The sequence below is a fragment of the Sciurus carolinensis genome, chromosome 13, assembly GCF_902686445.1.
Source record: "Sciurus carolinensis chromosome 13, mSciCar1.2, whole genome shotgun sequence".
Taxonomy (NCBI): domain Eukaryota; kingdom Metazoa; phylum Chordata; class Mammalia; order Rodentia; family Sciuridae; genus Sciurus; species Sciurus carolinensis.
The window spans coordinates 13,497,759-13,641,937 of record NC_062225.1 but is presented as its reverse complement, the minus strand read 5'-3'; the positions used below and the strand labels follow the sequence as shown (position 1 = coordinate 13,641,937).

The window sequence follows — 144,179 nt, the reverse complement described above, 5'->3', positions numbered from 1 at the left end:
ATCTCTCCCATAAACATGTGTATTTCTGGTTAAACAAAAGAAATGTTGTCCCTTTCCTGCTAGATTTTGGCACTAGCTCAGTTACCTGTTTTCTGGGGGACCAACTAAGAGAGAACACAATGCCTTAAGTGAAGGCTTGAGTCTTGTTTGTATTAAACCCTTCCCTCTGAGATAATTGTAGTTTCTGAGATAGTCGTAGGTATTTAGAGATTCACACGCAGTTTTAAGAAATAATATCAAAAACTCCTCTGAAACTTTTAACCCAGTTCCCTTGAAGGTAATATCTTGTTAAACTATAGTACAATTTCACAACCAGGATTTGGTCAAAATACTGAACATTCCATCACCACAGGTTCTTTAGTGTTACCCTTTCACAGTTATAACCACCTCTCTTGTTCTCTACCTTCCTCCCTGGCAACCCCTAATCTAGTCTCCATTCCCATAATTTTGCACTTCAAAATGTTACATAAATGGAATCACATAGTGTGCAAGCGGTTAATATTGATTTTTTTCATCATGATTCGCTGGAGAATCATCCCAGATGCTGCCTATATTGCTAATTAGCTCTTTTTTACTGTTGAATAGTTTTCCATGCAATGGATGTATCACAATTTGTTTTACCAATCACCAGTTAAATGACATCTGGTTGTTTCCAGTTCTTTAATATTATGAATAATTCATGTGCAAGTTTTTTCTATGAAAATACGTTTTCATTTCTCTGGGATAAATGCCCAGGTGTACAATTGCTGGTTGGCATGGCTGTTACACATCTGGTCAGGAAACAGCTGCATGGTTTCCCAGAGTGCGTATTCCATTTTACACTCCCAGTGGCAGTGGATGACTGATCCAGTTTCTTGCTAGGTATCCTTGCCAACATTTGGTGTTCTCATTCATTTTTATTTTAGCAATCTTGGTAGGTGTGCAGTGATATCTCATTGTGGTTTTATTTTGTTGTTCCCTAATGGCTAATGATGTTGAAGATCATTGCATGTGCTTACTTGCCATTTGTAGACCCTCTGCAGTGAAATGGTCCTTCATAACCATTTTCTAATTGGATTTTTGAAGCTGTTGAGTTTTGAGAGTTCTTCATATATTCTAAATACCAGTCTTTTGTCAGATGTGTGGTTTGCAAATATTTGTTCTCAGTATATAGCCCTGCTTCTCCTCCTCTTGACATGGTCTTTTGTAGAACAAATCTTTTAAATTTTATAAGGTCTAATTTATCAAAATTTCCTTTTAGGGATTGTGCTTTTGGTGTCAGGTCAAGGAACCCTTTGCTTAGCCATTGATTCAAAACATGATATATTTCTTTCTATAGTTTTATAGTTTTACACTTTATGTTTACAGATATGATCTCTTTTGAGTTAATTTTTATAGGAGGTATGAAATTGAGTCCAAGGTTCACTTTATCCTCTTGCTCCAGTACATTTATTAAAAACATTATCCTCTTTGTGTTGAATTAATTCTGTATCTTTATTAAGAATTAGTTAAGCATATTTGTGTGGGACTATTTCTCACTGTTCTGTTCTATTGACATATGCATCTAAACCTCTACCAATAACATATCATCTTAAGTACTACTGCTATATAATAAATTTTTCCATTGGGTAGAGTGATTTCTCCTACTTGGTTCTTCTTTTAAAAGATTGTTTCAGCTATCCCAAAGCCTGAAAACTTTTCAAAAAAACTTGTTTGCATATTTCTGGAGTTTCTATAATAATTATATTAAACCAAGAGATCAGTTTGGGAGAGTTGACATCTTTACTACTTTGTGTCTTTAAATCCATGAATATGGTATATCTCTTCATTTATTTAAATGATTGATTTCTTTCATTAGCATATAAAATGTATTCAGCATTCAAATTCTGTACATGTTTTGTTAAATTTATACCCCAAGTATTTAATTTTCTTTGGAGTGGTGGTAAGTGGTATTGTGTTTATAGTTTTTTTTCCATATATTCATGCACTGATCTTGTATCCTGAGGTCTTACTTCACTCACTAGTTTCAGGTGCTTTAATAAATTGTTTAAAAAGTAGATTATTTAGAATTTTCTATGTAGATAATTCATTTGTAAATAGGAATACTTTTATTTCTTTTTTCCAATTCATATTCATTTTATTTCTTTTTCTTGCCTTATTTCTGTGTCTAAAACTTCCAGTATAGTCATTTTTTTCTTTTCAGTGCTCGAGACTGAACCAAGGGCTTCACACATGCCAGGCAAGCACTCTATCACTGTGTCCCAGGTCCCCAATACAATTTTAATTAAAAATTAATATTTTTAATCAATGTACATTTTTTAAGAGATTTTCTGGAACATAATGACCTGAATGGGGCCCAATGGACTCAAACTTATGAATTTTCAAGATTATTCTTATTGTTCAGATTTCGTTTCATGAAATTTGGATAACTACCTGACAACCTTTGCCAGTGGTTACAAATGGAACCCACTCTGTAAAACCCTCTGAAGCACCAGGGACCTTTAATGAGCCAAATGGAACTGAATATCAAAGCAAACCTGATGTAGGTACGTTATCTGAAGACAGGATAGGGAGGATGTTCCAAGGATTTAGGTTAGAGATTAACTTATGGAGTACTTTCAAGGAGGTGACTTGTTCTTCCAGTTTCCCCCCTTTCTTTCTTTAAAATTGGGGTAGCAATAACTTTAAACTCTGAAAATATGAAATACCCTGAAAAATGTATCTTATTTTTATATACTAGAAATTACCATTGTTAGGAACTCTTCTGAGAACAGGCTTATGAAAAAAAATGAATTCTGTGCATCTTACTATGTTTTTAGTAATAGGCACTTAAAATATATTTTTGACAACTCACACCTTCTTCATGTCTTATTTTGTTTAGCAGAAACATAACCATTCATAATATTTTATTTAAGAATTTCCTATACATAATGATGTGTTTTTGTGTTATATGGCATACCTAATCCACCAAAGAGAGTTACAACCATTATAGAAAAATAGAAAACTTGGATTTTACTAGATCCTTTAGATTTCAATTGTAAGAGATCTTAGGTGTGCACACATTGGTCCATGCAGGATGTATACTCAGATGCAGTTTCTTAAAAACACCAGGAGCTCCTGCATATAACTTGTATAAAAATTTAAATTTGTAGTACTCAAATTTCTGACACACTTTTCTTTTCCTGATAATAGTGACAAATCATCTCCAGACAAATCAGTCATTGTCTTTCAAATCACTTTAAGGATTTTCCTGGTTCAGTGACTACCTAAGCATTTCAGTAACTCTTTGTTCTTAAAATTGAAACTCTTGGAGGTACCACTCCATCCATTATGTGCAGTGAATTCAGGAATCTGACCCTGGAATGTTAACTGAGCCATGTGGAACCTCAGTTTCCTTGTCTGTAAGTGACAATGACGACAGGCACCCGTTGGTTGGGCCTAAATGGGACAACCTCTGGAAAGGGCCCTCAGTTACTGACCTCTTTCATCCTTCTCTTAGACTTTGTCTTTTCCCTTCACAGCCTAACCTTTCCCCTTTTCCTCTCTACAAACCATGGCATGAGGTGCTTCTTATTTTGGATGCCACTCCTCAAGCATGCAAGAGGGGAACTCTCTATGAAAAAATGTGAGCAGCTGGGATCTAAAAAGCTTGAGATCAAATCTATCCCATTCTTTTTAATGCTATACCAACATCTGCTTATATAGAATAGGCCTGTGCTGCAAACTCTGCATGTTCTTACATTGATGGTCATAATATAGGGGAAGGAGCTTCATCAGGGACCGGTACAATCTAGCAAACGTGACTCAATAATGCATTTGCAATCCAGGAGCATGATGAATAATCCACAGACAGAGAGTCTTCCATACTCACCCGTACACGGTTTTGAGGCTGTGTGATGCACATTCAACTCCTTTGTGGTTACAATGAGCTTTGATCCCAGACACTGCTTTTGGCACAGAAAACAACAAAAACACTCCCACAATACAAAGCAATCATATTGTACACACAGGTATAATTTTTTCCTAAAGAATGGACCAGCAAAGGTCTCAGTGTGCCATTTTGACAACCAAGAAGTGAGTCTGGATTGAATGCAGTGTAAATGAAGACTATCTCTGTGAAGTACCTGTGTGAACGGAGGATCTTCGAATGACCACTTGAGTCTCAAGTCTAGCACGAGGCTCTCTCTTCGTCCTCTCTCATTCTGCTGTAGCAATGACAGGGCAGCCAGGAAGCCTTCAACGAAGAGACAGCATTCAAGAGCTGTCTGGTTACATCACGTAAAAGGTTTTCACTTTAACGCAAACACCAAGGACTTTCTTCCATTCCATCAGGCCTTTCTGGGAACCGCTTTGAAATATTCCTCCCTAGAAATGTCAGATACACCTCCATACCATTTCTGAAGCCAAATGTATTCTATCCTCATCTTCATGAAGAACCATTCATACTGACGGGGCCACTTCCTCATCCCTGGGTGCCTGAAGGAACAAAGAGAGATCACAATAAAGATGTTCTTATCCAAGGGGTGCACCCTGGGGCCAGTTTTGAACCTTCAGATTCCTAGTCTTATTTGGGCTGAGAGCTGCTCAACCCAGCCAGAAGCAGAAGCAGAAGCTGAGGAGTTGGGTGTCAGGGCCTGGGACAGCTTTAGGAAGGCAGGAAGCTTGCAGTTCCACATTGAGTGGCAAAAATGCCATGTCCCAAGCCAGGCTCCTTGATTTGACCCAAGTTCAACTGCTAATGAACTACAATGCCTTGTGGGCCATTGGTGCTCACAAGTCACAGTCTCTCTTTACCTGTCATGTGGTGAGTCTGATGGTACTCCGGTCAGGAAGGTTTGTGAGGAGCAAATAAGAAAGCATACGTAAAACACCTGCAGAGCGAGTGCTCAGTGGATGCTGGTGATTGTTAGTAGGAAACATCAAGAAAAGCTTCATGCATCTCTGCGTGAAATGTTAATAAAATGGGGAGCCCGTGAAACACATCTGCTCATGGAAAGGTTTCCATTCCTGCTGCAAGCTCAGGACTGTTGGTCCAGTCTGAGAAACCAATAAGAGTGAACAGGAAACATCCCACTCCACCTTCTGCTATTGATTGGTTTGCCTTTTCCCCCACGGGTACCCCTGCACACATTATAATATCCTTACAGGTAGGGGTCATGGCTCACTAATATTTTTAACTTCATAAAAATGTTCTTGATAAATGAAAATGCTACAAACATAATTCAAAGACGAACAGGGAAAAACATCTGTAACAAAGCAAAAGCTTAGAGTAGACACAGGGCAGTGTTTGTTGCATTGACTTGATTAGGCAGGTTCAGCTATTTTCATTGCAGGGCGGGATGTTGCCAAAGGATGCAAATTTGTAGGAATTGTGCCTGGAACACTTCAGTGTGGGGTGTTTTCTAAAGGTGGTGTCAGCCCACCGTGGTCCGCCTGTCTGGCCTCCATGGCCTCTGCTGCCCCTGATAGTGATCACAGTGACCAGCACAAAGTTGGTCACATTGCCACTGAAGGGCAGCACAGATCAACCACTGTCCTTGCATCTGAGGCATCAAATGGCACAACCAATGGAAGTTATGCTTTATTAATGTATAATTTCTGGGTCAACCAATTTTAGAGCATCTACGCACCTTGAAAACATGGCCTGCTTGGCAAATTCTACTTCTTCTGAGGATACTGAAATCATCCGGCCAGTGAGCGTTAAGCGGACACATCGGGGATCTTCTGGGTCCACAATGTTTTTTCTGCAGGTAAAGAATATTTTTCACATATTAAAACAATGACAGAACATCAGTCTGAAACACTAAGGATTTGTGAAAAGTTTAAAGTGCTAGTCAAATTTCTGATCATCTCATTCAGATTTTTACTGTAATGGGCTTAAAATACTTTGCATAGGCAGTATGATCGGTGTGCTTTGGTAAGTTGAGGGTTATGGTTGAGAGGCAATTAGAAGTCATCAGAAGTCAAGGATGCATCTGCCAGGAGAAATGGGGATTTGTTATTAAAAGGTGACATTTTGATTACTGCTGGAATTTGTATCTGGAATGTCCCCCCAAGGCTCATGTAATTAAGACTTAGTCCCCAAGTAGGCACTGTTGGGAGGTAGTGGAAATGTTAAGAGATGAGGCTTAATGAGAGGTCTTCTAGTTGCTGGGAATGTGCCCTTGAAGGGGTGGTGGGACCACAGTCCCTTCTCTTTCTTTTTTCCTTTTTTCTCCCTAGCCAAGAGGTGATCAGTTTTGCTCTGCTGTGTGCTTCCCACCATGACATGATGCTCTGCCACAGGACCAAGAGCAATCTGACAAACTGACCATGCACTGAAACCTCTGAAAACTGTGAGCCAGAATAAACCATCTATCTTTATAAGTTGATCATCTCAGGTATTTTGTTGCAGTAATAGAAAGCTAATTAACATAGTTACCTTAGTGGAATAAGTTCTAGAGATCTTCTATACAACTTTGTACCTAGATATAACAATACAATATTGACCCTTTTTCAAAAAGGGTTAAGTATTTGTACTATGAAACCAAACCAAAACAAACAAACACAAGAAAATTTTAGGAGGTGTTGAATGTGTCTTTTCCTGGTATTTGCATAGGTCTAAATTTGTCAAATTGTACACTACAAATATGTGCAATTCTTTAATTATACTTCAATAAAACATTTTAAAAATGCACACACCATGCCTACTATCTGCAAGACCCACTAAGGAGTCAATTTCTGAAATAATGTTGCCATCCTGCACAATTCTTGGGGGGAGGGGTGTGCCGTTCCTTTAGAAGGTAATATGAATAGTACCCCCAAATGGTACAGCACATCTGCCTGGATCTAGTAGTGACTATAGGGCAAATAGTTTCAAATTTTGCCATCAGAACCTACACTGGGGGTTCCTTAATCAGCATAAGGTATATTAATATTAATATCAGTAGTGTGACTGTACTTGTGACTGCTTGCTAAGAAATGTTTCCTTGCATTGTAAGCAGCTGCCAGGGAGGGTGTGGGATGGGAATTTTATCCTCTCACTCACCTCTCATGGGAAGTTACCTATTTCTGGAAGATGTACAGATAGGAGAATCTGATTCTCCAATTGTTATTCAAAGAGTGGCATTATTTAAATTCCTGAGAAAAGCTCCTCCTGGCCACAGCTGAAGTCTCATGCACTTTGCAAATTCTCCCCATAAGTATTTGAGAAGGTGGTCCAGGATGAGGTAATACAGTGACAATGCCGGTCACTTATGCTCTTAAAGTCACCCTTGGCTTCTGTGGGGGACATTGCTTCCAGGAGCTCCCCATTCCCAGACACCAACATCCACAGATGCTCAAAGCTCTCACATAAATGGTATAGTATCTGCACAGGACCTGTGCACAACCTCCTGAACACTTTAAATCATCTCTGGATTACTTATAATATTCAATGCAATATAAACGCCATGGACATAGTTGTTATGCGTAATTGTCTGGGGAATAATGATAAGGAAAAAAGTTTTCATGTTCATAAGAGACACAATTATTTTAGTATATTTAATCCCAGGTTGATTGAATCCATGGATGCAGAACCTATGCCTATGGAGGGTTGATTGTTATGGTTTTTTTGTATTTCTAAGATTGTTGCTATAATGGGATTTGTTGACTTTTATACCAAGGAAGTTTGTAGTCATGTGATATTTTGTGATCTTCATGATAACCCTGTGAGGTAGGTTTTATTATTAACCTCCCTTTAGAGTCAAGGGAAATGCAATATAGACAGTTCCATAACTTGTCAAGGGCACAGCCAGACCCGAGGGACCCAAGACATTGGTCTCAAGAAGGAACTAAACCTGGTATGGGGGTGCCCACCTGTAATCCTGGTGATTTGGGAGGCTGAGGCAGGAAAATCAAGAGTTCAAAGTCAGACTCAGCAAAAATGAGATGCTAAGCAATTCAGTGAGACCCTGTCTCTAAATGAAATACAAAATAGGGCTGGGGATGTGGCTCAGTGGTTGAGTGCCCCTGAGTTCAATCCCCAGTACCAAAAAAAAAAAAAAAAAAAAAAAAAAAGGAACTATGCCATCTGTCACCTGGCCATTTGTATCTGAATATATCTGACTGGACACTCCCAATCTGTCTCCCAGATTCAATCAGTCCCCAGAGTTTATGAATTATCTTTCCTATTACCTGACTGTGGCCTTTTAAATATCATATTACAACATTTTTTCACAAGCTTGCCTTGGGGATCAAAAAAAGAGTAGCACACAGGAAAAAAAAAATTTACAGGTTTGTTATAACCTCATTTATGATGGCAAAAATGGAAGTAACTAAAATGCTTAGCACTGGGGGAACACAAAGAAACTAAGTTTTCTCAATGTTATTAAATTTGGCCTTTCAAAGAATGACATAGAGTCTAAGTGTCCAAGATCAAATAATGAGTAAAAATAGTTAGCTGAAGAATGATAGATGCAGATGATTTCATTTTAAATCCCTAACTACATATATGTTGATGGGTGCTTGGAAAAAGTTCTGGAAGTGTACAACAGAAGTGGTAATTTCAGAGGGCTTGAGGGGTTTGTGGTTTAGGACGAGGGGTTCGTTTTTATTTTCTGTACTTCTCTGTTCTTTGAGTGTTACAATGATGATGTACTACTTTCATCAAGAGCATTCACCTGCCTGGGAGCCCTGGCCTGCACCCTGTGCCAGACTGGGGCTCCACAGAACGTGCATCTCTACCACTCTCTCCTCAACCCATGAGAGCTCCTGGCCTCCTTCAGAAGAACTCAGCCCCTTTTCACTATCTCTAAAACCGAGTGTGAGTTAAAGTTAGGTGTCAACTGGACTGGATTATGGAATACCTAGTGTGTTCATCAGCCTTTCATCACTGTGACCAAAATACCCAACAAGAACAACTTAGAGGAGGGAAAGTTTAATCTGGGGCTCATGGTGTCAGAGGATCAGTCCATGGTTGGTGGCGACTCCATTGCTCTGGACCTGAGGTGAGGCAAAACATCATGACGGAAGGGTGTAGAGGAGGAAAGCTCAACTCATGGTGACCAGGGAGAAGAGAGAGTGAGGTGCCATGGACAAAATATGAGCCCCCAAGCCCTACCCCCGGGACCTACGTCCACCAGCCACACCCTACCTGCCACACCCTGCCCACAACAGTAGGTCTTTCAAATAATTAATCAGTCAAATGAATTAGACCACTAATTAGATTTTAACTCTCATAATCTAATCCTTTTACCTCTGAGCATTTCTGTATTGTCTCACATTGTCTTTCAGGGGTCATCTCACATTTAAACCCATAACACCTAGAGAAATGGTAAAGGGTCTTATTATCTTGCATTTAGATGTCAGGCTCCAGGATCTCAGGACTTTATAGATTCTAAGACTTATCACCAGTGGCCCACTGGGTTCTCAGACCTCTGGACTTGGATTGAGCCATGTTAGCAGCATCTAGGGTCTCCAACCTGCAGACGGCCTATCATGGACGGTCTCCAAAACTACAGGAGCCAAGTCCCCTGATGAGTAAGTACCCTGTCACCTGTCTACATATCCTCTTGGTTTTGTCACTCTGGAGAACTTGACCCCTGGTTTTAGTATCTCTCACGCTACAAAGATGTTCACCTTCAAGGTCACAGAATAAACAAGTCACCATTTTCATAATTTTTGTCAATTATCCTCATTGGTAAGTAGCATAAAGGATTATTTTAAAGTGACAGGGCTTTGTTACAGAGTAGATTGGAAAATGTGTATTCCTTTGTGAGTAAAATATTAGACTTTAAAGAAATGTCATGCTTTATCCCATTCTTCCTCCTTCCATGGAAATGTTTGTAAAACATTATTCTATAGGTACTTCCTGATTGTTTGAAAATGAAATCTGAAATTTTAAAAGCTTTTAATAAACTGTAATGGAAATTTAAATTAATAGAAAATATGGGAGACAAAATTTCTTACACAGTGAGTCAAATCTCTATCTTTTAACAAGGGATCTCCTCTTCTCTCTCTGATATCCCTTCTTGCACAATCACATGCTCTACTCAGAACTAAGGATTTCCCCAATTTCTATAAAGGATGTATTTCCATGTACTTAATTTGATTCTCAAGTGCTTTAATAAGACAAGATATGCTGGAGAGTGAGCACCATCCCCTCTGTGGCTTCCTCCTGGCACCCTGGCCACACAGGGTGAGCAATACCTTTGTTTTCAGCAAATGAGTATCAATTCATTTCTTTCTCCCCAAAAGCTCAGTAACCAACACACATTTAAAAACTATGATTCCATGAACCTCAGAGGTTTATGGACTGGGGAAAGATTTCTAACAATGTTAAATATTACCTTAATGAAACCCAAGTGTCTTTGGATAGCTAAGGAATATGTTTTATGGAGCGGATTTTTCCATTTTTTGTAAAATTGTGTGTGTTTCAAAGGGAAGAAAAACTAGGAAGGGTATTAATGAAAATAATAGTGATTTTCTCATGGTGGTGGAATAATAGGTTTTTTCTTTCTCTTTTATTTATATTTTTACATATTGTTTAATTTGGAAATGAGTTTATGTTATTTGTATAATTGGACAAAGCAATTATACCAGTTGGCTAAGTCTGTCATATCAAAGTACCACAGACTGGGTGGCTTCATAGACATGTAATCTCTTGTGATTCTGGAGGCTCAACATCCAAGACCAAGGTAAGTGTTGACCACATGCTCTATCCCTTCAGAGACTCTCTTCTCAGCTTGCAGATGGCCATCTCTGCTTATGTCTTTACTTGGTCCTCCCTCTGTGCATGTCTGTGTTTCCTCTTCTTATAAGGACAGCTGACATATGGGACCATTCTAATGATGGCATTTTAACTTAGTTACCCTTTTTAGGACTCTGTTCTTCCAGGACCTCAACATATGATTTTGGGGTGGGGCAATTCATCTCATTACAGCAACATAGCTATTTTTATTCAAAATGTTTTTGTATTTGACTATAATTTGGGAAGTTATGTGTGCAGTGATTGATGAAAATGTATTAAGTGATTGATGAAAATGTTTTATGTTCAAACCATAGACATTTGCAAAACTCAATGAAAAAAAGCCTTAACTAAACACAAAACAAATAATAGATTTAATACCTTTCTTCCTCAATTTTTCCTTATGTTTTTTCTTTAGATTTTTTTTCTATTAAATTATAAAATATTTTAAGCATATAGGAAGGTATGAAGAATAAAATAATAAAAACTGATGTACCTGTTGGGACTAGAAAAAGATACCTAAAAGAAAGGTTGTAGAAGGCAAACTCCTCCCTGACCCTCTCCTGCCCTCCTGTTTCTCTCTCCTCATTCTCCCCCAAGTCATGGAAACCAGAATTCCTTGTCCTCAAGGCAGGTCATAGAAACCAGGACCCCTTTTCCCCAAAGCTGTGGGACCTAAAAAGAGTACTCCAACTTTCCCCTGCCTTTCTGTATAAGAGTTGCCCACAATGCAATTCTGTGACCCACCTTGTCTGAAAGTAAGTCTTGAGACCCACCCCCAAGTTCGGAAGGGGTTCTGCACTGTACTTGAGAGGAAGGGATGCTGTACAGAGGGACCAGAAAAAGTCAGAACAGACAGGCCTTGCTGGGTTCCCCACTCTGTTTCCATTAGCTTTTTATTCAGTCATGTTTCTACCTGACTGTTCAGGTTCATCAGCCTAAGCATAAAAATGAGCAGTTCACCTCAATCTGAAGTCTCCATGTTACTATTATCAAACAAATTGGTTATACTTTCCTCTTTTTAACCTGTTATCACAGGGTGTGCATCACTATAATTCCTCATTATTTTTTCATTCGGTGGTACTAGGGATTGAACCTAGGAGCTCTTTACCACTGAGCTATATATCTAGGCTTTAACATTTTTAAATTTTGAGACAGGGTCTTGCTAAGTTGCCCAGAATGGCCTCCAATGTGCGATCTTCCTGCCTCAGTCCCCAAATAGCTGAGCTTACAGGAGTCCACCACTGTACCCAGTACCATTACCCTTTATGATGGACAGAAAGAAGATTGCTCCTTTCCTTCCCTACATATTGTAAATAAAGAAATAATAAATGAGGTTAAAATGAAACATAGGCACCCAAACCAGTGTTTTGCAGAGGCAACGTGGGCTTGGGCTTTTACCAAGTCTGACAGTTTGGCACCCAACACAAAGAAAGGGGGTGGTAAATTTTGGAAGTCCATTGGAATGTCTGAGACAGGCGGCAAAGCTGGTCACTCCAGTAATCCTCAAACCTTGAAAGATGTGGTTAGAGTCCAGGAAATTGTTCACTTTGGTGGATTTAGTTCCCGACATGATCTCTTCATGACAACCTTCCTCCTGTCAGTAAATCTCAGATTCGGAGAGGATTTTGCTCTCTTCTTTTTGACACTTGCGCAGCTATTTTGACTTATTTTGTCAATATCCATCACACAACTTTGTCAAGTCTCAACATGTTGTAACTTTTGCTCCCGATCCTTTTTTAAAAAATAATGACATATACAATTGAAATTCCCCACAACTCACCTGGATGCCCTTCTCTTCCTTCTTTATTACCTTAAATTTAGTGGTCTTTACACTCTTGCCTGTTTTTATAACTTGGGAATGTACCCTTAAGTAACATCTTGTTCCTCTGCAGATTTAGCCCTAACACACATATATCACATCACCCATGTTCTGCTGTAACTTCCGCGTTGGTTGACCAGCATCAAGTTGCCATTCTCTCTGTTACTCTTCATTTTATTTCTCAGTTGGCGAACTATAGCCTCCGGGCCAAATGGGTCTGTCACTTGTTTTGTTCAGATTGAGAGGTAAGAATGGATTTTACATTTTTAAAGAGGTTGGGGAAAAAATCAAAAGAAGAATAATACTTTATGACAGTTGAAAGCTACAAGAAGTTCAACCTCTGGTGTGCTTAAATAAAGTTTTAATGGATCACAATCACACACACTCGTTTCCATATCGTCAATGGCCAAGGTACCGCAGCACAGTTGAGTCATTTTGACAGGAACTATTTGGCTTACAACTCTTAAAAAGCCTTCCATTTGCTCCTTGCAGGAAAAAAAAAAAAAAAAAAACCAAAACACAAATAATGCTGCCAACTTCTATTTCAGATTGTGGTAATGAAAGAGGGGGCATTCATTGGGCCACTGCATGAGAATTAAATGCATGAATTCATGTAAAATAGTTCGAATAGTGCCTGCTGTGTAGCCAGCCCTGAAAGGATGCAGCTGCTGCTTTGTTACTGAATTGTTATGTGGGGGCCTGAAAGGGTGGAGTGGTTGGAGGGTTTGGGATTGTGTTGCCCAAATTAGTGGTATGATCAGTTTTGAAATACTGAAGACTATGTTCCTTCAAAATTCTCATGTGGAAGACTTAATTTCCCATGTGTCTGTATTTGGAGACAGGACCCTTTAGTTAGGTCTGATTTCTTTATTTTTTTCTTTTTGTGGTACTGATGAAACTGAAGTCTTGAGATGAAACGGGATTCACTGCTTCTGCTGGTAGGCGGGGTCTGCACCAGCTCCCCTCTGCAGCCAGGAAGGGTTGCAGCTCTTAAGGGCAGGCTGCGCCCTCCAGTGTGCCGCAGACCCCAGCAGCTCATCTTCAATTTCTTCTTCTTTCTGGGGTCTTGTCTCATGAATTCAAAGAATGAAATCCACAGACCAGGATGAGTGAGTGCAACATTAGGATTTATTGAAGAACAGGAAGAGAACTCTTGCAGGGTGAGAGGGGAACTAATAGCAGGTTTTCTTCCACCTGGAGTGTGCTAGTTTAGGGGTCTATATAGCATTGGGTTTTCACTGTTATTGGTCCAAACCTATGCTAATTAGGGTCTGGAAAACTACTAACTCTATTGGTCCAAATTTATGCTATTTGGGGTTTGGAAACACACTAACACTTGGTCAATTCTAGAGTTTCAACTTTCATTCAAGTATGCCCTACTTCCGTTTTCTCGAGGCAGGTCAGGCAGTGGAGGTTGAGGTCACTGGATGTGCTGCAGCGCTGCCTAGAGGAGACTCTGCAGCAGGCCTTGTGCCATGTCCAGGCCTGGTTGCTGAAGGATGACAGGTCAACCGCCTTGGCTCACCTGGACACTGGCTCACATACCTGCACGCAGGCTCCAGATGGCAGAGGCCTGTGCCACTGCCCATGCTCAGACCCACCCTGGCTGCCACTCAGCTGCTCCACTGCTCCACTGCTATGCTGCCGTCTGGGCCCGGAGTTCTAGGCCGGGCTTCCTGGCTTGGAAGCAGGGAAGCCGTGTCACTGAGATGGAACACAGGGCCTCATTTATAAGGGGCAAATGCTCTCCCACTGAGCTACAACCCTAGTCCTGAGATAAGAACTTCAAAGAAGTAATTAAGGTTAAATGAAGTCATAATGGGGAGGCCATGATTCCTTAGGACTAGTGTTCTTACAGGAAGAAGAGACACCGAAGATGCATGAGTCCAGAGGAGAATCACATGAAGACATGGTGAGAAGATAGTCACCTTCAGGCCAAGGCAGGAGAACTCAGGAGAAACCCAGCCAGCTGGCAACTTATCCTGGACATCTAGCCTCTACAAGTGTGAGAAAATAAATTGCTATATTTTTAAACTACCTAGTCTGTAGTATTTTATTATGGCAGCCTGAACAAACTAATACAAAGATTATAAGGACTGAATGGTGCTTTTAAAATGATGAATATCAAAATCTTCCTCCTCTGCCTTTCTTGCTAAGAGTGTTACAGAAGTAGGTTGATATGGTGGTGGAAAGGATTAAATTTGGAGGATCCTGGAGAATGTATAATGTGGGCAGAGGTTGATCTGTAAAATTTGAAAGTATATATTTTTATGGCTTCTAGAAATGTATTTTTACCATCCTAATGATATGATGAGACCAAGTAGCATTATGGAAAAGGCTGGGCCCCTTTAAAGTCAACCATGACATGTTCTGGGTAGAATGTGCAGATCAGTTCAAATTTCCATATCAACTCACTATTCATCTGTCTCATTTTGAAATTTGATTATTGGCTGATCGTATGATATAAATGCCAACTTTTTCCATTTTTAAACCAGGTATGATTATTTAGCATGTACTTCTCTTCTATATTAGAGCACCTTACATGTTTAATACAACATACATGGATGTAGTGATATGCCAATACTAGCAATAAAGGCTAAATTCAGTAGGCCTGGGTTGTTCAAACACTACACATTCCAAAGAAAGGTCCATCTTCGGCAGGACTGGCTCTTGACCAGTTGCTGAGAAATAACCTTTGAGCCCTTGAAATATCCTTCCTGATACCAGCACTTTTTGTATGCCTGAGGCCCTGGGCTATACTGTGTCAGTTTGGTCCTTGGGAGTTGGAAGACTAAGTGGCAGGATCAGTCATGCAGATGCAATAGTGCACACAGTACGGAATTACAGCAATATCCCTGGACACTAGGCCCATGTGAGCTTCCAAACTTTGTACTACTTTGCACATATTGCCATGCATCATCTCTGGGAGAATTAAGTATGTCCCCATGCAGCTCCACAGGGAGGAGACACCTGGAGGCATATGTCTGAGTTTCTGGGACTCGGCCCTATTATGCAGTGCAAGCTTCTGAGTCCTGTGAGTCTTCCAAGCAAATCACTGAGCCTGAGGGTAGTGTTGGAGACCCCAACACACCTGGCCAAGCAGACTCTGACAGCTCCTCTTTTCACAGCTGGAATATGTCATAACATAGCTGTCTCGAGGCATGAATCACTAAAACTCACTCTCATCCATTACACTGCATTGAAATCTCGAGAAAGCTGCATCTGTCAAACAAAGCACACGGTTTGCTTATACTTAAGAAACGTGTCTTCACCTGCCTGAAAATTTCTCCTTTATTATACATGCCATTGCGTCGTCTGGAGAGAGGAAAATAGTGGACATGCCCACATATTCAGGTAAACTGCTTCATGGGAGAACACTGTGTTCCATTTGGAAGTGTTAAAATCTGCAGTGTTTTTGACATCGCAAAAATGTAATTACTGAGTTGGAAATTTTCTTGTGGGTTAAGAATGACAGAATGTAATTACAGAATGATAACTCTAAAAACAGAATCTACATTGTGCTTTGTAAAATAAAACTGAGATGCATGGAAGAATATAAGTAAAAATAGTAAACAGGAACTAAATATACACGTAGTGGAACTATTAGAATTTGTCCCGATAAGACTGTCCTCAGTTTTGCTCAATTTATTTGTTCACTATTAATTTCTTCAACAAAATTGCTCAGCAGTGAAAGTGATGAAATTAGCACCCTTAAGTAAGTCATTATGGAATAATAATACATTACATTTAAATAGGGAGTATTTTTGCTTCTCCACTGCCAGTAGTTACAAGGAATAAAAAGGAAATTATATATTTAAATAGGTAAATAGAGAACTTTCCATTTACACAGTAGGGAATCCAGCTAATCTTTATATCACTTTCTTCTCACTGGTGGTAAGCAAAGATGTCCACATCCGCATCTCTGGAACATGTGAATATATACCTTATATGATGAAAGGGAATTAACGTTGGTAATCAGTTGACTTTGGATAAGGAGATTTTTCCAAATCAACTGTCCGGACCAATACAATCGCCAGGTTCCTTAAAAGTAGAAGGGGGAGGTAAATAAGAACAACGCAGAAGTGACATGATGTGAGAAAGATCCAACAGGCCATTCCTGGCTTTGAATATGGAAGGAGACATGAGCATGAGATGCAGGCAGCCTCTCTGAGCTGGAAAAGTCTAGAAAATGGACTCTACTCAGGGCCTTCAGAAAGGAAGACAGTCTGCCACATGTAGGCTTTAGTCTTTGGTTTCTAACCTCTAGAACTATAATGTGATAAATTTGTGTTATTTTAAGGCACTAAACTGTGGTAATTTGTTATAGTAGCAACAGGAAACTAATCTTAAGGAAGCTGGATTGCAACCTGCTCTCAGTCACATGTGTTCAACACACCTGAGGTTACTGACAGCTGCCTTTCCTGAAATGGCCAGCAAATGCAATGCCAACCAAGAAAGAGGACACTGTGTGCCCTGGGACCCTGATTGATGTCTTTCAGTTTATGGGCCATTTTTATAAACATAAACTGTGGAAAGCATTGTCTCTCCTCTTGGTAAAGCATCTCAAATATTGTTTAGTCATCCACTTCACTATCTCCTACAGATTTGGGAATTCTATTCCATAACTAGGTCCTGAGCTATGGAATTGTCTAAGTCAACCAGAATATCCCATCCCCAGCCATAGTGATAGATTTGTGGATTGGCACAAGAACACATTTTCTTTTTAAAGCTCAAGCAGCAGGCTGGGGATATAGCTCAGTTGGTTGAGTGCTTGCCTCACAAGCACCAGGTCCTGAGTTCAAACCCCAGCACCACAAGAAAAAGATAAGATAGGCCAAGAAGCTACTTTCTGAGGACTTCAGGGATAAAGCCCCCTTATTCACTCTTCCTGGTGAACTGCTCACTTTTTTGGACCTAAACAGGAGAGTATGTGTACACTGGAGTTGCTGGCAACCATATTGGATTACAAGTGGGGCCACCCTTAAGATGAAACAGACACTGTAGAAGGCAGAGAGAAGAGGGGAAAAAAATCTCCTGGGCTGATATTGAAGAGTCCATAGGAGAAGACTTCCTTTTGACCTTTCAATTAGGTGAACTAATAAGTTTCTTAATTTTTAAAGCCCATTTGAGTTTATTGCTGATTCTTTCAACTGAAAAATTTCTTACTAATTGAAGAGGTTTAAGTTTTGGAACATGTTTGTGTCCATTCTTAGAATGGATGGTATAATCAAAATATGTCCACCTACTGTTGAGCAGTATTAGTGTGACCATGACCTATATTTAATAAAGGCAGTGAAGTTATTATGGAAGTATGTCAAGCACACTCATGTGTACATATTTCCATCTACAACCTACCCCATGAAGCAATACTTTAGCTACTGTGATTGCTGTGAGTGATAAAGTTCTTTGTCTCCAACCCAGAAGTCTTTTGTCTCCTTCTGCAATCCATGAACTGGGGCCAGTTAGCTTGTTTGCAAATAGGGTAAAATCTTAGACCCCCTCATGTTCTTGACGCCAGGTAAAAACATCACATTCTTTGCTTTCAGTTGGAATTGAATTGCTTTGGAACCAATAAACTAAAAACTTTAATATTTTTAGCTGATCAGAAGCCCAGCTTTGCAAATATAGATGCCCCTCAGTATCAACATACAATTAGTTCCATGAACCCCCAACTCCAGGGATACTAAATCTAAGGACACTCAAGTTCCTTATATAAAATGGTATAATATTTGTGTATAACCAATGTACCTTAAATTATCTCTAGATTATTTGCAATATCCAATAAAATGTAAATGCTATGTAAATAGTTATACTATATCGTTTGAGGAATAATAGAAGAAAAAAGAGTGTACAGTTTCAATACAGATGCAAAACTTTTAAAATATTTTCCATCTGATTGGTTAAATCCAGTGCTGTGAATATGGAGAGTTGACTGAATCTGTCAATCTTTGACTAACAAAGATCAATTATCTAGGGCTGGGGAATGTGGCTCAGTGGTAGACACTCACCTAGTGTGTTCAATGCTATCCTTTCTTTTTCCTCTCCTCCCTTCATTCCTTTCTTCCTTTCTTCTCTACCTGTTTGTATGAACCCAGGCCCTTGCACACACTAGGCATATGCTCCACCACTGAACTACACCTGCAGCCCCTAGAAATACTGTTTTTAGACAGAGATGTTTCTTATTCTTGGATTTATGTGGCAAGGTAATGAAAGAACCCTTGCTGGCATGAGGTTTGGAATCCACGGGTGTCCTTGTTCCTGCTGGCTTAGTCCAGGGCCTTTGAGAGTCCATCCTCAGCCAGCAGATGTAAGTAGCATTGACACAAAACGTCCACATGAACTTCTCCCAGGTCTTTCCGTATTCTTTTGTCCACTGTCTAGCATTCTGCACAAGTCCCCTGGTCTGATATACCATCTGCTATTTCCTGACCTCTGACTCAAACTCCATTCCTTGGTGCCCGATGGAGCAAAAAAGAAAAATCACTGTTAAAGAAACAATAAATGGTTTTGAATCTGTGCATCTGCTTGTTTTTAGGGGACAGATGGTGGTGGTGATGGTGGCAGAAAGTAGCAAATTTGCCTGATAAGTGTGTTCTTTAGGAAGACACCTTGATGAATCTGATTATCAAGGTGAGACCCTCTCCACGTTGTACACCAGGAGAGTATTTGGAAGCTGCTATGAACAGAATGTTTGGGTTCCCCCACCCTAAACTCCCTATGTTGAAATCCTAACCGGAAGTGATGGTCTCAAGAGATAGAACCTGTGGGAGGAATGAGGTCATGGAGGTAAAGCCTTCAGAGAGCTCTCTCAGCATCTTCCCACCACGTGAGGACACAATGAGAAGCAGCCACCAGACTGTGAGAAGTAAATATTCCTTGTTTAAGCCCTTCAGCACGACAATTTGTTATAGCATCCCAAAACAACTAAGTCAGAGAGAGAGACAAAGAATTGAGTGTGTATAACACTGTAATGGTAGGCACATTCCCCAATGTTGGTGAATTTTCAGATACTTTACTGGTAGGGGATACAGAAGGAGTTCAGTGAGACTCAGAGAAGAAAAGATTGAGCACAGAGAGGAGACCTGAGTCTGGCAGGGATGGACCCACCACGTGGCAGAAGGCAGGAGGTAAGGGCATGGCCAGCAAGTGGAGCATGGATGGCCTGTGATGCGGTTTCTGTCCTTTGCTACACCTGGAGCTGCCAGATTTAGTAAATAAAAGCACAGGATACTCAGTTGGCAGTTGAACCTGAATTTCAGATAAGCAACTTTTTTTTTTTTTAACACAGTGGATGAGACATACTTATACTAAAACATGTTGAATCTGAAATTCACATTTAATGGGCACCTTGTATTCTTCAGACAACTCTAGCTGTGCCTTTCTCTCCACTATTCTCCAGCCAAAGCCAGTTGCTGCATGGAATATCCCTGTGTGGTGGGAGTCAGCAGCCTTCAGGGGTGCTGATAAGACCTCTGGTGGTGGCTGTAGAGGGAAAAGGAGCAGGAGGGCCTATTGCTGCTTGTATCCTTAGCACCTGTTGGAACCCTGGGACATCTGGGTGGCTCCCTGCCTCCCACCGTTGGAGCGAGCTTAGAGATTTCAGTTTTGTATTGCTGGAACAGGTGGTTTGTGGGGCTGAAGAACTTGAGCTGTGTGGTTTCCATCACTCCTTCAGGTCAGTGGACTCTGTAGGCATTTCTCTCTTGTCACCTGACCTAGTGGCCGCCACCTATGCTCTTCTTGGATGAGCAGCTTGTAACCCAAGGGCATTTAGGTCTCAGTATAGGACCAGAAAAGCCCCATCTGCTCCTTCATAGGTGGCCACCAAGAGAGGCCAGAGGATGTGAGACCTGCTCGAAGACCCCTGGTCAAGAGTGGCAGAAGCTGTCCCGGAACGTGCTCCCCCACCTGTGTTTATTGCACAGCTCTGACTCGCACCCAGGACTCTGCAGGTTGCCTCTGCCAGTACCCGCTTGCACACAGCCAGGAACTTCTTTTAATTTTTCACACAACAGATTCTAATATGATATGTGATAATTTAGTCTAGGGGACCAAAAATAGTAAAAGGTTCTGTTCTGGGTGCAGGGTAGGTTTCATGGCCCGGATGTAACCTCATTAGATTGCCATTCCAGAATGCTGTTAAGCAGGGAGAATTATCAGCCGTGCCCCCCTTATGTGCAAAATGAGGGATTCAATGACCTGCAAAATTCAAAAGGACACAATGAGACAGTGAGTTTGTATGCAAATGGTTTCCAATTAAAAGAGAAGATTGCCTTCCAAATACGTAACCTCCTTTGAGATAAGTAATCCTCCTTTTGCTATAATAATTTCTTTAATACATTTTTATGAGCTACTATTTTGTAAGAGCTTCAGAAGGGATACATTGTTCTAATAAAGATACATGCAACCTTCCCAAGCACTGTTTATGTTTATAGTATATTTAAAGATCTGTTTTATTTTTATGTGTTTGTTTAGAGAGATGTTGGAAATTTTTAATAAAAATGCTAAGGGAAAGGATATCATGTTCTCTGAGAATTTAGGAAGCTATACCAACATGCACAGGTATACTGAGCACATGGTATTAAAATATTTGCTCAACTTTACTTAGATTTTTTGAAATATAGAAAAAAAACTGTTTTATTCAATCCCTGAGGGAAAGGGATTTCAATAGATTCAACTGCCCAATCCTGCAAATGATAAAATATTATCATCATATATTGATTCTCAACTAGAAGAGATTTCTTCTATCTAAAAGGCAACTGGAGATCTGTGGAGCATCTTTGGTTTTCACAGTGACTGTGTTGGAGGCTCTACTTGCAGTTAGTGGGCAGGGGCTAGGAATTCTACATGTAATGCCTCATCCTGTCTTGTTGGTTTTGCCCTAATCTTGTCCTCCGTTGGTGGCATCATTTTCCTAGTTATGACTTTGGCTTCTGTCTTAATCTGTGGACTGTTGCTAATAACACAACATACAACACAAAGAGGTTATTTTGGCTTATGGCTGTGGTTCCAGGTTGAAGGGCCACATCTGATGACGAGAAGCTGGTCGGCAGTCCCTGAGGACCACGTAAGAGAGTGTGCAACAGAGATCTAGTCAACCTGGTTTTTATGGCAGACCCATTCTTGAGATAACCCATTAATCAATTAATCCATTTATCACATGCATGACTTAATTCATTTTCAAGGGCAGAGTCCTAATTATCTCTTAAAAGTCCCATCTGGTCCCACCTCTTAATATCTTATAATGGGGATTAAATTTCATTATGAGTTTCAGAGGGGACAAACCATATTCAAGGTATAGCATCTTCTCTTGACAATTTTTCTGTCTCCCAAACAGAATTCACTATATCAGGCTGCAAATCAGCTCAACCCATATCTCCCATGTACCTAGTACTTTTCAGGGGATTATAAACAGTCAAGGAAACAGAAACACTCTATTTAAAGAGTTCAGAGTAAATTCTAACCTTTAAGTAACCCCCTTTTGGACAGTCAACCATTGTTCATTCATCCAGTTTCAGATTCTTTGTGAAATTAGGTGTAGAGAAATAAACAAATATAAATCTACCCACATGATTATGCTGCAGCTCATATTAGCCCATCTTGTCCATAAGAATGTGACCGTGCAGGTTCTTGTCAAATGTCTCAGGGAAGTTGCTTTGGTTTTAATCTTGCATGTCCCCTAAAGGCCCTTGTGTTCAAGACTTGGTCCAGGTGACATTGCTGGGAGGGGAGTGAAATCTCTGAGTGGTGGGCCTAGTGGGAGTCCCTTACGTCAGGAGGGTGTGCCTTTGGAGGTGTCGTGAGACCCATGTCCCTTCCTCATTCTCTTTCACTTCCTGGTAATGAAGTGAGAGTTTTCCCTTGCCCTCCCACCCTGCTGCCTTGCCATAGGCCAGAAGTGATAGGCCCAACCAATCATGGACTGGAATCTACAAAACTGTAAGCCCAAATAAATTTTCTCTCTTTTAAAATTAATTATCTCAATTAGTTTGTTTTAGCGACAAAAGAATCGACTGAGTAGCTTATAAACAATGGATGCTTACTTTTCACGGTTCTGGAGGCTGGGAAGTTCGCTCTCAAGGCATATGCAGTGTCTCGGGCGTTGCCTGCTGTTTCATAGATGGCAGCATCTCCTTGTGTCCTTGAATGGTGCAAAGGCAAAGGGTCTCTTTTGGGTCTCTTTTATAAGGATACTAATCACAGTGTCCTTATAAAGCAAGCAGGATCCATGTCATAGCAGCTAGTGACTAAGTCATTGATTATGTAGTAATGTAGAAAGGGACATCTCCCTTTCCTGCTGGAGTACAAGCCCTGTGAAGGCCAGGGCTCCATCCTCCTGGCTCTCTACCACCTGGTAACGAACACAAAGCCTTGAACATGGAGTGGGGATGAATATTTATTGGATGGACTATTTGAAGTGGGCCTTGAGGGACGGTGCATTTATTTTCAGTTGCTGCTGTAACAAATTACCACAAACATTGTGTAGAACAGCACAAATTTGTTCTTTTCTAGGTGTAGAGGTCAGAAGTCCAAAGGGAGGCCCACAAAGCTAAAATTATAAAGGGATTATAAATAATCAAGGAAACAGAAACACCCTATTTAAAGTTCAGAAGAAGCTCTACCCTTTAAGTAAACCTATGTCCAGACTGAAAAAATATTTCCATGGGTGTCTTAATCTTTTCCCTTCCCTCAAAGGTGGATATTGTCTGCTTTCATCTTTATCTTGGGCTGTTTCCTTCTGGAAGCTCCAGAGGAAAATTCACTCCTTGTGTTTTTTAGCTACTAGAGGCCACCTGCATTCCTAGGCTCAGGGCCCCTCTCTGCATCACACTATCCTCTTGATTCTGTCATCCCAAAGCCTACTCCTCACTTTAATTTTCTCTCTCTCTCTCTCTCTAAGAATCCTTCCGATTATGTTTGGCCTACTAGACTATCCAGGATAACCTTTCCCTTCACAATCTCTAACATAATCACATCTGCCATAGAAAGTATGATAGTCATGCATCTGGGGATCAGGACATGAGCATCTTTTGGGGAGCTGTTAATTCAGCCTACCACAGATGGATGTGAGAGTTTAAACATTCTTGCAGATGGAGATAAAAACATGATAATTTATTCAAATATATGCAATGGCTCTCTTTGGTATTTTTGGGGTGTCCTGATTGCATTTATTTATAATATAAATGTTTTAAAATATAGAAGTTAAATACTGGCTAAAATACATGTGATATTCAATTGATGAAGGTAAACTTTAATATATTTTATGCATATCAAAGCAAAAGAAATATTAAAACTCAAAAGGGTTATAAATGGAAGTGTCTTGCAAGACTTGCCCCTCAGAGTGGAGTTAGCCCAGGAAATGACTCTACTCCCCGCTTCCTGTCCTATTGCGTGTGGCTGGCTAGTGTTTGTTGAATCTTAAGATTTGACCCAAGAGTGAGATGAGTAAAGAAACTTAATGGAGCCCTCTTTCCTTTAGATACGTCTGTGTAAGGCTTGTGAACGATACAGAATTCATCCCAAGAGTTCATGGATAAAAACATTGAACTGAGGCATGGAAAAGATCTGAAAATGAGGAAATGATCGGAACTGCAAAAATCAGAGTCTGGGATGGGGTAGGGGGCTCTGTGGATTTCACAAATAACTTACACAAAGTCCTGGAACAGACTGTTAGAAAGATGGCTTGTGTGCCCCAAGAGGAAGATGTGACCATGTACAGACAATATTGGTTGGGAAGGATGTCATATCAAAAGGGCATCCTGGTCAGGCTGGTGGCACACCCCTGCAATCCCAGCTACTCAGCAGGCTGAGGTAGGAGGATTGAAAGTTGGAGGCCAGCCCGGTCAACTTAGTAAGACCCTGTATCAAGATTTTAAAATGTTTTAAAGGCAGGATTGGGGGTTATAGCTCAGTGGTAGAGCACTTTCCTAGTATGTGCCAGGCCCTGAGTTTGAGCCCCAGCACAGAAAAAGGCAGGGGAGTGGGGTGGTGCCAGAGGGGAGGGATGGGGGATCCTTTACTTTGATAGCTTTCCTATCATGATCAGTCAGGAAACCTGTGTAGATTTCTATATTAGTCAATTTTTTGTGGCTAAAACAAATGACTTGAGATCATTAATTTGTAAGGAGAAAAAAGGTTATTTTGGCTCACAGTTTTGTTGGTTCCAGTCCATCCATGATCAGTTGGGCCTATTACTTTGGGCCTGTGGCAAAGCAGCAGGGCAGGAGTGGATGGTGAAGTAAAACACTCATTTCATTACCAGGAAGTGAAAGAAGGAAGGAGGGCCATCTGAGTGAGCTAAGACACAGCCAGAAGGCCATTGAGCCAGGACAAGGACAAGTGGGAGAGTGATATCACAGTGGCTAAACCTGCACAGGGTGGGCCATTTAGGCTTGGGAGGACACATTAAAACTTTAAATTGCATCCTAAATGGGAAAGCACTGAAGAATTTTAGGCAGGACAGTAGAATAAAGAGATGAGCATTTTGAAACGAATCTCTCTGGTCTAGGATGAGGAATGGGTTGGGTAAGGAGGTCAGTGGAGATCAGCTGAGAGCATTTAAAGAGAACAGTGGGGACTTGAGCCAGGGACTGGAGACAAGCAGGAGTCAAGGAGAGGTGTGACAGGAAGACCAGGTGTGACTTTGTGGCTGTGGTGCGTGGTGCAGAGGGAGGAAGAGCACCTGAGGGTCTGCTTCAAACAGCCCCGTGGATAAGGAGCCCAGAGACAGGAGCCTTCTAGGGGATGAGGAGGAGGCTGAGTGTGAGGAGGCCAAGTTCGAGGCGTCCTCGAGATGTCCAGGAAGCAGTGGGACTTGGCGTCTGTAGCTCAGATGAGAGGTCTTGACTGGGAATGTAAGTTTGGGAGTCACTGGCACACTGGGTGGTGTTTAGGGGTGGACAGGATAGGGCAGGGAAAAGAGGAGAGGAAGGAGACCGGCTGGGCTCATGAGCGCCTCTCTCTCTACTATCTCCAGATCAATATCCCACAGAGGATTTAACACATCCAGATTGAAGAAGTATTTCCCTGTGCGTCTTAATCTGTTCCCTTCCCCCAAAGGTGGATACTGTCTGCTTTCGTCGTTATCATGATAGTGCTTAGTACACAGCACTTAGTACAAGAGATGCTTAGTGGTATCTGTTTAAGTAAAAATTTTATTGGAACAGGCCGCCTATACATGACTGTCTGCACCTAATTAAAGCAAGTTGTGTCTTGCCTTAAATTGCAGTGCGAGTCATAGGATAAAACTTGTATTCAAACAACTTAAACCAACTCAAAACATACTTCTGTGTTTTTGTAGGTTCTTCAGTTTCTGAATCAGTTCTTTCTGAAATGTGGTTGAGGATTCTAACTGCTTCCAGTATGTGGCTATACAGAGAGGCAGGTGTGCCGGGGTAACAGATGGGTGGAGGAGCCAGGTTTTCTGGGACTGGATCAAGCCCCATTAGAATATGGCTGGTGGGTTCCTGTGCAAGTTCCTTAGATCGATTCTGCCTGTTTCCTCGTGGGTTAAAATGGGACTAACAACACAATCTCTCCCAGGAGACTCATATTGCATGAGATATTCGTCAGTTGCTTGGAACACTGTTTGGCACTGAAGTATAATGTGTATCATACAATATACTTCATATTATGCTTATGAGACTTAAATGTGCACTGTCAATGTTCATCCCCTTTTCTTTTTCTGTCACCCCCAATTCCGCACACAGAAAACGGCTGTTAAGGATAATAGCTACCACTTAATAGTACACTGAGCTTGTACCAAAAAGTTGGCAAACACTGAAACATTTCCTTCCCCACAGCAAACTTACAGGTACTATTATTTCCATTTTGGGGTTAAGAAAATCAAGAATCAGACAATTTAAGTGAATTCAAATTTAAAGTGAGTTCAAAGCAAGGCAGATATTAATTGGAGAATTTAGGATTCAAATCAAATGCAAATCAGAAGCTCTTTCGCCTACTGCAGTCATTCTTAAATTTAAATGTGCATCAAAGGTTTCCTGACCATTTCTTGAAAACACATAGCTGCCAAGCCTCCTAACTTCAGCAACTGCTGGTGCCCAGAAACAGGCATTTACAAGCGGATCTGATGCTTCTTCTGGTCTCGGGTTGCCCCCAAGTATAGCTTGGTTTACACTGCAGTCCAACAGATTACTCCAGAATCAAATCCAGGGGGGTCAGGCTGACCTTAGTCCTATTCCCAGGCCCAGAGCTAGCGGTCAGGGCTTCAGCATCTCTTCAGGGGCCATGCTGGCTCCACATTCCCAGGATCAGGTGACCCACGATGCCCTGACAGTCCCCCTTGCTGCCTGAGGGTCTCACTGCCGTGCTGACCTCCAATGGGGTACTTTCCGGAGACCATTCCAGAGCATGAATCTAGCTCCCTTTTCCCTTCTGCCACCACTACCAGCACCGGTCCCAGGCAGACAGTTGTCACTGCTGGGCCCTGGCTAGTTGATTCAGGAGAGCCAGCTGTCAGCCTCAGAACAGCAGCAAACCCCTCTCCTCTCATTAACAATGCCCCATAGAGGGGCTCGCCTAGACCAAAGAAACCACTGGGGTACGCTTCACTTTTTTCCTCATTTCACATTACAGTGGATCCAGAAGTTGTCCCTAGAGTCTACGTGTAACATATGCATTATCCAATGACATCATCCCTGCATTGCGCATTCAGTTGTCCTTTGCAAAATCACCCTATTCATCTTGCTGGGAGATGCTCAGCAAACAATGAATTATAGAAGAGAAACTACTGCCATTCAAATATCTGATTCATTTCAGAGGAAAGAAGGTAGCTACAGGGACAGCCAAGGCCCAAGGGAATGGAAGGTTGGGTGCCGATTAGAGCTGTTTGGAGAGACCAGGTGGCTGAAAGTAGGGAATGGTTATGGAAAGTAATATGTACTATCCATTTTTCTCAACACCTTAATCTCCTTTCTGTAAAATGACAGTCAGGAGGGGATGGTCAGGACCCTTCCAGCATAAAGACTTTGAAACACGCTGAAGTCCAGGCCATGCACCCAGGGACCTACCCCCTCCATTCATGCCCCACCTGCCTACAGTTACTACCCAGTAATCCATTCAGATTATTAATCCAGAAAATGAATTAATCCACTGATGAAGTTACAGCTCTCACAATCCAGTATTTTCACCACTGAATATTGCTGCATTTCCTAACACATGAACTCTTTGGGGACATTCCAAGATCCAAACCATAACACCATATGACCCAGCAATTCCACTTCTAGGGATATACCAAGGGGAACGGAAACAGGTCTGAACAAAGACTTGTACGTGAATACTCAGAAGCATTATTTGTGATAACTAAACATGGCACAAACGTTCATCCACTGATCAATATATAAATATAAACAGATACATAAAATGAGATATATTCATACAATAGACTATTATTTGTCTATCAAAAGAAAAGATAATGCTATAACATGGTGTGTTGGAAGAAATCCTAGTTCTTAATCCTAATTCACTGCTGGCAGCAGTGAATGTCTCAAGTGTGTAAGCTTGCGGGGAGGAATGTCCCACTTCTCCTACCGAGGAAAGTAAACAACTGCCCCAAGTTGACTCAGTGTTACCAAGGGAACCCGTATAGGAACCCGGTGGTCTGATCCCCCATGGCACATTGTGATTGGGCAAGAAGCCTATAAAATATATAGCTGTTCCCACAATAAACGAGTTTGCAGGCTGCTCGCCACAAGCCTGCTTCCACCCAACTCCTGGAGTCTGGGGGTCTTGACTCCATGACCTTACCCGCAAACAAGCTAGCCTGGCACAAGGCAAACTACAGTGGTGAACCTTGAAAACATGATGTGAATGAAAAGGGAAGTCATGAAATGCTACATATTGTATAATTCCATTTATTTGAAATATCCAGGATAATCAAATTCATAGAGATTGAAAGTAGCTCAATAATTGCCGGGGGCTTGGGATCCTGTAATAAAATGCATGCATCTCTCTTAACGGTGCTAAAAAGTTTTTCGGAGGGCGTCTATTTATGAAAGTTGCAGCCTCACTATGTATTCATGTCATTTCTGCTTCAGAGGGAGTCCTGCCTAACAGGTGAGTCATTTGTGAACTGTATGCGGAAAGGTGGTCAGAAAATGGAGGAAAAAGCCAGAGAAATTAGAATTATTAGTGAACTCATAAACTAGATTGAAACCATATGGACAAAACTTCATGGGACTGAAATAAATTAGGGATGGAGAAGTGGGTATGAAATAGAACCCCAGCAATGAGCACGTAAAGAGAATACTGGGATACCTGCTTATCCAGCTTTCTCCTTACAGAGTTCTCTGACTCTTCCTAGACAGCTCTTTTAAAGGTTCCTCAGGTTGATGCTAGCTCTAGGAATACAGGAATGTTTGGACACAGGAGGAGAAGAGGTAACAAATCTGAACAGAGGGCAATTTATTTAGAAGATATATCTATTGCCTCCAAGGGGAAAGAACAAGAATCTGGGAAGAGAAATTGGATTCAGCTTCAGTATCTGATTAGGGCCAGGCCCTGTGATTTGAGATTCACAGCACGTCTCAGGTGGACCAGATTCCAGACAGATTCATCCTGGCTGTCAGCAAGCAAGTCGCTGCAAACAGGTGCCTGCTCTTGCATTTACTTGATGGAGAACATCCATAGAGTGATGGAACGAACAGAGTGCCTTCCAGACACCCATTTGGGGACAAATCCCAGTGCCTGCATTTGGAATTACATTGGGCTGAGCTTTCCATCTATCGTACCACATATTTATTCCACATTTTATACATTTGTTATTTAAAGTAAAAATATGGAGGCAGGTGGGGGAGGGACAGAGAGAAGGGGCTACAGGTCATTGTCATTTCAGAATCTCTTTTACATAAGGCAAATCAACCCTCCCACTGACACCCTCCCCTTAATTATCCTGTTTGAGTAAGGAATCTCCTCCTGTTGATGTGCCTACAAAATTCAGGTGCTGCTCATAAGATAGTGCAGACATCATATCTATGTCTGAGAAAACTGTGCCAATCTATGTCCAAGCAAACTGTGCCAATGGCTCTAGGGTGAGGTTCTTCAGTGTGGAATTGCCTCTGCAATTTGCACCCCTCTCAGCATGTCATTCCAAGAAATCTGATTTCTGAACAGCTTCCAGCCTATGTCTTCTATACCTCTTGGTTTCAATCCATTCATAGCCTGGCACCTCCTCAGAGACTAAATCCCTTTGTAACCAAGAACTTAGCATCTTCTCTCGCACCAAACCCAACCCAGGTGTGGTCAATTAAAGAGCTCTGAGAAAAGCTTCTCTCACTGTGAAAGCAGAGATATCTTCCGTCTGGGGGAAAAAGAGGGGTTGTGAGTCAGAGCAGCATCCACAGAAATATTTCATTAAAAGCCTTTGTGGGAAAGGGAAAACATGCTTCTGGATCCTCCTTTCTTGAAAGTCAAATCAAGTCTACCTAGGAACCTAACATTTGTCCAAAATATCCACTGAAATATTTTCATTTCAGGAAACACATCTCATCAATCTCTTTTGGTTTCACTTACATCTTGATATTCAAAATGAAAATTGACCCAATATCAATAAGCAGAATATAATTCAACAGAAGTATCCTCCGTGGTCCTGAGGACTTGTCTCCTTGTCTCCCTTAGATGTGAACCTAAAACCCATGGTGTTTAAATCTACCTGTTCCATAAGGGAAGATGTTGCAATGGAAAAATCATTTCTTGGGTCTTTTCTTTGTCAATCGATATTTATTGAATGTTCATACAACCAGGTCTCTGGTCTTAGTATAAATTCACTTAGTGGCAGAGGCCATGCTTATGTGTGTTGAAGGCGAAGGGGAAGGGGAATGAGGAGAGAAAGAGGTTGCTGACTGGCAGAGAAACTTTTAAGATGATTTCTTTTTCTCTTGTATTTGTGGTACTAGAGATCAAACCCAGGGCCTCACTAGCTAGGCAGATGCTTTACTACTGGACCACACTCCCAGCTCTAAGCTGAAATCATTCTCAGCTTGCCATCTTAACCTACGCTAGGAAATAGATTCCCATCCCTGATTCACTTAATTAATTAAATGAAGAAATTGTAGCACCTGGGAGTAAACAGAATAATTGAATAAAACAGACTGAATAAACTAGCAATTATCAGGCAAAACATGTCTGCAGGTTCTGGTTTGGAGGAGTGTGATGTCTGCCAAGTGGAAAAGCTGCATCCCTTACTATGTTTTCCATATTGTCAACTTTTTAAATTTTAAAATATTTAATTGTCACAGAAAGATTGAATATGTTCAAGGTATACAGTGTTTGATGGATGCATGTATACACTATGCAATGATTACCACAAATTAATTAAAATGTTCATTATGAACCATGCTGCACATTAGATCCCCAAGACTTATTCATCTTGTAACTGAAAGTTTGTACCCATTGATCAACATCTCCCCTGACCCCTCTCTTCCAGTCCTTGGGAACCACTGTTCTATTCTGCTTCAATGAGTTCTGCTTCTTTAGTTTCCATATGTAAGAGAAACATACATTATTTGTCTTTCTGTCAGACTCTAATTTTGACTTCATTTTGCAAAGAACATGAGCCTTCCTGGGGGTTAAATTATAGTTCTTAGCAAGCCTTTAGTGAAACACAGGAAATGCAGATAAGACCCACTTAATGGTCTCATAATCCTCAAGCAATATCATAATCACCCTGCAGCTTCTTCAGGCTGCAAACTCTCATCCTATAAGAGGTTCTGGTCTTTGTGCTGGGGAGGGACAAGATTTTCCAGGCCACTGATACGTCCCTCTCATTCTTACCCTCCAAGCTGTTGAAAGTCACTTTTCTATTCTCAACTCGTGGGAGTTTGCACTTTGTAGGAGTTGGCACTTTGTAATATTCAAGTAGCAATCTATGTAGAATATGTATACAGCTGTCCCTCAGTATCCATGAGGGACTGGTTCTAGGATGCCTCTCAGATAACAAAATCTGCAGATGCTCAAGTCCCTTCTACAAAATGGTGTAGTAATTGCACATAATGTACATGCACCCTCCCACATATTTTAATTCATTTTAGATTATTCATAATACTGAACACAATGTAAATGCTGTGTAAATAATTGTTGTACTGTACTATTTAGGGGATAACAACAAGAAAAGAAGGTATGTTCAGTATAGAAACTTTTTTTTTCCTGAATACTTCTTTGCTATATACATAGCCATCTACATAGTTGTTCTCATGTGTCTGTCATTTACATTCTTGATCCAATCAGCCATGGAGTCAGAGGGCCCTCAGATCTCCTCTCCCATCTCCAATGCACCAACCGAATGCTGAATAGTCTATTTCCTTCCACCCCAGCAACTGTTCTTTGCTACTTGGTTTCATAGGAATCATCAACCCAGTACATTTCCAGTACTGAGAGTCACTTTCAGAGGGCAGGGTAACAGCTCCCCATTCACTATGCCCTGGAATCAAGATAATCACCCAAATGAATCTAGTAACTTTACTGTGACATTTTAGGGAAAGTTCAGGGACCACAGGCTCAGGGTGATGAAAAAGTCTTGCAAAAAATTCCTAACTATGTGGGGTGGAGTATCCCAGGTTGGATTTTATAAATTCATTTAAAAACTTTCAGGTCCCTAACCAACTGTAACATGAAAAGAGGCATTTGTCCTTCTCCTTATTATCAGGATGTTAGCTTCTCCCAGCTTCGGTTAAGGGAATTCCATGTGGTGGGCGTTTTCTTCATTTCCTGAGATTCTTCGAGCCCTGGAAACTCAACCTCCTTCACTCAATTTGGACATGATTTTATCTTTACTATGAAGGACAGTTAATGGACTGAAAAAACATTTTTGAGGGGAATTGCAGCCAAGCCCTTGTCTCAAAGCTGCAGAGCAATGGCCAAGGTGGACTTGAGTGTACAGAGCCTGTCATGCCAGCACAGGCCTGAGGTGGGACAAGCTAGGGTTGAAGCAAGCCAGGCCACTCCAATATATGTCACCCATGGTGGCACTGCCCAATCAGCACAGGCACCTGCTCCACACAATGCTGTGTCCACGATCCACCAACCTCAACCTCCCACTTACCCACAAGCAGCAAGAAAACAGAGTGGGGCAGACCTGAATGGAAGTGCGGGTCAAGGGTCAACTAGTGGTGTTAGTGCTTTTCCAAACCCTCATTAGCACTGACCCGAGTGCTATGTAAACCCCTAGACAGCACACTCAGGGAGCAACTTCTATGGGGGTCCCTTCCCGTCTCTGCAAGAATTCTGTTTCTATTCTTCACACTTCAATAAATCCCTCTCCTTTCACTCTGGCCTTCCTGTTGGCCTGGGAACTTTAGCCTTCAGATTTGCAGGACAAGACCCAGAAGGAAGGTGGAGGTGAGCTGCTGGGGCCTGTTGCAGCACCGAAGGGCAGAGCCCATGCAAAGGGCAGCAACACACCTCTCAACGGTCACGGAGGAGAACTGGCTTTGCAGCTGTGATCCTCAGAGAGGCCACTGGAGTGGAGAATGAGTTTCAGCTCAAGCTCCGGTTTCAGCATGCTGTGCCAACTGCACACGGGCTACCACGTGGAAAACATTCCTTAGCTCTGTGCCAAAGCACATGCCTCAGCCTTGACCACAACTAGCTTTCAGGTTAGACTTTTAATTTGATAAAACTAGATATAAATAAAATATTAAGCCAATCAGCAAAGGGGCAGGCACTGATTTATTCTGAGAGGCAGCAAATACCTGCCCATGCAGGGGCTATGAGGCCATTGTAAGGATTCTGTGAATTTTTCTCCTGGAGAGTTGTAGCAGAGGAATGCCAGGACCTTATTTAGATTTTAAAAGATTATCCTGGCAGCTGGATTGAGAATTAATTTAAGGTGATAGTGAACTGGGGAGACCAACTGCGGAAAATTGTAGTACATGTTCTCAGGAGAGCAAATAGTTGAATATGGGAAAGGATCGATCTATCTGCTATGCTTTGCATGTGGTTTGAGTGTGTCCCCCAAAGGTTCACATGCCTGGTTTCCAGTGTGACAATGTTGAAGTGGCGGAACTTTTAACAGGTGAGGCCTACTGCAAAGTAATTAAGTCATGGAGGCACCAATTTGCACATTGGTTAGTTCTCATGGAAGTGAGTTGTTATATAAACAGCAAGCCTAAACCTTGAATCCCTCTTCCTTTCTGTCCCTCCATGCACCACGTGATCTCTACCTCTTGCATGTGCTCCCACCATGAAACCATATGCTATGTTCTGATGTAGCCAGAAGGCCCTCATGAGAGCCAGTGTCATGCTCTTGAACCTCTGAACTGTGATCTAAATAAGTCTTTTTTTTAAATAAAGCACCCAGCCTCTGGTATTTTGTTATAGCATCAGAAAATGAACCAAGTGTCTGTTATCTATCTATCCATCCACCCATCCTTCCGTTTAATAACCAAACACATCACAACTATAATTGTCTTATTTGCCAGATGGAATTCTGAAAAAACAGAGGGCCAGTTCAGCCTTCACTTGCAGTAGCTGCTGACCTGTATCCCTCCCATCTTTAGGCCTGAACTGTGCTCAGCCCCATTTTTGGATAGCCTCCTTCTCTTGAATTTGTCCTATTGGAGGTCACCAGACCCTGCTCACCAGACCCTGCTCGCCAGACCCTGCAGGAACCAGGGATAATCCTGATGAAGACAGAGGCAGGCTTGCAGCTGAAAATCCCTCACTCCTGGAGATGCCCAATGAGCCACAAGAAATGACTATGAAGTACTCCTACCCTTCCTCAGATGTCAGCAGCCACACTGCTTCCTCCCTGTCAGAACTTGTTTATGGTTTAACTTCTGAGAGTTGCTCAGTTAGCCCCAAGAAGGCCATCTAGGCCCACGGGAGCGCTGGGATGCAGCATGCTGAAAGGTCTAGTCTTAGCACTGTCTTCTACTTAGAGTGGGAATATCTAGACCAGCACTGAAATATGAGCACACAGAATGCATGCAATGTGATGGCAAAAGTGATGTTGCAGACTTCCAGTTCACAGGCACCCATCTTCGTGGAACGGAGGCAATTTGCATTTTTCTGACTATCAGCTGCCTTCCAAAGAAAGAATCTGGTGGCCTTATCTCACTATCATCATCATGAGAGATGGATGTTCTGAATCCCCTCCCACTACATAGGAAATGCTGTGAAGCACTTGACCATGAACACTGATCCTGCTGGTAATACCTTCAGGCCTTAGGATCAGGCCTAAGGAGGGTCTGTTTGCTGGAAACTTGCTGGTCTATCCTTTGAAACTACCTAGGAGCTTGTCTGGGTCTTTGCTGCAGATGCTTCTACCGGATGCTGCACTATGCTCTGGTGGCTCCAGAAGCTCCATGCTTAGCTTATTTACTTGGGACTGACTTCGAGGTATTTCAATGCTGGCAGCCTGGTTCTGACTCAAGCCCCTGGGTTCAACATTACTAAGATTGTGGGTTTTAGGTGAAACCTAAACTGCAACGTTGAACTTAGAACCTCCCATCAGTGCTTAAGTCATTCATGGGAGATTGTCTTCCCTGGAATAAAGGCAAAGCCCCATTGCTTGATAACATTAGCTTTGAAGTATAAGGCTTACTAAGCAAAACTAATTTTACATCCTGTTTCAATACTTCGGAAGCTTAAATAGTACAAGGGGCTAGCAGTTCTAGCTGTTTTTAGCAGCTTTGCTAAAAACAGAGGTACCAGTGGGTGTGGTTCATGCTTTCTTTCCCAGGCCAGAGTTGCAGGTGTGGCTTTGGCCATGGGGCGGTCATCTCTGTTCATGAGTTCTTTCATCTTTTACCCAGCATGCTGCACAGGTGTTTTTGCATTTTCTACATATGATGTCCACAGGCACGATCCTGGACTGTGCAGGCAAACATGCCGAGTATTCCAGGGGGCTGCAGGAAGTTACTCTGTGACCCACTCCCCCGAACCTCTCCTAAGCTGAATTTCTCACTTCTCCAGCTTTCAGCTACTGCTGATGTCTGCCTGGGCCTGCCCGCAGACAGATCCTCCTACAGCTGGCATACTGCTGCAGATCTGTATTCTGTGGCCTCTCTCCCAGAGCAGGTGTGCTGTGAGTTCTGGGATCAATATGCCCTAGCATGACTGTTTGGGGGACACTTGGATTAGGAAGACCTGTAAGTTCAGAAAGGTATCCTAGGAACGTACTTGTAGTAGCAGCAAGCGTGGCTGATCAAGAGCAGGGAGAACACCCCATGGAAAAGAAAATGTCTCTTTTCCTGGCTTCTTGCCATAACTAGGCAGGGAACTGAGTCTGCTGAAGTGTTGCCACTAGAATCTCTCATTGCCAAGGGTAAACAACTCGGGAGGGAGTTGGGATGGCAGATCCTTAGCCAGGCTGCACTTGAGACTGTAGTTGGTTTGATTAGCTTCCATAAGAACTAGTAAGTTGTTTGATTAGTATGTTTTCATGTTGTACATAATAATAGAATTTCAGAGGTGGGATGAAGACTATCAATTTTCTAAATCATCACTACATTTTAGAGGTGAAATGACTGAGGTTCTGGAGGATAAAGGTGTCCCCCACCCAGGGCCACCCTAGAATGGGAGGGTGGGATCTCTCACATGCAGTCCCCATGTGAGCTTGGTGCAGACATCTTCCTGGAAGGATAGGATTTTGAGTTCAGATGTCGGTGTCTGGATATATGTCCCACTTTTGCTTAAATGTCTTTAGATGGCTTTTATTTTGTAGCATTCTGGAGAAAATGCATTAAAGGATACTGAATCTGTATTGCATTTATCTCTCAGGGGGAAAGGGATATAAATGAATTGGAAAAATAATAAATAGGCCTATGCCAACCATGCCAGGAGACACGACTGACTCTTCCTTCACTGACTCCCAATCCACTCCACCCTTTTCAGCAATACCAAGAATGGCCATTTATCCATTCTGCTGTTGAACAAGGTAGTGAGCACACACGTGCAACACCTGCAATTACTCTATGGTGTAGAAATTATTACAAACACCCCCAAGTTAGGCGGTTCAACTTATTATTTTGAAGTCAATATATAATGGTTTAAAAGTGATACACATTAAGGAAAAATTGTACTTTGAATTTTAAATTTTGACCTTTTCTGTGCTATTGATACAGGCAATCATAATCATTCTGTTTTTCCTTTGAAGTACAAGTATTCAATAAATTACATAAGTTATTCAACATTTTATTATAAAATAGACTTTGCAGTCTCTGATGCTGACTGGTTGTAGGTTAATGTGCATGTTCCAAAAACATTTAAGGTAGGCTATGCTGTTACCATGTTAGGTAGGTTAGGTGTATTAAGTGCATTTTTGACTTATAATATTTTCAAAGTACGATGGATTTATTGAGATGCAGACCCAATGTAAAACAAGGATCAGCTGTGTTCCCATTTTACAGATGAGGAAACTGAGCTCACAGATGTTAAGTAACTTGCTCCAAATCACACTGCTTGGCCAGTGTGGATTTTTGATTCAGCTGATTCCAAGGGTAAAGACATGGATTTACATTTCAAGATTCCTTTACACCTGTGTGACCCACTCTCCAACTCTCTGCCAAAAACATCCCCCTCAAGTGCTCGTGAAGTTAAACCCTTGTTTACCTGCAAAACTCTCCTTCCAATTCAGGCAGCATTAGTGAGGCCATGGGGTTCTTCATCAGATCTGCTACCACAGGGTCCTTGGCTGTCATGTAGAAGAAAGGAATTCCAGTACTGTTGTTGAAGGGACCGTCACTAAAGGGCAGGCAGTTCCCAAATGGCAGCCCTAGGATCTAACAAACACCAAGAAAGTCTTTTTCAATGACAGAATTGTGGATGGATGTGAGGTGTGAGCCTGACCAGGAAATACGGCACTGAGGACCGTGTGGTGGACCATGACATCGCAGTGGATTTGACAAGGTAGCAGGTACGCATGTGCAACACCTGTAGTAAATTAAGGCAAGGAGTAAATTAAGGCAAGATGGTACCAATCTATCCACTTTGGTGAGTGCCGCCTCCTGAATTTCTTTGTAACTAATGCTTAGCAGTGACATTCTGTTTGGAAGTTAAAGAAATATTCTTGAAGCTGCCTGTATATAGCAAACACAGTCACTTTACTGAATTTAATGTTCTTTGGGGGAGGGGCAGTGAAATTTCTGGGGGTGTGAGTGGTGCTAAGACTTTCTTCAAACTTCTGCTTAACTGCCTTCACTCTCTCCCCCAAATTTTTGGCAACTTTGGGAATAGAATTTAATTCTTCCCTTTAGTACCTTGCTTGCTCTTTGAACACCAGGAACATTCTATTATTGTTTCTTTCAGGGCTATTCTATTTTCTCATTTACTGATTGCCTTTTTATCATAATCAATAGCATTTCATCACATAACTCAGCAAGGTCTAGGGGAAATGATGTAACCATTTTAGCATAAAGGAAGTCACAAGCATGATATACCAATTTTTGTTCACGATTATCCAGTAGCGTGGGTGAAGGGTAGTGTCATGTTTCTGTGACTTCAGAAATAGACAAATATATTTAAGTTTTAGGTTTTTTTCCCAAACCCCTGCTGGTGTAGCATCCCAACCTTACTTTATGCCTTCAAGTACATCTCTTCGTTCCTTGGCTCAGAATTCAAGGTCTGTCTTTGTCTCTGAAGTGTTACAATGAGGTGTAAAAATTGCAGAAGGGAGAATCGTAATCCTTTAAGCATATAGAATGTTAGGGAGTCCTCCGGAACATTAGGATAACATCACTTACAGATGCTGTTTCAGCATTTCATAAACTGCCGAGCATCATGTTTCACATGCATGCAAATCTTTTCTGAATTCATTGAGTTTGGATTAAATGTCAATATTGGAAAAGGCTAAGAAAAACATTTTGTTTAAAGTCAAAATATCTTTAATACATTGGCACTAGGCTTTTGTTTGAAAAGATATGTTTTAAATGAAGGTTAGTTTCATATTTAAGCTTTGTATTTTCTTAAGCTGTGTTTTAGGAGTGATGCTATAACCATGAAAACCCGTTTGCATGCGGGGCATATCCAACTGGCTCAGTATCTGACACAAAAGAGGTTCAGATCATTGTCATAATCTAAATAACAATGTCATTTAGATAATTTTTTAAGTGGGCCTTCAAAACTGCCTAGTCAGCGACTTCATTTTATAGATAAGGAAAGCAAAATGGAGAACCAGTGACTTGGCCAGTCTGAAACTAGAGATCCAAAAACGTTCATTCTTTTTTGCATGAAGTAAATTCAGTTCAAATTACTGCGTTGCAATAAAACCCGTGCATCCACTGAGGGGCTCTGCCGGCTTCCGGGTTGTACACTTAGGGAAGTTGCATCCTCCTTACTTACCTCATGGCACTCCAGGGACAATCTTGTCTAACAGGTGAATAAAACATTTTTGGGGATTGAACCCGAGAAAATATAGCCTATGACAGCTCATTCCAGCAATTACTCATTTGCATAAGACTTCTTTCCAGAAAAAAACTAGTGTTTCATTTTTGTAAATATAAATTTCCATTCAAGCAGGGATGTTGTTCTTCTCCTCATCCCCACTCGATTCCACGTCAGTACTGGCAGGGGATGTTCCTGCCAACTCCGCTGTGCCAAGGTTCTGGCTCCTTTTGTCCAACTCTCTAGTCAGACGCCGCTTGTTTTTCTGTGACCATCTCTAGACAGGGATTTAGTCCCCAACCATCTGGCAGGAAGCCTGGTTTTCCGTGCCTCCCCCACACCCGCTCCCAGACTTTGCCAGTTTAACCCACCCGAGCCCAGCCTGGTTCCGTTATTTGCAAGGCGTCCACAGTCCAATCCGGCCCACTGGGCACGTCTGTTAAACCTAGTTCTGGGTAGGTGAGAGGTCTCTAGCATCTCCCTGGCTCCTGGGCGCGCCGCCTAAGTGGCAGGCCACCACGAGAGGAACAGCTGCACCAGGGGCCCAGCCGGGGTGGCTTACCTTCTCGTGGGCGGACACCGTGGCCAGACAGCCCCAGGCGCTGGCGTGGGCCAGGGAGCGGGCGGTGGCGGGGCGCAGCCTCAGGTCAGGGGGCGCACCGGCTGCGGGGCCGCTCTCCCGTCGGTAGGAGAACATCCCCGGGGGCGCCGGGGGAGGCCTGGCGCGGGCAGCACCCGTCCGGGGCCGCAAGTGCGCGTCCTCCTTGTGAGCCGAGGCAGGGAAGCTCTGCTGCCAGATGCTGCTGGAGTCCTCCAGCAGCGCGGGCAGCGCTTCCTCGGTGGAGGCGCTGTCCAAGTCCTCGTCCACCTCGTTGGTGACAGCCCAGGACACAGAGCTCACGATCACGTACCCGGCAGCGGGGGACAGCAGGGCGCTGCAGCACAGCAGCCAGGAGAGGCGGATCCCGAGCCGCGCGGACCGCTCGCCCTGGCGCACGAGCATCTTGCAGGCAGGAGCCCCACCGCGGGAACCGCTAGCGGCGAGCCTGCGGCCGGCGAGGACCGCAGCGCCCTCCGGAGGCGGAGACGGGGCGCTGAAACCCCTGCTGACCACCGCAGGATTCCTGGGTGGGGTCCCTGCACCAGCCCCAGGGATGCCCACAGCCCCACGCCACGAAGAGAAGCCGAGGTTCCTGGAAGACCAGATTCCACCCAAATGCTGCACGTACGGCAGCTGCGGCTGCAGCGTGCGTGGTCTTCATCGCATGTCAGATCCGATACACTCCTCTGCTCAACAGCTGTGTGGCCCTGCCAAGTCACTGAACTCTTCTGTAGTCCATTTCTTTCGTTAGAAAATGAAGACAGTACCTCAAAAGCATGATGGATGGGGGGGGGGTTAAATTATTTAAGATTTGAACAGGCTTAGAACAGTGTGAGACATGGAGCAAACTATGTATTTCGTTAACTGGACCCAAGGTAGGGATTTTGTCTCCATCTTATTAGACAAAGAAAACCGAGTAGACAGTGGAAAAGATCGACAGAAATTCTATCTGATGCCAAAGCCCATTTTCTTTCTAAGGACAATAACCATCTTACCCTTTGCTATGTCTTGAGGGCTTTGCCCGCAATAATCTAAAAGCAGAATTCAGTTGTGTACATCTAAGATAAAATAAAGGGGAGCTAAAGTCCAGAGTAGAGGTGATGGGTAGGGTGGGAAAATAATTGTATGAAAATATTATACTACGGTTGGATGTGGTTTGAGTGTGTCCTCCAAGGCTTCATGCGTTGGAATTTAATTCCCACCGTGAGGTATGATAAGCGTGGAGACGTTATCCATGTGTTTAGATCAGTGGGGCTTTGAGAGGTGATTGAGATTATAAGGTCCTCAAGGGTAGAGTTTTTCCTCCCATGACTGAATCCTTGTGGTTTTATAAGAAGTGGGAGAGAGACGCCCCCGCCGCCCCCCGTCCCGCGTGCGCGCGCGCGCGCGCGAACACACACACACACACACACACACACACACACACACACTCCCCGACTCATGCAATGCCCTGGGCCACCTTAAGACTGCCAGCAAGAAGGCCAGCACCAAATGTGGCCACTGGTCCTTGCTCCTCCATTACCTTGAGCTAAAACAAGCCTCTTTTCTTTCTAACTTACCCAGGTTTTGGTATTTGCGCTATTAGCAACAGACAACAGACTAATACATAATCACAACTTTAAAACACTCTCTTGTTGAAGGACAGCTGTGTTGTTTTGAGTAATGGAGTCTGATAGATATCAAAATAGTTCTAAATTAACATAGTTTCTTACCTCTGCCTATTACAGCCACAATCTATCTCATTAGGAGACATTTTCTACTCTAGATTTTCTACCTAAAATCTTACAGTCCTACTTCAAAGTTTATTCTGAATGAAAATAACTGGTAACAGCACTTGATTTTTTAAGTGTTTTGGCAAATGTTACCCAAATCCTAACCAGATGATCCATCACCTGCCCCACTCCCTCTCAGTCCCTTAAGTCTACTTCATGTGCTCCTGCTCTCCAAGCTTCTGTGTGTCCCCAGCCCCAACACGACTGACTACCCATTCCAGGATGACCTCTTTCTGGTCTTTCTCTTACTAGAGCATCCTGCAGCCTTGGAACTAGCCTTGGACCTCCCTCTTCTCCTTCGGGTCTTTTTGCTTTCTTTTTTTAGTTATTTTTAGATCTACATGACAGTAGAGTGTATTTTGACATACTATACATACATGGAGTATAACTTATTCTAATAGGATTCCATTCTTGTGGTTGTACATGATGTGGAGTTTCACTGGTGGTGTACTCATATATGAAATAGGAAAGTGATGTCTGACTCATTCTACTGTCTTTCCTCTTCCCATCCTCCCTCCCTTCCCTTCATTCCCCTTTGTCTAATCCAATGAACTTCTGTTCTTCCCTCCACCACTTATTGTGAGTCAACATCCACATATCAGAGAGAACATTCAGCCTTCGGTTTTTTGGGATTGGCTTATTTCACGCAGTCTCCAGTCCCATTCATTTACCAGCAAATGCCATAATTTCATTCTTCTTTATGGCTAATATTCCATTGTGTATATAAATCATATTTCCTTTAACCATTCATCTGTTGAAGGGCATCTAAGTTGGTTCCATAGTCTGGCTATTGTGAATTGAGCAGCTATGAACATTGATGTGGCTGCATCTCTGTAGTATGCTGATTTTAAGTCCTTTGGGTATAAACCAAGGAGTGGGATAACTGGTCAAATGGTGGTTCCATTCCAAGTTTTCTGAGGAATCTCCACACTGCTTTCCAGAGTGGTTGCACTAATTTGCAGTCTCCTTTGGTTCTCTTCTTACCTCTCTGATTGTACCTTTTCAGACCCTCTTTTCTGTCTGCTCCTAAACATTAATTGTCTCTAGCCTTTCCTTCTTGTTCTCCATTCCCTTCCCAGGTAATCTCATTTTTGCCCATGACTCCCCCACTGTTTTATGCTAGAAATTTCCAACTTTGTACTTTCTGGTTTGCACTTTTTTTTTTTTTTTTTTTTTTTTTTTTGTACTGGGGATTGAATCCAGGTACTCTTTACCACAGAGCACATCCCAAGCCCTTTTTATTTATTTCTATTTTGAGACAAATTCTCACTAAGTTGCTCAGCTTCTTGCTAATTTGCTGAGACTGGCCTTGAACTTGTGATCCTCCTGCCTCAGTCTCCCAAGTCGCTAGCATTACAGGCTTGAGCCACCATGCCCAGCCTTGGAATGATGTCTTGATGTCCCACAGTCTTGAGAGAAACAGTATAGCAAGTCACTAAAAGTATGAGTTCTGGACTTGAGAGAATCTGGACTTGAGGTGCCCTGTCACCTCCTAGCTGTATGGTGGTGGTACCATTTCACTCCTCTGTCTTCCTTGTCTTGTCAGCAAAATGCAGACAGTCATGCCTCCCTCACTGGGCAGTGATCACAGAAGAGCATCAGCTATGAGGTGTCTAGTGATGGAGGGATGCTCATCCAGGCTTTTAGTTTCACAGAGGAAAAGGAAAGTCCACTCCAATCCCTGGTATGATACATTTGGAGGACTATGGCAGGCTTTGGGTGTCTCCTTATTCCTTCCTCCCAATGGAAGGAGGAGTGATTCATCTGATCGGTGAATCTGGGAAGGGGACCTCAACATGCTTGTCTCAGTTCCTGCAAAGCTATCTTCTTATTGATCTGCCCCCACGCGCTTCATGTCTGCCATGACTGAGCTGGTCAGCTGGTGGAGGTATGTGACTGCCATACCCTACCTGGGACTAAGGCGATGACCTTAAGAGTTAGCAGGAGTCCTATTTGGTCAAAATTTTCCTACTAGATTTGTCCCTATTAAGCCCTCTGATACTTTTCCAATTTGATCCAAACTCAAGGGGATTTAAGAGAGTGAACAATAATCACCTTCCAAACCCCACCATATATCATCAACCAGGACATAGTAAATGTTCAATACATGATAGACATTTTTATTGGTCTTTTGGTCACTTACCCCAAATATCTAATAGGTCACTCACCCTCAACTTTTAGGAGATAATTTTCCATAGATTTCTTGCACTGATACAGAGTTCAGTCTTGTTTGAATAGTTTTAAAAAGCTAGAGATTGTGTATCCTTCAGGAGAGATTTAGAGACCTATTCCCTTAAACCTATGTTAGTAAAGATATGGGTGTGAGTGTGTGTAATTTTATTACATTAGTTCAAACTTATTTAGAAATTGATTATACCAACTGATACTTTCAAAGTATGAGAGTTCCTGCTTTTCCTCATTTTTATCAATGTAGATTATTATTAGGTTTTTCATTTTTATTCACTCTCCACCCCAAATCTGGTAGATAAGCAATGATATCTTCTTTTTATTTTAATATGCATTTACCTGAGGACCACTGTAGTAGGTCACTTTTCTATAGTTATTGACCAGTTTAATGTCTTTTGCTAATTACCTGTTACTGTCTTTTGCCCATTCATTTCTTCAATATTGTTTTCTTTTTTTAAAATTTTAATTATTTATTTATTTTTAAATTTTTTACAGACTGCATTTTGATTCATTGTACATAAATGGGACACATCATTTTGTTTCTATGGTTGTGCACGATGTAGATTCATACATGTAATCATACATGTACATAGGGTAATGATATTTGTCTCATTCCACCATTTTTCATACCCCCTCCCCCTCATTTCCTTTTACAAAATCTAAAGTTCCTCCATTCTTCTCTCACTCCCCACACACCCCCACACCCCCACCCCCATTATATATCATTGTCCACTTACCAGGGAAAACATTCAACCTTTGGTCTTCTGAGATTGGCTTATTTCGCTTAACATGATATTCTCCAATTCCATCCATTTATTTGTAAATGCCACAATATTATTCTTCTTTATGACTGAATAATATTCCCTTGTGTATATATACATTCATTTTTACTATGGTAGAAACACATCAGATGAATTGTCAGCATATGCACATGATTGTGCAGCAGATCTCTAGGATTTTTTTCATCTTGCAGGACTGAAACTGTCTCTACTGAACAGTCACGCCCCATTTCTTTTTTGGATAGCTTCTGACAGCCACCATTCCACTTTCTCTTTCTGTGAATTTGACTCCTTTAGATGCCTTAGATAAATGTAATCACACAGTATTTGTCCTTCTGTGACTGGCTTATTTCAATCAGCATTTTCGTAAAGTTTACCCACATAGCAGCCTAAGACAAATTTCTTTCTTTTTTAAGGCTAATATTCCACTGCATATGTGTACCACATTTTCTTGACCCATTCATCACACGTGGATGTTTAGGTTGTTTCCATCCTGTGGCTCTTGTAAATAATGCTGCAATGAACCTAGGAGTGTGAATATCTCTTCAAGACTCTATTCTCAAATGCACTTTTGAATAATGTCAATCTTTGAAGAAATCAGAGGAGAAATTTAAAAATTCTTAGACTCAAATAAGAATTAAAATACAACTTACCAAAACCTGTAGGATACATTAAAGGAAGTTCTAAGGGGAAAGTTTAGAGCTATGAGTGCTTACATTTTTAAAAAGTCATATAGATTGCAAATAAATAACCTAATGATACATCTCAAGGTCTTTTAAAAAGAGAGAAGAAATCACTCCCCAAACCAGTAGAAAGTAGTAAAGATAAGAGTCAAAATTAATGAATAAAAAAATGTAAATTATCAATGAAACAGAGTTCTTTGAAAAGATAAACAAGATTGATAAGCTTTTATCCAAACTAACTTAAAAAAATAGAGCCAAATTAATACAATTTGAGAAGAAAAAGGGTACTATAACAGGTACCATTAAATCCAGAGATCACTAGGGACTATTTTCAAAAAGATCTATATTAAAATAAACTGGAAAATCTAGGAAAATGAATACATTTCTAGACACATAAGACCTACCAAAATTGAGCCAAGAGATATAGAAAACCTAAACAGACTATTATGAAGTAATGACATTGAAGCAATAAAGCAAAACAAAACAAACAAAAAAACCAAACTCCCAACAAAGAAAAGCCCAGGACCAGATGGATTCACAGCTGAATTTTACCAGCACCTTAAAGAAGAACTAACACCAATACTCCTGAAATTATTCTATAAAATAGAAATGGAAGGAACACTGCCAAACTCTTTCTATAAAGCCAGTATCACTCCAATACCAAAACCATATAAGGACATATTAAGAAAATTGTAGACCAATATTCTTAATGAACATAAATGCAAAAGCCCTTAACAAAATACTTGCGAATTGAATTCAGCAACATATCTAAAAGATCATGTGTCATGACCAAGTTGTTTTTATCCAAGGAATGCAAGTATGGTTCAATATTCACAAATCAATAAAGGTAATACACCACACATATAAAATCAATGACAAAAGTTATATGATCATCTCAATAGATGCCAAAGAAGCCTTTAATAAAATTAAATACCCCTTTATGATAAAAAAAAAACTGAACAAACTAGGGATAGAAGGAATTTGGGTTAACATAATAAAGGCTATATGTATAAATCCAAAGCCTACGTCCATCATACTGAATGGGGAAGGAATGAAAACATTTCCTCTAAAATCAGAAATAGGGCAAGGATGCCCACTTTCACCACTTCAATTCAATACAGTTTTTAGCCAAAGAAATTAGCAAGAGAAAGAAATAAAACAGGATACAATTAGGAAAGGAACAAGTCACAGATGATATGATCCTAAAGACTCCACCTGAAGACTTCCAGATCTGATAAATTTAGCAATATAGCAGTAAAAAATCAGCATACAAAAATCCATATCTTTTCTATCCATAATGAACCCACTGAGAAAGAAATCAGGAAAACAATTCCACTTACAATAGCTTCAAAAAAAAAGAAAAGAAAAAAGAAAAGAAAGGAAAAAGGAAAAAGAAACACCTAGGGATAAATGTAAGCAAAGAGATGAAAGACTTCTATAAAGAACACTATAGTAATAGGAGAAGAAGGAGGAGGAGGAGGAGGAGGAGGAGAAGAAGAAGAAGAAATAATAATAATAATAATAGAAGACACCAGAAGATGAAGAGACTCCCATGTTCATGCATGGGCAGGATTAATATTACTAAAATGACCATACTACCAAAAGCAAGCTACAGATTCAATGCAATCCCTCGTCAAAATACCAATGATTTTCTTCACAGAACTAGGAAAAACAGTCCTAAAATTCATTTGGAAGAACAAAAGACCTGAAATATCTCAAGCAATTTTGAGCAAAAAAAGCTTTTAAAATGATTTCAAATTATATTATGGAGTTATAGTAACAAAAACAGTAGGGTACCAGCATAAAAGTAGAATCGTAGACCAGCAGAATAAAATAGAAGACACAGACAAAAACTCACACAGACACAGTCCTCTGATCCTTGATAAAGATGCCAAAAACATTGTTTGGAGAAAATACAGCATTTGAAATTAATGGTGCTGGGGGAAACTGGATATCCATATGTAAAAGAATGAGCCTAGACAACTCAAAATGAATCGAAGACCTGTTAATTACACCACAAACTTTCCAACCTCTAAATGAAAACATAGGGGTAACACTCCAACATAAAGTTAAGGCAATGATTTCAATAGAACTCAAGCCTCAGGAAATAATAACAAGAATCAATATATAGGGTGGCATCAAATTACATCTCCTCACAGCAAATGAAATAAGAGTGGAAAGAGAGAAACACCTAGGGATAAATGTAAGCAAAGAGGTGAAAGATCTCTATAAAGAACATGATAGAAGAAGAAGAAGAAGAAGAAATAATTATAATAATAATAGTAGACACCAGAAGATGAAAATACTCCCATGTTCATGAATGGGCAGGATTAATATTACTAAAATGACCATACTACCAAAAGCAAGCTACAGATTCAATGCAAACAGAATGAGAGAAAATCTTTGCAAGCTACTCTTCTAATGGAGGGTTAATATTCAGAATATTAAAGAAATCAAAAACTTAACAGCAAAACCTAAAACAAATAACTTAATAAGTGGGCAATTGAACTAAACAGACAATTCCCAAAATAAGAAGTACAAATGGCCAACAAATATACAAAAAAAAAAAATGTTCAACATCTTTAGCCATCAGGGAAATGCAAATCAAAGCTACATCGAGATTCCATCTTGCCCCAGTCAGAATGACTCGCATCAAGAAAATAAATAAATAAATAAATAAAATAAAAAATAAAATATAAATGAATTCTGACCCGGATATAGGTGGTAGTGGGAAGGAACCTTATACACTTTGGTGGAAATGTGAATTAGTAAACCACTATGGAAATGAATTTCCTCAGCAAATTAGGAATGAAACCACTATGTGATCCAGGTATACCATCATCGGTATACTAAAACAATGCATGATACCCATGTTTATTGTAGCATAATTTGCAATAAGTCAGACTCAGTCCTTCTACCCAGTGGAGTAGTCTCTTCAACAGATGGTTCATGTTTTCTCTCATATGTGGAAGCTAGAGAGAAAATAGGAGAAAGGGAGGAAGCTCTCATGAAAATGGAAGAGTGGTCAGTAGAACAGAAGAAGGGGATGGGGCGGAGGGAGGAGTGGAGGTACTGAGAAATTAAATTGATCAAATTACATTATGTACACATATGCCATAATGAAACTCTGTAATTATTATGCACCAATAAAAAATTTTTAAGCAGGGTGGGATATTCTCTTGGATAAATATCCTGAAGTTGGGTTGTTGGATCTTATGGTAATCCTATTTTTGAGGAAACTCCACATTGTTTTCTAGGGCTACCATGCCAGTTTGCATGACCACTAACACAGGGTCTAATTTCTCCAGCACTTGCTATTTTCTGTGTGTGTGTGTGTGTGTGTGTGTGTGTGTGTTGATTTGCATTTCCCTGATGATTAGTCATATGACATCTTTTCATGTATCTGTTGGTCAGTTGTTTATCTTCTTTGGAGAAAAATCCATTTGAGGTCTTTGCCCATTTTAAAATCAGGGTTTGTTGTTATTCAGTTGTAGCAGTTAATTTTTTCTATTATTTTTCTATTTCATGCTTTGTTTATTTCTGTTATAGTCTTCATTATCCTTCCTTCTACCAGTTTTGGACTTTGGTGTTTCTTCTTTTGCTAGTTCCTTGAGGTGTAAAGTTAGGTTTTCTGATCTTTTTAAATGTAGATGTTTGCTACTATATATTCCTTTGCTACTGCTTTTGCTGCATCTCATAAGTTTTAGTATACTTTATTTTATTTCATTTTTGTCTCTGCTACTGATGTCTAGTTTCATCCCTTTGTGGTATAATTTCAATATTTTTAAAGTTCTTAAGGCTTGTAATGCGACTTAACATGCATATTAGTCTGAAGAATATTCTGTTTGCTTGGGAAGAATGTGTGTTCTACTGCTGTTGAGTGGAATGTTCTGTATATGTCTGTTATGTTCAATTGGTCTATAATGTTGTCCAAATACTCTGTTATCTTATTGATCTGTCTGAATGAGCTATTATTTAAAGTGGTGTATTGAAATCTCCTATTATTGTTGTGTTATTTTTACTTCTTTATTCAGGTTTTTTGTTTCGGTTTTTGACATTGTTTTTTGTTTTGGTTTTTTGGCATTGTTGGGATCGAGTCGAGAGCCTCCTAAGTGGTAAGCACACACTCCACCACTGAGTACACCCTCAGCCCCTCCCTTAGTTTTGCCAATGCTTATTCCTCATATTTGGGTGCTCTGATTTTGAAGGCATATATGTAATTTTCTACATTCCTGATGAATTGATCCTTTCACTATTATATAATGTCCTTCTTTGTTTCTTGTGGCAGGTTTTGATCCAAAAATCTTCTTTGGGTCATAAAAATAGTTCCTTTGTTTTCTTTTGGTTTCCATTTGCATGGAATATCTTTTCTATCTTTTCGCTTCTGGTCTATGTATGTCCTCAAGCCTAACGTGAGTCTTTAATAAACAGGATAGTTAGATTTTTTTTTTTCTTAAATCCATTTCTCTGTTTTTTTCATTGGGGAGCTCAAAACATTTATGTTTAAAGTAAAGGACTTACTACTGCCATTTTGTTCATTGTTTTCTGTCTTGTAATTTTTGTGTTACATTAATTTCTTTGTGGTGACATACTGTGATTCCTTTCTCATTGTATTTTGTGCATCATCTATGGAAATCCTTAGATAACCTTCTTTGGGGTTATCATGAAACTTACATAAAATATCTTACAGTTGTAATAATCTGACACTGTTAATAACTTAGTTTCAGTTACAAAAAAAAAAAAAAAAAAATCCAACTCTTCTGCTTCCCCCGCAATCCCCAGTTCTGTTTTGTGCCTGATTGTTTTGCCATGCTGGGGATCGAACCAGGGCTTCTAGCAGACTAGCCCATGCTCCTTGACTGAGCTATACCCCCAGCCCAACTTTATGCTATTAATGTCACAAATTACATCTTTTTATTTCATATATCCACTATTGTAATTTATAGTTATTTGTTATGCTTTTGTCCTTTAATTTCTATATCAGAATTAAAAGCGATTTATATACTGTATAACTCTTGCAGTAACCTGTATTTATCAGTATATTTAACTTTGCAAGTAAGCTGCATACTTTGGTATGATTTTTTGTCATTATCTCGTGTCCTTTTGTTTGAACCTAAAGGACGCCCTGTTGTCCTTCCTGTAGGCGTAGTGGTGATGAATTCCTTTGACTTTTGTAACTTTTTTTTTTTGCGGTGCTGGGGATTGAACCCAGGGCCTTGTGCTTGCAAGGCAAGCACTCTGCCGAGTGAGCTATATCCCCAGCCCTTCCTTTGGCTTTTGTTCACCTGAGAAAGTCATTTTTTCTTCCTTCACTTTGGAAGGATAGTTTTGCCAAAGATAGTACACTTTCTGCAGTTTTTTCTTTCAGTATTTTGAATAAATCATCCCACTCCCTTCTGGTCTGAAAGGTTTCTTGTGAGAACCTGCTGATGGTCTTATGGAGATCCTTCTTGCACATGGTAAGTCACTTTTTATTTTACTTTTTAAAACTTTTAGGTGTTTTGAAAATCCTCTTTGTCTTTGACTTTTGACAATTCAACTATGAAGTGTGTTGATATGGTTCCTTGTGGTCGGGGTCCATGGAACTTCTTGAATCAGGATGTTCATTTCCTTCCCCAGATCTGGGCAGTTTTCAGCCACTCTTTCTTCAAATAAACTTTATACCTTTTTCTCTCTCTTCTTTTTGGCATTTCTGTCTTGCATTTATTAGTACTCTTGATGGTGCTCAGAAGTTCCTTAGTCTTTTTCATTAATTTTTCATTTTTGCTCCTTTGACTTGATAATTTCAAATGATCTGTCTTCAAGTTTGCTTATTTTTTTCTTCTACTTGATCAAGTTCACTGTTGAACTCCTCTAGTGAATTTTTCAATTTAGTTATTGATTTTATTAGCTCCAAAATTTCTGTTTGGTTCTTTTTATGGTATCTTCTATCTCTTTGCTAATATGAGCTAAATATTAGATAATATTGTCTTTTTTGTTATGTGTTTGTTACAGAGACATACTAAAGTATTCATTTAACATTTGCAAATCATGTATTTAACAAGGGACTTAAATCCAAATCCAGAATATACAAAGATCAAATAACAAGAAAATGAAGAACCCAGTTTTTTAATTGGGCAAAGGATATGAATAGATATTTCTCCAAAGAAGATATGCAAATGACCAATAAGCACAGGAAAAGATACTGAACATTAGTCATAAGAGAAATGCAAATAAAAATCACAATGAGATACCCCTTCACATGTTTTAGGATGGCTAAATAAAAAAGACAGATAATAAATGTTGGCAAAATATGAAAAAAATATGATTCTTCAATACATTGCTGATGGGAATATTGTGTTAGTCAGTTTTTTTGTCACTATGAGATACTGACAAGTACAACTTAGAGGAGGAAAAGTTTATTTTGGCTCATGGTTTCAGAGGTTCAGTTCATGGTTGGCTGACTCCATTGCTCTTGAACTAAGGTAAGTCAAAACATCATGGTGGAAGGGCTTGGCTAAGGAAAGCTGCTCGACTCAAGGCAGTTGGGAAGCAGAGGGTGGGAGTGGAGAGAGACAATATGAACCCTTAAAGCATACGCACAGTGACCTACTTCACCCATGTTATCATCCAATATAGTAATCCCTTCAAATGTTTAGCCCATAAAATGGATTAATCCACTGGTTGGTTGATAGCGTTCATAATGTAATCGTGAACTTTCAGGCAACCCCTTGTATCAAAACTATAACAAATACAAAATGGTGCAGCCACTTTAGAAAACTGCTTGGCAGTTCCTCTAAGGGTTAAACATTTTACCCCATGAACCAGAAATTTTACTCCTAGGTACACACCCAAGAAGAATGAAAACATGTGCCCATAAAAGATTCCATACGGATGTTTGTTGAAGCTTTATTCATAATAGACAAAAGTGGAAACCACCTAAATGTCCATCCAGGGATGAGTGGCTAATCAAGATGTGATACATCCTTATAATGGAATGTTGGCCAATAAAAGGAGTGTTTACTAGAGGCTGGGGAAAAGTGGGGAGCGGGCTGACCCACTGTGCATCTGGGTTTCTTTTGGGGTCATAAGAATGTTCTAAAATTAGATCACAAGTCTAAAAACTATTGATCGTACATATTACATGGGAGAATTTTATGGAATGTATGTTATGTCTTTAAAAGAGATTCAAGTTAAAGAATGTGCTCTGGTAAAGAACTCAAAACACTCTACACCAAGAATACAAATAACCCAATCAACAAATGGGCTAAGGATATGAACAGATGCTTCACAGAAGAAGATCTACAAGCAATCAACAAACATATGAAAAAATGTTCACCATCTTTAGTAATAAGAGAAATGCAAATCAAAACTACACTAAGAGTCCATCTCACCCCAATTAGAATGGCGATTATCAAGAATACAAGCAACAACAGGTGTTGGAGAGAATGTGGGGAAAAAGGTACACTCATACATTGCTGGTGGGCTGCAAATTAGTATGGCCACTCTGGAAAGCAGTGTGGAGATTCCTTAGAAAACTTGGAATGGACCCACCATTTGACCCAGCTATCCCACTCCTTGGCCTATACCCAAAGGACTTAAAATCAGCATATTACAGAGATACAGCCACATCAATGTTCATAGCTGCTCAATTCACAATAGCCAGACTGTGGAACCAACCTAGATGTCCTTCAATTGATGAATGGATAAAGAAACTGTGGCATATATATACAATGGAATATTACTCAGCTATAAAGAATAATAAAATTATGGCATTTGCAGGCAAATGGATGAAATTGTACAATATCATGCTAAGTGAGATAAGCCAATCTCAAAAAACCAAAGGATGAATGATCTCGCTGATAAGCGGATGATGACACATAATGGGGGGTGGGAGGGGGGCAAGAATGGAGGAAGGAGGAACTGTATAGAGGGAAAAGAGGGGTGGGGGGAAGGAAAAAATAACAGAATGAATCAAACATCATTACTCTATGTAAATGTATGATTACACAAATGGTATGCTGTTATTCCATGTACAAATGGAAACAACATGAATCCCATTTGTTTACAATAAAAATAAATTTAAAAAAATAATAAAATATTTAGACAAAAAAAAATAAGAATGTGCTCTGGGTCAAGTTTTTGGTCATTGTTTCTCAGGAGAGCTGTTTCTCTTCTCCAATCTTCTCAGCAAATTTCCTTTTTCTTCTCCGGGGGAGGAGGGACAGAAGGTGCTGCTCTTTGGTTGTTCTGTTTTATGGTGAGGAGGGTTTGCTTGTAGAATCCCCAGTCTGGGTGAGTCATAGCGTTTGACTACTGTCCACTTTGCCCTGAAGTCAGCAAAACTGAAGTTCAAACTTGCATTGATTAGAGAGAGCAGCCTCCACTATGTCCCACACTGTCTTGTGACCTGGGCTCTTTTGTGTCCTCCAACTCTCTTGATCCCTTTAAAACACACACTCGCACACAAACATGCACACACACACACGTCGGGAACCAATAACGGTTTTGAATCCCTTCATCACTTAAAATTCGTGGCCATTAACTTCTAGGGGGACATTGAACTGCCCACTTCTCTGATTCTCTTGCCCTTCTAGAAGTTTCATGACTTTTCTTTCTCCTGCTTTCTTCAGATCTCTTTTCAAATTACACCTTGTGAGAAAGGTCCTGCTTGGTCTTTTTAAAGAGCAACATTCACCAGGTGTGGTGGTGCACACCTGTAATTCTGGCTACTTGGGAGGCTGAGGCAGGAGGATTGCAAGTTGGAGGCTAGCCTCCATGACTTAGTGAGACCTTGTCTCAAAATAAAAAAGTTATAAATGGCTACAGATGTAGCTCAATGGTAAAGTGCTTGCCTAACAGTGCAAAACCCTGGGTTCAATCCCCAGTACCACACATACACACAAAAAGTAACACCACATCCTTATCACCCTTTCACTCTCATACCTAAGATACTTTGCTCTTGTTTATTAGTTCAGTGTTGGTCTTTCCCTACTGGGAACATAAGCTCCATATGAGCAGAGATTTGCCTGTTTTATTCACGGATGATTGGTAGTATTTAAAGTGTACCTAGTGAAAGAATAAATACATAATTTTGGAGCACACTGCTATAAATTTTAGATCAAATATGTTTCTGGAGACTCTCCCTGCTGCCAGAATGTTAGTGGGCTTCCAACTTATCATCAGGAGTGAAAATTTATGTTCCAAGATCTATGTGGGTGTAGTTATTTTTACCCTGAAGAGAAGGGTGATGTGCCTCTTTTTGTAAGCACCACTTTAACAATCAGTGATATGCCCTGGGGAGATTTCTGTCTCCACAGGGTCTCCTCATTACTCTCTTTTCAAATTACTATTTCAGAAAACACTTTTGCAGGTATGCATACCTGAGGAACCGATGTTTGTTTCACGTCAAGTTCAGTTGCCTGTAGTGCGGTGCCGCAATAAGGTCACAGCTGATAATACCATGGTGGCAGCTACGGAACCTGTACAGAAGTTTAAGGTCTCGCCTCCACCTGATGATCTTGAGCAGGCCACTTCCACGAGCCTGTGTGCCTAACACAACAATTCAGATAATGATTTAGATGTGAGTTTGAGTGAGCTGAACTTGATAAGGTGTGTGGCGCAGTGACTGGAACAGCTCCAGTTGGTGCACACCACCTGGTGTCCACCCGTTAATAGTGTCTTCTCCTTGACTCAGCTTGGCCATCACTTGCCAATGACTGGAGCCAATGGCACAAGAACTCATTTGATGCAAGCACAAGAGTGACAATGTATTTGTATTTTTCCACTTCTGTGTTCTTGGAATGCTGTTCTACCATGAGGACATGCTCAGGCTTGCCTGCTAGAGGGATGTGGGCCAAGTCACCCCAGTCTAGGCATCTGAGACCAGCCAGCTCCTAGTAAACTTGCCAGGGACCTCAATGACTGAGCCCAGCTGAGATTCATTAGGTCAAGACCAGATCAACAGAAATATCCAAACCTACCTGTGGATTGGTGAAGAATAGTAAGTAAATAGAGGTTGATTTAGGCCATTGAGGATTAGTTTGTGTTGCTGCAATAGCAAACCTACCCATGAAACCTACCCATAGTGAAAGCAGAAAACAAGTTTTGCAACTTGCTCTGTGAATTTTTGCTTTTCTGGCTCTTGGATAAAAATTCAATTTTAAGGTATGAGATAGGAAGATTGTTCCTATTTGTGTTCAAATAAGAGGAAATCATCTCTGTTCAGTAATTAAAATGTCCAGTCCAGTGTAATAATCAAAATGCTAAACTGAATTAACAATAAAAGCTTCTCCTCTCTCCTGGCTGAGAACATCTGTAAGACTTAAGGCCTGTGGTGGGAGAGACTGATGTGGCTGGATTTTCTCTCTTCTTGCTTGGCCTCCTGCCTGAGCTCATGGGGCCAGGGGCAGTTGGGAGCTTACAACAAAGATACATCTATATGGCAGGTGAAATTCTGTCCACACCAGTGCTCGTAGATCCTGGTGGCTTTTCAAACCTGGCTTACTTTCTCTTGGAAGTCTTCTGGGTATTATTTACCCCTTCTCCCACCAAGAACCTCCAGTCCAATCCTCATCATGTAAGCAGTTCTTTTATTTTTTAAGACACATGTTCATCCATGATATATGTTAAAAAAAGAAATCGAATCAATGAACATACTACACTTATATGGTCATTCTCCAGACCAAGAACAGGAGCATAAATTCATTTGAGTTGCTATAAGGACATAGCTGACTAAGGTGTTAGTCACTGTGACCAAAACACCTGACAAGAACAACTTAGAGGAGAACAGATTAACTTTATCTCACAGTTTCAGAGTATTCAGTCCATGGTCGACAAGTTCCAAGGCAGAAACATGATGGAAGGACGTGATGGCGGAACATTGCTCAGTTGATGGCAGATAAGAAGCAGAGTGAAACAGCAGTGAGCCAGGGACAGAGTCCTCAAGGCCATGTCCCCAGTGACCTACTTCTTCCATCCATGTCCCATGTGTCTATCATTTTCACCACCTCCCAGAATGATTAATTCATCACATGGATTAATTCACTGATGAGATCAGAGCCCTCGTGAGTCAATCATTTCACCTCTGAAACTGCTGCGTTGCCTGACATAAGAACTTTTGGGGGGATATTGCAGTTCCAAATCATAACAGCATGTGTTTTTAGGCCTAGTATAAGTTCCTTGAAACCCAGTCATATGCCATCCTCTTTGGCTTAGTTAAAACTCCCCCTTCCTATGCAGGTGTTTGCCATATAGACAGCTTGTTCCTCATCTCACTGACCCAATGAAACCCAACACTTTCCACAGCTGCTGACCACAATAAATCCTAAGGGTCAGCACTGTAGTTGTGTAAATGAGCCCCCTTCACCTTGTCACCAGTGTTTAAACTAGCCAATCACGGTCTTATGGAAAACCTTAAGGGACTCCATAAGGGCACACCTCCAGACTTTCCATTGATCTCCTGACTATGGCATTCCTAGCCTCTCTAGGGGTCTGTAAGAAATATATTTCTTCTGCTTCATGCAGTTTGGTCTTACCTTCACTTCATTTCTCACCTGAGTACACCTGAACCTAACTCTTACCTCTATATCCCACATCTCTTAGAGAGTGGCTGTCTTGGCTTACCACCATTCAAGATCAAGTCAGAAATCATAACAATAGAAATCACAGCTGTTCAAGCTGCAGATGGAGCTCAGTGGTGGAGCACCTGCCTAGCCTGCATGAGGTCCTGGGTTCAACCCCAGCACTGCAAAAAAATCAAACAAAAAAATCACAACAGTTCCAGAAGCCTCCCCGTCTCTGTTATTACCTATCCTCATCCTCCATCCTAACCTGAAACCCTACAGGTTGCTTTCTGTGATAAATCTGGGCATTCAAGAACAGAATGTCCAGAATGACTCAGCTAGCTCTTAGCTAATCAGTTTACCCCAAAATATGCAAACAAAACCACTGTTCCCAGACTTGTAAATCCTGTTGTTGCTTTTATTCCATGACTCAGTCCATCAACTGTCTGCTTACACCTGAGCAAACAAAATACATGCAAAGGTATGAACCGCAAGAAAAGAATCAGTGTCTCCACATTATTCTTTGACCAGGAACTACTCCTTCCCAATCGCTCAAGAAATGAGAAAATTGAATAAATGTAATTGTAAAGGACTCTAAAATATTATTTTTAAACCATAAACATGAATAGTTCTTAATGAATCTAGGGACAGACTGTTCCTTTGTTTTCTTAAAATTTCTAAGCATTCAGGGAAATTAAATTTATTTTGTAGGAAATCTAATTCATTTCATATGTGAATGTAAATGTAATTTAGTTCACTTCATATGCAATATGAGATCAATAAAATATTCTATATTCTTTCCATTTTTACTGGAAATCATGTTAAGTGTGAATTTTTAAATTCCTTTTAAATATCGTAGTTACATAAAAATGTAATAATGTAATAATGATGGAGTCTTCATTTCAGCATATTTAGGCTTTTTGCTTCAAAAAGAGAACTAAAAAGTGATTCAACACACAGGACATTGGCCTTTGTTGCAGACATTTTTGCATTCCAAATGTTCCCTCATTTTAAGAGAATGGGAATGGCGAACCAAAGGCATTTAACATACCAGTGAGTGAGCATAACAGAACTATTAAATTCTGTGCCTCATTGCCTGAGGGATCTTTCTCCAAAATCTGTTTCCACCGGGTCTGTACTAAGGGGAAGAACAATATTACCATTGGTACTTTATTGTTCGTACCAGTTTGTATTCTTCAAACTTTATCTTTCTCTGGAGACTTAATTTATTGTTTCTTACTCCCAAACAAGATTTCTCAAGTTTCTCTTCTGTTCAGTCACCAAATAGAAACATTTGGAAAGACCCGAAAGAAAAGCAATAGAAGCAAAAAGTATTCTCCAAATCAGTTTATAGTTTGACCAAAACCAACTCCTGAAATACATATAAACGTAAAATGCTACAACTATTATATACATAAAAATTTTCTTTCTTACCAATTACAAAAGCATTAGTATATATTTGTAAGAACGCAAGTCTATCTGTTTCCTCATGCCCTATTCAAATAAACCATCTTGCATATTAGCATTGCTTTCTCTGAAATAAATATTTTCAGAGCTCTGGGGTACATCTGATATATGAATCACAAATTTTTGTCCATCTTTGAGGGTTATGAGGGCCTCTTGTCCCACAGGAAGGCTGAGTTTGATGGCGCTTTCAGTAGCCTTGTCTTCCAACAATACCTGGATGAGCTGTAAGAGAGGAAAGTTTAAAAGAAAAGGATAAACATTCCTGCTATAGGAACCGCCATTTGAATTCACCTACCACATCCTTGCCCTTATCCAGGGACCTAAACAGGAAATGTGTGCATTTACCCCTACTAAGGGAGATTCTAATTTCTCAGGGGAATGCTCAAGGTCTCGTGCCAGGAAAACTCACAATATGGAGATGAAGCAAGAGAGTGGGGTATGGGAAACATGTGGGTTCCCTTTAGGAAAAGGAACTGGAAGGGGGAGTTACACTTTTTGGGAAATACCCTTGAGATACTTTGAGAGCAAAAGCCAACACAGTTGTTTTCTAGACATGGGAGAGCGTGGATCAGTTATGAGCATCAGAAGGGAGCCTGTGAAATGCACCATGGGTCTCATGTGGCTAAAGTGCCCATCACTCTGGCTGTCCTCCAGATGGACACCAATCCTGGCCTTCTCATCAGTCGTTAGAGTTGACATAACAGACTCAAGTTCCACCAAGACTCCCCCTGTACGATCTGTCAAATATAACTGTTAGATGGAAAGGGAGAACCCTGTGAGAACAGTCACCTGATATTGGTTGCATTGACCCTTAGATGGGTCAACTTGCAAACAAATTAGAGGTTCTGATTTAGCTCACATGCCAGCTCTCAGTTCACCTGCCTGAGCAAGTCTTCCCATCAGAGAAACAGGGATAATACATCATCCTTCCTTTAGCTCCAAAGAAACTTTGAAGACTTGCAAATTTTTCTGTAGATTACTTTAAAAGCAACAAAAGTATATTTTCTTGGTCTGATTGCATCAGTAAATCCCCCTAAGCTAATGCATTTTGACAAAGGTGTGCACAAGACGATGTCAGATGCAAGATTTATGAAAGTATATTGTTCTTTCTCCCAACTCAACAATAACATTGACCCATATAATGAAACAATGTTTTTCTCTTGGACAGGAATGTCTCTCTCTCTCCCTCTCTCTCTCTCTCTCTCTCTCTCTCTCTCTCTCTCTCTCTCCCTCCCTCCCTCCTTCTCCCCTCAATATTTTTGCTCTGCTTTAATCTTTTTTTATTTATTCTTTTTTAGGTATAAATGACAGTACAGTGTATTTTGACATATGGTACATACATGGAGTATAACTTATTCTAATTAGGATCCCATTCTTGTGGGGGACATGATGTGGAGTTTCAATAGTTGTTCATACATGAATGAAGGAAAGTGATGTCCAATTCATTCTACTGTCTTTCCTATTTCCATCCCCCTTCCCTTTCCTTCATCCCCTTTGTCTAATCCAGTGAACGTCTCTTCTTCTTCCCCACCCCATTGTGTGTTCAAATCTGCATATCAGAGAGAACATTGAGACTTTGGTTTTTTGGAATTGGCTTTTTTCACTTAGCGTGATATCGAATATCTGACCTAAAGAGAAAGCCATGTAGCTTAATTCTTTTAAAAGAATGTTACTTATTTAATATTGTTAAAATGTTTTGGCATCTTACATTTCAGATGCTGCTAGCTTGTGGAAGAGTGGCAGATGGATGCTGTCATTTAGAATGCTGACTCCAGTTGTGATGGTAGGTGCAGGGCAGCGCTAAATTGGTCAGAGAATGAGGCTGTCACAGATGTGCAGTGAATGGGGCCTTAACTTATGGCAGATGAATACAGATGGGACACAGAGGGTATGCTTTTTTGTTGATGATGAGTGCAAATGCTGAATAATGAACACAATGAAAATTAGATGAGCGTAACTTTTTGGTGTTAGCTTGTTTAAGTCATTATTGCTAATGCAGCAGGCATGAAGGAACAGAAAAGGGTTTAATTAATCTCTAATGCACATTACCTTGGATTATCTGTCATTCATCTGCTTGTATTGCTTTTTTATGCAATTCAATTAAGTATTCAATATCCTCACTATGGTCTCCACCAATTAAGTATAGGTTAGACCTTATGTAATGAACTTCAGAAGAGCTAGGCAACTGAGTGCAGAGTGATAGGGAAGGTGCTTAGATTGGGAAGTTTTGTTGCAGAGATCATAATGATGACTGCTGATTATTTGGTACTTACTGTGTTCCAAGGAACTTTCTAAGAATTTTACACTTGTGAAATTATCTAAACCTCATGACAGCTCTATGGAATTAGATATTATTATGCCCATGAATTAAGCAAATTGCCTGAGGTCCTCAGCTAATCAGTGGAAGAGATAGAATATGAAGCCAGGGATTTATGTACAAGAATTGTCTACTTATCAGATATTTTCAATTTATTTCCAAGTCACTGATTTTGCAATTACAGCACATGGTAGAATATTCTCTGGGAAGAGAGGACGACAGTCTTAAAAGGAGATTTGTGGTGGTGTGAGTCCCTGCTCTCCCAATTATTAGTTAAGAGACCTTGGGAAAATTACTCAATCCCTCCGTGTGCCTCAGTCATGTCATCTGTGGTGGCACCTCTCACAGAGACTAAGTGATGCATTTAAGGGGACTGTCACCGTCTACTGTGCACCCACTTAAGAGGTAAAGCTGACTCCTGGTTACCTTGCTGACTAAAGAGCATGTAAAGTTGACAGAGGTTCTCTACTTGGCTAAACTAGGCCTCTGAAACTTCTCCTAGGCCCATCTGTGTACTTCCATGTAAAAAGTCCAGGTTTAGCAAAGAACCCTGAATATCAGCCCTTTAAGCAGTGAGCAGACCAGGCTTATTCCAGTAACAACATCAGAATCTGGCACTGACTACAGCTGGGTAGATGCATGTACTATCTCAGAGTGAAAAAGTAAAGGCCAAATACAGACAGAAGAGAATTTGTAAACCCAAGGGAAGCATGTTCTGGACTCTTGCTCATATTATTTCTACCTAGCATGCTCTCTCATCTGAACAGTGTTCTTAAACAGTTTGTATGAGATCTCTGTACTCTGGAGAACTCAGAATGAGGGTTTAGGAAGGGGAGCTTTCTGGGGTTCTGACTATTTTGAGGAGTATAGGATGTGAACAGTTTCAGGCTATGATTCATCGCGGTGTCCAGGAACATTATTAACTTGCATCAAGGGCAATACACCTGATTCTAATGGTCTCCTCATAAGCACAAGTTAGAGGGAATTTTTTTTTTTTTCAGTGCTGAGGATCAAACCCAGGGCCCTGTGCTTGCAAGGCAAGCACTTTACCAACTGAGTTATCTTCCCAGTCCCAAGAGGGGAATTTGAAACAAGAGAAGACTATGAATAGTGGCTGAACATCAAATGTGTATAGATGTTTGAGAAAATATTACTAAGATCATTGCTGTCACCATGTTTTTTCAAAACCCAGTCCACTCTTCCCTCCTCAAGACAGGAGATTCAGTTGTTTTCTGTATCAGTCTGGGCTTTCTGGCATTTGAGGGCTTATCTCTGACCTCTCTGGCCTGTGTCCTACTCTTCTCAGGGAATCTGATCCCCTCTCCTTTGATCTAGTGTGTGTGATAATGATGGACTTGATATCACGCAGACTGGGGCTCCAACCCCTGTTCCACCATTTTCTTTCACTTATTTGCAGTGTGACTTTGCATAAATCATTTAGCTTCTCTGTGCCTGTTTCCTCATCTGTCACATGAGAATAAGAAAAGAGACTCCAGGATTGTACAGCTTCAAGATAATGAATGTAAAGGGTTTAGAGTAGGTGTTAGATAAAGAGCAACTCATTTTTAAATCTTTTCGGATGTATGCCAGTTCAATCTTTTCAAAATCATTTCCAGTCAGTCCTTCCTTTCTGTGAAGGTTGGAGGCACTTTCAGTGCAGAACATTCAGCTAAGTGGTTGTTGGCGCTCTATTAGTCAGTCTAGCATGCCAGCTGAGCCCAGGAATGCAGTCCACACTTCTAACCATGTGTGGAGAGCAGGCTGTACCCTCTCCGAGTTACCTCATGATATATAGAACAGCAGTTTTCAGGCTGTGCCTCAACCTTTGTTTCTCCGTTTTGTAAAGCAGTAGTTTGCCACGAGCTACTCCACTTTAAGTGCAGTAGAACCACTCTATGCTTTATTTGTACAAGTAAACCACCACCATCTACTTGGCACAACCATAGGCATAAACTTATAAAGAAATTAATTGTGCTAATAAGAATGACCACCCATGAACTCACCAAATTAATCAGAAGCACAAGGTGCATGCATGTGTCAAGCTCATATCAGAAAAAAAACTAGGCCCATAAGTTTATCAAACACACCAGACCACCAAATGACACCCCCACTTGAGACCCATAAAGAAGGGACACCCCAAAACTGGAGATGGCAGTACCTCGACCCTGTCACCTGATCACTCGTCATGAGCCTTGCCCAGGAAAATCACCACTGTGATGAATGTCAGGCTTTAGCAGAGTGTGGCTTCTCCTGCCTGTGATGACCACAGAAGTCCCACTCCAAATTGACATCTGAAAATGACACGCCAAGCTGACAGTCTGGACCTTGACCTAGAATACATTTCTGCACTTTGACAGCTCTGTGCCCTGCAAAGGTTCTTGGACTGGTCCTCATCTTGGCATTCATATCTGCTCTGTCTTTGCTCTTAGTTCAACCTTCTAAACCCCTGTGGCTGCCTTAACCCTTTCTTAGCTTTTCTGTAAAACATATAGTAATATCTAGCAATGAGCAATGAAATTCATGGCAAGACCAAAAGTGTCCTTCAAATTACTTCCGAAGTGGACAAGAGAGCAAAAGGTGGTAGTTCATTTGTAGAAAATACACAAAAGCAAAGGGTCTAATTGGAAAATAACGCCAAAAGAAAAGGATTAACGGGACTAACTCTTGACAAGGCCCACTGAATTGGTGTGAGGCTAGGAATTAGGCTACCGGTGTCTCTGTTTGTGTGGGAAGGAAATCCTTTAGTAGTGCAGGTGTATTAAGAAACTTCTGGCCAGCTACTAAGCCCAGTGCCCACATTAACATGGGATTGACTTGTAGATGAAGCCCCCATGAATAGGATGGCCACCATGGGTGTCCTGAAAAGGACCAACGAAGGTCAAACTCCACCAACCAACATGAAGGAGGAATCGAACACCTGATTGGCAGAGTGCAGAAGGTAGTTCCCACTTCTTCTGGTAAACATCAACCGGTAATAACTTTGGAGACGGCATTGTTTCTCTGATCAGAGACGACCCACTCTCTCTGGAAAGTCCTCTCTGCTTAAGCCTCACTTTGCTTTTACTTTACCTTCACTTCAATTTCACTTGTAATGGAGTTCTTTTGCATGGCTTTTGGTGTCTGACTAAATTTTCTTCCATCAGGACAGAAGAGCCGAGGTTTGGCGTTTCAGCTCCCTGAATATCTGACATATACATATTTGTGTAGCGTGTGATTTGAACGTTACAGATATTAGAAATTAAGATTGGAATAAAAGAACCTGCGACTGACTGCCCAGCTTATGACTACCAGGTGACCCACAAGTATTCAGTGAACTGCCATTGAGGAAAGCAGTGTAGCCTGTGAATGTATTGTCATTCAATCAATTCTGACCTTGTGGAAAGACCCAAACGTGTTTGATCTATGTTAATGACCTAGCATGCTTACAGCACCACGTCAGGCACCTATCACTGAACTAAAATCATAGCAACAACCAGCAGAGAAGGTATCATAACCATCGAGGTTATGATGACCTCAAGTAAAGTGGATTCTAGAATCCTTTATCATCGTTCGGACGGTGTGATCTTTGTGGGTTTCCTAAACACCTTGTAGTTCTTATTTCCCATGAAATAACCGGGGTTTGGGGAGGGGTCTTGGCATCTCTACCTTATTGCCTGTGGTAGCGTCTACCAGGAAGCCCAGGACCCGGAGAATCATGTTGCTCATGCCCACAGGGCTGGGGCTCTGGCTTGTGTGTTTCAGGGTCACCCAGGGTGGCTCTGCACTTGGGCTTGCACACTCCTGAGTTGGCGGAGAATCTAGGGGATGGAAAAGGGCCGGGACTGGCTGGATGAGAGACTGGTCATCTGGCAGCATGTCTTTGAGATTCCCCATGTCCTCCTCTTCCTCTTCCTCCTCTATGTATGACTGAAGTATGTGAATCACGTATTCCAAAAGCAGCAGATGAAACAGATGCCAGGAGCCTGCATTTAAATAACAACCAGAAATGAATACATTTGAGAGATCACGGGCAGAGAGGCAATAAATAAGTCGCTGTGAAACTCACAACTCTTCTGGGACTTTTAACTCTTGTGCACCTGACCATCATTCCTAAAGAGGACCCTTAAGTAGGGGTGGAGGGGGAGGAGAGGTGAGGAGATGGCAGGGTGAGGGGGTTCATGACTCTTGCAGCAACCCATGCCCAGGAAATCCTTGCGGAACAGCTTTTGAACAGAAACACAGAAAGCTGAACAACCTAAGCCACAAAGAAAACTGCAAATCCATCTAGTGGGAGCTGGGAGGAATGTGAATCCTACAGGAAAATGCATGCTGTTCCCAGAGCTGAATGTGCCCCTTTGTTCTTTGAGAAAGAAGATGTCCTTAATATTTGCCTGAGAAACAGAGAGAGATATCTGACCAAATGCAATTGTTAAGATAATTTTTAGAAAAAGGTAAAACCAGGACTCTTACACAATTTTATTTAACTTACTAATGAATGAATCAGATGGTGCAATTGGTTCAAAGAAGAATTCAAAGTACTAAACACACAGAGGCAGTGGAGAATTGTGACATTAATCTACAAATAGATGTAAATCAGATCTGTCCTCAGGGCTATAATCGATTGCATCCACCTGACATAAGTAGTTTGCATATCTATGAATGGGAATCATTTGTATTGCTATCAGTTTGCTATAATTTGCAGAGTTGTAAAATAGCTCAGAGACAATAAAAGGTGGGGACATCCCAGGCAGCCCAGAAGGCTGTGCTCAACCTTTTCAAAGACTTTTGTCCAATTCAAGGGATCATTTGGTCCATTTTGAAGCTTTGAAGCTTTTTCCCTCCCTAATGTTGGTTACTCCTTGATGGATCTGGGATGAGACATACAGCCTCTAGATGGGATGGCGTGGTCTGGTAAACCTGATCCACATGCCCAGCCTGTTTAACCTTGTGAGAAATAGAAAGTCAGGTGGTCCTTTTCAAAACTACAGTATTTGGCCTTAAATATAAAATTACTGGGGATGTAAGAAAAGCAGCCAGAGAGAAAATGAAGCAGAATGGTTATCACAGTTAACTCACACAATACAAACCAGAGGTAGGGCAAGGGATGGGCCTGACCAACAGAGAGCAAAATATCTCTTTTAAGGAATAGTAACTTAAGAAATCAGAACTGCTATGTGCAAAATGCACTCACCTCCAAAAGGCTTCTTCCTGCCAGAGAGAACAAAGGGAGATGAAGGTGACTAGAGGTACATTTCTTTTTTTCTTTTTGGTACTAGGGATTAAACTCAGGGTAGCTTAACCACTGAGCCGCATTCCCAGCCCTTTTGTATTTTTTATTTTGAGACAGGGTCTTGCTAAGTTGCTTAGGTCCTCACTGAGGCTGGCTTTGAACTTGCGATCCTCACGCCTCAAAGGTACATTTTAAAAATAATCCAATACTGAATAAGAATAAATAATGGTCGGGCAATGGGAAATGGGCCCAATTAAGGTCTTATTCAAAGACAGAGCCCACAACAGGAGGCTAGCCCATGGAAATATTAATGGGCACCATCAAGGACTTTATTAAATGTAAAAGACCATGAGGCTCACCTGTAGGAATGCTCCAGCCAACTCCCTTGTCCCAGAGAGAAGGGAAAATGGAAGGTAGACTTGAACCCAGATGGGAGTTACAGGAAGGATCACAACTGAAGCTAAAGGACACGGCCAATAGCTTTCATGCATTTGCAATACCCGTATAACATAGACTTTGATCGATGTTCATACCACGAACCCTATAAGCCAATAAACTAGCAGACAAAAATGGGTTTTCCTGCCATCAGGCCCCCTCCCACATGGCAGGAGTTCTATCTCTTCTCATTTAAATCAATTCTACTCCTTTTACTCTTCCCTTCCCTTATTGTCTGTGTATTTTATTCTTCAAATTTGTAAGACAAGAACCCAGAAAGAAATTGGCGAAGTAGGGAATCTGGTCTCATCTCAAAACTCCGGTTTCACAATAGGAGATAGTAAATCCTAGACGAATTTGGGGAAGATTGTGCACACCATAGTACTCAACCGAGGAGGAACCAAGGGAGGGACCTTGTAAGGGAGAAAATCCTAATTGTAACTGCTCTGGCTATGCCGGCTCACCCAAACACCTGACCTTGCAAGACCTTCAGTAAAAGTTTTGCTTTCACTGTACCTTGTGTCTCTGAGTCCATTCTTTGGATTTGGGCAGGTGAGCATGTTCCTCACATTGTGAAAGAAGAAGAGGGAAAATTACTGGTGCAAATATTTTGATGCATATGGAGGTTCAGACAAGGTAGACTGGGAAAAGCAAAGACAACCACAGGGCTGGATTTCTTTTTGTGACCATACATGAACTCTACTCTCTCATTGCTCTGGAAGAGCTTTAGCATAAAGCAGAGTCAGTTTGGACTTCATTAAAGGGGAGGAACTGATTATAATTGGATGTCACCTATATGGCTGTTTACACTGATAGCCCTGGGCGGAGCTCAAGGGTGTTTTCTTGGGTGTTTACAAAACAGGTGAGGGCTTGCCTCCTCCTGGCTCTATCTACTGGCTGAGAGACTATCTGGCTCTGGGAAAGGGATGACTTGCCCTGACTATTGTGGAAACTTACAAGGGCAGGGTCTTTGTCTCTCCACTGCCATACATGCAAGTGCCCAAGAAGGTACCTGGGATACTGGAGGGAAAATCAAAATGTCTGTTGAATGGATGATTCATTCCAGGAAGCTGCAAAAAAATTCCCTTCCCACAACCTTATTTGTGAGCCTCTTTGTCAAAGACATGACTTTCATCAATAGAGGAAGATGAATTATGGGTCGGGAAATCCACAAAATGTGGTGCGGCTATACTCCTACCATGGGCGTACAATGGCAACTTTACCAATTGTTATTCTCGAAAGTTAAATACAGATGCTCCAAAGAACCCATGTTTTTCCCCTCTGTGTCTGTCATCTTTCCATGCTTTCCTTTAAAAGTTTATAATTAAAAACAAAACAAAACAAAACAGGGTAGCCTTCTACATGTCTACCATGGAATGAAAGCGAAGCACAGTTCATCTGATGGACTATCACTTTGCCATTAATAAAATGACAACTGTGGTTTTGTATGGTTTTCCTTATCTATGTCGCTCGTTACATTTTAAAAAGTTAAAAGAAGGCGAATGGATTCTACATAGCAATATTCAAAATATTATTCTAAGTAATATGATGATGATTGTGTGTGTGTGTGTGTGTGTGGTGGCAGCCATCAAACTCAGGGTCTTAGGCCAGAGCTAACACTGAGTTACACTCCTAGACCTATGATAACAATTTTAAAAGGCAGAACACAAAATATTTTTGCATTTTCTGACTTACCAAAACTCTCTTTGTGGCAGAGGGTCATGGCTTTGCTCACAGCAGTGAGAAGGAAATTCCATCGTAGTTGGAAGCTGGCAGCCAGTTTTATGAACTCTTCTTTGCTTCTGCTTGACTATTACATTTTTGTGAGGGAGAAAAAAGATAAAAACCAAGAAGAATGGCCTTTTTTTTTTTTTTTAAATGCACAAGTTTGTCATATACAGACATTTTTTAAAGGTGAAAGGAAATGAGAAAGACAAAATGGTAAGAGTAAAAAATGAAACAGTGGATTACGGGGGCTTTTTCTGGTCTCTCTCCATCTCCTATAGAGATGGTTCCAGGACAGAACCCTTTGAAGAAAGTAGAGAGAAGCAGGGACCTGGAAAATTGACCTACTTTTTTCTTTCTTTTTTTTTTCTATAATCTCCACAAAATTTTTAAATAGAGGTCAGATAAATGTTAGGTTAAATTTATGGGAGGCTATTGTTTTGGACTAAATTCCTGTGCTGGGCTCCAAGAGACCAAAACATAATGGAATCACTTGTGCTAAATTTCTGAGACAGAAGGGAAGGACCCAGCACTCCCCAATAGGTATTTTATTATTCCATCTTTAGAAGTTATGGGGGCCACAATATGCTGCATGGCTGGCTTAGGCTACATCAGATGTCCCAAGGCCACTTGAGACATTGTGCTTTTGGTTGTGGCAAGCTTTGCTTATGGGTTCCTCCCAGATAACTCCATCCCACAACCTGTCTGGATGGTTCTAGTTACTTTAGCCATTACCAATATGGTGTGTGAGGAGCCTTCCTATTATAGTTTGGATATGAGATACTCCTCAAAAAAGTTCATGTTAGGCAATATAGCAATGTTCAGAGGTAATATGATTAGATTATGGGAGCTGAAACTTAACCATTTAATTGATTATGGAATAGTAACTATAGGCAGGTGGGTCATGGCTCAAGGATGTCGGTCACTGGGGGTGTGTCCTTGGTAATTATATTTTGCCCCTGACTCCCCTCTTTCTCTCTCTCTCTCTCTCTCTCTCTCTCTCTCTCTCTCTCTCTCTCTCTCTCTCTCTCTCTCTCTCTGTCTCTCTGGTTGCCTTGAGCTGAGCAGCTTCCTTCTACCAGGCCCCTCTGCCATAACATTCTGCCTCACCTTGGACCCAGAGCAATGAACTTGATTGACTATAGACTGAGTCAAATTTTCCTCCTCTAAGTTTTTCTTGTCATATATTTTGGTTACTTTGATGAAAACCTGCCTAATACACCTCACCTGCCCATGACTGAGCAGCAAGTCTGAAATCAGCTGGCAAGACACTTTGCATGTTTGAGTCCAGCTTTTTCCTTACCCTTATTGGGATAGTATGTGTGCTGCTTGCCCTTATGCTACAGCATAAGTCCTAATAAAACCTCTTCTGTATGTTATGTTTTGTCTATTTGTGACTTCTATCTCAGCAGAGCAGGCTGAAATAGTTGTACTAACAGCTGGCAAAACTGAGACTGCTATCACTAGAAGTGTCTAGCAGCCAGGGCTGGTAATACTGAAGGTGGCTAACAACCAGAAAACAGGAGGGAGAGACAGAGAGCTGCCAGGAGCTGATAACTCCAGCTGCTGGCTCCAGCTGCCAGGAGAGCAGTGGAGAGGCCACTAATGCTAATAACTGAAAGCTGCTGGCATGCAAAGCTCAAAGCTGCTATCTCTAAGGGAGCTGCACTAGGCCTATTCATGATTTCTACCTGAATAGAGAAAAAGAACCCTCAGTTGACTGGCCACATTTCTATGGCACTGAGTTAAAACTAAGTTGTTTATCTGAACTTCTGAGAATACAAGGCAGAGAGAAAAAGAGAAGCCGCTCCCCAAACAGATGAGTTTCCCCCAGCATAATAAGGAAGTGCCCTCTGCTTTAACCTTTACAAAGAAAGTAAGTAACTTTGAAATGGCAACTGCTTATAGTGACTTATTTCTGCTTCTTCGCCTTTTCTCATTTGTAAATGCTGTCCTCATTGCACAGCAGGGCTCCCTCAATCTTTTCTGGTTCTAAGGGTTACCTAGTTCATGAATTTTCCTTTGTTCAAATAAACTCTACTAAATTCATTTTGTCTACATGTTTTATTTTACCAAGTGCCACAGAGAAGCACCATAGGGTAGACTCACTGAAAGACTACAGAATCGCCTTCAAGAAGACTAGAGGCTGTTTTGACTAACTCTTTTGCATATATCATGGTCTGATTGAAAAAAGGGGACACAGAATCCCATAATAATGAAAAGTAAGGGTGTTTACTTAGAAAGACAGAGAGCTGGTCACTGCACCGGGAAAACATTCTCAGGACTGGAAAGCCCCTGTTCCTGCATTCAGTGGAGTCAAAGTCATCTGATGGCCTGAGTAGCACTAACCTGGGTGCTGATGAGATGTTGCTATATACAGACTACAGAAATTCTCTCCGCCGAGGATGAGAGCAGTCTTGGGCCACACTTGAGGTGATCTGCACAGCCTGGAGTCGTGTGCCTGTGTTCTGTGAATGCCCTAAGCCTCTTCTAAGTCTCAATCATATCCCATGTGGACCACCCACTGGCTGGCAACCACATGTCTTTGAAGAAGCGATGGAAAACGGCTAGAAATGACAAAATTCCCTTTCTCCTCACTGTTTTTCTTCCCTTCTGCCCCTGCCAAAAGCCCTCAACACACCAAGGGGGTGCCCTGAGCTTTGGGTAGATGTGAATACCCTTCACTAGTTGGGTGTTTCTCATCATCTGAAATGGAGCTCCAGAGGAACTCCTCCCACCGGTGACCCACGGGGTGGGAGTGGAGGTGAGGGGTAGTTTGAGAGACAGTGAAACTACAAAAACCACAAGGGTGGTTTCTAAAAGTAACAAAGAAAGGCGCTCTGGGCAAGTAGACATCTCTCTGCACAAATGTTTGGGTATCACCCATAAACCCCGCGAGCATCCTCCCTGTCGTCACCACCCTGTGGCACTTCTTCCTCCTTCTTTTAGAAACTGTTCTTAGGCCCAAACTGCAGGAGACGAGAACAGTGAAAACACATGACATACTTGGCCATCTCCCTGGGCTTGTGTACTGCCAGATGCTAACAACTGAAGCCATTTGTCATTTCTGACAAGCTCAAGGGTCTGCATTTTAACAGTCTGTTTCGTTGACAATCATCTGTGCGTGAGTGTTTACCAGCCAAGCTATTTTACAAAAACAAGCCCTTCAAAGGCACGCTGCCACAAGAACCCCATCTTTCTAGCATGTCTCATTGGTAAAGGCTGCAGACACGATGGTGGGGTGGAGACACATGTAATGTCAAGTGGTTTACCATGTAGGACGAGCCTTTTACGCTGCTTCGAGGCAGGACTGGTATTCACGATTTCAGTGGGCTCATCCTGGTTCAAGTTGGAGGCTGAGTATCTAAAATCAGGTACTGGCTTTTGAGAGCCTCTGTGGGTGATGAGGCACAAGCCTTTAACCACCCAGTGCAAAGCGTCTCAGCAGCCAGGCAACTCTGGACATGTCACTGCTGTTATAACCAGCTTTGCCTAAGACCCATAGGGGTGAATACACACCACTGGAGATCTGGAATGATTACTTTTAAGAGGCAAAGAATGGAAACGGATACCTGCTGAGGGTAGGAAATGGCTTTCTAGCTCATTCCTGAGTTTTCTGGTTCATCTCTAGGAGACTGAAAAGCTGAAAGTCCCCTGAAGTCTTTGTGAACTCCTTGACTGGGAAGTCATAGGGACAAGGTCAGGTTGGGAAGGACAGAGGAGTGACAGTAACGTGGCCAGAGGGTGAAAGGAGAACGCCCGACCCCTCGTCTGGTCCCCCCAAGGCCCCCGTCTTTGCTCTCCACTGTGGTCTTGTGTTCTTTCCTCTCTACACAGGCCCTCCACTTACCCGTATGCTCGCCTCCATTGGCGGCATCTCTCTCTGGGATGCCTTGTCTCCCTCTCAGTTAATTTTAATCCTATGCACCCTTTAAAGTTGCTAATGGGTTAATCTGTCCTTTGCAAGTTGTCTTTGCAAACTTGCTTTTCTTTTCTTTCTCTTTCCCTATCATTCTAGATTCTAAAGGAAAAAGCCTCACCTAGATGACTAAGATATTAACTGCTAGAACCAGCTCTTCCAGGAAGAAGGCCAGGAGAGACATCAGTCAGAAGACCTCCTAATCAGTAATCTCTCTTTAGATTTACAGGATCCAGAACATCTGGTGAACCTCAAGATAACATCAGAATAGGCCAAAGAAATGGACGCCACAGGATGAATGATTGCCCCAGCACACCGTGCCCCCATCTGTGGTTGAAAACACACTTCCTTCAAAGTCCAAGTAAGCCCTCTGCTTACAGTTGCTAGCTCCACGGTCCTCAGGAGGATGGCTCTCCACCTTCTCATTGGCTCATTCTTTGCACCAAAGCTCTTTCTCAACGACCACCTTGCCCCTTTAGCAATTCATCAACATCAGGCAACTAGCAGACTCAGCTCACTGCAGGGTAACATCTTCACATCCAAGTTCAGGTCCTACTCCCTCTTTCAGGCTTTTCTTGTCACCTGAGCCCTGGGCAGCAAGATGTCATAAGAGGCGGAGGCCCCTGGGCTGCCTTGCTTGCATCTAAGTTTTAATCCATAGCCCTGGGCTCTCCTGTCCACTGGGGGCCACTGAAGCAAGGTGCTCCTCAAGGCTGGCTGGCCATGCAGATGGTGATGAAAAGCAAACCCAGGACCCAACGGAAGTGACTGCCAAGAGGCAGGCTGTTCAGAAGGACCAAAGCCACTCGTAGCCACAACCAACTCATCCTAGAGAGGTTTTTAGCTTTGTTCTTTGTTTTTGTGGTACTGGGGATGGAACCCAGGGAGTCATGCATGCTAGGCAAGTGCTCTGCCACTGAGCTACACCCCCATTCCCTCTCTGAGATTTTGAAATCAAGTTAAACCCTCTGGTGGGCGTATCTCCAGGACACTCAGACAAACCAGCTCTCCCCAAACAGACAAACCCTTGCTCTCTCCACACGGTACCCTTGGGTACAGGTGCTGGCCCCTCACACATACACACACACACAAGCATACACACACTCATGCACACACACTCACCCACTTATAAGTCCCACTCATGCACACACATAAGCCATCACATGCACGCTCACCCAAACATAAGCTCACACATACACAGGCATACACACACGTGTGATGTGACTCACACACAACTCTGCCTTGCCAAAGAAATGAGAGGCTGCTTCCCTGCACTCACACCCATGCCACACAACGCGCACTTCAGGCTGACAGCTGGAGAACCTCTTTCTCATACCCCTGGGGTATGGACAACACTTCAAAGGAAGTCCATTCCCCAAGGCCTTGCACTCGACACAAAGGATGAGCTCTAAGGCTGGATTTGTCACCCTCTGTGGTCATCTAGTTGGGAGGCATGTGGTCAGGAAATGGGCACTGGAGGTTATAATTTAGCCAGAACAATCGATGCACGCCTTCTTTGTTCTTATGAAAAAAAAAATTACAGTTTTGTACCTGGAAGACAAAGGCTTGGAGATTTGAGGACAGACAATTCAGGAACACACCGAGATCTGTTGATGTTCCCAGTAAAGAAATTAAACAGCTTAAACCTAAAAAGAAACAACAAAAATAAATTGCTCGCACCCTTGCAGTATTCTATAGGCACTGGTGTCCTTGGTAACCTGAAGAACAGAGGGACAGTAGTTCAAAGGGATTTCGCCAAGGCCTCACACCCATTCAGAACACAAAGGACAAGTTCTAAGGCTGAATTTGTCACCTCTGTGCTCATCTAGTCCCCACATTCTGCCACTTGTTGAAATGGAAAGAAATGTTTTGAAACAATGACTCCACCTTGTAATTACACGGCCCTGTCTTCAGATGAGCTCACTGCTTGGTACAGACATGACCTCACCTGTCCTTGACATTTTCACAAAGAGGCTAGTTTATTAATGTCACTTAAGTGACGGGGAACATCAAAGCCCAGCACCTGGCCTGGGGTTATGCACTCAATCAGGTGGAGCCTGCAGGAGTCAAGCGTTGGGTTCTACACCTGCATGGGTAGCACTGAAGGGAGAAGTGCGGCCTTTGGCCTTCCCACCTCTCTGAGCACCGCTGCCTCACAAGCAGAGCCCTGGCTCGGCTTGGTTAAGGTTTCTCTCACCTTGGAAGCATGTGCCTGCCAGGTACCAGTGACTATCTGTGTGTCACCTTCTGGCCAAGTTCTTCATACTCTTTGAAGGACACACGGATGCCAACAGGAGCACCAGAGGCCTGGGAAGGGCAGCCTGGCAGGCACCTGGAAGCCTCATGCCCTCCTGGGGCTCTCTGGCAGGAAGCAGGGTATGGGTGGCCACCTGGGATTTCTGGAGTAGACAGTGCCCTGGGAGGGAAACCTTTTGGGCCCTTAAAACAGCTCAGAACAGCTGTCCAGAGCTCTGAAGCCTGCTGGATCAGGCACTAACCTTTCTGATATCAGGATGGAAGGAAGAGGAGTCCCTAGGGGGATCTGAGATTTGGGACAGCGAGGACAATAGGGGCAAGGGGCACACGAGGAACAGGATAGGTGTGGGAGGATGGCAAAGGCTATTTGCCAGCAAGTATGTCTGCGTTCAATACTTTAATAACTGGTACAACCTTACCAAGGTCAGCCCTACTCCAAGGTCAAAGATAGAAGGTGGAGTAACTTCTAGGTGGTACTTTTATGCAATTAAAACAACCGCTGGTTATAAAATGCTACCATGTGCCAGCTGGTTGGCCCAAAATGAAAAAGATGCAGCTGACCCCTGGAGGAGCCCCCGGGGACTGGGCAGGCAGCTACATTTCCACATAGCTGAGTGTTTCAGGAAGGGGTTAAGCCACAGAGGGAGAAGCTACTGGGACATCCCGGCAGGGAGTGCCTGGAAGGACACAGGCAGGGGAGCCTGGCACCACATGCCCTCCCGGCAAGTGTCATCTGAAGACCTGAAGATTTGTCCCTGATCCATAATCTAGGAGAGGGGGTCAGAACCGTACTGCAGCCTCCCCTGAAACTCCTCCAGGACCTCACAAGGCTGGGGGGTTCCATCTATCACTGCATTTGCCCCCCAAAAATGTAGTACGACAACATTGACCAGTAATCTGAGCTCTTTATAGGAAATTTTTTTCTTGAAAAATAATTATAATTATCAGAAAGTAAATGGCAAGACTATCCACATGCTTCATATCACTCTTATAAACTAGTTTGATATGGTAAAAAGCACCATTACTAAACTATACATCATCAGAAATAATACTTAATGCTACTAACAGTGGTGACAGCAGAATCTGGTGAGAGACAGAGCTAACTCAATCCAGTTCAGACATGGCAGAAGAGACATTTGAATCTAAACATGTACAAGATAGAGGCAGAAATTAAGACTTTTTTTCCTAAAGAAGACACTCTGGAAAGGAATATTGGCAAGCGAAAATATCAATAAGCAACACTTGTCTAGTCACTCATTTTACTCAGCAAATGTGTATTAGCATGATGTCCCGTCTGATACTTGGGGAGGTTCTGGAAGCTCAGAGTCACAGAGTGATGCGTGGGGTGCTCATCATCCCCCACAGGAAATGAGCATAGCCAAGAGTAAAGAGCATTCTGCCTTCATTAAGAAAATCATAGTGATGGTCATGCAAGCCCCAAATACACACTCAAAGCTCCAGTAAAGAAACCAAGGAGGGAGATTACATTTCATCTCTGTATGGCTCTCCAGTCCCTCTTCGTGGTCACTCGCCAGGGCTTTCTTAGAAATATCCAAAGCACCTTGATTGACGATGGCATGCAGATCTGATTTCAAGACGCTGACTCTCCTGTTATTCTTCAATACCATTCTCATAGTCTAAAGAAACAGGGTGGCATAATTCTTAGTTAAGTTGTGTCCTAAAAGGACATTTGCATGTTCCGCCCCCATCCACAAGATCAAGATTTTGTTGTCAAGGAGGAGAAAAACGTGAATTTGGGTATTGTCCATTAACACTCACTCTTCAGTGGCACTGAAAATATTCAAATTTCACACGTTCTAGAACTGCCTTGCTGGAAACCAGTATTTGGAAGGCAATGGGCAGGTGTGCTCAGGGTTCTAAGGGCGCTGTGGCTCTCCTCTTGTTTCTTATTCTCTGCCCTCCACTCAACAAGCCCAAGCTACTCTAAAGAGGAAAATGGCGGGTGATTGACACCTGCAAGGGAAGCGTGGGTATATAGATCTGCTCATGGTGTAAAAGTGTTGCAGAGCAAGACAGCCTTGAGGAATTAAGTGGGTGAAACCAACCCAGAGTCTAGGGCGAGCTTTGTGCTAGAAGGATGGGACGACTCAGTGGAAGACCTCTTGAGCTCCTCTGGAGCTGAGACTGACTTGGAGCAGAGTAACAGTCCCCATGCTCTGTCCTGATCTGCTGTCTACAGGATTTCAGAACAGATTCATGAGCAACCCTGAGCCAGGGGCTGGCATTATAGAGTTGCCCCTTGGTATCCACAGGGGATTGGTGCCAGGACTCCCATGGATACCACAATCCAGGCATGCTCAAATCTCTGCATATAGCTTATGTACATCCTCCCATATGCTTTAGATCATCCCTACATGACTTGCAGTGGCTAATAGATTGTCAATACTACATAAATAGCTGTCACACTCAATTGTGTAGGGAATAATGACAAGGAAAAGTCCGTTCATGTTCAGAACAGACATAACCACGGTAAGCCTTCAAATATTTTCAGTTCCAGGTTGATCGTCCTACGCGGAACCTAGGGACAGGAATGCTGAGGTGTCATCTTTTCTTCTCCGCCTTCCTCTAGCACTGAAGCTACCCGATCATCCCAGTGAGAAGGCCAAGGCGTAGATGCGCCAAGTCCACAGGGCCACACACAGCGGTGACGGGCCTGTCTGTCTGTGGGTCCCAAGGTCTACTGTGACGCCGCCTTGCCCAGGGTAGCACCTTCCCTTTTGAATGCTGACCTGCTTTCTCTCCTGTGCAGAGAGCTGAGCAGGGCAGGACCCCAGGCCTCCCCGCCAAGGCCAGCAAGGCCAGCAGGCCTCCTCGCCTACTCCCCGCGGGGTGGGCGGAAGTGGGTGGAGCCGGCAGTGACCACAGCTCTTCTGGGAGACTTGCAGCCCTCAGCCCTTCAGGAACCCACTTTGTTCCTCCTGCTTGCTGCAACCTACCTTTGCCATGTTGGAAAGGTATGTCTTTCTTCTGAGTCTTTGGACAAACACAGTGACTTCTGTTAAGAACAACACATCTGGTCATGACTGATCTGCTCCTTCCAGCTCACCTTTGCCAGAGCGGGCAGGAGGTGCCCAGGGTTGAGCAGGGAGGCACAGCTATCTAACCTGCTCCTCACCTCCTCCATCTCCCTGGCCCTTTCCCCCATGGTGGGACTCCAAAGTCTGTCCCCATGTAAGCCCAGCATCTGACAATGGGGCTCCTGTGGTCTGAATGCAGTGTCACCCCTGTGGTGATGGAATTAGGAGGCGAGGCCTGGACATGAGGGTGGAGGCCTCCTGGTGAGAGTAGAGCTTTTGTAAATGAGACCCCAGAAAGACCCCTCTCCTCTCCCACCAGGTGAGGGTAAAGCAAAAAGAGCCAACTATGCACAGGAAGCAGCCATCACCAGACAACTCCTCTGCCCACTCAGGGCTTGGAATTTTGTTAGAACAGCCTGAAAGGACAAAGAAAGGTGCTCCAGGGATTTTAGAATTTTTGTCCAAGAACCCTGAGACCCCCAATTTTCTTATCTCTTAGAAAATGACTAAAGAAAAGGATGAAGAGAGAAAATGTCAAAAGGCAAGCGCTCTTCTCTTATATAGATGTGTTCATTTACTCGTTGGACAGCTGTCAGGGGGACATTTGTAGAGCGTTTGCGGATGTCTTCTGAATTAATGGACACGGGTCTGCCTTTCCCTCAAGGGGTTCGCTCATGGAGGATGAGTCGCCAGATATGTAAATGAGCTGTCAACAGTTGGCTAAGTGCACCCCGAAATATCAGGGGAGGAGAAGGTGAGGGATTTCCAGGACGAGGAGCCCCACTGGAAAGAGGGGCTTTGAGGTGTAGTATGAGTGAGCCAGGGGAATGGGGTGGGGAGGTCCAGGCACGGAGAATATCAGGGAAGGGGCCTTCGGGAGGATAATCAGTCTTGTGCAGTTGGGAGCACTGGTGGGTCATAGGGGTCCCTGGGGAGGTGGAGACCAGGATGGGCCACAGGCCAAACAGTGAGTGACTTTGCAAGCAAGTGACACAGTAGACAGTCTGGCAATTGGGGACCACAGAAGGTCATAAATTGATCGAATCACTGTTTGGGATGATCGCTGCGGGTGGAAGCGAGTGTGCCTGGCTGGGGAGGCTGGGGTGGACTGATCAAGTGGGAAGCCACTGAAGCCGATGAGAGAGGGAGAGAAGACCAGAGCGGAAGCCCGTCAGAGCGAGCCCCGGCATCAGCCTGGGTGGCATCGCACAGGTCCACGTGCCCTACCCGGTACAGCCCCCAACTTCCAAGTGGAGGAAACTGGGACCAAGGTTTCCAGCAGGAGTACTGAACACCGACGGGGGTGGTGGATGGAGACTCACATGGTCCTATTCTGTCAGCATCTTGAGAAGGAAAGAACTCACCTGTTACCACTCGGAAAACAATTGCAAAAGAAGCGAGACTCAGAAACGTGGGGGAATAACGCTTGCTGGCTTGGGGAGGGGACAGCTGTGAGCTGGCCCGAGAAGGACAAGTGCTGGGTAGGAAAGGACAACAGAAAGAGCTTTCGATACTGTTGGGCACTTCAGAAAGGTGCAAGGATATTCCTGGGACTGTCAGACAAGGTGCCATGGAGCAGGGGTGGGCTGGTGTTTAAAGGGCACAAAGAGGCCAGGCGTAGGCAGAACTGGGACAGTTGAGTGGTCACAACAGGAAGCCCCAGCGGGGCTTGACAGACAGGTGGCTTGGTAGAAGCCGTACAGGGCTGAGTCCCCCTTATCCAAAATACTTGGGACCAGAAGTGTTTCTGATTTTTTTTTTGGATTTGAGAATATTTGCATGCACATAATGAAATATGTTGGGGGCTGAGACCCAAGTGCAACCACGACATTGAATCATTTTTCATATATATCTTATACACATAGCTTGAAAGTGATTTTACACAATACTTTAAATGCACCTGCATTGTGACTGTGACCTGTCATGTGAAGTCAGGTGTGGAATTTCCCACTTGTGGTGTCATGATGGTGATTAGAGTCACAGATTTGAGAGCATTTTGGATTTCAGATGTTCTGATTAGCGATGATCAGCCTGTATTCAGAGACTACAACCTGGCAGCCAGGTAGATGGAGATGGAAAGTCACAAGGAGATGATACAATTCAGGGGTGAGACTGCTAAGGTGGGAGAGCCTCAGGTGGCCCTAGAGATAAGAGGAATTAAGGATACAAGAGGGATTTCTAAGAAGGAAATGACATTCTTTGCATAGAGCCACCAGAGGCGGAAAGGCAGCTGGAGCCAGTCACAGGCCAGCCCTCCCTCCCTAGCTGCACGTTACTCACATTTCCAACCCCAGGAACCCACCAAAAGTCCACCCAATTATTCAGGGAGTAGATAGAAAAGGTGTCAATGCATCAGCCCCAGCGCCCATCACCGGCACTAAGGGAAGGTCAAACCCTGAGCAAGGACAGGCCTCCAGACTGTGGCTTCGTGTGGGAACACAAGGGTCACAGAACACACAGCTGAGTAGTGCTGCTCCCGTGTGAATGTTAGTGTCTTCATTTGATGGAATTTTTTTTTTTTTTTCATGGAACCTTACCTTTGAGTTTGGAGATCTGTAAGAGGGTTGGAAACCCTTCCAAAGCATTAAGAAGCCACAGCTTAAATTTCTTACTAAATATCCGGACAGATTTCAGGTACTGAATAGAAACATCTTCCAAGAAGTCATGAAGGAGAACATCCTCAATTCCCTACAACAAAAGCATCAAGAAACTGCGACTCCTGGTAGGACCGGGGTAGCTGATATTCTAAGTACCAAAGCTCATGCATGCCACAGGGTGGGGGTAAGTCATGCTAAGTCTGAGGGAAGGCCCCCACCTGCTCTGCAGGGTGACCACTGCTTCCTGGGCAGGACATCACATCAGGGTGGTGCAGCAGAATTTGAATTTTTTTAATATGCATATCTGATTCATTTTTGTGTGTGATGCTGGGATTGAACCCAGGGCCTTCTCGTGCTAGGCAAGAGCTCTATCACTGAGCTGCTCCTGCAGCCCCTGATTGAATCTTTTAAGAAGCACCATGTTGGTTAATATTGGGTGAGTCAAATCCAACCTACATGAGCATTGAACCCGCCTCCAGTGTTCACGTTGTGTTTAAAAACTTAGGAGCACCAGACTGTTTCCTAAAAAGTAACAAAATAAAAGGTAAGGTTTGGGGGCTGGGATTGTGGCTCGGTGGTAGAGGGGTCACCTAGCAGAGTGAGGAACTGGGTTCAATCCTCTGCAAAACGAAATAAAGGTATTGAGTCCACTCACAACTAATATATATATATATATAAAGGTAAGGTTTGCAACTAGTGGAAGGAGAACAGATTTTTCACCACAAAAATGATACATGTCTAACCCTCAAAACGCAATAATCACTCCAGAGATAGGAGCTGCAGCCCACCCAAGCCAAACCCATGGCAGTTATGAAAATTCTGATTGCTCATTCTCAAATGCCTCTTTGGGTTGAAATGTGCACAGAAAGAACATTCACTCAATTCAAAGTTCACTATGTACTTTGGCTTTGTCTTCATAAGAGGAAATTAAAAAAGAAAAGCCAAGTTTTAAGCAAAGACCAAAAGCTTATGGTCCATTCCTCAGAGGACTCAAAGCCACACTGCAAGCGGGGTAGGGAGCTGTCAGTTTCCAGAAAGGCACAAGCCAGAGGCTCCAACGTGGCCCTACCTTGTAGAGCTGTGTGTCATAACATTTCAAGAGCTGGTGCACATCAGGCAATAACATCAGCATGATGGTGTCTTGCTGCAGAGATCTCCAGAAGGACGTGAGCAAGTCCTCCACCTGACGTAGTTAACAGAACGTGTCACAGAAACCACTGCGTACCCTGGGAGGCTAATACCCCATATGGACGTGATGAGCCCCGAAGGAAAATGGGATAAATCTTGTTCCGATGACTGTAAAGCTTTTCCTATCAGCTCTTCCAAGCTGTACCATGCAAGTATTTTTTTCCAGCAACGCCTCAGAGCCAGCCTGCCAACTGGATGGGACTCATGTGGACTGTATTTTCTCGAGAATGGTTTCTAGCTGTAAAGCTGTTTCTGACCACAAGGGGGCTCTTGGTGATTATAATAGGATGAGGATTGGACCACAGTGACCCAGTCAAGGGTTGGGAATAAATGCTCATGGACTGGCTGACCTCCTCAATCATTTTTCAGCTCAGAAAGAGCTGTCTCTGTGTTCCATCAGGGAGGTCTCCTCTTTGACATGGGTGGGAAGAGACCTAAGGACTCATGAGCAAAAGGGGGCAGTGATTCTACGTAGGAGCCATCTCGACTTAGGTGGACCGCTCTGTGGAAGAAGAGAACGGCCACTTTTGTCCTTTCCCTCCAGGCTGACTTTTCACATTCCACTCCTGAACCAGGTGGCCAGTCTCTGTTCCCAGCTAGGAAAGACTCTTGCCTTTTTGGGAATTCCACAGACTCAGATATCCCGAGGTATGGCAAGGACCCACTGGTGACTCCCAGAAACTGAGCTATTCCCACATGCGGACCCTCAAGGAGTAAGGGTCTGCTCTTGAGCCCCATGGTGAGGGGCCCTGGTTTGAAATCCTGTCATCAGAAGCATATATTCTAGAGAAGATTTCTCCAAAGAGACTCAGGAAAACACAACACAGGGCGTGTTAGCCCTTTGACTCACTCACACTGGTGACTTCGGGGCTCAGCCTGGTGGGGATCTGGGTTGGCCACCACAGAATCATCTCCCCAACTCCCTCACCACCACGTCCAGACACAGACCCTACTGTGTTCCTCAGAGACACTTCTCTACTCTGCCGCCTTCTCCGATAGCACTATTGCTGTCCCAGATTGATCCTCGTCGCTTCTCACCTTGACTGTGACAAAACCTCCCACTCCTATGTGGCTGACCCAGGTCACCTGTCCCCCACGCTCTTCCCAGTATATTGGGATTCTCTGTGGGGCACACAAAGCCCTTTCCTGCGCCAACTTCCTTACCCACTTCCAGCTTCCCCCCTTTAGAGATAAATCAGGTCATGGTGACCTTTCTTTTTGTCATGTCATGCCGTGAACAGCTTGCTGATTGTTCACTGGCTGTATCTGGAATCCATTTCCTACTCCATTTCCTGTCTGGGAAGCCTCCGCTTTTCCTCCTGGAGTTAGCAGCAACATGGCCTGCTCTGGGGGCACTCTCCAGCCTCTTTTCTGGGCACCGAGAATATTCTAATCATATAGTTCACTCTCGTTTGAACTTGCTGTGTACCTTACTGAACTCATGCAGGAGTCTAATTTCCACTGTGAGGTATTAAGAGGGTGGAGTCTTAATCTGACCATGGTGTTAGAGGTGGAGCCTTTGGGAGGTGATTAGGATTAGATAATGCTCATCAGGGTGGAAATCTCAGGACTGAATGCTGGTGGCTCTATAAACACACACACGTGCACCCTATTTCTTTCTATGGTGATGCTCTGTGTTGCCCTGGGCTCCAACAAGAAGGCCCTCACCAAAGGAAGCTCTAGACTGCACCTCCATGACTATAAGCCAAAATAGAGCTCTTTTCTTTATATAGTAGACTGCCTCAAGTATTTTGTTAGAGTAACTATTATAGTTTGGATCTTCAATGTTCCGCAATGTTACAGGCTCCATCTCTGGTCCATGGTGCTATTGGAAAGTGGTGGAAATGGTAAGAGAGAGGCCTACTGGGAGGTATTCCAGTAAAGTTCTTGAAGGGAATTGTAGGACCCTGATCTCGTTCTCTTTCCTGTACCCCACCTTTGGTTTCCCAGATATGAGGAATATTTTACTTTGCCTCATGCTCCCTGCCATGATATGTTGCCTCTCCACAGACTCAAAATGGACAGTGCCAATCAACTATGGACTGAAAACTCCAAAACCATGAACCAAAATACACATTTCATCTTCTTAAGTTGATTATCTCAGGTATTTTGTTATAGTAATAGAAGCTAACCAACACAGTTGGTTAATAAACAGCTGATTAATAAACAGCTATTCTAGAACCTGTCATATTATCGCATTTATTGGCTAGTATTTTTCCTTTTATTACCAGACCACAAGTTTCCCAAGCTTTATCTTCCTACTCTCAGAAATGGTGCAGGTTATAGTATTTGATTTAAGAAAATATTTGATAAGTGAGTGAGTGAGTGAGTGAAGGAAGGAATACGTCAGACACTCAGGGTGGATTGTTGGTATTATATTGCATGAATAGAAAGGGACTATTCTGAAGATACCTCGGTCTCTCCCTCACTGTAAGGCTTTTAAAGTGCATAGGTACCTTATATGCTCACACTGAATGGCTATTATCAGCTAAAGTTTAAGTGCTTAGAATATTAATGCCCTGGGGGAAAAATGTTCATTTGAATGTGCACTTGTTTCCCTGATTTTCTCTGATACTGAAGAAGATAAAATTCAAATTAGTTAAAGATTTATTCATGTTTTCCATGGCCAGTTATACTTGATTTGTCTTTTTGTGGCTGGGGATTGAACCCTGGGCCTTGCACATGCTAAGACCATTCTCTACCACTGAGCTGATACACCCCAGTGCTGTACGGACAATTCTAGAATAAAACCTATAGTCCCCATGTTAGATGACCTGCTTCTGTTTCAGTTGTCATATATCAATAAAATGACCCTTTAGCATTATCAAAAATTCCAGAGAAATATAATTATCAATAATTTACTCAAACTCTACTGGAATTAGGTTCTAAAAAAGAAAAACTGAATTTGTACTTAAAGCATCAAGTTATCCATATTAGCATCTGGAGAATTTCCAAATGATTCAACTGAGTATCGAGACGACCTTAAAGAACTCACCAACTATCACACAGCTGCACTATAAGCACTTCAGTACAGTGGATTACCACCTGATCTCCCTGACGGGGTCCAATCAAGTAAAACAGTTAATAATCAGTCACGAATGCTTGTGCATTATAGCTAGAAACCTACCCTCTGGAGTTCTTGGTTCCTCACGTTTTGTAAAATATCTTGACAATAGTTGTAGTATTTATCAGCAAGGCAAGCCATCTGGGAAGGACATGGAAAATCACCTCAGCTTTCAGACCACTTCAGGAATGACTTGACCCTCAAAGACCCTGCCGAAGCTCTTGCAATTCTGACATGGCAATAGCTGGGCTCTTCACCTGGGTCACAGCGTTCTTTATTTTTATGGAGTAATGCATGACATGTGGTTTAGGTAGCTTCAATTTCGATGTTGTCACGCATGTATTACAACATGAGTAATGTTTTTTTTCACCACTACGAAGCCACCAACTTTTTTTTTTTTTTTTTTGCGGTGCTGGGGATCGAACCCAGGGCCTTGTGCTTGCAAGGCAAGACTCTACCAACTGAGCTATCTCCCCAGCCCTAGCCACCAACTTTTGAGACCTTTCTCCCTAAACTCCAATCCTCCCTCCCAGTTCCAGTTTCTAGAAAATCTGTGTCTCTGTTCCCTTCTTTGCCATGGGGAAGCCCTCACTCAAGAAGATGACAAAGCTGGATGTGAAGGGCAGACCTGAATTTCCTGCCCACCACCAAGCCCAGGAGGGAATGTTACTCCTCACAGGTTTGAGAAGAGGCAATATTACTGCATGTGTTATAACCATGACCTTAGGCAATCCAAGAAGGTATTTACCAGCAGGAAAAGTTGGTCTCCCCTACGAGACAGACCTACCATTTTATAGGAGTGTTTCTTTGCCAGCTCTTGCTCCCAAAATGGACATCTTCTGAATTCAGACAAAGGAGATCCAGCTGGGTCTGTCTTTATTGGTGAATGATTTTCACACTAGAAATAATTTATACAATGGATTATTTCTTTAAAACAAAATGCATTTGCTGGCATACAATCCATGTCAGAATCACATTGCTACTATAAGTTAATGCTCTTTTATCCACACTCCTAGACATATTATTGATTCCGGAAACTCTCCCCTCATTTTTCATTCCAAATGACCCTAACCTTTTTTCTATAACTCTATGAACTTTGGTCACCAGGGAGGGGCTAGGATTTAATATACTACCCAAGCATATCAGTATTAGGGTCAAGTATAGTATAGTCATGTCCAGTAAAAAATATTGTCTATGAATCTTTTATTGTCACAAGTGTATTTCTACAACTTTTGTCTGTAGAGTTGTTGCTCCTTGAAATAAAACTGCATCTTGTCTGAATCATCATGTCTGAATCATAAAAGTGGTTAATTTATCAGAAAGCTCAGGGTCTTGGCCAACAAGGCAAATGAGGTTTTCCCTTAGAAGAACAAATTACAGAATGGTAAGGAGGAAAACAGGCAAAATGGCAGAAGGTGCATTTGCCCTTCCTCTATGTGATATGCACACTGTCATCTCCTCCGAGCAAGGGGAGGTATGACTCCTCCTGATTTGAAGAAAGGACATCAATTTTATTTGAAATAACTTTTTCAGGATCTTCCTGGGTTTTGGAATAAATTCTCTTACAATACACTAGGTTGAAATAATTCCTACAAGTTGGACATTGCATTGCAAAGTCTGGTGTTTAACGGTGACTTTCCATTCTCTCCCCAACCCAATGGTCTGCCCTGTGAAGGTACAGTGCCAAGGTCTCAGTCTTCACATACCCACAGCTGAACTAAGTTATTTACAAAATGACTTCTGAGGGTGTTTCAGTTAGTTTTTTCATTGCTATGACCAAAATACCTGAGAACAACAACTTAGAGGAAGAAAAGTTTATTTGGGGCTCACCATTTCTGAGGTTCAGTCCATGGTTGGCCAACTCCATAGCTCTGGACCAAGATGAGATCAAACATCAGGGTGGAAGGGCATGGCAGAGGAAAGTAGTTCAAGACATGGCAATGGGAAAGCAGACGGAGCTCCACTCCAAAGGCACATCCCCAGTGACCCACTTCCTCCAGCCACATCCATGCTGCCTACAGTTACCACCCAGTTAATCCATCAGTGGATTAATCCAATGATTAGTTCACAACTGTCATAATCTAATCATTTCACCTTTGAAAATTCTCGTATTGTCTCACACATGAGTTTTTAGGGGACACCTCACATTTAAAAGTGAGTTTCCATCTATAAGGCACCTGAGGGCAGGTAGGCTCCTCTGACCACCTATGCCCACCATCGTACACAGTGCTGCACATACTAGAGAACAGGCACAATTGGAGTCCTCCTCCTATGACACCCCCTTGTCATCAACCAGTATTGCACTAACCCTTTCATCATCCTGGACCCCTTTGAGAATCTGATGAAAGCAACTGACCTCCCTGGAAAACAGACACACTATACACATGATATTGTGAAGATGCAAGGTTAATGTTCTTTGAATGGAGTAGAGACATCAATGTCTAAATACACACATCGGATAGTAGCATATAAGGGTGACCACTCCAAGGGTTTTCTCTGTAGACGCTGTCTATGCCCCATCCTAACATACTCTAGAATGCTGGCTTCATTTGGAGTTGTCTGGTGGATGCCACCTCTCTGGTATGTGGCTGGGGTGACGTCAAGAAGGATGGGGTTATTTCACAGAGTTCATCAACCAGACCATTAGTTCTTCCAACAGAAAAGACCTGAGGAACTCTCAATTCCAACTCTGGGCTAGTTTCTCATATGGCAAAACCCCAGCTACACCCACTGGCTTCAGAGACACCTAGACTTTTTGGTGAGATCAGCCTTCTCTGAATGCTGCTGTTGCTGTTTCCAAAGCCAGTGCTTCTCAAGATGTGATCCTGAAGTCATCCACACCAGAATCCCTTGGGATAACTGAGGACCATATCCCTGGGCCCCAAGTGAATCAGAGAAGACCTGAAGTCTAGAATTTTAACCATCTTTCCAAGTAAGCATGCTCTCGTTGAGAACTCTAGCTCTCAGCAGACTGCTTCTTGTCTAAAGCTACAGAAATCTTTGCATTTCAACATAATAAATACATCACTGTTTCACCTCATCAGAAGTCATCTGGCAACGTGCTATTGGATGTACAAGAAATGATTACAGGAAGAACATGAAAGTGCATTATTACAAAACACCGTAAAAAGTGAATTCATGAGTTCCTGAAGCCAATTCCCTTAGGTCTCTTCCTTTATAGAAATTACTTACAGTCTAATTATTTCTTTTTAAAAAGTTTTTTTTTTGTTCTTATTAGTTGTACCTGACAGTAGAATGCATTTATACATTTTGATAGATCATACATATATGGAGTGTAATTTCTCATTTTTCTCATTGTGGGATCACACTGGGCATGCAGTCATATATGTACACGAGGTAATAACGTCTGTTTCATCCTACCATCCTTCCTACCCAGTATAATTCTTTCATTGTACACTGTGAAAATAACTGATATTTCAGAAAAAACAAATCTGCTTTAATTTTAATTTTTTTGGTGCTGGGGATTGAACCCAGGGTCTAACACATACTGAGCATGCACCCTACCACTGAGCTATGCCTTCAGCCCCAGGAAAAAAATATATATATTAGATATCATAAATTGAAATATTTCTTTATAACACAATCAAAGGCCAAAGTAACTGTATGATGCAGAGCTACTCAAGTTTGAATATCTGCAGGATAAGGCATGCAGGTAGCAACTGGAAGGATTTCAGTGTTGAAGAAACAATCCACAAAATGAAAAAGAAAAAAAGTGACAAATTCAATTTACATTTTCCAGGTATATTAAATGGAGATTGGGATTTTCAATAAACCCAAGAAACGTCATTGGAATTTTTATCATTTACTCCCCCTTTAGTGAGCATGCATGCTATAATTTGAATATGTGATGTCCCCAAAGGTCCATGTGTTCAAGGTTTGATCCCTGGCTGGTGGTGCTATTGGGAGGTTATAGAATTTTAAGAGGTGGGACCTAGTGGGAAGTCTTTAGGTCAATGTGGGCAAGACTTCAAAAGGGATTATGGGACAACAGTCTCTTCCTCTCCCTCTTTTTCGTATCCCAGCTATGAGGTACATAGTTTTGCTCCACCACACATGCCCTGACATGATGTGCTGCTTCACCATCAGCACAAAAGAAACAGGGCCAGGTTACCATGGACTGAAACCCCCTCAACTGTGAGCCAAAATAAACCTTTCATCTTTAAAAGTTGATTATCTCAGATATTTTGTTACAGTAGCAGAAAGCTGACTAACAGAACATACTTATATATATCAGAACTTGAGGACACAATGGAGGACACCTCCCACTATTACCCTACACCTTCAGGCACCGTTTGCCTCTCCTCAATTATTCCATCAATTCTCCTGGATGTCTTTTGTCCTTCCTGCAGCCTTAACCACACTTCTCCCAGAAATTATCACTGTCAAAGCTCATGTATTCTCTCATTCTCCTTTTAAAGATGTCAGAAAGTCTCCTAAAGATTCTTAGGTCAAAGTCAAATTCCTCGGGCTAGCATCAACATGCTCTTCATGATGTGGACCCCTCTACCTTCTTTACCCTAAGTCTGCTGCTCCCAACATTCTCACACCTGGCTCCACATTACTATTACCACCTCCCAGTTCAAATGCAAGCTACACTTCCAAGATGAGGCCCTCATAACAAAGGAGCCCAGTGATCCCTTCAAGGACAGTGTGATAGACAGAACACCTAATGGTCCTCAAAAACGTCCACATCATGATCACCAGAGCTTGTGAATATGTTACAGGCACGGTGACATTTGCAGATATGAATAAGTTAAGGATCTTTTTTTTTTTTTCGAGGTGCTGGGGATTGAACCCAGGGCCCTTGTGCTTGCGAGGCAGGCACGCTACCAACTGAGCTATATCCCCAGCCCATAAGTTAAGGATCTTTAGACAGGGAGATTATCCTGCATTGTCTAGGTGTCTCCTGCAATCACAAGGTCCATAAAGTCAGGTGACCTTTCAAAGCTACAGAGAGTCAGAGAGATGGCAGCAAGGGAAGGACTCAGTCTGCCTTTGCTGGAGTTGACGATGATGCAAGGGGTCATGAGCCAGGGATCATGAGCCAAGGAACGTGGGTGGCCTCTAGGAGGTGGGAAAAGGCAAGAAAGGCATGCATCCTCCCCTAACATGCAGAAGGAACACAGCCCTGTGGACATCTTGATCTTGGCTTGGTGAGAACCCATGTGAGGTTTATGACCTCCAGAACTGTAAAATAATCAGTTTGTATTGTTGTTAGCCATGGAATTTGTGCTAATTTGTGACAGTAGCAGTAGGAAATGAACACAGGCCACTTCTTCCATGAAGTCCTCCCTCATCACTGTGGCCCACCGCAGCCTCCCCACCACCAACACCTTGGATTTCCCAACGTACCCATAGCCTCCCTGCCCCGTCAACACAGTGCCTGTTGTTTCATGTCCATCACAGGTACCCAGCTAAGAGGATGTGCTTGTTGTTGTTGTTGTTTCGTTACTATTTTTTTCACAACCTGTTCAGTCCTCAAGAGCGCTGGTCAAAACACAGGTTTTTAAAAAGTTGTCTGCTCAGTGACACTTGTTAATGAGACAACATCTGTTATGGACTGAATGTTTGTGCCCCCCATCCTTATGTGATGGTGACCCCAATGTGATGGTCATAGGAGATGGGGTCTTGGAGAGGTAATCATGTCAGAAGGCTGTAACCCCATGAATGGGATCAGTGCCCTGAAAGAGGCCAGGGGAGGCCAGCTCCCTTTCTGACACCACACCTGAGGAAGTCAGCTGTCTGCAACCCATTAAAGGGTCCTCATCAGTACCCACCCACCCTGACCTCAGACTTCCAACCACTAGAACTGTGAGAAATAAATCTGTGGTTTTTAAACCACCCAGTTGATGGCCATGTGTTACTGCAGCCTGAACTAAGACAGCGCCAAAGCATGTCATGCTATCTTGGCCAACCAAAGTAAAATTCAACTCAAAATGTCATAGATTAGCTATTAATAGTTTTGGTATCCTAATTTTAAGAGCTATTACTTTAATAGAGAGACCTTTAACAGACAAATGTATTGCTAACAACCTATACACCCTTTTAAATTGTGGCTAAATAAATCATTAAACAGCAAACGTGCAAACAGTATGCTCTTTGAGGACATACCTGACCCAGCACAGTGCTGTGTGCATGGGAAACACTCAACAATAAAGGTCAAATGGGTGGCTGATTAAGGATTACCCAGCATCACACACAGAAAAAAGTTGTCTTTGGTTAAGTAATTACTAAATATTGCTGAGTCTTTTATAATGCATCCATTTTAATCAACACTCACCATTTCTTCTTGGATAATGCTGCTATAGTCAGTAGACTTTTCAAAGGCAACAGCATCTTCACTGTGGAAGGAAAGATAACAGAGAAGTAATTTTAGTAAGATGGCTGTCTCTGAGTACAAGAATGAAATTTCCTCGCAGCAAGGTTATTTGTTTGGGGGGTTATAGCTTCTATTGGAAAACCTTCCTCCAATTTTCTATCTGTAAAAAAAAAGAAAAGGTAATTATTGCATGCTTGAGGTTTTAAAAGAAAGATCCATTTCTGTAACTGGGACAACCCTGTATTTATTTTTCAAGGTAATTCCCTTCATGAGGATATGATGTCATCATGGGTATAACTCACTCCTGTGGGAAAAGAAAAATCATCATAAAAATGAAAACTGACTACTTTCAGAGTTCAATGCCTTTAAAATATCAATCAGAAATGATGATAGTCTCTGAGCCAATGGCTGTAGCAGAGCACCTTCCCAGAGCAAGGAAATTGGAAATTAATAATAGACATGCAAATTTCATTTCACTGCGCCTCTTGGGTTCATATAATATAGTGAAGACATTTGTACATAATGGAGAACAGATTCAGTCCTATACAGGCAGCATGGTCCACCTTTCATGTAATGATGGGCATTTGAGAAAATGGGAGTCCAGGGACTCCCACTCGCACCAGGGAATGTGGTGTCTCCTTTCCTCACTTTTCCCTGTCGGCCCAGAGCTGTGGCTGAGCTGGGGAAGCTCTGTCCACTCCAGCTCCACCCACGTCCTCATGTCTGATGGCGTTGGCCCACGTAAACACACAGAGGGAGAAGGAAGGTGGCAGACCCTCACTTTGCTCCTGGAAGCAGGGCCACCACGGTCAAGGCAGGAAGGGACAGTGAAGGAACAGGAATAGGAGGGGAGGAGGAGAATGTCTTCATCTCATGTAGGAAGATCCTGCCTCCCCATGCGGCTCTCAAGAGCTTCCTCTGAAACTTTGTGTCATTATGTCAGTCTATTCTCTAAACCAAGTCATGGAAAACTGAGCAGAATATTTGATATCTACCTGATAAACGTCTCCACATAATGCTCTATTTCAAAATAAGGTAAAAAGATTCAGAACCTGGATACAAACCCACCAGTAAGGCACACTCTTCATCTTTTAATAAGATTTATTATCAAAACATAAATTTTACTTCGAATATTCCAATGGATGGAGGCTCATGGGATATGAAATCCACTCAACTTGGAGGGATATATGCATAAACCCTGCACATAATCCTCAAAGCTAGAAGAACTGGCAGTGTGTTAGGAATTTGTCACATTTTGTGAACTGAATTGTGTCCCTCCACCCCCAGTTCATATACTGAAGCCCTAGCCCTTAATGTGACTATGCTTGGTGATAGAATTTTTTAGAAGACTACTAAAATTAAATGAGGTCATAAGAGTATGACCCGAATCCAGTAGGAGTTCTCTCTCTCTCTCTCTCTCTCTATCTCTATCTCTATCTCTTTCTGTCTTCTCTCTCTATCTCTTTCTCTCTCTCTCTCTATCTCTTTCTGTCTTCTTCTCTCTCTCTTTCTCCTTCCATTCCTCCCTCCTCACTTCCCCACACATGAAAGACCATAGGAGGATGCAATGAGAAGGCGACCATCCATAAGTCAGCAAGAAAGCCTCACCCCAAACTAAACTTGCTGGCACCTTGACCTTGGACTTCCAGCCTCCAGATCTATGAGAAAGTCAATTCCTACTGTTTAAGACCCCCATTCTGTAGTATTTTGTTTCTACAGCCCAACGTAACACATCATGTCTCAATAGCTTTCTTAAGAAGCTATGACAAAGACAAAGTTTCCTCGGGTACAATTTATAAGCAGTCCACTACCACAGATCCTGGGACATTATGTCAACAAAAACAGTAAATATCTAAACTAGGATTAAGCTGAGAATGGAATAAGAAGAAAAATTTAGAAAAGACAATTTGCTGAATACAGGAATAACAGAAGAGGAACATAATCAGAAACATATGGCCTCCAGCCTTTAGAGATGTTTTAAAAATTATTGCAGTGTTTCTTCAACTAAACTGGAGGGACTGCAATTTCTCTACTATTCTACATTGTATCAACATGCTACTCCTTATGTTTGCTGTGGAAAATGAATGCAAGATCACAGTGTGAATAAACTCAACTCCATCCATCCATTAACCATTCCTTAACCACCCATCCATCCACCTAACCCAGCCAGTCAGTCACCCACCCACTCATCCATCCATTCACCCACCATCCATCCACCCACCTACACCCATCCATCATCCACTCACCCACCATCCATTCATCCACCCACTCATCCATCCACCCATCCATCCAATCAGACATTTATCCACCTATCCATCCCTCCATCCAATTATCCATCTATCCATTTCTCATTCATTCATCAAATATTTATTGTCTACTATATGTCACTCATTGTGGTAGTCCTTGGTGGCTAAAGGTATGATTGAGACAGACAAGGAGTATCTGTCTTACCTTGTCTATTAGGGAAAGAAAAACAACAATTGCAGAGACATTAGTGAGGGCTGTAGGGTGGTAGCTGAAGCATACCTTTGAGTGTCTGCTGGGGTTCCATGCTAGTCTTCTGTTATCTCAATAGTCCAGATGCATGTCTAGCAGCAACTTGATAATCTCAAGAGAGCTCCCATTATGATTAGTTAACTGCGCTTGGTTGGTACAAGATACTTGCACAGCACTCATTAAGCTCTTTGGACGATGACAGTAGTCTTCATGGGGCACTCCTTTGGCTACTCAGAAATAGGAATCTGGCTCATTGTGCAGGGACCAGCAGCACTGTGAATCCTGCAACTACTGAACCCCATGTCCCTGGGTATCTACCTAAAATCCAGCAATTCTGTGAATTCTGCCTTTTCTAGAAATTCCCAGCTCTCTGGACCTCCACAGAGATCCAATCAGCCCCCCACACCATTCCATTGATAGAACCAGCTACAGAACAACAGCGCTACATGTTCTGCTACCGTAGAACCTCAGGTACCCGCACTCCACAGAGCAGCACTATGAATCCCGTGATTACAGAAACTAAGTTCTCTGGCTCTCTGTGTAGAGTCCAGGCCTGGTTCATGTGAAAAGGAATGAGGAGGGAACCGTCAGCCTTACCACTCAGCCTTCCCCCGCTGACTCTCATACTTTGGAGAAATGAGTAATGCTCATTTGACTGAGTAATGCTCTCAATTATTTCAAGCTTTTAAATGAAACTCCCAAGTCTCTGCCGTGTGGTCAATGCTGAATGTGGGTTTAATTCAGCAGTAATTGAACAGAGGGTGGCATTACCCTTCTCATCCTTAAAGGACGACTGAGGGAACTGCCTGCCATTTGAGGGCTTGTACGTGGCAAGAACCCTCGTTGGGGGCGCTATTTTACTTTTTAAAAATAATTTTGGGAATTTTACTCATTAAAATAACAATAGTGGGAAAGAGAAAATATTTCAACCTCACAGAGAGATGGGATCATGTGTAACAGAGTGCCCATCTCTACCTGGCCAGACAAAAGCAACTTGCTCATTCAAAGGCGTGGTGAGGCCCTCTTCCCACCTCTGCGATGCCCTGTACAGGACAATGATGCATAACAGGGTTCAACAAGCGGGATTCGTGGGGTCATGTGCCTTTATTTTTCAAAATCACCTCGTTTCGGAGGCCTCTTGCAAACATGCCTGAGTTCGGGGCTGAGCAGGATGTAACAATATCGCGCTGGGCTGCAAGGCCGGTGAACAGAGGATCGCTCCTGGAGACCAGTCTCCTGGCAAGGTGGGCGTTTGTGGAGGTCCAAGTCAAGGGTGGTGGTGCCCTGAGGATCTGCAGATTTGGTTGATTAAACACTGCAGATGTGCGCTGCGCTGGAATCTGGCAGGCAGGGCTGGGCTGGGCTAAAATGTAAGGCTGTGGTAGGCCGGAGCCCCACCTTCCCCTGACTGGGGTCTACCACCCAGGAGGCAGTGTGGGGAGGCTGAGGCCAGAGTAGGCCTGGAGAGGAAGCTTCCAGGCTGCCAGCCAGGATGGCCCCACGTCTCCAGGCTCACTGCTCCCCGTATCATTTCCCCACTGTGGTTCTGAGTCAAGTCTTTGGGTCATTTATTAGGTTGTGATCAAAAGCACAGTCACTGTAAACTGGCTGTGATGAAACCACACACAGTATCTAGAGTTGACCTTGCTGGGACGGAAGGGCTTCCGGTCCCAGAAGATGTCTCCTCCTGCCTGCTTTGTAAGACCGGAGATGCCTGAGTGGTCTTGAATCATCAAAGGCTTGGGCTTGTGACACAGGAATGACCTGAGGCGAGTCTGATCTAGGAGGTCATCTGTGGTCCTTGTGGACTGCCCCCTTCTGTTGCTGTACCCCAACCTAGGATGTCAGGGTTAAAAACCGATATCGGGCGGGAGGGCATTGGAGGGGAGAGAGGAAAGACCAGGAGGATGGAAGAATTCCCCCAATGTGGTAGAACCAGCATCCTCGTCTAGCTCTGCAGCAAACCAGATATGGTTCCTTGAGCAAGACTCCTGAGCGCTGGCCTCAATTTTCCACCCCATCAAGGGAGACAATGGGGTGTGATGACCCCCAAGATGTTTCCCAGCCCTCCGAGTCCATAACCTCCACTAACATGGGGACTCAGTCCCTCCCTGCTCACCCACGGTCAGGTTCTTTTGCCAATCAGCAAACTGCCCACTTCCTCTCTGTGCAGCATAGACCTGGCATGAGAATCACATTACTTTCACTAGTTTTTGTGACCAATTTGGCTAAAAAAAAAAGGGGGGAGGGGGGTTGGACAGAAAGAGAACCGAGACACACTTGTACAACACACAACTTTAAAAACAAAATTTCCCACGAAGTCTTTCTTTCAAGGGTAGCGTTGGCTTTATATGCTTTTGGAGCATCTCGTTCCTTTGGTCTCACTACAATTTGCATTCGCATTCTCAGGTTTTGACATCGTTTGTCACTAATCCAGACTTTCATTTGCATCATTTTGGCATCGTCATCTGCCCTCACAAATCACTCTAACAGCAGGGAAACAACTTGAAGCAATTACGAAGGTAAGAGGATAAAAATGTAATAAAACCTAATTCATGTACCAGACTTGTTCAGGGTCAGGTTTCAGGACAAAGGTGCTTCATCTTCCAGTCACTGGAGGATCAATCTGCAATTCTTTCTCAAAGCAGATAAAATAATCATTTTGACTTTGATTAGATGATCCCCTTAATTTCATGAATATTTTTAGGTAGGAAATGAAAATAGCAAATATATATATATACATACATACATATATATATATATATATATATACACACACACATATATACACATTCATATAAGGACACATGTCATTAAGATTACAAAAATCTTGTGTCATTTTGATTATACTAACAGTATGAATCACTAAAATACACTGAGCACTTACTCATTGGTTTACACTAATCCTCCCTGCAACCTGTTAGGAAGGTAGATGAGAATTATCATCCCATTTTACAGATGGAGAGAGAGAGAAAGAGAGAGAGAGAGAGAGAGAGAGAGAGAGAGAGAGAGAGAGAGAGAGAGAATTCACAGAGTTGAAGACCCAGATCTGATTTCTGATTTCAGAGTAGACTATCACCTATTCTGCTATTTAGGATACACACGTGTCAGATAAAAAAGATAATAGGGGGGCTGAGGGTGTAATTGGCATGCACAAGGCTCTGGTTCAAACCTCACAAACTCTCCTCTCTCTCTTTCTCTCTCTCTCTCTCTCTCTCTCTCTCTCTCTCTCTCTCTCTCTCTCTCACACACACACACACACACACACACACAAAGCATAAAGAAAGACCTAAGATTTTGAAACTTAAAATGAGCAAGAACAATGTTATTTTAAAAACCAGCCTGCGTGCTGTGAGTTATGTCTCACTCACTTTCTGCATCAGGGGCTGTTGCTATCCTACTACTTAACTGTATCCTGACCAATTAGAGTTTATGAACAACTTAATTGCAAAATGATGACCTGGGGGAAATCTCTAAAGGGTTGAAAGTGTAAGTCCTCCACGTTGGCCTTCTCAACCACAACTCAGCCACTTGGGGGTCAGATTTCACTGTCTGACAGCAAATAACACGTTGCATTCACTGGGCGTCTCTCCGCGGGAGATGGGCAACGAGGGATGCTTTGAACAAATGACACAACCCCCAGGACGATGTCAGAGGGCTTCGGTGTGGGATCTGCACCAAGCCTCTGCCAAGCAAGGGTGTAGTCTAGCGCACGCTTCCCACACGTATGTTTTAAGCTGCTAGACAACAACCCGGTAATGCATATGTGTTAACCTTAACAAGTTCTAACCAGTCTTGAAAACCATAGGGTGGACAGGGCCAAAAAGCGGGTTGCAACTTGGACACCTCATTAGTACTTGTGAGTTAGGCTCCGGGGCTCATCGGAGGTCTGGCTGGGGGGTCCTGGCCCCAGAAAGACCCGGCTCCCACTCTCGGCCCCTTCCCGCACATTGGCTGCACAAACGGAAGGAAAAGGGGTCCTGCTGCAGACCCTCTGAAGGAAGCATCGGGGTGGCGTCCTGGGAGAGGGGTGCCCGCGAGGCCAGGCTGGCGGCTGGCTCCCCAGGGCGGGGCTGGAGGATGAGCCCTCTGCCTTTCTGCTTTGTCTGCACATGGAGCCAGCTGCGGACCCGTGGCCCACATTCCACAGGCTCAGGGCCGCCACCGAGGCAGCCCCTTGAGCTCATGAGTTGGCTGGAGAACAAAGGAACCGGAGAACAAAGGCACGGGGTGCTGAAGGCAAAGCGTTAGATGCTTTTTAAAGGCTTCTAATGCACTAAGTTGGAAAAGCTGAGAGGGGGGTGGGGAAAGAAAGAGAGCGCTGTGGGGGGCAGAGGAGGGCAAGGGTGAGTTTCCATACATCCTCAGGAGGAGCGCGAGGCGAGGCCCGCACACTCGATTTCGGAATTTACATTAACACAATGGGAGTTCATGGATCTGGAAAATGATCAAACGGGTTAACCAGGGATTGTGCCCAGGAGGTGGCAAATACAAGTGAGTTGAGCATAGCTCCTCTCCAGGTGTGACACACACACACACACACACTCCACGCCCCCCCTCCGGCCCCCACACAACAGTACAGTATTCTATACTTCAGCCTCAATTCTTCAGTGAATTTCTAGGTCAGCAATTATACCCAGGTCTGGTTGCCAGCTAAACAAGACTGGGATCTGGGAAGCCTGTTCCCTGCCAAACTGCGCTGCCCTTGAGAGGCCAGGAGGAGGGAAAGGCCCTGGACTTTATGAGGGGCCTCGTTGGTACGGTGTGCACGGCACACTACGTTAAAACAAGAACAATGCCCTCCAGAGTCTCCTTTGTTTTAAAGATCAAACTGGTCTCTCCTTGGTCTAGGGCAGATGCTGCCTCCGCGGTTTTTGGTGAGAATCACCATAACTCCACGCAACGGGCTGGACACCATGAGCCTCTGCCACTGGGCCCATCTTCAGATGTCCAGACCTAAGTGACCTTCAGTGTCCTGCTGCTTCTTCAGGCACCTCCCCTGCCCTGCTCGAGTGGAGGGAAGGGGTGCTCTTGGGGGTTCCAAAAGACCTGGGCATCTAGATCTCTGAACAGAAGCAACAGGAAGGAGACCAGGGCTTGTCTTGAGATGAAAGGTATTTTAATTAGGTTACATGCTTCTCTGGAGTACTGGATGGTCCTGAGCTAACTCAAGTCCCCCAGAGCCACCCCTCTGCTGCCAAGCCTGGTTCTTGGCCAGGGACCCAGAGGGTTGCTTTGGCGAGTTTGCATGGTCGCTTGATGATGGTTCTTTTTAGTAAGGCAGGGTTTTGTTTCGTCTTGTTTTGTTGTTGGTTGGTTGTGGTGTTGGGGATTGAACTCAAGCCCTTTGGCATGCAAGGCAAGCCCTCTACCACTGAGCTGCATCCCTCGACCAAGGAACACCCTTTTCAATCCACCTCTCCCAATTGAATTCCCGATTCCTCCCTTAGATAAATAGGAGCAAGAGAGTTTTTGTAAGTCTTCTTTCCTGCACTATAGAGAAATACCTGCTTCCCTGAGGCATGAAATTTTGGAGAACAACGAAAATACTCATCTGAAGCTTTACTGGGGGTTGGGGGGTTCCCCTTTGGGTTTTGAACAAGAAAGAGAGAGAATCTCTTAAAAGCCCTTTATGAGCAGACCCAGCTGCACACCCGCAGGGCTGATGACTTCCAGGTGCGCAGTGTTCGCTTCTCCTCTGGTGACTGGCCTCCCAGCGCTGAAGAACCCTGGTCAGGCGGTTAGAAATGGACAGCGCATGCGTCTCCAGAGGAAAAGCAATGGCCCTGCCATTTTACCTTTCACCTGGATGGGAATGCCAAGAGAATGCTTCCAGACAAAGTAGAGACTGGAAGTTCAACCGTGAGAAAAGGGACCAGGTGTGAGCAGAGGAAACACTAACACCTCTGGACCACCCCGAGACGGGTGGGGAGGTTTCACGGGACCCACCGAGACATTGTTTTTCTTTCTTTCTTTCTTTCTTTTTTTTAATATTATAGGGTTATGCTTGATTAATTTTAATTGAAAATTTTTATTGAAGTAATTGTACATTTACATGCAGTTATGAGAAATAATTGAGGGGCCGGAGATAGAGTTCAGTTGGTAGAGTGCTTGCTTTGCATGCACAAGGCCCTGAGTTCAATCTCTAGCACCACAAAAAAAAGAAAGAAAGAAAGAATTGAGAGATCCCTTTCATACTCCCCCAACTGTATTATTTTACAAAAACTGTAATACAGTCATTCCTTGGTATCCATGAGAAATTGGTTCCAGGAATCTCCAAGGGGTTTCATTTCCTTCCCTTATCCAAGATGGCGCTAGGGCACATGGGTATGTGGGGGACTTACAGTGTGGAAAGACCACACAGGCATCCCTTGTGCTTGGGTTTCTGATTCCAGGAACCTCTGCAGATGCGAAGACCTGGGAATACTCAGGTCCTTATATAAAATGATGAAGCATTTACACACACCTATGCACAACCCCTCTATATTTTAAATCACCTCAAAATCACTTATAATACCTAATGCAATGTAAATTCTATGTAAATAAGTCTGTACGTATTCAATATAGATGCGATTTTTTCTATTCACCGTTGGTTGAACCTGAGGATGTGGCATCTGTGCAGCCAAATGTACAGTATCACAACCGGATATTGACACTGATACAATTTGTTAATCTTACTCAAATTTCCAAAGTTTTACTTAAACTCATGTCTGTGTGCATGTGCGGTTATCTGTGTTGGTTCACATATCCACCACTGCAGACAAGAGATTGAACAGTTCCGTCAATGCAAGGACCTCTTGTGTTGCCCTTTAATAACCACACCCATCTCTTGCTCCTCCCATCCCCAGGTCCCTAACCCCTGGCAGTCACTCATCTGTCCGCCATTTTAAACACACCATCATTTCACAATGTTGTGTAAGTGGAATCCTACAGTATAGGACTTTGGGGATTGGAGGTTTTTCCCTTCACTGACCATCTCTTCCTATGCTTCTTTGCCACCTGTATATCCACTTCTGTGAGATGTATGTTTATATCTTCTGCTTATTTTCTATTTGGATCATTTGCTTTTGTACTGCTGGGTTTTAAACATTTGTTCCATATTCTACATACTAGTTCTTAAAGAATATGTAGGCCCAACTTTCCATCATGTCAGCTTAGGAACCGAATTCCTCAACCAGACTCCTAAAGCACAAGAAGTAAAATTGAGAATGAATAAATAGGATGGTATCAAACTAAAAACCTTCTTCACAGCAAAGGAAACAATCAAGAGTGTGAGGAGAGAGCCCACAGATGGGAGACAGCCTTGGCCACCCGCACCTCAGATAGAGCACTAATCTCCAGGATATACAAAGATCTCAAAAAACTTAACACCAAAAAAAAAAACAAATAGGCCAATCAATAAATGGCAAAGGAACTGAACAGACACTTCGCAGAAGAAAAAATATAATCTGTCAACAAATATATGAAAAAATGTTCAACATCTCTAGCAATTAGAGAATTGCAAATTAAAACTACACTGAGATTCCATCTCACTCCAGTCAGAGTGGCAATTATCAAAAATACAAGCAACAATAAATATTTGCCATGGTATGGGGAAAAAGGTTCACCCATAGATTGCTGGTGGGCTGCAAATTGTCGCAACAACTATGGAAAGCAGCATGGAGCTTTCTTGCAACCACCATTTGGCCAGTTATTCCACTCCTTAGTATATATCCAAAAGACAAAATCAGCATACTTCAGTGATGCAGCCACACCAATGTTTATAGCAGTACAATTCACAATAGTTAAGCTATGGAACCAACCTAGATGCCCTTCAAGAGAGGAATGCATAAAGAAAATGTGGTATATATACATAATAGAATATTACTGAGCCTTAAAGAAGAATGCAATTGTGGCATTTGCAGGTAAATGGATGGAGCTGGAAAATATCATGCTAAGCAAAAGAAGCCAATCCCCAAAAAACCAAAGGCCAAATGTTTTCTCTTGATATGTGGATGGGAGGGTGGTCGGCTAGGGAAAAATGGAGGAACTTTGGATTAGACAGAGGGGAGTGAGGGAAGAGGAGGGGGTGGGGGTGCGGGAAGGATGGTGTAATGAGATGAACATTATTACCCTATGTACCTGTATGATTGCACAAACGGTGTGACTTGGCATTGTGTACAGCCAAAGAAATGAGAAGCTGTGCTCCATTTGTGTACAGTGAGTTGAAATGCATTCTGCTGTCATGTACAACTAATTAGACCAAATTTTTTTTAAAAAATTTAAAAATTAAAAAAAAATAAAATAAGACAGGGTCTCACCATGTTGCCCAGGATGATCCCACTCAAGTAATCCTTCTGCCTCAGTCTCCCAAGTAGCTGGGACTATTTTTTTTAGATGTTGATAGACCTTTATTTTATTCATTTATTTACATGTGGTGCTGTAAATCGAACCCAGTGCCTCATGCATGCTGGGCAAGTGCTCTACCACTGAGCCACAACCCCAGCCCCCAGGTTTTATTCTGGTGTTTTAAATTCAAGCCTCTGGTCTATTTTGATTTGATTTTCACAGGACTCATGAAATACAGGTTGAGGTTCATGTTTTTGCATGTGGTTATCTAATTGTTCCAACACCATCTGTTGAAAAAGCCACCCTCCTTCCACTGAATAACTCTTGTATCTTTGTCAAAAATCAGTTGAGCATAACTGAGTGGGTCTATTTCCAGATTCTCTACTCTGTTCCACTGAACTGAATATCTATGGTGCACCAATATCACAGTCTTGAACACAGGTGCTACAGTGTGCCTTCATCTCAGGTACAGTTTCCTCCCATTTTGTGCTGGTTTTGTTAAGATTGAACTATTTGCCTTTCCATACAGCTTTCAGAATAAGCTTTTCTGTGTCTAAGGAAACCCCGCTGTGATTTTTTTTTTAACGACCCCATTGAGAGATAATTCATATACCATACAATTTACCCATACAAAGAGAGCAAGTTCAGTGTTTTCGTAGTATATTTTCAGGGTTATACAATTGTGCAGAAAAGAGAGAATACCGCTGGCCTGGGGTTTCTGTCCTTAGAAAGACTCTCTGCAAGCCTGGCTCTTAGCTGGCGTCTGAGAAATTGGCTCTTGGAGTGTTCCCAGTCAACAGTTAGCTGATAAGAGGGGTTTGCTGTGCCTAGAAATGAAATAATAAGGTCTGTGCTGAACACCTGCTTTCCTTTGGGGAGTCTATAATTTGGGCATGCGCTAGGCAGAAGGTGCTGATGTCACCAGCTCCTCAGGAACACCTGGAAGAATGCAGAGTCTCCCATGCTTCCCTGGGCAGAAGCATCACAAGCAAGACGCCGTGTTCTCCGTGCTGCGGGGGAGCGGGAGGGAAGGAGCGCAGCGAGCCTTCATATGGGTTTCCTCCAACCTCCTTTTCCTTTGCCCTTTGGGATCTGGCTGCATATCCTACATCACTGTCGCGATTCTTGGTCCTGAGGACAACTGTGTGCCAAGTCCTGTGAGTCCTGCCAGATCTCCAGAAGTGGAGATGGCCGTGGGGATCTACGACGACACAGTGGTAGCAGTGACGAGCTTGCTAGAGAAACCCCAACTCGTTGAAATAGGGCTGTTATATTATTTGGGAGAAAGAGATTCTCCCAAATGGGCTAGGTCGTTAGGTGGGCATGCATTTAGGCTTGTGGGCTGGTCTTTCCATCACACGTCATGTCCCTCTTCATCCCTTGCAACTTTCTTGACGCCAAAGTCAACTTGATGAGACATGAAGACAGTCACTCCTGTCCTTTTTTTGGGGGGTGGGGTATTCAGGTTTGCATGCTGTATCTTTTCTCATCCTTTTACTTTCTATTTGTTTTGATTTTTTTACTTGTCCTAATTAGTTAGACATGACCGTAGAATGCATTTTGACACATCCTATGTAAGTGGAGTACGACTTCTCATTCTTCTGGCTGCACGTGACACAGTTACCCAGGTCATGTAACCACGAATGCACCCAGAGGAATAATGTCCGATTCATCCTACGATCCTTCCGAACCCTGATTCTTTTACTTTCCACCTGCCTCTTTCATCAAACTAGAGGTGAATTTCTTGTTACAGCATGCATTAGAGTCATTTTTCCTTATTAATTCCGCTCTGCCCAGCTTATCTTTGGATGGGTGTGTGCAGCTCATTTACAACGAAGACCACAACTGGCACGTCAGCGCCCAATCCCGCCACTTCACCATGGGCTCTCCTGTGGCTTCATGGGGTTCCCATTTCTCTGTTTCCCTTTCTGGGAGGCGCTTTGGCCCCTTCGGGATTCCACGCTGGTTTGATGGCAGGTGCGTGGCTGAGCAGCTCTGGCTGTGGCTGCCGGAGCATCACGTGGTCCCATGCTTTCTGTCAGTTCAGCGCTGGCAGGAGCTCACCCTTTTGAGCAAGGTGTGGAAATCTCTTTTCCGCTTAGGTTTCTTTACCTTCTGCGCTTTTAAATATCATTGTTTTGAGTATCAAAGGTTCTTGTGATCTTTTTTCAATCATCAAATGTGATTGATAAAAGTCATAAGAAAAGAACAATCTATTGCATGTCCTGTATTTCTGCTCCACCCTTCCTTCCTCCTTCCCCTCACCTCCCCTTCCTCCCCTCCTTTCCTTTCCCTCCCTTCCTCCCTCCCTCCCTCCCTCCCTCCCTTCCTTCCTTCCTTCCTTCCTTCCCTTCTTCCTTCCTTCCTTCCCAGCACTGAAATCGAACCCAGGGGCACTCTACCACTGAGCTACGTTCCCAGCCCTCTTTCATTTTTTATTTTAAGACAGAGTCTTGCCCAGACTGGCCTCGGATTTGTAATCCTCCTGCCTCTACCTCCCGAGTTGCTGGGATTGCAGGCATGCGCCACCACACGAGGCTATTTCTGCTCCTTCCCATACTTCATCTTTCCCAATGCTCCAACTTTCCTTCTGTTACCATTTCCTTTCTTTCAAAGGACTTCCTTTAGCTCATCTTCAAGGGTCAGTGAGCTAGGGCAAGGTCTCTTTGCTTCCCTTCACCTGAGAGTGTCTTTAACTGCCCCTTGTTCCTAAAGGGTAATTTTGCTTCCAGATGTAGAATTCATGGTTGGAACACAGTCTTTTTCAGTTCTTGAAAACCAGGGTGCCTCTTCCTGATGGTCCCCTCGGCAGTTTGAACAAGAAATGTGTTGTCATCGGAATCTCTGTGAGAGGTCATGTGTCATCTCTCGGGTGGACTTCAAGGTTTTTCTTTTGCTTTAGTTCTCAACAGCTTAATTTTCAGCATCTTTTTGATTTTCTTTCTGCCTCTTGAGCTTGTCTGGTGCCTGCTGGTACAGCCTGAGGGACAGAAGGACTTCCCTGGCTGGGTTGGGGACTTCCCCACTGCGCTCCGTCAGGAGGAGGACCTCCAGCTAGAGGACAGAGGCTTCCTGGACTGGGAGGCTTGCTGTAGGCGGGTCTGTCTCTCTTGACAGACCTCAGTATCTTTTGATGGGAGAGGGACACCTCACTCACGGAGGAAGGCGAGCATTTCCCTGGCAGTTTATCTTTGCAGGGTTCTCTATCACACTTGAACCCACCCCACTTTTTGCTTGAGAGAGGAGACCGAGGAAGAACGAGTCTCCCTGAGCTCACTGTGCTGGCTTGCAGGGGCTGGGAAACACTGGGGCTGGGCTTGGGGACCTAGAGGGATGGGAGGCCCTGCCGCTGTGCTGGGCGTGCTGTCCTGGGTCCAGGCCAGCTCACTTTACCTTTCAAAGCTTCCCTTTCGCTGCCTCTTGTATTATCTCCAGGATTTAGAGTTGTGTTTAGCAAGAAGGGGGAGAGAGAAATGGGTCTATGCCTGCTGTCTTCCAGGGTCTACACCATGGACGTCTCCATCAATTTTAACTCATCATAATCTATTAGGAACAATCATACAATTAAGCATTCCACTCACAGTAACATAGAATATAAATAATATGTTACATATATGCATGTATATGGCTTGCTTTCTAGAAGTATCTGAGATAGTTTGTATTAAAGTTGGTACAGATTCCAAGATACTATAGATTCACTCTTCCTTGCTTCTGTCCTCAAATACGACTAACAACCTGGAATTTATCCAAAAGACAGGATAAAAGAGTGTTCCAAAAGCTGGAAAAAAGAAGATAGACTAGGAAGGGACAGTTAGGGTTGGTTGCCTGGGTTTTCCTTCTGACTCCCAGGTGCTCCTGGGCTGGGCACTGGAGAAATCTACAACCCAACGTGGTCAACAAGCACAGAAAGAAATCCCAAGAAAAGCCTTCACTCTCGGGTCAAAGGACTAGGAAAGAGAAGGGAAGCCCAACAGAGACCTGTGGGGGCTGTCGCCCTCGATCCACAACCTGGGCAGGGGCTGGTGGCCCACCCTGCCCATAGCAGCAGCTTCAAAGTTCTGGTGGGCTGCCCACCCCACCTGTACCCATGCCCAGGGCACTGACCCAACCAAATGGACCACAGTGAAGCCCTGGGCCAATTGAATGCCCGCTGCACACTTGGAGCACGGAGAGTGCAGGAGACACTGTCGGCAGGACCTTGTGTCTTCCTCCCACAGGGTCACGAGGAGTCCCAGGCTCAGTCACGTTGGCCTCTCCCACTCCCCACAGACTGTGACCCATGAATGTGGGCATAGCGGGGGATTGCTCAGAAGTTCTATCAGTGCCCAAAGAACAAAGTAGCAGAGGAGAACACAAGGGCTCATAAACTCAACTGCCACTGGAACCACAGCCCACTCTCCAGCCTTCAGCCTTCCTGGCTCAGCTTTGAACTTATCGCTGCCTCAGGCCCTTTGCACTTGCTTTTTCCCCTTCGTGGAATGTTTGCCTCCAGGTCTTCACTTGTCTGGCTCTTGTATTCACAATTCTGCTCAAATGACATGGTCTCAGTGAGCCCTTCAAGTGACGTGACTCCATCTTTTTGTCTTCAGGTCACAGTTTGCTACTGTTTCTTTTCTTTTTAGTTATACATGATAGTAGGATGTATTTTGACTAATTATACACACAGAGTATAACTTATTCTATTTAAGATCCCACTCCTGGGGTTGTACATAGTGTGAGTTAACCTGGTCGTACATACAAACACAAGGCTAGGAAAGCTGTGCCTGATTAATTCTACTGTCTTCCCTATTCCCCTCCTGCCTCCCTTCGTGTCCCTTTGTCTAAACCAACGGGTTTCTATCATTCTCCGCCCCAGCTTCCCTGTTTTGGGTTAGCCTTGTCTTTGTCCCTGAGTACAGTTCAGGGACAGGAGAGGCCTTGGTTATCTGGTTCACTGCTTTACCAGCAGTAGCTACAACAGGCCTGGCTTATTGTGGCAACTCAAATATTTGCTGAATGAATAAATTAACGAATGCAGGATGAGTTATAGAGTTACCGTTACAAGAAAACCACAGAGATGAACTTGCTCACTTGGAGACCTAATTTTTAAGGATTTCTCACACAGGTCCTCGTAGGAAAGACATATAATAAAATAGGCAACTTTTCATTACTGATTCTTGACAATGATCCACTTAATATTTCCACTTTCAAAATAAATATTTAGCATTTCCTGACATCAGTAAGAAAGTCACCCTGAAATCTGAATGCTTTTTTAAAAAAAAATCACTTAATCAGTCAAGACTTTAAAGTTCATCAATTATTAAATATTTGTTAAACAGAGAGCACCGGGTTTATCTCACGTGCAAGTCAACTCTTTGTCCAATGGTAGCCCTCTCCCCACTCACGATTACAATGCCAATTTTTGTTCCCCCACAAAGACCTGGTATCTGTGTCATCTGAAGCCAATGCAGTGTCCTTGGACACTAAGGGCTGCCTGGTTAGTTGTCTTCCTTGGCGTGCACAGGGCTCCCCGAAGTCTCTGCAGTTGACCGACTGCGGGGTGCTCCGGGGCCTGTAAAGCTGTGGCACCTCAGCTCAACCTTTCTGGGGTGCACAGTCAGCAAAGGAGAGGAGACGTTTGTAGCAAGGAAGTTCTAATGGTAGCTGAAATAAATCTCTCTTCATAACTGCTCCCTTTCCTGACTTCTCCATTTTCGTTGATGTCACTTTTCCATGTGTGTGACTAAGCAATGAATAAGGGATCTAAGAGGAAGAGCTGGTTTGAAGCAGAACACAGTGACTCTATTTGAGGTTGAGCATGAGGCCTCCGTGGGGCAGGCCAGGCTGAGTCATCTCTGCTCCCTGCCATGACACTGACTCAACCAACTGCCAGATCCTGAGGACCCTGCTTCTGTGGGCCTTTCCGATCCACCTCCTGCCTGGTTCAGGTGCTCTTCTGCATGGGTGCAGGAGCCCCAGTCCTGTCTCCAGGAACCCTCTCCTTCTTAATCTACTCTTCTTAATCTCCAATTTTCAGTTTTCCACTCTTCAGAAGATGTTTCAGTGCCTACTCTGACCGGGAATGTGGTGTCATCCATACCTGAGGCTAGAACAAGGCCCCTAAGACCAGGTAACTCACAAACAGAAGAGATTGGTTTCTCACAGTTCTGGAGACTGGGCAATCCAAGATGGCAGCACCCGCAGGTTCAGTGTCCAGTGGAGGTTCCCTCTCCACTTCTAAGAGGGCCCCTTGCTGCTGCATCCTCCCACAGAGGAAGGCAGAAAGGCAAAAGGGATGCATGCTGTGTCCTCACATGGCCAAGGAGATCCAAGGGCCAGGCACTGGAGAAAACCTCTTTTATTGACATCCTTGACTTAATTCAGCCTTACTACTCCTACTACTCTTACTCTTACTCTGGTTGCACTGGAAAATAGGCTTAACGTGAGCTTTAAAGGGACCCAAACATATGCACCATAGCAGGACAGAAACAAGCAAAGCTCCTTGGCTCCTGTCCTGGTGCAGGTTTCAATGATGGCTCCACCTGTTTCCCAAAACGATGCTTTGGGATGACCCTCATCTCTGGCCCAGCAGTCCAGGCCCTCAGAACTTGCTCTCCAGGTTCACCCTCTACTATACTCCATAGCTGGACAGGAGGAGACTGAATGCTTATCCACCTCCCTTCATCTTGACTCATCTTCTTCCCTCAGCCTGTACATCCTCTGCCCCCCTGTCTCCCTCTTCTTCTCCACCTGTCAAAATTCTGTCCTTCATGGCTCAGTTCAAAGCCCAACTCACCTCATAGGTCCTTCAAGATCCTCTGCCCCAAACCTGTGCTCTCCCTTTCATGGAATTTAGTCCACTTCTGAAATGTATCATGTTAGACTTGGTGTCACAGATAAGTGTTCATCTTAGCTCCCCTATTAAGCAATCAAAGAGAAGGAACCTTGTCTGGTCCAAACTGGAGGTTCCTCATCTCTCCACCAAAGCAGCTCTACACAGAGGGTGCTTCATAAAAAGGGTGGTAGTTTTTCTGATTCATTGTCCACACTAGAAAAGTTCTGAGTGAAAGGGGCACTGTTAACAATTACACTGAACTACAGGTGACACTGAAATCACCCTTAGCTACTTGGACATACAGGCATCTATTTATGCTAAATGAAGTCCAATGGACAACTAAACAGAAAGGCTGGTCGGGTAGACGGACAGTGAACAGGGTGGGAAAGTAGAGGCAGGTGGCTACACTGCAGTTGGCATCATTCAAGATGGTCCCACAGGTATGTGTCCTTGAGCTATGTCAAAAGGAATGGATGGCACTCAGGAAGCTTCCAACAGAGAGGTGAAGGAATGACATTACAGAAGGATAGAAAGACAGGAGCAAAGTCAGAGCCATACTTGATATATTCAGAGAAGAGCGAGTGTGGCTGAACTCTGGTGTGTATCAGGGAGAAACAGGCAACATGGTTGGAAAGTGGAACAGGAAAGAACTGGAACTGGTTTCAGTCTAGGGGTGTGGTCTTTATCCTGGAGAAGCGCCTGAGTATTTTGAGTAGAAAAGAGAGCAAACATGGGATTTTAGGAAGATTAGTCTGGTGGCTGTGTTTAGAGTGGGGATAACTGAGGAGACGGAGGCCACCTGGGATTCACAGAAATACAGCTGTCCCTCAGTATCCACGGGTGCCGGGACCCCACGGATACCAAAATCCACAGGTACTCAAGCTCCTTGTATTAATGATGTAGCATTTGCATGTAATCTTTGCACATTCTCACTGCATTTTAAATAGTCTATAGATTAGTTATAAAACCCAGTGCAGGTGCTATGTAGATAGTTGTTGTATTTAGACAACAGTGATAAGAAAAATGTCTGTATATGTTTAGTTAGGATGTAGTCATCAGAGGCCAACCACAGAGCAAATCTGTGGGTATGAACCCTCCAGTAAGTAGGGCCAACTGTAGTCTCAGCGTAAGATGACAAGGGCTTAAAGGAAATATCAGTAAACAGAAAGAATGAGTCAGGAGAACTGAAAAAGGAAGAATCAACAGAACTTGGGACCCAAGGTAGTCAAGGGTGGCTTTGGGGTGACATTTTGTACAGATTCTGTTTGGTATCATAGATTGAAATAAGGAAGTTACTATACATTACTGGTGGAACTGCAGATTGGTGCAACCACTCTGGAAAGCAGTATGGAGATTCCTAAGAAAGCTTGGGATGGAGCCACCATTTGACCCAGCTATCCCACACCTCAGTTTATATCCAAAGGACTTAAAATCAGCCTACTACAGTGATGCAACCACATCAATGTTTATAGCAGCTCAACTCACAATAGCTAGATTGTGGAACCAAACTAGACACCCTTCAACCGATAAATGGATAAAGAAAATGTGATACATATACACAATGGAATATTAATCAGCCTTAAAGAAGAATGAAATTATGATATTTGCAGGTGAATGGATGGAACTACAGAATATCATGCTAAGTGAAATAAGTCAATCCCCAAAAAACCAAAGAATGTTTTTCTGATAAGTGAATGCTGATCTGCAGTGGGAGGTGGGGAGGGTGAGGAAGAATGAAGGAAATTTGGATTGTGTAGAGGGGAGTGGGAGGGGGAGGGGCAATGGGGATGGGAAGGACAGTGGAATGAGATGGACATTATTACTCTATATACATGTATGATTACACTACTGGTGTGACTCAGCACCATGTACAGCCAGAGGAATGAGAAGTTGTGCTCCTCGTGTGTACAATGTGCCAAAGTGCATTCTGCTGTTATATATAACCAATTAGAACAAATTAAATAAATAAAAAAGAATCATAAAATATACAAAAAAAAGAAATAAGGAAATTACAAGGCAGAGGCAATTTGAAGGAAGATTATAAATTTTGTTTTTCTCATATTGAGTGTGAGGTTCCAGTGGGTCATCTGGATGGAAAAGTCCAGTAGATGGCTAGAAATAAACTCCTAGGAAATGGGAGGGGTCAGGATTAGTCATAACAATTTAGGAGTCATCGATCTCAGGGAACCAACAGATCAAAGACAAAAAAGTTATGAGGCATCTTGAGGCCAAATAATAGGAAGAGTCACAGTGATTATCAGAGTAGATCTTGGGAAATACCTGCACTTAATGCAGAGAGGAGGGATTAAGAGACAGGAGTCACTGGGTATTGGATGACACAGAGTTCTTGGGGCTGAAGGAAAGTTCCAGAAAGAAGTGATCAATTGTGTCATATGTTACAGAAAGGTTCAGAAAAGACTCACTCAGCGAAACATTGCTTTGGTAATGGGATGAGAATCAAAATGAAAAGCATCCACGGAAACTGATTTATCTTACCAATAACATTGCTAGAGTCTAACAAAGGTGTGGTGATCAAGAGCGTTGACGTGAAGTGCCCGTTTTCATCCTTAGGAAAGACTTGAGCAGAACAACCCACAAGTCAGTTAGACACAACTAAAATAGGAACGGTTCTAACAGCAACCAGGCTCCTAACCCAGGAGCACACCCAAAGGATAGTCACTGACCTGGGATAGCTTTTCTCACCCAGCAGGTAGCAATAGTGGGCATAGAAGAAAGAACTTTTCTTGATATAGATTCCATCATAATGATACCTGAAAAGCAAAAGTTGTGTTTAAAATGATGTCTGACAGGCTTTGTGGAAAACACAGGGCAGGCTAGCAAAGAAAGACCTGGAATTCTTTTCTGGGTTTCATCATTGACTCCACTCATTAAGAAAAGCTAACTGGTCCTTCAGCCTAATTCAGATCCATCAGGTGGACAAGCAGCTGGATTGGGACATCAGCCAGGTCAAGGAGCACACATCATACACAGCAGCCTGGAAATGAGCTTTGTGCATCCCAACTCCGCCTTCTGGTGATTCAATACAACCCAATCTTAGGGCGATGCAATGGGGCACGCCTCCTGCTGCCACCGCCATTAGCTTTGCTAAGGCCCCCTCCCTTTTCAGAATCCCAGTAAGGAAGCCAGGATCCTCCTCTGCAGCCCAGTCCTCCTTTGCTGATCCCAGCAAACTGCGGCAGCTTGTCCAGACTCAGAACAGCAAAACAAAATGTTTGTCAGATAATTACTGCCCGATGTTAGGTTTGGCAAACTCCTCCTCTGTCTTCGACTGCTTCATGGGTGGCAGGCCCTCTTTCTAACTTGGCTTCAATCCCTTCTCACTGATTTTCCATCTTGATTTAAAGCAAACAACCAATGACAATAATAATTGAGTGACATTTATGATAACGATGCACCAGATAACACTGGAATTTCCTTTCTTAAAACTATAACCTTGGGCCCTAGCCTCCTGAAGAAAATTCAGATATGCTAATTGGGTGAATACTTGGAAATTTTAGTTCCAAAAGTAATTAAAACAATTCCATTATTCTGTGTGTGCAATTATTTAAATATTTCAATACGGGCATTTACATGTCTAAACATTTAAAGCAGATATATATACTTAGTGACCTTTGTATTTTAACAAAATTCCTAAGAAAACAGAGAGCAGTATTTGGTTCTGAATAAATTCAGACACTAGGGCTGAATTTGAATTACAGGCACCATTCCGTAAGAGTTGATAGTTCTGTGTTGGACATATTGTCACTTGTTTTGTGATTTTTCCAAATCCTTGTTTTTAACATTTAAAATAAAACAAAGATTACAAACCCACCTGGCACTTCCTCTTGTACCCAGCCTCCGGGTGCCAAGATCAGGAAAAACCAAGCGCACAAGCTAAAAGAACAAGCCAAATTTAAAGATTCAGTTTACAAAGTTAGAAACAAACTTCCAATTTTGATTCTTATGACGTTTACATTATATTTCCTCTCTTCCGACTATAAAGAAAATAAATGTAAATGATTTTTTGGAAAAAAATCAGACATGTTTGAAAAATAAAATATACTTCTCAGAAAAAAAAAACTGCCATTTAAATCTCAATACCAGGGCCAGGGGTGTATCTCACTCAGACAGGACACAGCTTAGCACAGTTCCATCACCAGCACCAAGAAATAAAATAAGAAAACAAACTCCAATGTCGTTCCTTCCAGTCTCCCCGCTCCACAAAGCCTCCATATGTGCATATGTTCTAGGTATCTCTGTGTTAAATAATGGGCATCCCACAATTAGCATGTCCACAATTTTTTATTCTAGTTTCTTCCTTGGACAATATATGATAATCATTTCCCCTTGTCATTAAAAATTCTCTGCAAATGGGACTATTTAATAGACACATCACAGTCCATCTTGTGGACTGTAATTATACTGTTTTTCTTTTTTTCTAATGTAACAGTCATTTTCACTTTTTATTATCCATTTATCAATATTTTTTACTCTCGAGTTTGTTTGTTTTTGAGAATGCTATTAAACTGTTTAATAACATAACTCCTGTGGATCTGACTTCTCATCCTGTGGTCTTGATGTGCTCTTTGTTAGAGGGCACGGATATTATACTTGGCCATCAAAACCAGTCTGTTCCAGTTTCCTTGTCAGAAGAGGTAAAGGACATTCAGGGTATCCAGGTGCCTGCTGCTGAGGTGGGTCGCGGTGAAATGACTAGCTACAGAGCAGGGAAGTCATCATGTTTGGAACTCTCTAGAAATGACCTCTGCCCTTTTTCTACAACCCTCCATAACCTCTCAGCCCCGGCTTCTGCTGGGTTTCCTATTAGTTCCCAAGAGCAGGATTTGACGGAAACATTGTGAAACCTTGTCTTGTCTGGCTCTTCCTACCGGAAGCCAACCCAAGCCCAGGTGTGGAGGAGGCGAAATGAAAGAGCAGGGTCAGCAAGTTCTGCACCAGGGGTGTAAATGGAGAGGGTCTTTCAGGGAAGAGCCTGAATGCAGAAGAAAAACAAATGACTGGAGATAAAAGTCAAAGTCAGTCAACTGTAAATGCAAAATTAAAAGTCAGAAGCTCTGTTTTCAAGACACTGACAAGTTCATCTCCTCTGATTTGTGCAAAATCATTCAAAATCTTCCCATATGTCTATCTGTGAAATAAAATCAAGATGCAAAGAGTAGGCAGCTATAAAAGTCTGTTAGAAAGCAGGTAGCAGGCTCAGTGGTGAGGTCCTGGGAAAAAATCTGGTATTTTGAAGGGAGAAGACTAGTTATCTGACAACATAATCATGGGTATGTTTTATATTGTTGGGTAACTCCAAACTCAGACTGTCCTGTGATTTCATTTTATGAACGGGTACATTACAGTTAATATGGGGAAAAAAAATGGATGATTACTTGAGAAAAATCTAGCTGTTTAAAATTTATATCTTTAATATGGAGATCACAAAAATCAATAGAAAAAATACAAATATGAGTTGAACATCCTTAATCCAAAAATTCAAAATCTGAAATGCTCCAAACTCCAAAATCTTTTGAGCACCAATGTGATGTAAAAAAAGTAAAAAAAAAAATCCACATCATGAAACTTTATTTCATGCACATGCACAAAATCATTTAAAATATTGTTTAAAATTACCGTCAGGTATGTATGAGGCTTAAGTAAATTTCATGTTTAGACTTGAGCCCCATCCCCAGGATAGATCATTTTATATATATATGGAAGTATTTCAGAATCCAAAAACATCTGAAATCCGCAACACTTTTGACCCCAAGTGTTTTGAGGTAAGGGATACTCGAGTTGTATCCAAGAGAAAATGATCTAGTGCTAATATATATGTACCTAAGATACACCTGACCAAACACATGCAAAAGAAAAGTACTAAATGTCTCCAATAATCCAATAAATATCTACTTAGAAATGACTGAATATCAACATAACCTAAAAGGTTTGCAAGTTAGGGATATTACACATTTGGATAAGAATATCATGAGCTGTTATGAGGGATTTAAATTAGTTACAATTGTTTACAGTTCATTGTGGGAAGCAAATCCGTAGACCATGTCCAAGAATTCAACCTAGAGAAATTACCAGATGGAGATGGAGATTTATGTTGCTTAGAAGAGGGAAAAATGATTAACAACCTGTATTCCCAATAAGGGACGTGGGACATGGTTAAACAAATTATGGTACCTCCATAGAACATGCATTTGAAAATATTTTAATGTGAAAACATTTGTGATATTTTAAGTAAAAAGAAGCATGATAAGGGTGGAAGCTAACATTTCTTGTCTTCCAGGATGGTTTTATTTTCCTTACTGTGTTTTCTCATTCATTCCTTCAAAAGGTCTCTTGAAGTAGATACTATTATTAACCTTTCTATTGTTAATGTTGTCATTTTAAAAATGAGGCACAATGTGGTTAAATAACTTGCCCAGAGTTATAACCTAAGAAGTTTGATACTGGATTTGGTATTGTTAAAAATTATACCATATTACATGCTGGCTGGTTATCTATCTACCTATACATGCTATTGGTACGCTCAAACATACCAATAATTGAAGTGGCATGCTCAAGCAAAAGTAATTTTAAAAAGGACTGGGTGTGGTGGTATATGCCTGAAATCCCAGCAGCTCAGGAGGCTGAGGAAGGAAGATCATGAGTTCAAGGTCAGCCTCAGTAACTTAGTGAGACCCTAAGCAATTCAGCAAGACCCTGTCTCTAAATAAAATATAAGAAAGGGCTGAGGATGTGACTCAGTAGTTAAGTGCCCCTGGGTTCAATCCCCAGTACCAAAAAAAAAAAAAAAAGAAAAAGAAAAAAGAAAGAAATAGTGTTTAATAAAAGATTCCCTGTGACAAATGTGGCCAGGAAATAGGGAAGTCAAAAGAGACCCTGCAGGACCCAGAGCCTCAAGAAGAGACAGAAAATTGGGAAGGAGACAGTCTTCACAGAGGTCTATCTGTCTATCTGTCTATCTGTCCGCGCACCTGTCTACCACCCGTCGGTACACTGATTTCTCAATTCATCCACCCACATATACCTTTATGATATGGCAGCAGACAGGGGAACTGAGACACACCTCAGGGAACTTTTTCCTTGAGCATTTAACTAAAAATTGGTTATAAAACTCTGAAAAAAAAAAAAAGAAAGAAAGAAAGAAGGCTTTCCACTCTACTCCACTCTACTCACCCACAGCCAGGTGGCGTGGGGGAAGTGTCAAGGATTTCCTGCCGCAAGACCACCCTCTGCCCTGTGAAAGATGAGCGGAAAGGGCAGATGGGGACAGGGGGCAGAGCCACCCAAGAGCAGGGCCAAAGGGAGACGGAAATGAAGATGAATGTGGCTATTTCCCTGGCTCCTGCTGCTCGTGTGCGTGTGCGTGTGCACGTGCATTGCCAGTACACTGTGCACACGTGGCTGTACCCCTGGATGGTGCAGTGACAGCCAGTGTTTACTGTCTTCTTTTTAATACTCTTCATTTCCCCATTCTCTACAAAGGGGATGTATTCCTGTTCTAATCAGCAGACACCAGTAAATGTTATTTTAGCAGAGGAGGCCAGCCTTCCAGAAGTTCCCTAATCCATGGAAGTCATCACTTGCACTGGGAACAGGCATCACCCATCCCAAGCCCCATGCTGCCAAAGACCGGCATTCCGACATCTGTGCAGGAACTGGGCTGGGGAATCGACGCCATTCCCGGGGGAGGCGGGAGGAAGTGAGAATTGGGTATTTTGTTGTTTCTCTTGTAAACATGCTTTGGGATCATATCCTTTTCCCCTTCCCTTCCCTCCTCCCTTTAGTCACAAATTTGGCAGCTCAGGGTCTCTCCCAGGATTGGCTCAACTAGACCAGGTCAGTTTCCAACCAGAGCTGAAAGTTAGCACCTTGGCATTTCGGGGAATGCATTCGGAGGGAGGTACGAAGACAAAAAGCGCAAAATAATAAATACAGTTTGAAACGACCTCATAAACAAGATTTTTTTCCTGTTTTTTGGTTTGTTTTGATGTTGGCTTTTGTGGGTGGGTGTTTGCTTTAGGGTCGTTGTTTTTTATTGGGGGTAGGTGGGTGCAGGGATTGAACCCAGGGTGGATTCATGCTAAGCACATGCTCACCCACTGAGCTTCACCCCGCCACTCCAAGATCTTACAAAAATATGGAGAAAAGAGTTTTTGCTCTAAAAGTAAAACAGCCTTGTAACAAGATCTTTAATATATATAGGAAAAGAAGTTTTGCAACCTTAGAAAAGGAAGCGAGGATTGCATGTAAACCAGCTAAACCGTGACCAGCTGAAGTCACCCACTTCCCTTCCCTCTGATAAGGCTGGCAGGGGGTCGATTAGGAAAGGCTGTGGTGCCCGAGCTTCCCGGGGCCCTGAAGACGTTACCTAACAGTGTGAAAGATGAAATGGCCAAACGTGGGCTGAACGACAACACGGCCTGGGGAATTCCTGGCGGGGTGGAAAGTCTCACTGAGAGTCACAAACGGATCTGCTTATACACATGTGCATTTCACCAGGTGGAGAGGACTGGATCGCCTCCCTAGGATTCCAGAAGATGCTGCTAAGCAGAGCTGCAGGTCAAAACCCAAAGAGCCAAACTACAACAGTGACATAAGGAAGTGGCTGCTCCTGGGTTCAAAATAGTTAATTGCACAATGATAACAATCAGCGAACAACAACAGCATTCTTTTATACTTACGTAGTAGAGTATTTCACAGTTTACAAAGCAGACTGGGGAGGCCTAACTTCATTTCAATTCTTGTGAAAAAATACTTGAGTTATTTTTGTTGACCACAAGCTCAAAGTGAAACCCACAAAATGACATGGAAGGACAAAGGCTAGGAGAAGCTCCTTGTTCCAAAAGCAAAGAAAGAAAAAGTTAGTGCTGCTGTCTTCCAAGCACAGCTGGGTTCTGGGTTGAACCCTTAGGCCCATCTTTAAGAGGAGCATCAAGAAGTTAAAATCATGAAGTGGGTGGGCAGGAAGGTGAAGGTTTGGGAGCCCAGAGTATTCACAGTGGGGGAAGGGAAGACGGGAGATGTGAACAGTCATTGCAAATATTTCAGCAGTTGCCATATTACAAGTCTCCACCACATATCCCATGATTATCACAAGCCCAGAACTTCCAATGACCAGAAGTTTCAGGGACGAAGACTTGAGTTTGGAAGAATGAATCTACATATGTCCATAATTCAAAAATAAAACTGGAATGCACAGGATTGCTGATGGACAGCTACTTGGAGCCATCCTTGGGACCTGAGGTCACTCAGCCAAACACCCTCTGACTTTGTTAGTTCTCCTCTGCACATGCAGGTCCAAGAAAAAAATGTTCACACACACAGTAGGATACAGATACATGAGTGTTCACAACGGCAATATCTGGAAGAAACCCAAATGCAAATCCATGATCCCTGGGAGAGCGGATGTGTAAACTGTGAAATATTTCCCAACAGTCAAATAAACTTAGAAATGAAAATTTTTCCAAAGATTTCAGACAATACTCCTTTTAACAAAGTTAAATGACAAAAATTGAAAACAAGCTTTTACTAATACATGTAAATGCACTAAAACACTTTATTTCTTTGGTGCTGGAGATTGAACCCCGGGCCAAGCACACCCTCCTCCACTGAGCTGCACCCTTGGCCCCTGAGTCGTTTTTGGATAAAGGCAAGATGATGAGGATTAGGATGGTGGGTCCCACCAGTGTGGAAGCCAGGGAGCTAGGACGGGGGCACTGGTGATACAGTTCATTTTGGGTTGTGGGTTCACACATGTCTACCACATTGTTAAAAGAATTTCTCTACCTCTTTATTTATCTAGTTTTTTATCTTTAGTTCTTTTTATCTTTTTTTATCTAGTTTCTTATCTAGACAAGTTCTTTTTAAGAAATCAGGCCATGCCTGCATTAGTGATGAAAGTATTTCATAAACCATTCAATCCTGTTCTCCTGAGGATCACTAAAAAAGGGAGAGAAATAAAGAGCAGAGGGTGGGAGGGAGGAAAGGAGGAAAAGGAGTTGGCATCTTTATGACCCAGTGAGCAAGTTCCTTTTCACCCAAGTTATTTAAGCCCAAGCTAAAGGGCCACCCAAAGTGGTATGGATGTGTAGGTTGTAAACGCCACCAAGGCCCCTGGCGAGGAGGAGAACAGATATTCATCAGCAAGTGTTCTGCCTGCCAAGCTGCAAATCCCAATGTGGGCCGTGTCTGTCCAGAAGAACCTTTTTCCTTTTACAGAAGTGTGCTGTCCCCTCACTCAGCTTGATGTCTCGGCCCAGCGGGAGCTTCCTAGAATGAAGCCAACTAGACCCACCAGCCCCAAATACATTCCAAAAATTTCCCCACGGCAGTCACGTGCCGCGTGATGGTGTCTTAGCTACTGACAGGCTGCATGTACTGACAATGGTGGCACAGCGACTGTCTTAGCTTAGGTAAGTACACTCTATGATGAAATCACCTAACAACTTCCTTCTCAGCCAGGCCTGGGGGTGCACACCTGTAATCCCAGCAATTCTAGAGGCTGAGACAGGACCATCACAAGTTCAAGGCCAGTCAGGATAATTTAGCGAGACCCTGTCCCAAAAATAAAAATAAAAAGGGCTGGGGATGTAGCTCCCTGGGCTCAATCCCCGGTACTGGGCACTGGGCGGCGGGGCGGTGGGAGCAACACAGGACTGTCCTTGCTCGCTCCCTGAAGACAGTCTTGCTAGCTCTTCGTGACTTACCTTCCCAAACATTGCTGGGTTGACTTGGTTCTGAGCGTCCTGTCCGCAGGTCTCCACGTAGATCTCGTACATGAGACAGCGAGGCACACTGTACCCTTCACAGACGCAGAAATTGTCCACCAACCTGGGGAGACAGGAGGACAAGGAGGAAGAAATTCATACCCGTTTTTCTAGAGTAGGACATTTTGATAAACCAGTGATCAGACACCTGGGGGATCCAGCTAAATGAAGTCTGTGGGTTACTGAATGGAGCTCCTGAAAGGCGCGCGTCCAGTCTACCGCTGGCCCGTAGGCCAGCGCCAAGGTTATGAATCACGGGCTTTGAGCTGTTGGTGGGCTTTTCCTTTGTCTAGTTTTGGGTGGGCTGGCCTGTGTTATTGGGCTCAGCAGACACAGTCCATCCACCCTGATGAGGACACCAGGCCAGACTGGCATCAGTGCAGAGCTGCCTCCCTCCTCCCCGCTACCTCCGCAGCAATGGCTCACGTGGTGCTTAGACCCCTGTGACTCAGGGCAGGACACTCTACTTGACTCTGAATTGTAATGAGGTGGGAAATGTAAGGCACCAAGGAACAGAGAGGCAGTAGACTTCCACTCTCCTTTCCTTCCTGGTGGGTGCAGAGCAAAAGCAGCATCTAGGCGTGACCTGTACCACCGGTGACCCTGCCTGGGGCAGGACCTTCCTGTGCCCAAATGCTCTGGCCCTGAGTTAGGCACGGATTTCCTGGTAACTAAGGACCCTGCCTGAGGTTCACAGACCACAGCAACCAGGTGCCTGATTCAGCAGTGCTGTGTGACTGCGTGGGGGCAAGTGGCAAAGGTGACCTGGGTCAGAAAGTGTCCACAGTGACGTGCGGTCACGTCACCACCTCCCTTCTTCTGCTTGGCAACAGGTCAAGTTTCTCCCTCTTTGAAAGGAATATAGTCAGCCCTCCTTCTCTGTGGGTTCCTGCACTTGTGGATTCCACCAGGTGCCAATCAAAAATATTTAGAAAATAAAATCAGATCTGTATTGAACACATGTAACCTTTTTTTCTTGTCACTAATCCCCAAACAATGCCGTATAACAACTATGTACATAACATGGACGTTGTATTAGCTTCTATAAGTCATTAAGAGGTGGTTTAAAGCACATTGGAGGAGGTGGCAAATGCTCTGCCCTTTATAAGGGACCTGAGGATCCGCACATTTTGGTAGCAATCCCCTCTGGATAGTCAGGGACACCTGTGCACAAAGCAGGGAATTCACAGTAATTTTTAAAGCTGGAAATTTATAGGCAAACACGTCCTCCCCTTCCTGATGAAACACCGCTTATTTTCTGGGAAGAGGTAACTAAGGCCCAGACTTCCTTTCCTGAAGAACTAAAGTCATGATAGTAACCTCACTGGCTTCTCAGTAGAAAAGAAAAATCCACACATGAGAGATGGGGGCTCTCTGGTCCTGTATGAGTCTCCTGTGGTAACAAATGACCATGAACCCCACGTCAGGGTTGCAGGGTCCGTTCCTCCCGGAGGCCCTGAAGCAGACTCTGATCCCTGCTTCGTTCCTAGCTTGGGCGACTGCTGGAACCCCTTGGTGTTCTCGACTTGTAGATGTGTCCTTCCAAACTCTCTCTCTGGACCTCTAGGTGACCTTCTCCCTGCATGCCTGAGGCTCTGTGTATTTTTCTTATAAGGGCACCAGGGATTAGATTAAGGAACCATCCTAATCCAGTACAACCTCACCTTAACTAATTTTATCTGTCAAGACCCTAGTTCAAAATAAGGTCACATTTTGAGATTCCAGGTAAACATGACTTTTGGATGGATGCTATTTAACTCGGTATAGGTCTCCAAGAGGTGGCTTTTCTGAAAGACTCCCATAACGTAAGCATGGGAATCTGGCCCTTCAGACACACAACATTAAATTCAGCAACTACTGCACCATTTATTTGGTTTAGAGTGGGGAATGAAAAACTCATGCCTCTAGGTGGTATTTATATATATTTTTTCATTTTCCTTTTTTTTTTTTTTTTAATTTAAGAGATAGACCCTGGCTATGTTGCCCAGGCTAGCCCTGACCTCCTAGTCAAATGATCCTCCTGACTCAGCCTCCAAAGTAGTTGGAACTACAGGTACATGCCGCGATGCCTGACCCTATTTCTTTTGTAAAGATATCACTTGTGGAGGGGCTGGGGTTGTGGCAGAGTGGTAGAGCGCTTGCCTAGCATGTGTGAGGCACTAGGTTTGATTCTCAGCACCTCATACAGGTAAGTGAATAAAGTAAAGGTCCATCAAAAAAAAATACTTTAAAAAAAGACATCACTTGTTAATATAAAAATCTCTATATCTGGAAAGCAATCATGAAATTCATCTGGAAGAACAAGATCCAGAATAGCCAAAGCAATCCTGGGCAGGAAGAGTGATGCAGGAGGTATCACAATACCAGACCTTAAACTCTACTACAGAGCAATAGTAACAAAAACAGCATGGTATTGGCACCAAAATAGACAGGTAGACCAATGGTACAGAATAGAAGACACAGAGACAAATCCACATAAGTACAGTCACCTCATACTAGACGAAGGTGCCAAAAACATTCACCGGAGAAAAGACAGCCACTTCAAGAAATGGTGCTGGGAAAACTGGAAATCCATATGCAGTAAAATTAAACCCCAATCTCTCACCCTGCACAAAACTCAACTCAAAGTGGATCAAGGATCTAGGAATTAGACCTGAGACCCTGCACCAAACAGAACAAAAAGTAGGCCTGAATCTTCATCATGTTGGCTTAGGAATCTTCATCATGTTGGTCCTTAACAAGACCCCCATAGAGCAAGAAATAAAAACAAGAATCAATAAGTGGGATGAATTCAAACTAAAAAGCTTCTTCTCAGCAAAGGAAACAATCAATAATGTGAAAAGAGAGCCTACAGAGTGGGAGAAAATCTTTTCCACACATACTTCAGATACAGCACAAATCTCCAAAATGTATAAAAAAACTTAAAAAACTTTACACCAAAAATACAAAGAACCCAATCAATAAATGAGTTAAGGAACTGGGCAGACACTTCACAGAAGAAACTATAGAGGCAATCAACAAATATATGTAAAAGTGCTTATCATCTCTAGTAATTAGAGAAGCGTAAATTAAAATTGCCCTAAGATTTCATCTAATTTCAATTAGAATGGCTATTATCAAGAACACAAGCAATAATAAGTGTTGATGTGGATGTGGGGAAAAAGACACACTCATACATTGTTGGTGGAGTTGCAAATTGGTGCAGCCACTCTGGAAATCCCTTAGAAAACTTGGAATGGACCCACCATTTTAATCAGCTATCCCACTTCTCAGTCTATACCCAAAGGACTTAAAATCAGCATACTATAGTGATGCAGCCACATCAATGCTCAGTTCACAATAGCTAGACTATGGAACCAAACTAGATGCTCTTCAGTGGGTGAATGGATAAAGAAACTGTGGTATATATACACAATGGAATATTACTCAGTCATAAAAAAGAATAAAAGAATGGCATTTGCTGGTAAATGGGTGGAACTAGAGAATATCATGCTAAGTGAAACAAGCCAAGTCCAAAAAACCAAAGGCAGAATGTTTTCTCTGATAAGTGGGTGATGATACATAACGAGAGAGGTGGCAGGGGAACAAGAGATGAATGGAGGAACTTTGGATTATGTAGAGGGAATGGGGCAGGAGAGGGTGGGGGAAGGAAAGAGAGTGGAATGAGACAGACAGTATTGCCCTATGTACATGTATGATTACACGAATGGTGTGAATCTGTATTGTGTACAACCATAGAAATGAAAAGTTGCACCCTATTTGTGTACAATAAATCAAAATGCAGTCTGTAAAAATGAAGACTAAAAAAAATAAAAAGAAGAAGAAAAAAATCTCTATATCTGAAAAATCAAAAACACTGGCTAAGTTAGGAGAGCTGTAGCAAAACATTATCTACATCAAATTCAAACTCACTTCTGTTTATTCACAGTTACTACAGATTTATTCAGGGAACAATGTCCTTAAGAAGAATGATACAAAATACTAACTCCTTAAAAGGAACTTCTATTTAAATATTTGCTAATTGTTCTTCCTTATCACAGACACTCATTTTTTGAGATCTCTACGAACTGCTGTCCTCCTCTTTCAAAATGACTGAGCCTGATTGTTAACTGGATGGACAAGTAAGGTCAAGTGATATCACAGGCTGAGTATCCCTAATCTAAAAATCCCAAATCCCAAATTCTCCAAACCCAAAACTTTTTGAGCACTGACATGACACTACGAGATGAAAACTGTACACTGTGAAACATTGTTCCCTATACAAAATTATCAAAAATATAATATTAAAATTAGTGGAAATGTTAGGGAATGATATTGACCAAATTGTATTCTTATAGTGTGTGCATATATGTAACAACAAATCCCACCATTATGTATTATTATTCACTATAATGCACCAATAAAAAGTGGAAAAATGAACATTTTTTATAAAAAATATGTAATATAAAATTACTTTCAGTTGTATATATAAGGTGTATATGAAACTTAAATGAATTTTGTGTTTAGATTTGGGTCCTGTCCCCAAGATATTTCATTATTTATATGCAAATATTCCAAAATACAAAAAAATAAATCAGAAACCCAAAACTTCTGGTCCCAAGTATTTCAGATATGGGAGACTTAACCTGTGTTAAGAATAGTAATAATAATAAAGGCCTATGACCAAGAGTCCTTTCTGTGTACCCAAATGAAGGAAGGGCCACCTCTGGATTTGAGCCTGTGCTACTATGATCCTGGCTGCTCTGAGAGTCACCCCACTTCTGACCACGTGCCTTTGGTCATTTCTCTGAAGTTCTCAGCCAAATCTCAAAGCCTGGCCTGTAGTCAGCAGTCAACATACATCACCTACATGAATGGAGCATTCAAAAGTTTGTCCTGTTCGGTCCTGTTCAGGGTCATACCTTTTTTTTTTTTTTTTTTTTTTTTTTTTTTTTTTTTGTACATTCCAGACAAATGCTCTACCACTGAGCTACATCCGCAGCAAGCCCCCCTTTTTATTTCTATTTTGAGATGGTTCCCTGAGTGCCCACTTCAGCTTTGAACTTGCCATCCTCCTGCCTTAGCCTCCTGAGTCACTGGGATTATAGGTGTGCACCACTGTGCCTAGTTCAGTGTCCTGTTTGACTTCAGTCCAAACAGTGTTTGCTTCGGCCATTGCTCTCCACACTTAGGAGAAACCATAATCATGACTATTACCAGGGTTTTAACCCTCTAGAAACTAGGTTTAAGTTCGGACTCTGTGATGACTATTTAGTTTTATGATTCAAAAACAAGTATATGCTGGTTGGCTCGCACCTGGGCTCACACATGGAAGCTTTCACCATACATCTGTATGTCTCCCACCAAAATGCAGGACAACAGCGGAGGTGGCCCAGTACCTGGAGACCCACTGCAGGTAATTTTGACCTCCATTGCCAGTGTCTCCAAGGACAGGCTGAGTGGCGAGTGTCAGGCAGAGCTACTGCAGGCGTCGCTGGTTAAGGGTATTAAACTTGCCACCAAATTGTCCTTTGGTGATAAACAATCATCAAGCCTGTCCAAGTTTTAACTGGATCCGATCACCAAATTCCTTACTTTGCCAAATATCTTTATTTCCCAGGTCTCTGAGGAAGACAAGGTGGTAACTGAGATTCTTGAGAATAATCATGACACTCTTTTATCCAGTAATAGACAGTGATTGCCGACTTCATAGCACATGCACCTGGTGGGCTGGTGGTTTCCCATCTTACCTTTTGGAATTATAGCACCTTTTGGTTCTGCCTGATCAAAGGTACCATCAGTTCTGTAGCTTTCTAAATAAATTTGCATTTTGTTAATTTCAACAGTCTATAAAAATATGAAAAAGTCCTCTTTAGAAGCAGGAGACATTACTTGGTCTTCAGGGCTAAGTAACCAGGGCTCAGCATGCCCAGGAATCTTCAAGCTTTCATCTAAGGTCGGAAACCACAGTTCCCTCCCCGTCAGACCTGCCAGGTCTGTGCCTAGATTACTGTTTCCATTTCTTCGTGCTCCCTAGAGGTCTGACTGCTTCTCTCCCCATTTCTGCAGTCCTTCCTGTCTACGATTTCTGTTCTTGAGACTGACCAGCTTCCCCAACCTCTCTCCCAGGAGAATTTATCACATGCCCAATGACAGTGGTACCAATGTGTGTAAGACAAGTGGGATCCAACAAAACAGTGGAGTGATGCTAAGATGTAGCACGTTTTCCAGGTGACACCAGTCAGGTCCCACCCTGCTCTTTCAGTCAGAAGCCTGTGTACCCTCCTGTGTGCAGGTGGCTGGCCTCCCCTCACCCTCTGCTGCTCCTCTGGGTACATCCCGAAGATACCAAGGCTCTGGGTCACAAGAGTAGGGGCTGTGCTGTGAATGCCAATGTTAAGGCCACCAGTGCCAAGGATCTGTAAAACATCCCACTTCACAGACCAGATGTCCAAAGCCATCTCCATGGTGAAATGAAGCCACTCCTCACTTCCACTGCCTTTTCCTCCAACCTTGGAAGATGACCCTGTGAGTCAGAGGCCCCTGGGGTTAGGAATTAATGGCATCAAACCTGAATTAGTGAGGTTTATTGCTCAAATAGGCTTTAGATACCATTTAAAAAGATTTAGAACATCTGTCTTGTCATTTCACAAACAAAGGTGGGTGTTCAAGTATTTTGGAATCTCTAATCATTCTTTCAAACGTCAGAGCATAATTCAAAGCCCCCAAACTCTAATTTTCTTAGTGGTGAACTGAAATAGTTGGGAAAGGCATCCTTTGAGAGTTCTTTAACTCCGCAAAGGGTCTGGGTCCAGGAGTGGAACAGAAATCCAGAGATGGTGTGTGACTCTGAAAAGTTTGTGTTATCAGTGTTTCTTCATTTGATTTTTTTTCCCCTGTCATACAAGATAAGAAACAACACAATTTTTCTTTTGGAAAAATGGTAACCGTTTAGGGGTCTCAGGGTTATAATCACAAACCCACCCTTCATTTTTCTATTTCACATGCCGAACTTTTTTCAGAAAGACTTCCCTGAGAAATACTTTTTGGAACTTACAAAAAGAAAAATGTACACTGATGTATAATAGTTGTTCACCTTATAAAACCAAGGTCCCAGGGCTGGTTTCAATTATTTTCCTATTTATGAAGAGCTGCAAACCCACGAGTTGCTCAGTCCCAAGGGCTAAGGGTATTTTTCTTTCCAGTTTTTTTTTTCCCCCTGCCTCTATTTAAATAGCCAGAAGTGAATTTCACAAACAGAGAGGAATGCATTGTTAAAGCTAAAAACGTCTTCTCTTTGAGTTAGAAAACACCCTGTTCTGGATCTCAGATGAAAACATTTCTGCAGGGACATTTCCCAGGGGCTTTGAGATGTGTATGTAAGCGCCCTGCAACCAACGAGCCCCCGAGGGGGCGTCTCGGTGGCTCCCCGCGGGGAGTGTGCCCCACCCCGGGTGGAAACCCGGTCCCGTCGTCGATTCCCACGTGTGTGTGAGTGTGACCTGGCCTCGCTCGTAGCGCAGACGGTCCCTCCTGGCACTGGGCTTCGATCCCGTGACCTGGGACGGCCGCTGCAGGCGCTGCTCCCCTTCCCCGCCCCACCTCTTCCATTTATCCGCCCGGCGCCCCCGGCCGGCCCGGGAGCAGGCGCCCCGCCGCTCACCACTGGATGATGCCGCTGTGCAGGCCCCGGCTGCCGGCGGGCGAGGGCGGCACACCCTCCGCCATGGCTCGGTGGCCCGCAGCACCCCGGCCGGGACGGGCTGGGCGCGTAGCGGGCGAGCTGCACCCGTCTCGCCGCCGCCGCTCCTGGGTGTTTACTTTAGAGCTGGGCGCGCGGGGGACGCGGGGGGCGCGCGAGGACGCGGGGGGCGCAAGGGCGGAGGCGACCCGCGCCCGACCCGCCAGGCCCGCGCTTGGCCCGCGCCCTGCACCCCGCACTCTGCAGCCCGCGCTCGCCCCGCTTTCCGTCGTGGGGACGGAAAGACACCTTTACAACACACCGTGCCCTTCCCACCCGGGTACCAACCAGACAGGGAAGCAGTGAACGAAAAACAATGTAGATCTTTGCAAACTGGGGCGCGGTGTAGGATTAGCCCCGGCCCTCGACCCGGAGCGCACTTCGGAACCGTTTGAGCGCTTTTTAAAAATATCCTTGTCTAAGCACCCCGCGCCCCCTGCGTCCCCCAGGAGGGTGTGCGTGCTTGGCCTTGGAGAGAGGATGGCGAGGAGGCAGGCCTGGGCAAACCGGCCAAGCGCCCCACGTGATACTGATGTGCACTCTGCTGCTGAGAACCCCTGATCCCAAGCCCAGAATCTCCGGAGGGGAACCCCAGGCAAGGCCGGTGTGCAGCACCAGGTGGGAACTGCTGCCCCCAGTGACCCCCAGACCTGCAGCCAGGTCAGTTCTTGTGCACTGAGCTGCTTGCTCTCTCAGAGCTTCGCTTCCTTTTGTGATTGCTGGATCTTCATACCCAAGTGTGTTTTGTTTGTTTGGTGGTTTTTTATTGTTTTGTTTTTGTTTTGTTGTGGTGGTGGTGGTGGTTGTTTTGGGTGTACTGGGAATTGAACCCAGAGTCCCTTGCTGCAGCAACACCTACGACTAAGCTACACCCCCAGCTCTTCTGTTTTATTTATTTATTTTTAATTTGAAACAGGGCTGGCCAAGTTGCCCCTGCGGGCCTGCAGCCTCCAATGGCCCAGCCTCAGGAGTGGCGGGGATTTCAGCTGTGCATGCCAACGTCCACCCCCACTTCAAATGATACTCACTTTTAAGGAATGTGGCATAGTAAGAGCTCAGTCATGCGGTCGTTACAGTGGCTGCTGACTGATTAAAAGTCTCCTGGTAAGGATTTCTCAATCTAGATTAAAAACATATTTGACAACTCAACAACAGAAAAACAGACAACCCAATTTTAAAATGAGCAAAGGACTTGAATAGACATTTCTCCAGAGTAGATAGATGAATGCCTATGGAGAACACGAAAAGATACTGAATATCATTAGACATGAAGGAAGTGCAAGTCAAAACCATATCTTGCTGGGCGTGGTGGCCCACACTTGTAATCTCAGCACCCCTTCAGACTGAGGTAGGAGGACCACAGGTTCAAAGCCAGCCCTGGCAATTTAGCAAAGCCCTAAGCAACTTAGTGAGACCCTGTCTCAAAATAAAAAATATACAAAAGGTTTGGGCAACTCTCTACCATGTCAGCTTAGAAACCAAATTCCTCAACAAGACTCCTAAAGCACAAGAAATAAAATGAAGAATCAGTAAATGGGATGGCATCCAACTAAAAAGCTTCCTCACAGAAAGGAAACAATCAAAAATGTGAAGAGAGAGCCAACAGAATGGGAGAAAATCTTTGCCACATTCAGCTCAGATAGGGTACTAATCTCCAGAATATACAGAGAACTCAAAACGCTTAGTGCCAAAAAACCAAATAGCCCAATCGATAAAGGGGCAAAGGAACGGAACAGACTTCACAGAGGAGGAAGTACAGATGGCCAACAAATACATGAAAAAATGTTTTCAACATTTCTAGCAATTAGAGAAATGCAAATTAAAACTGCACTGAAATCTCATCTCCAGTCAGAATGGCAATTATCAAGAGTACAAGTAACAATAAATGATGGCGAGAAAGTTTACTCATAGATTGCTGGTGGAACTGTTGTGGGAAGCAGACTGGTCGAGAAGCAGCAAGCAGCACTCAGAGAGGAGGAGAATTTTATTTTACACCAGCGGGCCCTGAGGAAAACAAACACTCCAAATTCTGAGCCCTGATCCACAGGTTCTCATGATATTTATAGGCTATATGACATCATCTTAGACCCATCCTATCACTGGGGCTTTTTCCTCTTTTTTAAAATAAAATTCCTAATCTGTGCTGCTGAAGGCCTTGTGCAGGGTCTCATATAAAGCATGCTCACAGAACAGATGAGAAGAAGCAGCTCTATTCACAGACTTCTATTACATTCCAGGGGGGAGGAGTCAGACTCTGGTGCAGTTATTGACAATGCAGAAGGTAGGAGCCCACGGTTGATTAGGCTTCCTGGAGAAAGGCTGAGAGAGGGAAGGGGAACCGACCCCTTCCCCAGGCACTGGACTCTTTTTTCTAATTTCATTTCACAACCCAGGGCTGGTTTTGCCACCACAGAACTGCAAATTAGTGCAACCACTATGGAAAGCAGTATGAAGATTCCTAAGAAAGCTTGGAATGGAACCACCATTTGACCAGTTATCCCACTCCTTGACCTTAAAATCAGCATACAATAGTGATGTGGCTACATCAATGTTTACAGCAGCTCAAGTCACAATAGCTAAGCTATGGAACCAACCAAGGTGCCCTTCGGTGGATGAATGGATAAAGAAAATGTGGTATGTATACACAATGGAATATTACTCAGCCATAAAGAAGAATGAAATCATGGCATTTGCTGGTAAATGGATGGCACTGGAGACTTTCATACTAAGTGAAATAAAATCCCCAAAACCCAAAGGCCAAATGTTCTCTCTAATATGCGGATGCTGTCACACAATAAGGGGGTGGGGGAGGGAAGAATAGAAGTTCATCGGACTAAACAAAGGGGAATGAAGGAAAGGGGGGGGGGTGGGAATAGGAAGGACAGTAGAATGAATGGGGCATCACTTTCCTGTGTTCGTACATGAATACATGACCAGTGTAACTCCACATCATGTGCAACCACAAGAATGGGAGGTTATAGCTCGGTGCAGTGGCTCACTCCTGTAATCCCAGCTGCTCAGGAGGCTGAGATAGGAGAATCCTGGGTTCAAAGCCAGCCTCAGCAACAGGGAGGCACTAAGCAACTCAGTGAGATCCTGTCTCTAAATAAAATACAAAATAGGGCTAGGGATGTGGTTCAGTGGTTGAGTGCCCCTGAGTTCAATCCCTGGTACGCTCCCCCAAAACAGGATGGGAAGTTATACTGCATGTATGTATACTCTACTGCCTTGTATATCTAAAAAATAAATTCTAAAAAAACTTACCTATTGGAAAGACTTTTTTTGAGAAAAATAGAAAATAAGTGCTAGAGAGAATGTAGAAAAATATAAAATGGTGCAGTTGCTATGGGAAATAGTATGACCACTCTTCAAAAATTAAGTATAAAAAATTACCAAATGATCCAGCAAATTCCAGTTCTGGATGTATACCCAAAATAACTGAAAACAAGGACTGAAACTGCTGAACGTGTGCAACAATGTCCTTATTCACAGTAGCAAATGAGAGGAAGCAAACCAAGTGTCTGTAAACGGAAGAGTGAAAAAGCAAAAGATGGTATACACATGCCCTGAAGGATATTATAATTAATTAATAAAATAAAAATATTATCTTTAATATAATATTATTTATTATTCAGCCTTGAAAAATAGTGAAATTCTAAGACATGCTACAATGTGGATGGATTTTGAAAGTATTATGGGAGACCCAAAAGAATGCTTCCATTTATCTGAAGTATTTTCAATAGTAAAACTCAGAACAGGAAGTGGATGGTGGTGAGGGACATGCGGGATGGGCAAAGGGAGGATTTGTGTTTGGGAATGCAGAGTTTCAGTTTGGAGTGATGGAAAGTTCTAGAGATGGGTAATAAAGATAGTTGCACAATAATATGAAGGCTCAATGGCACTCACTCGTACACTTGAAAATGGTTACAATAAGTTTATGTCGTGTGTGCTTTACCCTTTGTTCTTTTCAGTTTTTTAAAATTTTTTATTGATGCATAACAATTAATAGTGGGATTCATTGAGACGTATTCACATGTGCACAGAACATGAATTCACATTTTACTGCTTTTATAAAAAAAAGTCTGTCCCCAAAGCACACCCATTTAAGAAACTTCTAGAGGTGGGACAGAGGTTCATTCCCCAGACGAAGACCGGGCCAGCTGCCAGCCCTAGGAAGTGGTGGTTGGAGCCCACCAGCGGTCTCCAGGGCCAGCCCTGTCCCTTCAGCAGGGACACTGTCTCCAGGGGTAAAGTTCCTAGGCAGTTGCAGGGCAGGGATCACAGGACACTTGTGGAGAAAAAGTCTGAGTCCTGAAATCTGACCAGGGCCCTGGAGCTGCCTCAGGATGGCGGACGGTTCTTCTCCGGGGAGCTGCACCAAGGACTGATGGGACCTGAAGCTTGGAGAATTTTCGGTAGGCGTGGGTGGCTGGATCGGGGATGACGCGCATTCAGCAGGTGACCGGGGCCACTGTCACCTTATTGTCTTCTCAGCTGGGTTTCTTGGTTCAGGGCTGGCTGCTTTTAAAAGCCATTCATCCAGTCAGGGAAAGTTGACCTCAGATTCTCTCAGAGGCCAGGAGTTCCTGCCTTTTGAGATAATCCCTCATGGCCCCGAAGGACAAGGACGGGAGGCCAGCTGAGTGGCACTGAGGAGCAGGAGGGAAGACGAGAGATGAATGCCCTGAGGCTGCTCTCTGCAGGTCAGCCCTCTTCCTCTAGAGAGGCGACAGGGCCCTTCCTCCAACGTGCTTTGTCCTGAGTGCTCAAGTCCTGGGAACAGACTGTGGAAACACAACAGCTTCCGCACCTTGACCCTCAGGTTGACCAGTAGTCCCTTGCTGTTGACTGTATTGAGTGTTAGACACTGTGACATGCAAATGTTACCCATCTTGGCCCAGAGCCATTGAGTTCTTTTGGTCAGAGGACTCCAGAAATGAGGCGAGGCCATGGGGCTGATTTTACACCCCCCACCCAGAGGGCCTGTTAATTTTATCGACTACAGGTGCCAGCTGGTGTCCTTGATTTGACCAGTCATCTTAAGGATCCAAACTCTGAGCAGTCACCTGTTCATAGGAAGACGCCCTGAGAGGATTTATTCACACCTTATGCCTTCCTAAGGTACTAAATGTGCGAAGGACATTTACCTCTGCATAATCACGTCTTTCATTTGAGTCAAGCATATAACTACGCAAACTTTGAAGTAGAATCAGGTATAAAATCCATTTTCACTTCACAGAATGTTTAATTGCAATTGACAAAACAAAACTTTCATTCTGCAGCAATCGCTAATGAGACAGACTGAGTCGTGCATATGACTGTTTTATCCCTGAAAAGTCCAGTTTCCATCCAAGTCCAGGTTCAGCATCTTTAATATCAAATACTATTGCAAGGAAAATAAATCTAAATTTATATAAAATAGAACTCTGATACCTTTTGTTGCATTTTATACACGCAAAGCTTTTTCTCCCTCTCCTGGAGAATACATCTCTTTTAACTCAACAGTGACTTCTTTTGCCTACTTCAGTCTAATTGGTTTCTAGATTATCCAATTAGTCTCAATTCGCCTTCTAAGAGGGTCCCAGCTGTGCCTTATCTCTGCACAAAACCATCTCTGATGATATAGGGTGCTTAGTTTTATTCAATTCTTGCAATTATTCGCTTTCTGTGGATGTACCCAGGTGTCTTCAGGCAACAGATGTATTTTTAAATAAAGCTAATGAGGGTGTGAAATGCATCAGGTCAGGAATGCGCAGAGTAGCTGGCATCTGCACCGACAGGCCATTACAGAGATCAGACAACTGCGCCTTCCATCTTAGCCTGGAAGAGACTATCCACAATTTTGGGCTGTAAACCAGCAGGCCATACAGACCTTCAAAAACTATCACAGAACAAAAACAACCTCACTGGAAAGATTCGAAATTGCTGTTGCTTGTGTTGTGATTCTCCTTGGTCTGCATTGATCTTCTGAGTATCTGGGTCTCGCCCAGTTGAAATGAATAGGAACACTGCATTGGTTAGAAGGGATATGGGAAAACCTAACTCTGCATAAAGCACATCTTGTCTTTTTTTTTTTTTCTGTTTGTGTGGTTTTTGTTGTTTTATTTTGCTTTGTTTTGAGATGGGGGTCTCACTATGTTGTCCAGGCTGGTCTCAAATATCTGGTCTCAAGTGATCCTCCTGCCTTAGCCTCCCGGGTAGCTGGGACTGTAAGTGCCTGCCACCGCCCAGCTTTCTGCCAGTTTGGGATCTGAAACCCAGAATCTGGAGCACTGTGGAGATAGCCCATTTTTATAGAGGTGGTTTTTCCCCATTCCAACTTTCCTCACCCCCATTTTGCCCAGGTCACGTGGACAGTGGGCCACATGTGGTGTGACAAACATCATTATCTGCTGAGGACCTCTGAGAATGTGTGGAATGAAAAGGGACAGCCTTCGTTCGTCACAGATGGCTTATGAATTATAATATGTAGAGTAACACATTTGAACTCCTTTGTTACATTAAAAATGGGATTTTTCTGGAAGTCTGGTAGAAAACCAAGCAAAAACAGAATGAAAAGAGGTTTCCTTTCCTGCAGAGGATTCATAGAAATTTAAGAAGTTGCCTTATTAGAGCTGTCATGTAAGAGAGGTAGGCAGTTAGGCACGTTTCCAAATCATGAGTATGTGCAAAATAATTACCCTAATTCATTAAATAATTTTCCAAAAGAATGGAGAAAGACACACTAAAGCAATTGCTTTGGATTTGTGTAAATATTATTTTAAAGGTTTTTACAGCCATGGAGGAATTGTTTTTAAAGCAATTTTTAAATAGTAGCATTAGCTGACTTTTCGGGGGGGGGACAGATCTTCATCTTTCCATACAGTTTATAATATCTTGGGTAAAAATGTATCCAAACAGCTGCTTGCTCCCATATTCTGCACGGAATTATTTCCTGATACTTATCCCCACCATGAAATGAATTTTACTAAAGCATCCCCAAACAAAATACATGTTTGACACATCTTTCAGAAGAACAGCAGATTGCCTTTCTGTTGGTCACGTGACTCTCCTGCTAATGACCAATTGGAATTCCCCAGCAGAGAGAAGCTGGCGGCTTTATGAAGAGCATCTGTCTGTGAGCCTTGCTGGAGAACAAAAGTAAACAAATCCAAAATCTGAAGATTGTTAAAATAAAGCTCATCTTATACTCATTTGGGTTTTTTAAGACACGCTAATATTAAGACCCCTCACCAGACACCGAACCTGCTGACATCTTGATCTTGGAGTTCCTAGTCTCCAGCACTGTGAGAAATAAATTTATATCATTTATAAATTATCTAGTCACGAGCATTTTGTTGTAGCAGCAGAAACAGACTGAGACAGTACCCTCGTCTTGTGCTTCCTTTGTCTCTTCTCTGCCCTCTGTTTTCCTGTCCCTCCATTTCCACCTGGGACACACACATGCAACCTTCCGGGTGCACCTGGCTGAGCCCCCACACGACATTTCCAGTCGTGCCCCTAGAAACACAGGAGGGTGGAAACAGTTCTGGCCCCTGGAACTCCCCTTCCTCCTGCACAGCTGTGAAGTGCGGTTTGGCTCTCTCTGTGACAGCGGGACACATAAAGTCCCCCCCTGCACCTTGAGCCACGTTGCACACATTCGACTTTCTGATGTGTCACAAATACGTTCTCTCCTAGATGGCAGATGTTCTCATGCTTCCGCGTATTGGAAAACATCATGTAGCCTGAACACACTTAGTAACATAGGAGTTCCTTGCGCTGGAAGTTTTATTTTATTTATTTTTTTTAAATCAAGCATATGATCATGATTTTGCCATGAGTGATGATAACTGCTCCAAAAATCTGCCGGTCACAGAATGTTGGTCCCCAGACTCACTCTTTCATTTATCCACCCACCACACAACCCATCACTTCTGCCTCCTGGCCTTCCTTCCACCCCACCCAAGGCCCCCCATCTTCCTCCTCATCCTCAGGCAGATTCTTCTGCAAGTGGTCTCCAGGGACTCTGGGACTCTGAAGTCCTCCCCTGCTCCTCTCCACTCTCCTCTTCTCTACTCTCTTTTCTGGTCCTTCTCACATCATTCGGCGGCTAGGAAGTTCTAAATCAGGTTGATAATGATGCTAATGTCGAGCACAGTGCTCTTTAATGCCACTGTCATTACCATCACGTCACATTTACTCCAGACTCACTAAGCAGGGGGGCTGGGGGGCAGCTCAACTGTGGAGAGCATATCCAGCTTGCGTGAGGCCCTGGGTTCCATCCCCAGCGTCCAACCAACAAGCAGATGAGCAAAACCTTCATCATTTCAAGCCCACTAGCCCATGGAGTGGATATTTCCATTGCTTTTGTTTGTGTGGGTACTGTGGCTGGAACCCAGCGCACTCTACCACGGAGCTATATCCCCAGCCCCTTTTATATTATTGTTTTGAAAGACAGGGTCTTGCTAAGTTGCTAAGGGTCTTGCTAAGTGGCCCAGGCTGGCCTAGACATTGCAATCCTCCTGCTTCAGTCTCCCGAGTAGCTGGGATTACAGGTGTGTGCCACTGTGCCTGGGTATTTTTATTGTTTTAGAGGGAAAGAGAATTCTTAAAAATCTAAGATGATATCGTTGCAGGTTGTATTGCGACTAAATCTGTGACCTGCCTCAATTTTCACCATCACTCATGTTTCCGCCACACTCTGGATGTTCGTTTTGGTTTACCAGAAATGAAAACAGCAACACGGCCACACCCCTGAGGAATTCTTTTCCTCTCCACAGGTGCTAGCCTGCGATTTTGAATATTCATACAGACGTTATCCAGATTTGAACAACTGCTTCTGAAGCCTCACCCACTGGCCTCCCCTCTAGCCTCCTGAAGCACAGAGATTGCAGTTCTCTGAGGAGCTGCACATTTGCATGCCCCAGTGCCTTTGCACAGCTGCCCTTTCTGCCGCAGTCTATAGACTTCTCATTTGTCCCTGGCTGGATGCTGCACAGCCTATGTCAGTCCAATCTCTTTGTCATGAAAAAGCCTTTTCAAAGACTCCCTCTTCTTCAGCCTGTGCTAGTAGAAGGCTCCTGGTGCCCTTTTTTCTCCCCACCTGGGGCTCCTAGCATGCAGGCTGGGCTCTAAAGTCCATATGCTTGACTATCCTTCCTCCCTAAAGCAAGCTTCTTAAGGGTGACCCTGACTGGCACAGTTCTGGGCAGATACTGGATAAATGTTTGTTAAATGACTGAAAAAAAAGAGACATGTTGTCCAGAAACTCGAATTTCACATTTCTCAAAGGGACCGTCGCTTTCCTAACAGTTTGCCTCAGCATCACAGTTTGTAGTTCTTGAGGTGGGGGAGGGGCTTCTGTCTGGATCCACCGCAGAGCCATCGCTTGAACTTCCTGACTTTGTTGGCTCTGCCACATCAGATTCAGCCCGTCATAAAGAGGCCTGCTGCATTCGATTTCCTCTGGAAGGAAGAAAAACAAGACAAAACAAAAGTCTCAATTTATCACAAAACCCAGCACAGGAAAGCTTAAACAATGACTCCCAAACTCAGCTCTCAGTGCTGCTAAAAACTATTTGTCTTGCACGAGGAAGAGAGTTCCTCAAATCCAACAAAGGCCACTCTTCTTCCTTTGCCAGTAATGAGGGGAACATTCTGGATACAGGTAGATGGCCAAGTGACTTTGTGAACCCCCCCAACTCGAGGCCGGAGGAGCGTCCCTCGGGTCCCTCTGGAGGGGATCCACTTGGTTTTGAGGACGGGATGCACCTACAGTTATGAGTCGCAGCATCTTTGGACACACACATGTTTGAAAGCACATCGTGAAGGCATCCTTGTTCTGGAAGAAGCTAGGAGCCCCCGCGTCCCAGCGAGTGAGGCAGCAGCGGCCCTGATCTCCTCTCGCACCCTCCCCTGATAATGGTGGACAGGGGGCGCTGCTTTCCCTTGATTCACTAGTGACCTCGGCCCAGGACGTCTGTGGTGCTTGCTTCAGTATTTGTTAGCACCTCTGATTTCATGACAGACTTAAAAATCTTTTCCCTCCTTTCTTGTCTTTTTTTTTTTTTTTTAAATTCATTTTATATTTCTATCATTGCATTTTTAAAGTCCTCTAGTAGTAAGGAAGTAATATCCTATGTTTCTATGTTCTTAATGATTCTTCTAAAAATTTCAGTGTAAATCTTTCACCTCTCAAAGTCTAAATTGATCTGCACGTTAGGTCTACTCCCGCACAAAGACCCTTAAAAACAATTAATTCTATCCACCTTCCTACTCATTTAAATAAGTTATTCATTCATTCATTCATTTTAGAACCCAGGGACACTACAACTGAGCCACATCCCCAACATTTTATATTTTTCTTGAGACAGAATGTCACTAAGTTCCAGAAGCAGGCTTGGAAATAGTGATCCTCCTGCCTCAGCCTCCCAAGTAGCTAGTGTGGACCACCATGCCTGTCTAAGGGTCACTTATTTTAATTCTATCTTTTTACTCTACCCTCCTGTTAATATCACCTTTGTCTCATTCTACCTCTACGGTTTCCATTTCCTGTGGCTGCCCCCTGCACCCCTGCGTCTTTTATTACAATACGCCCATCTGGCAGCCCCTTCCTTCTACCTAAACATCATGCTTTAGAATCACCCCCAAGCAGATGCTTTTGGAAAACCTGGTTCTTCTTTCTACCCTGTCTTTATCTTGCCCTGTCTTTTGAAAGACATTTCCTCTGCTTTCAGAATTCTTGGCTGGCACTGGCTCCTTCAGCATTGGAAGGACATTATTCCATCACCTTCTGTCTTCCATTGTTAGTGTCAAGTAGTCAGGAGCTCATGCCACCGTGTCTTTAAAGGTAACGTGTCTTTCATTTCTCTTGCCTTTTTAGGTTTTACTCGGTTACAGTATTCTCCAGCTTCACTAAGAATGGGTTTTGATGTGGATTTCTTATATGTTATCCTGTTGGAAATTGGATTTCTTGAATCTGAACATCAAAGTATTTCACTACTTGTGAAAAATTCTCAGCCATTATCTCCAAATGTTTCTTCTACCTCATTCTCTGTCTTCTTCTGAAAATATCACCCAATAGATATTAGATGGTCACTCTACTTTCCAAGTCTTTAAATCTCTTTTCATGTATTTTTTCTTCTTTTGTATAATTCATTAAATTTTTAATTTCAATTTTTTTATTTTTACTTATACAAGTTCAAATCAGCTGTACCACATTTTATAGTTACTTTTTTTTCCTGGAGACATGAATTTTATAGTTTTTTTTATCTGCTTTTATTTTTAAAAACAGAGCAAATATCGCTGTTTTATATTCTGTGTTAACTAATTATCTGAGGTTCTTGCAGTTTAGTTTTTCTAATCTACCCTTTCACTGGTTCTTGCTCAAGGTGTCTGGTTACCTTGCTTGCTTCTTTGCTTTAGCCATGTGTTGACCACTATCCTTGAAAAATTATCTAGGAGGAAAAATTATTCTAGGAGGAAGGTGACTTTTTCTGGAGAGAATCTGTGCTTATTTCCTCCAGAGTCTTAGGATGTTATTAGTCTGGGAGAACTTGAAACTAACTACAGGCTTGTGGTGTTTTGGACCACCCAGGAGATATGGTATTGGTCTGAAGATCCACACAAAGACTGGGTTGTGGTTGTGATTCTATAGGGAGATTTTTATTTCCCATTCCCTGTGAGATATTGACTCCATTTTCCTTAAAGTCTCTTTGATGGAAATTTACTTAAGGAATAGCCTTTTGTTATCCCATCTTTATGGAGAAGCATGTCCCCTAAGACCATCTCCGTTCTGATCACATACTGGGTGCTGATTTTCCTACCATTGTCCTAGGAAGTCAAGAACCCCAAGCTTAATTTTGACCAGACCAGCAGATGTCTCCAGGGCACAGGAACATCAGAACTTCACTCATCCATCTAGGTTTCTGCTTAGAATTGTTGGTTTGGTAGTTCCTTATTTTCCTGTCAGGTCTTTGAAACATTTAATATGTTTTGAAAAACATTTCATAAACTGGTCATTGATTTTCAGCAAGAGTACCATTTTGAGTAAACAAGCCCACTCTCTTACCAGGAATAGAAGCTCCTCTATCATTTTTATAAGACTGATTCTTACGTATCCAGTAAGACACATGCAGGTCCCAACACCACAAAGGTTGTCCTGATCATCCCAGCCCTTCTCCTGTGGCACCCCCAGCCCTTCCCGTGTGACCTCCCCATCCCTGCACATGGGGCTTATGTGCCAGGACATGCTACCATCATTGTCACACATTGCCTTCTCTTTAACTTTTATTAAAAACTGTGATACACCCAGGTGCGGTGGCGCAGGCCTGTAATCCCAGTGGCTCAGGAGGCTGAGACAGGAGGATCACAAGTTCAAAGTCAGCCTCAGCAAAAGCGAGATTCTAAGCAACTCAGTGAGACCCTCTCTCTGAATAAAATACATTAGAGGGCTGGGGACGTGGCTCTGTGGCTGAGTACCCCTGATTCAATCACCGGTACCAAAAAACGAAACCAAACAAAAACCGATATATAATGTACCTACAAAAAAGTGCATTACATATAAAATACAGCTTAACAAATTAAATTTAAACAGGGATTGGCAAGTTTTTTCTGGAAGGGGGTCAGGTACAAAATATTATAGGTTTTGTAGCTAGATGGCCTTATACCCTACATAATTCTGTCGTGGTAGTATGAAAGCAGACACAGACAATACACAAACAAATGAGTGTGGCTCTGTTCCAATAAAATATTGTTCATCAAAGGCCTAGTAGGCAGAATTTGGCCCACAGGTTATAATTTGTTGACCCTATGGTAATTTATACTAATAAGTTCATTCTTGTAAGCATCAAGTTAAGATGTGGAATATTGCCTCTTTTGGCCCTCCTCAATTATACTTCCTCTATTTTCTATATACTTTTTATCCTTACAGAAATCTTATCTTTGCTTTTCTTTATAATCTTACCACCCAAGTATACATGTTTTAACAATGCTGTTAGTTTTGCCTGTTGTAAATAGTGCATGAAATCATATATGTTCTTTTCTTCTCATTATGTTTTCAAGATTCATCTATGTTGTTACATCTAACTGTGATCTGTTTTCTTTGTTATGTAGTATTCCATATGATAATATAAATATGCCACACTTAATTATCTACTGTTCCTAGATATTTGGGTTGCTTCCATTTTGGGACTCTTTTGAATAACACTTCTATGAAATGTTTTCTGGCACACATGTGCATGGATTTCTGTTAACTGGAAATACCCAGTGTTGGAATTGCTAGGTCGTGAGATGCGCCAAACAGTTTACAGAGGGCTTGTAGCCATGTACACACTACTTCCCATGCTCGAGACAGTTCTTGTTGCTCCCGATTGTTAAAGATTAAAATTTGCGGGCTCAGCGGCACTTTTTTCTCTTCTCTTGGTCGGAAAACTCAATCCAGCAGGGAGTTTCATCTACACCATCCCTTGGCTTTGGTGTATTTGCGGAGCTGTCTACCCCTCACACAATCAACTTTCAGACCAAAGAAAATCCACATAGTCGTCGTCACTCGAACTCCCTCACCCTCCCGGTCCCAGGCAACCACCAACCTACCTTCTGTCTCTGTGGACCGACTACTTTAACGTGTCGTATGAATGGAATCACGCAATCCATGGTCTTCTGCTACCAGCTTCTTTCAGCTTAGCACCCTGTTTTCCACATTCCTTTATGTTGTAGCATGTCTGTACTTCATTCCTTTCCTTACTGGGTGGTAGTACCGTGTGTGGGCTTACCATATTTAATTAATCCATTCACGAACATTTGGGCTCTTGGGGATATTACATACCTTTGGAATATTATGAATAATGCTACTATGAACATTCATGTATGAGTCTTTGTGAAGTCATATGCTTTCTTATCTTTTGATTGTATACCTAGGAGTATCATTGCTGGGTTATATGATGATGCTTGTGGAGCTAATGATGGCAGAACTTTAGAGAGGTAGATGCTAGTGGGAGGGTTTCTGATCAGTGGGGGTGTGCCTTTGAAGGGGATTGTAGGACCCCAGTCTCTTTCTCATTTTCATTTCCCAGCCACGAAATGAATATCTTCTTCCATCATGTGCTCCTACCATGATGTGCTGCCTTACCACAGGCCCAAAGGCAATGCGGCAACCAACCATGTACTGACACTATCAAAATCATAATCCAAAATAAACCTTTCTTCTTTTTATGTTGATTATCTCAAGTACTTTGTTAAAGTGATGAAAAGCTGACAAACACATTGATTTTTGACCCAGCATTGCTGCTAAGCTTGATTATTAACTCAAGAGCTTCTTGGTTTTTCCATGATAATGTTATATCGTTGAGACTCGAGCATATAAGCACAGGCAACAACTTTCTCAACCGGACCCCTAGAGCTCAGGAAATAAAGCCAAGGGTTAATAAATAGGATGGCATCAAATTACAAATTTCTGCACAACAAAGGAAACAATTAGGAATGTGAACAGAAAATCTACAGAATGGGAGAAAATCTTTGCTAACTACTCTTCTGACAAAGATTTTTAATATCTAGAATATAGAAAGAACTCAAAAAGCTTCACACCAAAAAATCAAATAACCCAATCAATAAGTGGGCAAATGAATTATCATTTATCATAATTTTCTCCATAAACTTTAAAACTTAGTTGCTTTATGCAATCAATAGTCACTTAGCTTGGTTCATATATTTAGCAATTTCATTGTACTTCATTCCTTTCTGCTTCTTTTTAAAAAAATATTTTAGATGTAGAAGGACACAATATCTCTATTTTATTTATTTATTTGTTATGTGGTACTGAGACTCTAACCAGGGCCTCGCACATACTAGGCAAGTGCTCTACCACTGAGCCCCAGCCCCAGCCCTCCTTTCGGCTTCTTTACCAACCTTTTGGCATAATTTTCTGTCATATAATTTGTGCTTTTCAAACTTTGCTTAACCTTATTTCCTAAACCTTCATTCATTTTTAATTTATGTTTTATTTTTATTAAAATTTTTTATTTTTACAGATTGCATTTTGATTCATTGTACACAAATGGAGCATAACTTTTCATTTTTATGGTTGTACGCAATGTAGTTTCACACCATTCATGTAATCATACGTGTACATAGGGCAATACTGTCTGTTTCATTCTACTATCTTTCCGTCCCCCACCCCTCCCACCCCATTTTCCTCTGTACCATTCAAAGTTTCTTCATTCTTCTCTTCCCCTTCACCACCCCCACCCCCCGCGTTATATATCGTCATCCTCTTATCAGAGAAAACATTTGGCCTTTGTTTTTTTTTTGGACTTGGCCTATTTCACTTAGCATGATATTTTCCAACTTCATCTATTTACCAGCAAATGCCATAATTTTATTCTTTATGGCTAAGTAATATTCCATTGTGTATATATACCATAGTTTCTTTATCCATTCATCAATTGAAGGGCATCTAGGTTGGTTCCACAATCTGCCTATTGTGAATTGAGCAACTATGAACATTGATGAGGCTGCATCTCTGTAGTATGCTGATTTTAAGTCCTTTGGGTATAGGCCAAGGAGTGGGATAGCTGGGTCAAATGGTGGTTCCATTCCAAGTTTTCTAAGGAATCTCCATACTGCTTTCCAGAGTGGCTGCACCAATTTGCAGCCCCACCAGCAATGTATGAGTGTACCTTTTTCTCCACATTCACACCAATATTTATTATTGCTTGTGTTCGTGATATAGCTCAGTTGGTAGAGTGCTTGTCTCACAAGCACATGGCCCTGGGTTCAATCCCCAGCACTGCAAAAAGAAAAAAACATAGACCTTCATTCTTAAAGGTGGTATGGTATGCTAAGTGGGCAGGATTGGTCGTTCAGGATGTGGAAAATTTATCTTCTGTTCCTGACTTTCTCTGCACCCACTGAGAAGTCAGCTGGGTTTAAATTTTTTAATGTAACCTGTTTTAAATTCTCAGGTTGCTTTCAAGGTTTTTTTGTTTGTTTGTTTGTTTGTTTTTAACCATTGTCTTCAGTGTTAATTTTTACTTGAAAGTGTCTGAGCCTCGATTTCCTTGAATTTACTTAGAGTTTACGGGGCATTTGTAGCGAGGTGGGTGGTCCTAGAGATTGAACCAAGGGCCTCACAAATGTTTTTGTGGGACGTTTTGAATCTGGGGATGGATGCCTTTCATAGGTTTTAGAGAATTGTGTTTTCATCTTATTCTCATTCGCAGTTGGTCGTGCCCCACGCCGGCCGCATGCATGTGAGAGCACCTCCCTTCATTTCCTTGGCACCAATCCGCTTCCTTTGTATTCTTCATCCTTCTCCATTCGACGCTTTACGCAGGACAGTGTTGTTTCGTTTTGTTTTCCTGACCTATCTCGCAATACGTTACATTTCACTTCATGGGCTTCTGCTTAGCTGTCAATCCTAACTGTGCAATAACTTCATCAGATTGTAATTGTTCATTTCTAAAACTGACATTTGTTTTCTTTTTATATTGGTGATTTTGCTACTTGGCGTTGTACAGTTCTCTGGGTTGTCGTGCATCTGCAATTACAGTGTCACGCCGAGTAGTTTCACTGTCCTACAGATTCTCCACATTTCACCTGCTCGTCCCTCCACCCTCTCCCCCTGAACTTGATTCTGCCCTTTACAGTTTCTGATCCCCACCCAAATCTCAGGCTTCCATTTCTTTGATCATGTGATCATGGTTGTTTTACAATCTAAGCCCAATGATGGCAGTATCTGCAGTCCTTGCTGGGACTGTTTTTCTGCGGCTTCTCATCTATGTCATCTCTCCTGGGTCTGATTTTTTCTCCCATCAGTGCTGGGATCAAACTCAGGGCTTCATGCACGCTAGGCAAGCGCTCCGCAGATGAGCTACATCCCCAACCTCCCTGAGAGTTGTTTATTTGCTTCAACCACTTTTTCAGTTTTTTTTTGTTTGTTTGTTTGTTTTTGTGGTGGTAAAATACCCTCGACCTAAATTTGCCATGTTGGTGACTCTTAAGTATCGGGTTCAGTGGTGTTAAGCACATCCGCATCCTCGTGCAACTATGTCGACCATCCACCTCCAGAACGCATCCCGGCCTGTAAAACTAAACTCTGCTCCCACTGAACAACTCCCATTCTCCCCTCCCCGCAGCCCCCGGCAACCACCCATCTACTTTTTGTTGGCGTGAATTCGACTGGTCTAGGTAGCGGATGAAGTGGAATTACATGGTATTGCCTTTGCCTGTTCCACTCAGCATGGTGACCTCAAAGTCCCATTCTCTGCATGCGCCACATTTCGCTTGTCCATTCACCTGCATGTTTTCAGCTGTTGTGGTTAGTGCTGCTTTGCACATGCATGTAGGCGTAGCTCCTTGAGACCCTGCTTTCAATTTTGGGGGATATATAACCAAAAGTGGAATGGTGGAGCAAACAGTAGTTGTAGCTTTGTTGTTGTTGTTCATAGCTGGAGATAGAACCCAGGCCTTTGCGAAGCTAGGTAAATGCTCTACCACTGAGTTACATACCAAGACCCCATTTTAATTTTTTGAAGAACCACCAGCTTTCCACAGGGACTGAACTGTGTAGTTTTTCCATCAACAGTACGTAAGTGTTCCAATTTCTCCTCATCCTCACCGGCATTTGTTATCTTCTGGACTGACCTATACATGTCATCCTAATGGGTGTGAGGTAAGACTGGTTATTTTTTATTATGTGCTTGACATTGTACTTGAGACGCTATTTGTAGAAGTAATGTGAAGCGTAGAATAATGCTTTCTTCCCCTATGAAAGATTTTCATTTCTTTCTCTGAGATACTTGGATGTTCTAGCAATAGAGCATCATCTTGATCTGTCTTCAGGGCTGGAGGTTTCTTGAGTCTCCAAAAGGGCCTGCAGTCTGGTTGAGGTCCATGCCAGAGTGGATTTCTTTTTCTTTTTTTTTTTTTTAATTTACTTTTACTTCTCAGGATCAGAATATCATGTTCTTTGCTCCACAAACACACTCACATGAAGGTGACTCCAAACACATGGCTCATGGATGTGATTTGAATGTTCCCTTCTAAAATGCAAGCGTTGCTAACATGACGGTGTTAAGAAGTAGCACCTTTAGGAA

General features: G+C 42.8%; 2 protein-coding genes across 4 annotated transcripts; both read right to left on the bottom strand.

Moving 5' to 3' along the window:
* Nucleotides 1-1,718: 1,718 nt before the first annotated feature.
* Nucleotides 1,719-39,846, bottom strand: Creg2 (cellular repressor of E1A stimulated genes 2). The gene is made up of 4 exons (XM_047523195.1): nt 39,406-39,846; nt 37,074-37,243; nt 5,610-5,723; nt 1,719-4,455 (listed from the first exon to the last, which is right to left on the bottom strand). Exons 1-4 carry the CDS (start codon nt 39,844-39,846, stop codon nt 4,308-4,310), a joined length of 873 nt encoding a protein of 290 aa, XP_047379151.1. The 3' UTR covers nt 1,719-4,307.
* A 17,905-nt stretch (nt 39,847-57,751) lies between these two features.
* On the bottom strand, nt 57,752-126,228 carry Rfx8 (regulatory factor X8). Of its 3 annotated transcripts, XM_047523062.1 has the most exons (15): nt 126,028-126,228; nt 118,326-118,449; nt 111,434-111,495; nt 110,286-110,372; nt 89,925-89,985; nt 84,411-84,521; nt 83,687-83,764; nt 80,441-80,554; nt 79,312-79,462; nt 76,694-76,752; nt 75,223-75,373; nt 73,032-73,126; nt 67,532-67,646; nt 63,838-64,154; nt 57,752-58,097 (listed from the first exon to the last, which is right to left on the bottom strand). In XM_047523062.1, exons 1-15 carry the CDS (start codon nt 126,090-126,092, stop codon nt 57,903-57,905), a joined length of 1,785 nt encoding a protein of 594 aa, XP_047379018.1. In that variant the 5' UTR covers nt 126,093-126,228; the 3' UTR covers nt 57,752-57,902. The 3 variants fall into 3 exon arrangements, with proteins under 3 accessions (XP_047379018.1, XP_047379019.1, XP_047379020.1); XM_047523063.1 differs by lacking the exon at nt 83,687-83,764; XM_047523064.1 differs by lacking the exons at nt 76,694-76,752; nt 83,687-83,764; nt 84,411-84,521; ... (3 more) ...; nt 118,326-118,449; nt 126,028-126,228 and having other exon boundaries at nt 80,441-80,552.
* Nucleotides 126,229-144,179: the final 17,951 nt, after the last annotated feature.

What these genes read in the sequence shown, in the direction of transcription:
- Creg2 (XM_047523195.1), bottom strand. Translation starts at nt 39,846, where the DNA reads ATGCTCGTGCGCCAGGGCGAGCGGTCCGCGCGGCTCGGGATCCGCCTC. An exon ending in CGGTGTCCGCCCACGAGAAG is followed by an intron (nt 37,244 to 39,405) that starts GTAAGCCACCCC and finishes GGTGTTTGTTAG; the next exon opens with ATCCTAGGGCTGCCATTTGG. An exon ending in AAGCAGGCCATGTTTTCAAG is followed by an intron (nt 4,456 to 5,609) that starts GTGCGTAGATGC and finishes TTGTTCCTTCAG; the next exon opens with GCACCCAGGGATGAGGAAGT.
- Rfx8 (XM_047523062.1), bottom strand. Translation starts at nt 126,092, where the DNA reads ATGGCGGAGGGTGTGCCGCCCTCGCCCGCCGGCAGCCGGGGCCTGCAC. An exon ending in GGTGAGAAAAGCTATCCCAG is followed by an intron (nt 89,986 to 110,285) that starts GTCAGTGACTAT and finishes TTCCTTCCACAG; the next exon opens with TGAAGATGCTGTTGCCTTTG. An exon ending in GGAACCAAGAACTCCAGAGG is followed by an intron (nt 80,555 to 83,686) that starts GTAGGTTTCTAG and finishes TAACTACGTCAG; the next exon opens with GTGGAGGACTTGCTCACGTC.